This window comes from Athene noctua, chromosome 17, assembly GCF_965140245.1.
Source record: "Athene noctua chromosome 17, bAthNoc1.hap1.1, whole genome shotgun sequence".
Taxonomy (NCBI): Eukaryota; Metazoa; Chordata; class Aves; order Strigiformes; family Strigidae; genus Athene; species Athene noctua.
In genome coordinates, this window is record NC_134053.1 from 15,974,975 (window position 1) to 16,119,153 (window position 144,179).

Genomic DNA, 144,179 nt, shown 5'->3' on the forward strand with positions numbered 1-144,179 from the left:
GCTTACCCACAGAATCATAGAATTATTTAGGTTGGAAAGGACCTTTAGGATCATCACTGCTTCCCAGGCTTCTGGAGGAGCATTGAGCCACTTGACAGCTGAAAATTTACATTCAGCCCCTGGTGCTGCAGTCTCATGCCTGAGGTGCTCACGGAGAGCTATTATCTTCCTAGAATAAAGCTCAGAGCCTCAGAGTGGGCTCCCTCTGCTCTTCACCCAAACCAGGGCAGACAGGGCTGTCGTGTTTACCACACCACTGTGCAGGTGTGAGATTTGGATGCTGTACAGAAAACGCTTCCAGCAGCTGGAGAAAGATGCACCAGAGGAATTTCTAGCTTTGCTCTGAATGGGATAGTAAGACAGGCTGTGCAGCAAAAACATTTTGCGGCTTGCTGAGTGCATCACCACTGGGGTGTGATTAATGAAGGCCCAGCTGCAATGGAACAGACATGTGGCTCAAATGGACACAAAAACACCCCAGCGGTTCCAAGATCTCCCCCAGAAAAGCGCACATCAGCCATGTCTTTTGGATTACCACTTGCAAAAAGGCAACAATAGAGCAGATACTTGGGGGAAGGCTTGTGCAGGAACAACAGCAATGGGAAAAAAAAAGCAGCCAGGGTGAAGGGTGCAGCAGCAGGGCAACACTGTTCCTTCCAGCTGCATGGGATCCATCACAGCAGCATCACTGCAAAATCCATCTCTCGAGATCAGAACTAAACTTGATTAGTATTTTAATCAAAATTCAATCATATTAGGAAAGAAATATGCTTTTAAGACAAATACTGACTGTGGAGGGAAATAGAAGCTAATTGGTTTGCGAAGACCCCACAGCCAAGGCCAGGAACTGAACATGTGCCCCTGATGGGTGAACTGTGGGTCAATCAGCAGCTATAGGCACAATCCCAGCAGTTTGTTACGCATCTTATGGGCTCCTCCTGCCTGACATTTGCCAGTGGAGACCAGTGAATGAAGTGGTTGTACTTCCCTGTTACAAACTGATAACCAGAGGGGACTGTTACGCTGATCTTTTCTGATCTCCTGCTGATCACAGAGCAGTAGCCATCCTGCCCCTTTTTTATGGCTCAACAAGAACAGATGCTCCAGCAAGATGTTAAATCTTCACTTAAATGCTAAATCCGCACAAAATCTTTCACTTTTAAAGGCTGTGGGATAAACTTTGTCCTTCGCTAGGGGACAGCTACTCCCGCACTACCCTTTGCTACTTTGAGGGCCTCTGCCGTGCCCCCACGGAGCACCGTGGAGCTCCATCCATGCTGGCACAGGGAGACTTTGCCCTGTGCATTACCTCCTGTGTGTGGTAAACATGCCCCAACACCCTCATGGTTTATGCAGCCAGGAGTATTTTGTGGTGTGCAGGGCATGCAGCGCAATGCCATTCACACTGGGATTTTCTGATGACCCATGATTTCCAAGCGCTCTTTTCCCCACCAAAAAGAAGTATTATGGTGGCTTTCTGCTACCCATCCCTCCAAACACAAATAATGTGAGGATCATAAGCATGTCTAATTCACATGAATAATTTATGCAAAGTAATAAGTTCCTGATACCAATAAACAGAATAAATACAACTCCCAGAGACCACATTAGAAACTAGAATTCATTTTTACACAGATATAAAACTGTTATGATCAAGTAAGGGGAGAAATAATCTCCATCAATAACACTTCCTTATTTCTTCATTGTTTTATTTGCACAGTGCTGCATCTCTGTATAGTGTACAATCCATCCAGCTGTCCTGGGGATGCCTACGAAGCTATTCCAGCAGGTATTATATTAATCATTTCTCATCACCAGACAGACATTGTTGGAGGCTTTTCTTGTTTCACTTGCAGCATTAGATCACTTTTAGCAACAAGCTGAGTAGGATCCAAACATATTTCCCCCTCCAGATACTGAGACACAGTCTTATTTATAAAATATATATTTTCACTGTTAATTTCATACTGGCATTCACTGCACAGGACATAAAATGCCATTACTGGACACCAGTAGCATGTTTGAATTCAGGAGCTAAAAGTCAGTGAAAATATTCCATGTCACTGGCTGTTTGTTTTGATTTTTTTCCGCTATTTTTTCCCATTCAGGTCCAGATCATCTTTTCCCATTATTTACCAGCTTCTACCATTTTATCATTCACTAAAGGATTTGAGAGCTTGGCAGAAACATTTTGATGCACCATCTACTCAGCAGTGTTATTTATATGGCTGTATTCTACGGACAACCCTAATAACCTACCTTTCATGTAGCAACCCTTTCCTTAAAATGGATTGGGGACAAAAATCCTTTACTAACTACTGTGTTTCCTCATTGTTTACCTGGTTTTCTAAACTGCTTGGCAGCTCTGAAGAGCACAGACTGTGCAACAGTCACCTAAAAAAAAAAAAAAAAAAGTCATGTACTTTAGTTTTTGACAGGAATTTGGGGTTGTCAGTAAAAAGATAAAAAACCCTGATTTAATACTTTGCAACTTTTAGACTTAGCTAGCCAGATTACTGCAAGGACAATGTTCAGCTGTATTTACTAAGCAGCACAAATTAGCTCCCTCAGTGGGAATCTCTCTCACACTCAGCATGGAAAACATCAGGTCCCTTCGGAGGGGAAACACCTACCTCTGCAACTCTTAATTGCAACTGTTAATTGTCAGGCTGGAAGTGCCTGGCTGGCTACAAACGGGAGCTGTAGATGATAAAGGGAAGATGAAAAGAGAACAAAGGCAGCAGCCAAGTGCAAGGCCTGCGTACTTTGAAGGGTAAAGCTGTGCGGATGGCAGCCGGGTGGCACAGCAGGTCCCTGGCAGAGGGGCCACTCGGAGCAAAATTTGGAAATGCAGCAGGTTACGTGTGGAAGAGCTGAGTTTGGAGACAGAGGGTAGAGTCAACTGGGGGATGAGGCCAAAGCACCTGCGGGGCTGTGCTCCTTGGAGTCCCTGCCGCATCCGCGCTTCCTTCTCCTCTCACACCTCCGAGCTGCAAGTCAGGTCTGGGATCAGCTACACAAAGGGGTGACACGGGAAAGCGAGGCAGGAGAGGTCTGTAGTCCAGCCCAGATGGCTCGAGTGCCGGGAGGAGGTGCGGGACATGCACGGAGCTGAGGGCTCAGTTCTGGCAGAACTGACGGTGCTGCCCAGCCACCGGTGCAGGCAGGGTCTGCTGCACTGCCCACGCTCAGGCCACCCTTCCAGAGGCTTAATCACGCTGGGGGAGATAGAGGTTTTAATGATGAAAGCTGCGTTGCCAGGGCAGGCTTTTACTGAAAAGAAAGGATGCCACAGCAATTATCTTGGATGTCTACCAGGGAACCTACAGCTCTTTGCTACCTTGTACAGGTGTTGGGAATAAATTTAACTTGGTTTGTCTCCATCACTAGTCTGAGAAAAATCTTGCAAAATGGGTCATAACACTAAAGCAGCTAAGAAAACCAAGGAGGTCTCTGATTGTTTTTTCAATTACTGTATTTTCAGGAAGAAAATAAATCTTTTTACAATTATTTTCATATGAAGATTTTTCACACACAGAGTTTGTGATTTTTCCTTGTCATTTGATCTTTGTCCAGTTCAAAAATATGGGCAAGTGGAGGAGACCTTCTACATTTTAAATGGTAAAGATTTGGTTTTAATTATTCATGATTTCATAGAGAAAGCTACCTTCAGAAAAAGTTTAATTTTTCTCAGGTGGCGTGAGCTGAGAAGCCAATATCCACATGGGAGAAGTTGAGTTTTCTCCATTCTCACAGGTTTTTCAGTGGCCAAAGAGAAGAAAAATCCACACACTCAACTAAATGCACTTTTGAGGCCTTGCAAATGAGTTTTGTTTCTCAAACATTTTGCCTTAAAAATAGAATCAGGGAATTAAAAAAGTAATTGAAAATTGGTGTCACCCCTTCAAAAGCAAGTTCCTTCAGAGAACCACTGTTTCCTTAATAAAAAAAGATACTAATTTTTGGAATTTTTCATGTTATTTCAATTAACACCATCTAGACCAACACTTGCTTGTGAGTATAGGACAAATCTAGCCAAATCTACACATATTGTTTTTATCACAGTCCTATGGCATTGGATATGGATCTTCTCTGTCCTCTAACAGATCTAATGTCACTACTTAAAAATCCCAATGGCAATTTTCCTGGGTGAAGCGTATTTATGACCCACCTCAACACATAAGATATATTGTTCTTAGACACTTGCTGATACTACTACATTTCTTGGCATGATCAGTAGAAATAGGTTTAACAGCTTCTGTCATGAATCTGCCCCACCTTTGTATCTCCTTCCCACACCACACTGAGGAGCTGATCTGGACAGTGGCTTTACCATGTAACCCCAGAAGCACAGCTGGAGGAAACCTTGGTCCTTACAACACCAGATGATATTTGCAGTTTGACCTTGGGTTCCTCCATGCTAACTCTGGCATCTGGCTATTTTTATCTTAAAATTGGTACTAAGATGGTTCATATGGGTTGTCCTCTGGTGCTCTGGGTTCCTCTGCGAGGAGCAGCTCACATTTGGGTAGCTACCTTTAATTTCTCAGCTCATCGGTAGCACTGTGAGGATATCAGTGCTCCATTGCCCATGCGTATCTATCTTAAGTGCGGGATGGGAAGAGGGGACAGTCTCTGTCTCTGTACAGTCCCACCATCTACCCCAGTGTGAACATCATGCACACAGTCCCTCCTGGGATTTCATTTGTGCCAGAACTCAAAGCAGCTTTTCTTGCTCCACGAAAGCATGATCAAAGCATCCCTCCCTTGAGCTGATTCCAGCAATATTCCTCATCAAAAAGCAAGGAAAAACCCCCATATTTGCCTGTGGTTGTCTTCTAAATAAATCCCCCTATCTCAGTAGGCTCTAGGCTGCTGTCTCATCCCCAATCAGCTTCAGTGCTGCTGGTAAGATTCTTCCTTTCTCTTCATCACCTTTGGAAAAAATCCTCCTGTTGTAGGAATTTGAGATGTTTACATCTGCTTATCTTCCTTCTGATCTCAGGATTCATATTACATTTCAGCTCCCTTTTTAGCTGTATCATTAGTTCTGCATGGATCACGGAGAAAAGCCTTCTTGCAGAGCTTTGCCTCTGAAGCCAGCCCAGCACTGGTGCCCCAGTGACAGCATTCCCACCTTCTTCTCCTCTGGCTGCAGCTCCCTTTATTGATCTTGATAGCTTGCAAAAGATCTCACACACTTGTTTTATTAAGCAACCTGCATGGCAGTGGCTGTAGCCAGATCCCTGCACTCCTGTACATAACAGGTTACATTGCCTCTAAGGTCTGCACGGACAGTTCCTATAAAACATGATGTTTCTTATAAAGTTTCACTTTCAGAGGCATTTGCACTGTTTCCTTTCCAGGCACCTGCCTGTGCTGAAGACCTTTATCCATGACAGTAAATGTCAGCTTGTTTCTATCCATGCACTGATCAGGCAGAGTGGAGATCCAGCTCTAATCTCAAACCTAATCAAGTTGTGTTCTTGCTCAGGTGTAAAATTGAAATGATCTAAATGCAAAAGAGCTGAGACAAAATGGGCTGTCCAAAAGCTTCCAAGGCTACTTCTCTTACTGCCACAATGGGTGCAGCCAAGCTGAGACCAAAGCTCTGACTCCAGTGGGTGTTGTGGTCCTCGACACCACTCCAAATGTCAACCAAGAGCTGGGTTGTGTTGGCTGCTGACCAATGGGGCTGGGTCACTGTCTTGTTATTTCCCAACCCAGGAAAAAAAAAAAAAAAAAAAAAAAAAAAGGTTGTCTTAAGGATTTTCATACAGAGCCATACCTTATTGTCTCAGGGAAGCTACCCATGACATGGTTGTTCCCCTGTGTATGTGTAAGACCACACTATGTCGCCTGATTTTTACATTCACCAACCTATTCAGCATCGTGTTAGGCAGGTAAGGTAGGAAAGCACTTCAGGGGCAGGAACTGACATTTCAATTCACATTGAAGCTTCATGATACTCATGACATTTCTAGAGTCATTTGCATCCACACTGTCATGCTGGAGCATTCCCAACTCCTGCTTGTCCTCATTGACCCCGTACTGATGTCTGCTTCGGTCCTACCCTAATACACACTCCCTTGGGAAGAAACCTCATATGCAGCTGGAAAGCTTGTGTAAGTTTGATCTTTATCTCTTCAACCTGTGAGGTCCTGGCATACCAGATCTGGGTCCTACCTACAGCAGAGACTGTGTGTTCAAACACCAAGCGAGGATCAGTGCCCATGGCAGCCTGAGGTTGAGTCTGGTGTCCTGGAAAGCTTGTCCTGGTGTGTCCAAGACCAATGGAAGCACCCCCGCAGTGGTCCCATGCAAGGCCTGTCTGTGTGGGGTACCCTGGGCACTGCCTTGTCCCAGAACATACAGCTCATCACCAAACACCCCCTGCATGGCCATTTGGCAAGAATCTGAGGGGTGAAGTCACCCTATGATGCCTGCCTAAGGAGGGCTCCATAACCCACACAGCAAGGAAAACAAAGTGGAGGAGGGAAAGCAGAGGAGTGGAAATGAGGCCGCAGTGACCCAGCTCAACAAGTGTTCAGGTCTATGTGCTTACCACATATGGCCACTGCCTGCCCACCAGTAACACCAGTTACAATGCTCATGAAGATAGCAGTGATCCCACTGCATTGGTATTCCTTGGGACTCACTAAGAGAGTATTGAAGGAAAAGCATCTCTATACCACTATCTCATCAGTATCTTACATAAAAGTTAAAATTACCTTCTATACTTTGTCCTTGATCCTCTTAAATCCTACCCCAATTTGCTGCCCTGGGAATGATGGTCAGCACGCTCACCTTCTGCAGATCCCTGTCGGAGCTGGTGCCTTCAGCAACTTGTGTCTGCCCTGCACCACAACAGCTAACACTCATCTGCCAGTGCAAAAACACGTTTTAATTGAGCAGCCCCGCTCACCCAAGAATTTAGCTAAGACTGTGAAGCTGCTTGCTTTTATCTGTATATGCCATTCTGACAGTCTTGATGTTATCTGCAAATTTTAGATTTATTTTTAGATAATTGATAGAAATGTTGAAAAGTACAAAGGCATCACTGTTTCCTTGAGATCCCGACAGAAATGTCCCCATTCAGTGACAGTTTTGTGTTGATTACTACTGTTTTGTACTCTGTTGTCACTTCCCAACCCATTTAACATGGATTAGGTAATGCCCAATACTAATGTTTAAAACCAGAATATGACGTCAGATCCCTTGTAAAAGCCTTTTATGGGTTATATCTGTCAGCTCCATGCTGAGGGAGACTTCAGCGCCATGAAGCCCAGCTATTTTGTCAGCATGTCCTGCTTTATTCATGCCATGCACAATGGTCTTTGAACCTCATGACCAAACAGCACAGAAGCAAAATTCAGACTTCAAGACCCAGGGACCTCAGCTCAAACAGGAATTCACTCTGCCCTGAGACTGGTCCCTGATGAAGCAGAGCGCCTGTATTCCCAGTCACTGCTCCTCTTGAAGGAAGTCTCGTAGTACTCCAGCAGTAGCACAACCTTTCTGCAAGATTTTGACCTGCTCCTCATGCTTTTTTCAGCACACCCCTATGATGCTATCAGCACAGTGTTACCCACAGAGAGAGGGGAAAGGACCTCAGCAGGCATAATGCTCAGCAGCTCTGCAGTTGCCCTGCTCCCCAAAGTCATCCTCGCTCTGACTCCAAGAGCATTGCAGAGCTGAGTGATCCTGATGCATCCCTGCATCCCTCTGGCCCTGTAGTGCCCTGCCTGCTCTCCTCCTTCTGCTCTGCTCTTGCTGTCCTGCTCACCCACCAGGGTGGAGGGATGAAGACAGCTCTGATGGTCTCCCTCTGACAGCCTTGTCTGGGCTCATTGCAATTAATTCTCCCTCCTGTCCACTGACTCTTTAAAGGTGTAAACACTGTATGAGTGCTTGGCAGCAGTCCAGGAGGATCTCGATGTGTCAGGATACAATAGGCACTTGCAGTAGGGAATTTTTTTTTTTTTTTAATCATCAAGCTCAGCCACAAACAAATCTTTAATTAATTCCCCCACAAAGTTTTGCTGAGCTTGTGGCCTCGAATTCTTCTGGGAGCCTAATTAACCTGATCCTCTCCCTCCATGCTCCTTTCTCAAGATTGTCAGTTTTCACTTGTTGAATCTTAATGCCTTTCACTGGTGTAACAATCTGCTCCTGTTCACCAGACGCCTCTCGCCCCCAGTGCACAGGCTGCATTTCTTTTTTGCCTATATGAGCTCATGCTACAGCTGCTTGAAAAACAGCACAGTTCACACTTCTTTGCAGGAAAAACTGACTTTTTGCAAAATTTCCCCTTAGATTTGGAAAAGGAAACCGCCCAGGAATTTCAGTTTTCCACTAAAATTTTCAGTTTTCAAAAACTGTTGGGTTTTTTTTCTGTGAAAGCTGAAGTGCTGTGGAACATGTTCCTGTTTCAATGTTTTCAGCAAAAACTTGAGGAAAAAGAAACCAAACTGATATCTGCAGAGATACAGATGTACGCAGGCATTTTGGGAAGAAGCCCATCTTTTTGGGGGGGAACAGCTCCATCTTGATCAAAAGCCCATTGATTTCAGGCATGAGGCACCAAGTCTGTTTTCAACATGCATCTCCAGCCTTGAAAAACATTCTCTGAAGCTGAAAAAGAGAAGCTTATAAAAGTAATTGAGATGTTTTGGAGAGTGTTCTTTTAGTCTTGTGACTCAGTTCCCTGAGATTGACTCTGATGGGGTGGAGAGGTGGGCCTGTGCAAACCTCATGAAGTTCAACAAGGCCAAGTGCAAGGTCCCCCACATGGGTCGGGGCAATCCCAAGGACAAATACAGGATCGGCGAGGAGTGGATTGAGAGCAGCCCTGTGAAGAAGGACTTGGGATGTTGATCGATGAGAAGCTCAACATGACCCAGCAATGTGTGTTTTCAGCCCAGAAAGCTGACTGTCTCCTGGGCTGCATCAAAAGCAGCGTGAGCAGCAGGTCGAGGGGGGTGATTCTCCCCCTCCACTCTGCTCTTGTGAGACCCCACCTGTAGTGCTGTGTCCAGCTCTGGGGGCACCAACACAAGAAGGACATGGACCTGTTCAAGCGGGGCCAGAGGAGGCCACAAAGATGCTCAGGGGACTGGAGCACCCCCCTGTGAGGACAGGCTGAGAGAGTTGAGAGGGTTCAGCCTAGAGAAGAGAAGGGTCCAGGGAGACCTTAGAGCGGCCTCCCAGTACCTGAAGGGGGCTACAGGAGAGATGGAGAGCAATTCTTTACAAGGGCATGAAGTGATAGGTAATGGCTTAAACTGAAAGAGAGTAGATTTAAATTAGGTGCAAGAAAGAAATTCTTCCCTGTGAGGGGGGTGAGGCCCTGGCACTGGTTGCCCGGAGAAGCTGTGGCTGCCCCTTCCCGGGAAGGGTTCAAGGCCAGGCTGGACGGGGCTTTGGGCAACCTGGGCAAGTGGAAGGTGTACCTGCCATGGCAGGGGGGTTGGAACTAGATGGTCTTTAAGGTCCCTTCCAGCACAAACCATTCTATGATTCTATGATGTAGGAGCACTGAGCTTTCCAACCTGCCCTGGGGAATGACACTGGGCACAAAAATGCTTGCAAAGCTTCAAGACACTGATGTGCACCATGAGCCAGTGGCCATGGAAATGCTCAAGGCAGGGATGTGGGGTCTGAGTGCAGGGAAATGAACTGGCACCCCAGAATCAGAAACTCAAGTGTGAGACGTGGCTTCACTGTGAGATATGGGTGTGGGACCCATGTTTGCACCTTGTGGGAAAGCCACAACCACTGCATAAAAGCAAGATTAGGACAAAGTGCTACAGCATTCTCCAAGTACAGGTGGGCTCGTTTGATCCAGAGATCACCCTCTGGAACAAAGTCTGTCAGTATTTTCCATAGGGGAAAAATCTTGCATGATGCTGTAGCCTAGGGACAGTCACACACACACACACACACACACCCCCACACCCTCGTCTCAGAAGGATTACAGGGATTTCACACAAACCCAACATGCAGCATGAGAAGGAGCAAAGGGAGTGCCCTGGGACCTTTCTTTGCCTCCAGCATCCCTCTCTCCTGGCTGGCTGCTGATTAGATTGCTCTCTGGAGAGACAGAACCAGAGGAGGGACCAGACCTGCATTCCCCATGCTCAGTGGAGCTCCCGGGGCTGGGCTGGGGGGAGAGGAGATGGCCTCTCTCTGACTCTCTCAAGGACCCGTGCCTAAGTGCAGGCTGCTATTTCCAAGCTTTTGCTTCCACTAGAGGAACCTGAAATAGAATCAGTTTAACAGACTTTTTTTTGTTGTTGTTGTTGTTGAACACACAGTTTTCCTCTTTTCAGCCCTCCTGAGGAAAAAAAAAAAAAAAGAAGTGGAAAAACACTGACATTTCTGTTAGGTCCAAACTCTTTTGGCCACTTAGTGCCTCAAAGATTATTTGCATGTTGATATCATTTATACCACTCTCATTAAAGAAGGCTGGAAAATGCTGCTGGTTAGCTAAATGTTTGGGAAGGAGAATAATAGAAATATCACAATTTTGTGTTGTTGGTTTTGTTGGTTTTTTTTTTCCTTGAGTTTTGGTTGTTGGGTTGGGTTTTTTTAACCTGTGTTGCATCCTTAGAGAAGTCAAATCATAGAAGTTTTGTTTGCTAAAAGGGAGGAGGTTGGGAGCAACTTTCTGCAGTTTTGCTGCTGTGACAAGCCAAATCCCATATGTGTTTTGAGTGGATTAGAGGCCAGCAGCACCAAATTCTGCTCTCCAAACGCCCTGCACTCCAAGCACCTGGAAAGTGCTGCCTACAAATGGTGTTAAAATAAACTCCCTATTTTACAATGGTCTTGAAAACGTCCACGACTGGCTGGAAAGCACTCAGATACCATAGCAATAAGCACCGGGCCATTTATAGTGCTATATTAGGAACAGGGCTGGGTGAAACAGGCCACACATTCAGTGATGCCTGTGGAAAGGAGAACAGAGCAGTTGTTCCACACCAGGTGGTCTCCAGGTTGAACGAGGTGAGTCTGTGTGGAAAAACTATGAGATCATTTAGCATCATCCAAAGGCATGCTTGCAAGGAGTCTGAAGCAAGACTGCACGGGGAGGCAGCCCTGGTCTTCCGACTTCTATAGCTTTTGACTGAGCACCACCCTACTGCAAGGTTGCCCTTCAAGCCAGGCTTTACAGCTACAGTTGTCCACCTTGTGTGGGGGAATTGAGAGTCTCCAGAATTCACTCAGACCTGCTAAATTCCACTGTTAGTGAAACATGAGACTAAATGCAAAGAAGCAGCAGTATATAAGCGATTATCAGTTTTCAGCCTTATTTAGGAAACATGCTGATCACTGCTCAGTTAAGGATTTAAATTCTTTGCATAATATTTTTTGAGCCCTGGATGAAAATTAAGTAGTTTGTGTCCAAACTCTTCTATCACCCTTTAAGGCCACCGGGGGCATTTTACCCATTCAAAGCCTCCATTTCTCACATGAGTAATGACAATATAGGGCTGAGGTCTAGAAGAGAAGTACCGCAGAGAAGCTCTGCCTCTCTTCAGAACTCTTATGACACAGGGGGCTAATGGCTGTTAACCTCTCTGCTTTGGCTAGGTTTTGCTGTTTCAGGTTGTGGCAAAGGATGGAAGAAGTCCCAGGAATCCTAACATAACAGCCTGCCCACCCAGCAGCATGGTCCTGAGTCTCAGGGTACAAACATCCTCCCAGGGACTGATGCCCATTCCCTGTTGAACCTCCTACAACCAGCACAGCACCTGGACTTGTCATCCCAGGTGGCCTGCAGGCCCCCCCAAAACAGGAGACAGCACCTCTGAGGGCAGGTGCCCAGATCTCAAGTGGGCTAACACAAGGCACAACAGACCTGGAGGAGGGAAGAGGGGGAGGACAGACTTAAAATAAGATTTTTAGGGAAAGCAAAAAAAGAAAAAAACCCCACCACACACCCTCTCAAACTCGCATGCTTTGAAAATGTGTGAGTTTCTCTGAGGCTGCAGAGATGACAAAGAAGAAGCTCCAGGGGATGGGTCTAGGGAGGGGGCCTCCATGGAGAAGAGCAAGGCCCATACAACAGCACCACTTTGCAAAGGCCCTGCAGGGGTGGAAAGGGATGCCAGTTATCCCATCGCAGCAGATTACTGCACTTTGTTTCTATATTATTATCCTCCTGTTGCTAGAGCCATTAAAAACTGTCTCTAAATAGCTCGGCATGGTGATTTACTAATTGAGTTAACTTGGCTGCAGTGGCTCTGGTGCTGAAGGATGTGGTTTGTGATTAGATAAGACCATTGCCCCTTTCAAAATGAACAACACATTAAGAGGTTTTTCTAGGTCATGCTAGACTGCTCAGCACAGCACTCTGCCAAGCACGGCACAGCCCAGGGCCGGTGGCCCCAGCCCAAGACAGACAGTCATTACAGCTAATTAAGGTCTATGCTTTCCTTACCCTGGAGGAGGCACAGAGCCTGAGAAAAACCCAGGAGCAACTTCGAGCTGGAATTGGTCTCTTTCACCTCAAAGTCCAGGGAAAGCCAGCTCAGGCTGCTTGGGCTTTCCAGGTCCTGCTGCCCAGGTAGTGAGGGAAGGGTCCCTACGCTCCCAGGGGAGGCACATACTCACATCTCCCCCCAAAATGAAACCCTGTTCATAGACCTCAGTTCAGAGCACAGCAATGCTGTGGCATGATGGTCTTTCAGGGCAAAACCCACGGGTCCCTCCCCTGCATTTTTGTTGCTGTTCCTTCCCAAGATCTGCCCATACCATGCTGACCCTGGCCAAACCTCTTGTTCCAGGAGCAGCAAATGCTGGGTCAGACTCTTCCTCACTAGGACACATCTCAGATGCGTTTCCCGAGTTGCTGAGAGCCAGCACAGACCCACACCAGGGAGGACCTGGCAGGTCCAGTCTGTCTCAGTTGTGCAGCAGTTGGTGCACAGTGCTCCTGGGCTGCCCGCAGGAGAGCTCACAGAGTTGACAACTCGTTGCTCTTCCATGCACATGGATATAGTGTTAGCTGAGCTAGTTCTTGAGCTCACATGAGGACCAGCCATGCCGGTGAACACCAGCCAGCACTGGTGAGCATTTAGCTTGGCTTTATTGAATTTTCCCTCGGCAGGAAGACACAAGACTGCAAGGGACTCGATTACAGCAACCAGTAGCTCAACCCCGAAGCAAGTTGTGTGGTACTGAGGTCCCACAGACCTCAAGAGCTGCACCACCCCACAGAAAGACATCCCAAAAGGAAAGTAAGATGGCAACATGCAAGTATCTTCATTTAGGTCTGCCCCAGTGTTTCTCAGACCCTTGTGTCCTCCAGCTCAGACTGACAGAGTTTGAGGCAAACCCTACATTTCTAGCATGGCAGAACTCAATACAATTCACCTTCCCTCAGCAGTGCTGAGGTACACAGCTTTGCCTGCACCACTATCCCAACGGAGCGGCCAAGGGAACAGCAGGGGACAGGCATGGGAAAAAGCAAAGCTGGAAAAGGGCTAGGGATAAACCATAAGGAAAGACCACTGCAGCCAGGGTCCTGGAGCACCAAAGTGCTTTCACCTGTGGAGATGCATTCAAGAAGACCTCCCCACAGTGAGCAGCTCCTGTGCCATGCCTGCCTATGCCGGCATTGCTCTGCAGTGGTGGCGGTTGAATCTGCCCAGCTCAAAGCACGGAGGGGAGCTGCAACAAATCAGAGGAGACAAAGCTGCTCTCCTTGCAGCTCAAGCACTGGCGAAGCGGGTGTACTGGAACATGAAATAAAAACCCCTTTAACAAGAAGCCTGAAAGTTTTAAAAAAGTGAAATCATCTCGGATGGAGCCTGGTTCCCCCCATCAGATGACAGCTTCGATTGGCAGCCAGACGAGCACCTGCCAGGGCTGGGCTGGAGTCATTAGCAAGATCAGAGTCCTGGCAGAACAGCGGGAGGCTGGACTAGATGACCTAATTTGCGTCCCTTCTAGCTCAAAAAAGTCTGTGATGTATTTTTAATGAAGCACACACAATAAACTGCTAACATAATATTAGAGGCTCACTTCAAAGCTCAAATAGGCAGGGAAATCAAGGTGAAAGTTTCTGAATTCATCATTATTATGTGTCACTAATCTTCACTATGACAACCCCTGGGCACACCGGATGCTTCCTTTCCAGTCTTTAGTACATGGTTTGGAGCCCACCCCCCTCCTCATTTTTTTTCAAGCAAACCAGAAAGAACCTGAAAAGTATAAAGACTGACTAAACATCCCTTATTACATATATGCATTGTTCCAGCCCCACAAAAGGTTTTTCAAGCAGAAAAATTTAGTGGCTCTGGAGAAGGCTGGGGTCATACCTTAGACAAGCTTCAGGCCACCTGGGTTGCCTTTTATTCTGCTGGCTGCTTCTCATCATACAGCTGGTGTGTGTAAGATTTATGATTTCATGAGATGTGTCAGGGAGTAGCAAGAGCTGGGCTGCTCACCCAGGCAAAGCAAGCCAGGAGCTGAACAGGATCCCATGACTGGAAGGGGGCCCACCAGGCACAGCCAGTCCCAGAGGACCTGAGCGAGGAAACAAGACCAAGAGATGGTGGCCAGGTCCAGCCATCATACGCAACACCACAGCAATGAGGCAGGTCCAGGGTGAAGCCAGGAAGTCAATTCACAGGTCAGGACCAGGTCCAGTGATCACCAAGCAGGTCCATAGTGAAGTTACAGGTCCAAGTTCAAGCCATGAAATCAGCCCACAGCTGGGGTTCAGAGCAGCAGGGCTTTGTAATCCCGCAGGGACTGTGGCCGAGCTGTAGACCAGCATGTCTCCAAGAGGGGCTGAAGGCACCAGGCTGAACATAAATAGAGCTCCTGGGCCCACAGTATGGGTGATGACCCCAAACAAGGCTAGTCAGGACGTATTAGTTGACTCAGGGCCCTGGCAAGATGTATGAGCTGCACCAGTGAGACAGAAACACACAAGGGAAAATGGGATGTCCGTGTGTCACAGGTTTCTCCTTTCCAGAACTATTAGGCCACTCTGGCAGGAGAAAAAAGATTTTTTTTTCCCCACGAACAGCCATTCCTTCTGTGATGGCCCATGTTTCACGCAGTGGCTGGAAATAATCTCCTAGGTTCTTTTAAGACCACAGCTCTGGCGGAAATAAATAATGTACTTCAAGGGTGGAAACAAATCAGAAGCTGAATGCTCCTCTGATTGTACCTTAATATTCCTGACCTCTCCAGGTTATAAAAGTTGGCCAAAACCAATCTGGCCAAAGACAAAAGCACCTCTTGGGTCCAACCAAAACAACAACACTGCAAGAACTTACCCACATGGAGCCCAGGAGGCCTTGGTATTGAACCCCTCTGGTGAGCTGCTGTTGCAGGAAACACTCCTAAAAATGACACACAACCTAAAAACATACATAGTAAACGTCCCAGTGCATTTTCCACAGCCGCCCCTACCTCATAGAAATGAAGTGCACATCTGAATGCATTCCCAGACCTCCTTGTTTGGGAGACTTCAAGTTGCTTTCCTTCAACACCCTTCATCCCCACCAGCCTCTTCCCCACGGTCCCAGCAAGTCTGGCAGCAAGGGAGGGCCGGTGAGGAGCAAAAAAAACCCAAAAACAAAGCACTTAGCAAAATACGTAATTTAATAATCTTGCTAAAATTTCAACTTTTACTGCCCAAAGCAAATGGGAACATTTAGTCCTAGCATCTTGAAGTCAACTTGAAATTAACGTGGATGTCTGGCACGGCTGGGTGAGGAGCGTGCCTGTTATCCAGCCTTGCTGCATCTCGTTTGAGCTCAGTCTCTAATTGTCATGCAGAAAGGGACTAAGCCTTCCAGGTAACCTGGTGTTAATTTCACTGCAGGGCGGAGGGGAGGATGGAGACAGCTAATGAATGAGCAGAAGTGATTGATTCCTGTCTCAGTGTCAGGACACTGAATGGCTGTTTGTCAAGAAAGACGAAAATGTCACTGGGATTTGTAAGCGCTTGTAACTATTACATAAAGCACTTTGACTAAGAATCACATAAGATAACTTTCCAAGACTGCTGCTCTGAGAGCGTGTTAATACAACCACTGGCTCTTCTTGACATTTCTGCAAACAACTTATAAATATTCCATGGGAGCGGCTGCTCCTGCTGTTGTTGTTGCGGTTTGAATGGAAATACCAGGGGAGAAAAGAGCAGCTCTGCCCTTATTTAGCAATCGTGCAGCTAAATAAGAGTCTTCAGTCAGCCCACTCCAGGGTTTTGCTCCAGCAAAACCAAAAAGCAGTTGAGAATCCTGCCCTTCTCCTGCTGAAGGAGAATCTTGGATGTGTGTGAAGACCCAGCACTGTGTCCTACCGCCAGCTCCTTTGCACCCAGACGGGCTCTGGGAAGGAGGTTAAGCGACTCACCCAAGGTCTTACCCTGTGCGTGTGACACTGCTGGAAACTGCAGCTCAACCAGAGCTGTCTCTGTTGCTTTATCCCAAGGCACAGAGGCTCATCACAGAGTTCCTCAAACAGGGCAAGGCAATAATGGGAAGGCTGATGTCTGAGGGTCTGGGGGGGGACAACTCCATGTGTATTTGGGAACTGTCCATAGTGGGTGCTGTAAAAGATGCTGTGCCACTCCTGCCAGGCATGGGCACATCGGTGCATAACGTGCCCTTCTGCTCATGGACAGCAGGCAGGATCCTTGGCCTGTAGGGATCACACAGCAGACCTGGTGAGAGAGGCTGCTGCGCTCCTGGGCCACGTCAGCTGTCGGCGCCGTGAAGCTGCTGGTCCTTCTCTCAGAGGTGCTGGAAAAAACTGCACCGGAGAGGCTTATGCAGCAAGCAAAGCAGGATCTTACAGCCCAGGCAGCAGCAGACACACATGCAGTGAGATGCAGGTGTGCCAGGTTAAACCCAACTGACCACAACCAGCCAATAGGTGCAGCTTCACTGTTTTAAAATGTTAGCTACCCACTCACATGGAAAAGTCCAGCACTCCCTCCTCACACCAGATTTTGCTGTCATTCCCCTTCTGCTTTAAATATAAGCATTAATACTCAAAATCAGCCAGAGAACAACAAAAGCAAGTAGGATCCAGTCACAACCATGCTACCACAAACGATCTGAGCCATGAGCAAACTACTGCCAACAGACCCGACCCACAAATAAACCACTGCAGATGGACACCGACACAAGCAAACCACTGCAGATGGAGCCACCCACAACCGAAACGCTGTGAAGAAGCCCAGCCCGTGACTCATCCCAGCTAGCGCGCCTGTGTTGGTGCCATGTGCAGTGCGACAGCCTATCAAAAGCTATGATTTCATAAGTAAAGGCATTACTGTTTTTATGCTTGATGACAGCTGGGCCTTTTTAGTACCTGCTGACCTAGAACAAGCCTCCCAAACTGTACTGAAGGTGGGTCATTTCAAGATTTGAAGTGCCTCTTCGTTTAGTGAGTGGGCAGCGTATACCTTTATTTTCATCCTGCCTTTCTTTGCCAAGTCTCCATTATACCTATTTATAGGTGCCCTGGGAAGCAATTCCATTAAGTCTCACCTGCCTCAGCATTTCCCCATGCAGTGCCCTAGTTATGGCACAAATCAAAGGGTCTCTAATTAGTGTTTCTGTCTCTAGCCAGATTCACATGTTTGGGCTTGGCTTTATAGGAAAGATCTCTGCATAATTGCACAGATTCCTTGACCTCACCACGGTTGTACCCAGAGTTCATGCTATCTCCAGAGCTTCCCATCAGCAATCATGACACTGTGGTCCAATATTAGCCCTAAGAAAACTTTGCCTCTCTTGCCTATTATCTGTTTTAATGCCCACCACATCTCTCAATGACTCCAGGTTTTTTAATCTTTTTCTGATTTTGAGAAGGAGGCAAAATGGCAATAGCTCTTCTCCCTCACTGTCTCACGATAGGGAACTAATCCAGAAATACATCTTTGAATTTGAAAACCTTCCAGCCTTTATTATTTCTATGCGTCATGTTTGTTTGTAGCAAAACTCAGCAGTTCTGCCGTGTCAGAGCAGAGAGATGTGGAAACACCACTTGCTCACAAGGTTTAGGAGACCCTGTTTAGGAGCAGAGACCTCAGCCCTGTGGAGTGACAGGCAGCTGGGCATTTGCCCCATGATTTTCTATGAGCTACTGGAGAAGGCTGGGGTAGAGATGCCATCTGGCTGCAGCCCAGGGCCAGGGTTACAAACAGCTACTTGTTCTCACAGACAGGTATCTGCAGGCACTACTGCCAGAAGCAGGTTCTGGTCCCTGATACAGCATTGCCAGCTCTCAGCACTGTCCCCAGTCTTGGGAGATCTGGTGTTTCTCTGATGGTTCCCCAACCCAGAGTAGTGGGGAGGCTTCAGTCTCAGATGAGAAAGGCTTGGAAACATGGTCTCCAAAACAAGTATGCAGCTAAGTAGAACTCAGATGACCTTCCTTAAGAAGCCCCACATATTTAAGCTGATTTCAATTTGGGGACCTGAGTAAAGGTTTTCAGTACTGGGAGAGTCATCATGCTGCTCTGTCTGGAGGACCAGCAGGACCCCCTGACTCAGGGGAAGGGCAGGAAAAGCCAAGACAACTTGCATGTCCTCTCACATCCAGTGAAAGAGGCACAAGAAGGGATGAAAACAGCTGCCACAAGCACATTCGAGGCAACTGTAGACTCCCACAGTCCGAAGCCAAGAGCCCCACCTGAGCATGTCTCCTCCAGGGCATTGCACTCCAGATCCCCTGCATGCAGATCCCCTGCATGCAGCAGAATGACCGTTCCTGAGCGCTGTTGTGAATGAAATCTGCTGTGCACAGCGCACCCGGAACAAAACTACCAAGGTCCAGTGCCTGGTCATGGTCAGCTTTGCCTGGTCACATCCTGCTCCCAGCCTCTCCTGGTCATCTGATGCTGTGTTTCCAGCAAGGCTGATTCAGCAGCTTTGGCAGTGAGGTTTAGACCAGCCCTGTGAGGGACTTTTGGTGCACAGACCCAGATTGTTCATCATTTTAAAGTTTGGAGGGACTCTGGACAGGGGAAGTGAGGAATCCTCAGGAGACCACAGCTTACCCTAGAACTTACTGAGCTACACACACCTAGTCCTTTCCAGACAACATCCAGGAATTCTTATGAACCAGGCCATTAGTGGGGTTTCTTTCACTCTGCATTTCCCCTCTCTTCCTTCCTGGTTTTGACCAAAAAGGTCTTACTGATGGAAATGGTGTCAAAGCCATCCCTGTATAAGGTTTTGATCTCAACGAATAACATTGATTCATTAAGAAAGAAAAAGAAAGCTTTCAAAACCAGATTGATGAAATTACCTTTACATAAAATACATCCATGTCAGATATTGCACCTTGGCAGCATGGTAGACAGAGATGGGGACCCCTGGAGTGAGGCTCACCATGCCTGTGTCAGGCACCTCATTTAGGATGGGACAAATCATCACCTGGGAGCACATGCTTTTGGACTCCACTTCCCCATCCACAGGCAGAGGTACAACCCCATCTCCCTGCTCTCTGCAGGAGGATGGGAAGATAGAGGGAGAGGGAAAAGGATAAATACACTTCACATGTTACCATGACAAGGAGGGGCATAATAGTCTCCTTGTCTACCTTGGAGCCTGGCGGTGCTTACAGGTGCACCTGAAAACCTGGAAAAAAGTGTTTTTCTTTTGCTACTTTTCCTGCTTATTGCAAGGACAAGTGTGGAGCTAGCAACAAGGGGTAAGTGTGAATCTGCGGAGGCAAATGCTGTCAGAGAAGCAAGCATGAACACACCGTTTTCCCACCACTGCTTGAAGGCCTGTGTTTTTATTGCATCTTCAGTAGCAGACATTACCAAGGGTCTGCATGGTGACTATGCACAGGGGACACTACATGCTGAGTTGTGCAGCTCTGTGCTCTGTGATGGGGTGTCCATTCTTCCCAGGACAGTCTGGACTCGCATCCATCCAGAGCTGTTCTGGGTCCTCACAGTTGACTTTGTTTACTTGATTTCACTCCTAGCATCAAGGACGTGAGCAGAAAAATGACTGTGACTTGCACAGTGAAAAAGGAAGAGAGACAAAATATCATGAGATGAGGAACAGTCAAGAAGGTCCTGAGCCCTGCTGGGTAAATCCTATTTAACTCAGTGACATCTGAGTGTAAAATAGGTCTAGAAATATCTGGAAGACTTGTGCCAAACCCAGAAAAGCACAAAGCAGAAGCAAAACTGCCTTCCTTTGAAGTCCTAAAACCCTTCCTACCCTCACCAATACCAGAGTTCACCCTCTGCCTCTTTCAAACTCCTGCAGGTGTTCCTGCTGTTCACTGCATCCCCTTCTTCAATAATTTGTCATTCAAACGGCCTTCTAATGCCTGTAAACACTGAAATTGGCATCTGGACAGCAGGAAATCTAGGAAATTAGCACAAGGGACTCTTCTGGGCTTTTAGCCAACATATAGTCCTAGGAGCCACTGAAAGCACAGCAGAGTCAAGCTCTAGAAAGCAGGAAGAGTGTCACTGAATTGACATAAAGCAAGTCCTAGTCCCTTCAGGATAAGTGACAGTAATGCACTAGTCTGCTTTGTGTTAACCACAGGAAGCATCAGAGCCAAACTCCCTGTGATACTGATTTAGGCACGGACAAGTCCAGATCTCAGCTCTGTTCAGGGCCTATTTAGTTGCTATGGGGAAATGCCACAGCATGAAGCTGTTCTCTATTTCTTTTTTTTTTTTTTTTTTTTCATCAGGTCCATCCTGGTTTTTACCACCTCATCTGTTTTCCTCATGCCCATAGAGCTCTGGGCACTGGGCCAAGAATTTTGACCACAAGACTCACCAACGACTGTACAAAGGAGACACGCAGTGTACCCTGAGACTATGATCAAAGCAGGAGTTTCCGCAGCAGCCTGTCACAGCATCCAGCAATCCTCCTTCTGGCTTTTGTATGGGCTTTGGACTGGTGCTGGCCCTGTGGCCAAGCCAGGCTGAGCTGCTCTCTGCTGCTGTGTTTCAGCTTCAGGTGCAGGTTTGAATCCCTCAAGAGTCTGAATGATGCTTTTGGATGAGTAGGAGATGACAGGGCCTGCTTTGGGCATGCAGGACCTCAGAAAACCCTTCAGCACTGGCATGAATGGGACAAATCCTAGCAAGTATGGCAGAAAGCAGATGGTACTGATCACTCACCTGTGTGTGTGTATGAGTATGCACACAAACTGGACATGCATCAAGGCATCAGGACTGCCAAGGCTGTCTAGCTTACCAAGGCACTTAGGAATCCCAGCACAGGGCACTGACTTCTTGCTTCATCCTTTGGGTATGGCAATGTATTTGCACTGAAACATGCCTGGCTCCTCTGCAGAGGCTGATGCTGGTCATGAAGCTAGGATGGCAGCAGTCAGATCTGCTGGGATCCCAGGGCACAGCATCTCCTGCCCAATGACACAGCTGGTTCTGACAGATCAGTCCCCATCTCAGTGCCAAGAGTGAGCTGTTCGCTAGTATGGGTCTATGCCACAGCTTTTTGGCAGCCCCAGATTTGGAGGACACAGATCACAAATGCAACAGTTTGGGCACTGCCCTCTCCATCATTCACACAGGTAGAAACTGGCTGTGGCAGAGCTAGAAAGTACCCAGCAACACCCCACTGAGTTGTTGTTGCAGGTGGCCTCTGATACTGCCATGCTGGCTGCCCAGCATCATGGTTTCTCTGGGACATAAACCATCCAAGCATCCTCTCCTGCTTCTTCCCATGGTTGCTGTTCCCTCCTCGTGAACCATCAAGCCTAGAACAAAGCTGACACTAAGTCATGGCCCTGCTCATGTCCTTCACTCCTGGCATGCAATGGTCTGTCCTTCCTCCACATGTGGTTCTGTGAAGCTGAGCACCAGTCCCAGTGCTGTGAACCCCAACGGTGCCTGCTAGAGCCTGAAGACCCTCAGCCTGACTTGCACACATAGTGTGCTCTTGCTCTTCTCTGGCCCACACTCCAAGCCACCTGCATGTGACCGGCTGGTCTTGCATGCATGGACCTCAATACCTCAACAGTCTTCCTAAAGACAGGAGCACAGAAGAAAATCTATAGATTGATAAAGAAAACCTCCTGGCAAACTCTCTGCACAACCTGCCATGACCTGGAGTACATGCAGAGTGCACAGGGCAGCTGTCTGAAGTACAACGAGCACACAGGTAGATCCAGGCCGATGCTTTATGGCCCACTGTGTGGGGGCACCCAGGCATCAATGGGTTTAATTTCATACATCCCGATTTCAAAGACAGGGGTCATGCAGAAGATGAAGTCACTTGCACAGTGACTCCATGGAGCACTGGTGGCACAGCCAGGAACGGACACCAGCTCTCCAGCACAGCCAGCCTGAGCCCCAAGGCCAGGGGCTGCCTGCTTGGGGAGATACACCCTATTGCATCAACCCAAGCCTGAGTGCTGCTCCACTCTGGAACTACCTACTGATTCATTAATCACAGAGCTGAATCTAGTTATTTGTGCACATAAGAAGAAAAATATCCCTGTTCCACTTCTTGGGATTGCTTACTAAGGTTCCTCTACCTGCAACCTGGTGTCCTCAGCTCCAAGGGGCTGGGTTAATATTTCCTGCTATTCTGAGCGAAATATGAGTGATTTTGGGCAAATGCATGGGACATTTCAAAGGGAAAGAGAAACATTAACAGAACATGTTTCATGCAAGAAAACTCTTTGTTGCCAACAGTTAAAGATTGCATAAGCATGCCGGGTATGTCTTATTTATTACTGTCGTGTTAAATGCTCAACCTGCCTTCAGATCATGGATTACTCAACATCCTTTAAATTTTTCAGCTTTTTAGCTGTTTAGTGTACTTCACCCCTTGCAGATGACAACCATTTAGGAAAAAGAAATCTTTATTTTATATTTTTTTTGTATACTTGTACACAAGTAAAATAAAATGCATATCTATATATACTGCAATCTTGTGAAGGAAAAGGTAGCATTCTTTAACAAATGCTGCCCGTAAACATGGTGTGATGGAATGAATACGGAAAAACTGCAATATTCATAAACATAGGATTAAAACAGCATCAAATTCATTACCTCTGCGAATGGGAACCTGCAATATTGTTCAGTGTGATGTCAAGTTACAAACAGATTTTAGACATTCTTTTCGGAGCATTTCTTACACTTTTTTTTTTTTTTTTCCTGTAAATAAACCGTATTTCTTTACCATCTGCTGTAGCAAAAGCTGCTTTGTGGGCAAGTGCAGTTCCGAAGACCAAAGGTATAATTCACAGGTTTCAGGACAAATAAATTATGTACATCTTGGTGTTTGTCTTTTTTGTTGGGGTTTTTTGTTTTTTGTTTTTTTTTTTTATAAAGGCATCCAGTTAACTTTTGTGTAACAAAGCTTTCTCAGGGTGGATGGTAGTTTTGCTTTTGTTTGCAACATTTATGGAGGTCAGCAAAAGTCTAGTATTAAAGTGTCATCAACCCAGGAAAAGAGTTAATTTTAGCAGAATAACAGTAAGCTCCACACCAAGGGGGGGATCAAAAGGCTTAGGCTGAGCTGTAACGTGGAGCTGTTTCCTTGCTGGGTGAGGCGGCACTGGGCCTTTGATTTGTTCTTTTTTGAGCAGCCCTGTCTCTTTTTGGTTGGGACTGTGGAAGGTTCAATAGGCTCTAGAAACTCTGGTTTCAACTTGGTCAATGGAGGGTTTACAATGCTGGGGAAGGTCCCAAAGGGGGAATCATTTATCTGCTTGTTGCTGCCATTTTTGGAAGGGTCTGTCTCAACATACTTGGTTTTGGACATGTTCTCCTTATCCTTGAGAGGGTTGTTGGATGATGGCCGGCTGCTGTGGGAAGAAGGGCCTGCCTTGCCTTTAGCTTCATAAATAAATGACTTATCCGTTTCTGGCTGGCAGCATTTTGAGGAGCCATCATGGGAACCAAGAGGGGGGATCCCAGTTGGCAGTTTACCAGATCTGGTCTTAGTGCTAAAAACGCTTGTTCGTATCTGGTTGAAGGAGTCGACACATCCTTCCAAGTCAGAGCTCTGCAGCCTTTTGAGGTCTCTCCCTGCCAAGCGGGGGGGAAGGTGGCACTCTAGCTCTGAAGATGATCCTTTAAACTGCTTAAACCAATTCCAGAGAGACCGAGCCTGGCAGTCACAGATCCACTGGTTGCCATTCAAGCGCAGGTACTGAAGGGACACCAGGGGAGCCATGGTTTCCCCCGTGAGCACGGTCAGGTTGTTGTTAAACAGATACAAGGTCATCACTTTCCCAAGGTCGTGAAAAGACCGGCGGTGAACCAGGCTGACTCTGTTCTGGTGCAGAAGCAGCCGGTCGAGGTTGATTAGCCCCCGAAAGACGTTCTCTGACAGGCTCTTGATTTTATTACCATGCAAAAACAGGTAGGTGAGGTTTGCGAGATCTATGAAGGTGTCATCCAGCAGGTTCTGTAGCTTATTATCCTGAAGGTAGAGATATTGCAAGGAGAACAACCCTCGAAAAAGCCCTGTGGAGAGCTCCAGGAGCCCACAGCGATCCAGGTGTAAGGTGTGGAGGTGAACAAGACCCCGAAAGGTGACAGGGTTGATAGATTTCAGGTTCGTGTTGTCACTGAGATCTAACTCCTCCAGTTTGTTGAGCCCATAGAAGGCTCCAGGCTCAATGAGGCTGATGTTGTTGGAGTGGATCCAAAGAATTGTCATGTTGCGGCAGGAGGTGAAGCTGGTGGACCTCACAAGGGTTATCTTGTTGTTGTGCAAGAAGATGCGCTGGCTCTGGATGGGTATCTCACTGGGGATTGCTGTCAGTCCTTGCTGCTGACAACTTATTGTAATCTTCGGTTCACTGTAGCATACACACGCCCCGGGGCAAGACTCCACTTCTGACTGGATGTTCAAGCAAAGCACCAAAATCAGCAGTTTCCTTCCTAAAGGATAACAAAAATAGTATGCAGATTAGCCAGGGTCATGGGAGAGCACTTTTCTTTGCAACTAATAGATGAGCCTGAAAATCACCCTTCTAAGTGTGTTGCCACTAACCACAAACAACATATGCCAGCAGAGCCAAACAATTAAAATGCAGAATTAAAAATGCTCTACCACTCAAGACAATAGCTAAAATCAATATACACTTATAGTGACAAAGTTTGAGCACCTCCTCAGCCTTTCATACATTGGAGACTTTGGTGGTGAAAGAGAGTAATCATTATTATTTATTTGCATCGTGCGTCCTGAATGCTCATCTAACATAAGCCCTGTTCCAAAGAGCTTACCTCTGAGCAAAGAGGATGTCTTCTGGGGGACCATTTGTCTCTGCCACAGGCTCATTTAGCACAGTTCAGGCTATGAGAAAGCATCTGCCCAGCTATGGCTGATGCCTGCAGCCACAGGGTTGTATTAGGCAACTCTCCATCCCATTCAGCAGTGCCACCAGCTCCTTGCTTTTTGGGATCATTGAACAACTCTCCATAACAAGCAAGTGTCCCCAGACTGCACTCAAAATGTAAGATGGAGTTGTGGCTTTTGTGACTTTCCATGAACAACTTCTGACTGATCTGGTATTCCTGTAAGAAATAACTGTGAGGGATTGCCAGAATAACTCACAGGTCAGACCTGCCTGTAGAGATCTCAGGGCCAAGAGCATCGTTTCTTTCTCTTGATCAAACCTTTACGCCACGTATTCTTGCTTTCCTTCCTCTCTCCCATTTTCCCCTTTGAATCTGTGCAGCCACCGAAGAAGAGGAGAAAACAGCATGCGTTTCCACAGAGGGCAGTGCTGTTGTTGGAGGAAGTCATGTGCAATTCAGGGATTCCTCAAAGTTTGCACAGCAGAAGTGGGTTTCATCTGTCCCAAGTGTGCAGGCAGCCCACTGGGGTTGAAGAGCCCCTGAGAGGAACTTTTTTTTTTTCATGGTGATGACCACCCACTTCCCCATGAGCTGGGCTGCACAGGAAACACAAGGAAGCATTTTGATTCACCAAATTCACCAGCCCCGGCTGGGCTGCTGGGAAAGGGCCTGGAGGATGGGCGGGGATGGGCAGAGGCTCTGCAGCCAGCATCATCTTCTGAAAGGGGACCTGGGAGGGAGGGTCAGCGTGAATCTCCAGCTGAGAGACCTGCTGTTTCCTACTCATGGTGGGGAAGGCAGGGAAGAGAGGCAGTTTCAGAGTGCTTCACCAGCAATTAGCAGCAAGTAATTAGATTGCTTCCTCTAAACCCCATACGGGAGCTAAAGTGAATGGGCAGAACTGTAGCAGCGGGAGACTCTGTTTGTGAAATACCACGTGCGAACAAACACACGTGTATCTCCTTCCCAGCTCATCACAGCACCTCTGGCAAAAAAGACATGGTCCTCCCCATTGCTGTGCATCTCCAGCCCAGGGACAACAGCAGCTTTCCCTCTTCGCTGTTGTGGGAGGTTTTTTCTTCCTTGAAAAACTGAAAATATTGTTCAGGCATGTTGATGTCTCAGTACACCTTAAGATAAAATAGCAGAGTTCAAAAAGTCAGGCAGAAAGGGACAGTGAAGAATGGGACAAACTGGGGAGACTGGAGAGAGCCAGGCCGCATCCAGCCACGTGTGCACGGTGCAGCACACTGGCTCCCGTGGGGCCAAACCTTGGAGACAGCGGCTGCATCTCACAGAAAAGCCTGAAAGGCAGTCACGTTGCTAATGAAATCACATCATCTCTGCATCGAAGTAGCAACTTCAAACACCAGTGATAAAGAATTAAATCATATGGAAATCTCACCAAACTGTTTACTGAAGCAATAATAAAAGTATTGGAGAAGCCAAGGTGGGAAAGTCACTTTTCAGCAATAACAGGATGGGATCCCAGGCCTGAGTTTCAGTCTAGTCAAAATAATTCACCGTGTGCAGCTAATAAATCTGTGATGATCCAACAGTCCAATATAGTCAGGAGACTCCTATATATCATAGTCCACATGGGAGAAAAAATAACAGCTCAGCATGCAGAGATAATTTGAGCCTGATATTATTAGCTGCTGAGCATCCCTAGAAGGCAGTGTGTTGCGTACAGTATTATGACACATTCTGGTTGGCTTGTCATGTTTTGACATATCACGTCCCATTGTATGGAGCAAAGTAACATGAGACAACTGAAATCCCCTGCTGCAGACATGTCACACCAAGAGGAGCCTCCTGGGAAATTAAAACAATGCTGGCAACTCTCTGACCAGCACAATTCCTCTCCAGCTGATAACGAAAACCTGCAGCCAGAGAAACAGGACTTTCTGGAGCCTCTTTCTTCAGTTTCCTGGTTCAGATGATGGGAGCCGGGGTGGCACTGGAGCACTGGGATTCACCTCTCTGTGCAACACCACCTGCTCCAGCAAAACAGCACTTGGACTGCAGACACCTCTGCAGGCTCCACGGCTCTTCCCAGCTGCTCCTCCCTGCCTTGGTAATATCGCAGGGGCTACAACCTACTCGGGGAAAATCCAGCCACAACCCAGGTGCATCCCACATGCTTTATAAATAAGTGACATGCTCACAGCAGTGAAAGCAAAGAACCATTCCTATGGGAGAGGAATCACAATGACAACACTCCTGTTCCAGCTCCAGCCAGGAGAAGCAAGTGCATAATAAATATATGTATACACGGGGAGAGGAAGGGAGAACATGAAGCAGCCAGGAGAGAACAAACCATGCATATGAATACCACCCTGCCTTGTGCCACCCCTTCCCAACAGCCATGCTCCTGCACCCTCTGGATCACTTGATCCGCTTGCGCTCTGAGCATGAACCACCAGCTCTTTCCTACAGAGAGAACTGCTGGGGCCGGGCAGCAAGGTCCTGTCCCTGTTCCTGGGTGTGTGCAGAGCTGGAGGAATGCCATGTCTTCTCCCCAGCACAGAGGAGCAGGAGGGAAGGGTCAAATCCTGCTCCACTCTGAACCCCCACTTTTCTTCTCCCGCTGCCTGTGCCTCTGCGGCTGCCGGGAGCTGTGAGTCAGTGGCACTGAGAGCTGCTGCCAGTGGAGCAGCACAGGGAAATTAATTACAGGCAGGGCTAGCCTGTGTGCTTTAATTAGGGACCTGGTGTTCATGAGCTGCTCAGATTAGCTCCTTCCACAGGAGACAGTTACTGTCAATCATCCCCCAAAGCTTTTTTCCAGTTAGCTTCCCGCCGTGCAGCTCAACCATGCCTGACTGATCCATGGCAAAGCTCAGCACCCAGCAGGCGCCAGAGGGTCCCCAGCCAGTGCAGGGCCTGAAGCAAGTGCAGGAGCTGGTGTAGTCCACACCCAGCCTTGGGAAATCAAGGTGACCCTTTCTTCCTGAGCCAGACTGGTGCTGTGGCAGAGACCGGAGGGACCATGCCTTGTCCTCTCCTACTCCTCCAAGGAGCTTCTCTGTCACTGGTGCTCAACCAGTAACTGTGCCTTGTGCTCAGCGTGTCCCAGACCATGGTGGCCACCAAGTGCCATGAGCCATCCAGACCTTGCAACAGGGTAGTTTCATCTGTCCAATTCCAGGCAAATATTATTTTGCTTTTTCTGACCATGTGCCAAGTGACCATTTTAGGACAGGGATGAGCACAAGGCAGGTTCCTGGGACAGGAAGGTTGCTAAGACCTGGCATCAAGCCACATTAACACAGTTTCAGGATGGTTTGAAGCACAGCAGAGCTTGTTCCTGTCTGCTTGAAATATACCCCCATATTTTCAGGTAATACCTTACTCTACACCAGATCCTGTAAGATCGAGACAGGCCAATGGTACCACTGCCCTGTGCCTCTGGGGATGGAGCCCATCACTTGGAAACAGGCATCTGTTTTGGGGCCAATGTCATGACACAAAGCACAAGCTTAAGTCCCTTTATGCTGAGCCAGGCACCACGGCATGGCGTGGAGCATCACCTCACTGAGCCTCGTGCTTGTCCAGCTGAGGTGAAGGCAGCACCCAGACAAACCAGTCCATCCCCAGAGAAGCTGGGACATATCCTGGCAAGTGCCCAGAGCCTGTACTCCATGCTGCAGCTCACTTCTCTTGGCAAAAAGCAGAGGGGAAGGATGAAGACCTTCAGAGGGTGGCTAGGCAAAAATCATGCAGACGCAGCTTAAAATTTGCTAGGAATAGTGTGAGAGTCATGGGCTTCTGCTCCTCTTGTGAGTCACTAAGTATCCATGATGCTGAGAAGTCCCAGTGGGTGCTGCCCTGAGCAGAGATGTCATCTGATTGAGGACAGATGACAGGAATCCAGAGGACCTGGGCAGAAAGAGCCCAGCTACTCCACATCCTGACTGGCACAGGCAAGTGCCATCGTTTGTTTTCCTGGAGTGCTGGGTCCGGCTCTGGCTGTGGGCTCCTTCCTCTTCCAGGAAAAACACACCCTGACCTTAGGCCAGAAGTACAGGAGATATTCACTGATCTCACAGGGAGGAGGGATGTGAGAAGGTCACTGTGTGCCCATTTCCAGAAATATGTGCCAAGCTCAGCTCCCACTGGGGAACTACAGCATCCTTCCCTCAACCTGACCACCCGGAGTGTGCTCCCACCATCACTGCTGACCCTGGCCCCTCCACAACCTGCTGGACTCTTCCACCTGCAGGACTCAACCTTAGTGCCCATCCCTGAGAAAAAGGATCTTGGCGTGACATCCATTCCCTCATCTCTTAGACAAGAAGCCATTCCTACCCTTTCCAGAACATGATTAAAACTTAACTAGATAGTTCCAGTCAAAAGCAAAAGATGAAAGAAAATCCAGTACCTGGAACCTTCAATCCCTCCAAGACTTTGGCTCTGAGTTTAGCATTTGTTCCTCCAGAGCTTTCTTAAAAGCCAGAAACCTCCTTCAGTCAAACTGCTGCACTTCCCCTTTGCCATCTCAGAAGTGTTATGACTCATGGAACTGGGAAGCAATTAAAGTGGGTCCATTATCTGTCTTTCCGCTAGTCCCCTGTGCGATCACATTGTCAAACATGGCAATTAGAAAGAAAAGGCTCTGGGGGCCTCTAATAGATGCTTTGCAAACTTTTTAAGAGGCCAAAGCAAAATGCAATTTTCTGCAGTTTGCAGAGCCACGGCCTTTCTCTGCTGCTCTGCACTTGTCTCTATTGATTTGGAGATATTATAATGCGGCTTTCCTACAGTGGAGGGTCAATAATCATTTGAATTCTCTCCTGGTTGGACATAAAGGGAGTACTTTACAATACAAAGCCTTTTGCTGATGCACACAGCATTTTGCCTTTGTTTATAGTACGGAGACACGATAGCTGCTTAATTCCCTGTTCTGAATGGATATTGTTTGAAATTCAGCACATGGCTTTGAAAGACACTCTGCAAAGCAGCTTCAGTGTCTCCTGCTTTGTCCTGTGGCCAAAGGTGGGTCTGTGTGTGTGAGAGTGTGTGTGCCAAAAGGAAGAGGGCAGCACTTTTATAAATTTCAAGTCGAAGGTGAATTGAGATGTGAATGAGGAAGGAGAATTGGTTTGGACTAGTCCCACCTCAGGCTGGAGTTTCCTTTGCTTCTGCTGTCTCCTCCCTCCCTCCCTCCGTCCCTCCCTCCCTCCCTCCACTGTGGAGAGGAAGGCTGGTTCATGATGGTGCAGCTGGAGTGGCTTTAGGGTGAGGAGAGGAGCAACGTTTTGCCACCGCACAAGCACCTGGGAGATGTAACCAGTGTTACAGCTCTGGGGAACTGAGGGCCCGGAGTGTGTACGAACAGAGCAGGTCTCAGCACAAAGGTGCCCACTGCCATGCAAGCATCCTCAGGCAGCCAGCTGCAGCAGAAAATTTTGGGGCTGCTGCAGGTCCTGTGGTGTATCTGCAGCTCTGTGGGGATGTTGGGGCATCAGGCACCCCTCTCGAGGCGAACAGTCAGTGGGGTCACTGGAGCAAGTGAGCTGATCGCAGCTCCATGTCTGCTCCAAGGGGCTGAACTGCCCTCCAGGGTTGGCTGACTGGGTCAGCTCTATCTCCATGGGCTGGAGCTCAGTCCCAGTTCACACAAAAACACGTACACCTTGTTCTGATGCCAAATCCCAGCTGCCTAAAAATAGGCAGCTATTTCCCATTTAGACACCCTTGAGGGTCTGAGACATCAAGATGAGCGCTGGCAGGTTTGACGCAGCTCCTCTAGGAGACCTGTGCTCTTCCAGCAGCTGGAGATGAGTGCAATATAAGTTGCAGCAGGCAGCAATGTTTAGGCACCTGAAGCCCACCCCTAACTTCTATAGGTACAGTCTCTGATTCCACATGCTCTGGGACTGCATTCAGACCCATTAACCTTTGGGACTGCGGTGCTTTTCATTCCCTTTGGCAGTACAGCCTCAGTCCTGATCTTTGGTATCCAGCCTCTACCCTGACTGAGACAGGATTTCAGCAGAAAAAATATCTTATATGGTCAGAAATGAAAGGTCATTTCCGTAATGCATCCAGGCAGGGGATGGAGGCAACAGATGTGCCATTTCCTAACTTCTAGGTGTTCATCTTTTCCACCTAAATCATACTCCCTTAATGCGATTTTTGGACTTAATACTGCAGGGATATTTTTAAGGGAAGAAGGTAAAAGCGAGTTATATCATGGGCAATTCTTAGAATCCATCCTCACAAATCTCCAGAGGGGTTTGAATGCTGATTCTTCATCACTGCTTAGGGCCGAGCTACATGACTCATTACGTGAGCTGAGTGCAGCACAAACCTTAACCAGGGCAGCTCCATCCATTCACGGGCATGTGCCAAAGCAGCTCCCGGCCAGCGGTGCTCCCCATCCCTGCCAGGGGCTCTCCAGCGCTCCCAGCATTTTGGCAGCAGTGTCAGTTTAGTCTAACAACATTTGGGCAAGGTTTTGGTGGTTTGCCAGCATTTCCCTCAGCAACATCAGGGAGAGAAAGGAAAAGGTGATAGTTAGCAGTTTATATTTCAGACAATTTGAATACAAATTTGATGATGAGAAAAAAAAAAAAAAAAAAGTCTTTTCTCTAGCCAGAGGGTTTTCCTCCTGCTGAATTTCAAAGGCTTGCTGCAAGCCATGGAGGTGTGAAAGAGTCTCAAAGAAAAGGTCACAAGAAACCTTCATAGGGGAAAATATCAAGGGAGTTAAATGCAGGATTCATTAGGTCCCTGTATAGCAATAACACTAATATCAGTTATTATAGCCTAGTAATGCCTGGTGAGGCCAGGAAATGAGAAAGAGAAAAGCCCTTGTTATAACACAAGAACGTGAGAAGAGCTTCATGGTGTCAGACAAGGGCTCATTGGGCTGGTCTGACACCATGGTCAGGAGCAGATGCGGATGGAAAGTCAATACGAAATGGTGTGAGCATTGCCTTAGCATCTTCTCCAAGCCCCAGGAAAACAGTGGCCCAGGGCCTGCCTGAGGCAAAATTTCCCCATCTCCTTGACTATGAAACCTTCTTTCCACTCTCTCAGGTTTTCTCCAAGCCCTAGGTCATTGTATGAATGCTGATCCAGACATTTTTGCTGTACTTTGCAGCTTTTCCAGGTCCTCCTCACTGTGAGGTTGGGAGGATGATACTTGGGATGCAACTGCAGCATGGACTTACGCAGAGGCTTAGATGTTCTGCTCTGTCCCTTACAGCTCCTGCACTCTGCCTGCCATCATTCAACATCAAGCTGAGCTTTTCAGAGAGCCCTCCACAAAGTCCCCAAGATCACTTTGCTGAGTGGCAATAGCTCATTTAGAGCCCATCATTGTGTTTGTTTAGGTAAGGGTCTGGGCTGTTTGCCAGTGTACATTACTTCGTATTTATAAATGCTGAATTGCATCTGCCATCTAGTCTGTGGTTATGAATTTTACCGTGAAACCCCTCGCTGCAACAAATCATGTGCCCAAATATCCACTTTCCTTCAAGCAGAAATATTATCATAGTTCACAGTTGTGCCCAAATCTTAAAATGTAAAATGGTTGTAAGCAGTGACATCTTCCTGATCCAGGAGCCAAGCTGCAGCAGCAGTTCACAGAATAAGGATTTGATAATCCCTAGCTATCAACACAGGTTAAAGATGCTCCTTTAAATGGTTTACATAAAAAGAGGAATAAACTTTGCTCACATCTTTGGTATGAGGTTATTCTCTTAGGCTTTAAAAAGCTGACCTATTTATCACTGTGTCCTATGGACAGGCATAGGAAAATCCTATGGATATCCTAGGCCATTCTTCAATGAGTGCCATTGCCAGCTCTGTGCTCTGCCACATCACCTGGTGGACTAATTCCCGGCCAATTCTATCAGTAGAGGCAGAATTCTCAGCTGTTCTTGTGTAAAATGTAATAAATCTGTGGGTTTTCCATCTGTCCTCCCTCCATCTATCTATCACACATCTGGAAGGGAAAAGCTTATGACCTTTTAAAGGGAAAAGTTTATGACCTTTTTAAAGTAAAAACATGGAGAATTCCTGTAGGAAAGGTCTCTTATGTGTGTTTATGCCATTCAGTCCTGGCACTTCCCATGCAGATAGTGTAGGTCCCAAACGCTGCTGGCCCATCCAAACTCTCCCAGTATTCCCTTTTTCTTCCTCACAGGAAAGCTGATTTTCCCACTGTGTGCAGAATTATGTCCCCTTTCAGGATGTGATCACGTATGGTTCCTTAATGCTGGAATAACCATGGCCATGTTCAGCTTTCCTAAAGACATAATGCAAAGTTTTGGCATTGCCTTGCTCCTGGCCCTCTTTAGTGTCCCCTCCACTGGTGTGACACCACCAAAGTCCCTGCACCACAGCTTCCCTCAAGCCAACCTCAGCATCAGACTCAGTACATGGGACTTGTAGGGATCTGGCTCTGAGCAGGTGAGTTTGACGTGATACTGTGCCAGTTACCAAATACAACAGCAATAGCTGGAGGAGAGGGAAAAATCTCTTGCAGATAGTCAATGCAGGGGACAGTCTGTGACAAAGGCAGAAGTCCAAGGCAAATATCTGACGTGGAAGTCAGATGAAAGGCAAGGAAGTCTGGGCAGAAAATGCCCAGTGCGCAAAGGGAAGGTGAAAGCACGTGGCGTGGAACAAGCATTTGAGCACCTGTGGCGTTCCTGGGAAAAATGAGCACGAAGGAGGGAAGAGGAAGAGGATGGGCAGGAAGGCTGTAGGCTTGCCACAGGAAAGCCAGCAGAACAAGGGTATAGAGATACCTATGAAAGCCTGCAGCTACCAGTTGAGCTCTCCAAATCCACCTGCCATGAATTCATCTGGGATGACCACTCTGAATAACTACTGTGATCCTCATCAACTACACAGAGCCACAGTGATGCACTTACTGCAAGGCTGAGGTTGGCCAGACTGAGGACAGTCAGATGAAGAGGAAGTGGGCTCCTTCCTCATCACCTGGGAGAAACATCACATCTGCATTTTTTCCAAGTCACAGCCACCAATGGCCATGGTATTATCCTGGCTATCCCTGCCAGGCTGCCTTTTACAAAGTGTCATATGACTAAAATCCATACCCAGCCCAGTAAATCCCAGCAGATCCCAGGTTGCCTAAGAAAGCAGACCAAAAGAAGCTGTGACCAGTCCCCAGTACAGTGGGTGAGGGTATCATAAGTGGTCATAATCCTCATTTCCATCTTATCCAGATGGGATGCATCCAGCACATTGCATGAACAGAATATTCTATTATATTGCCACCATTCAATCCTCATACTGTGAAGAATGAAGTGAGAAAATATGCATTGTGAATCACAACTAGCTCATACAGAAGTTAGTATTATTTGTGCCATATTTGTAAAAAATCGGGGACAAACAGGTGTCCAAAGGAAGTAATCTCTGGTTCCTGAGATGACTTAGATCTCCCGTGGAGCGCAAAGTACCTCAGGAATGCTTCAAAACAATATTACTAAGAAGCAGAGTTTCCTGCGTATCCAAGCCTGGCACTGGTGAAAGCACTGTGTGCGAGTGACTCACGGAGAGAAGAGGTAAAGCTCCAGATGGCATTTACACCTGCTCTCCCCCAGCCATCTGGGACCGCACCCCACCTGGCAGCTGCAAATCCCACCCCCACACCTTCGGCACTGGAAGTGCCCCATTGCACTATGCAGCATTTTTCTCATTTTTCCTCTAAAATTACACTTATCTCAGCTTTTGCTTACAGACCCAGCATCTGCAGATAATGGAGAATGGAGGAATGAAGTCTAAGAAAGAGCCTGGAAGGAAAGGTTGCTCCAAAAATTTCCCACGACCTCAGTTTCATTGTCTGCATGGATGCAGGTGAAGAAACAGCTTGGGAACTAATGCCCTGGGGAACACAAGTAGGAGACGGCATTTTAATTTCAACTTTAGACACAACCACTTTTTCAAAGAACAGCTAGAAATCAAAACATAAGAGCAGACACAGGTGACTGAAGATCGCATTCCTCTACGCTGCTCACAACTTGATGCTCTCCTTCCTGAGCCTGGATGACCAGAGCTTTCCATGTCACCCCAGAAGTTGTCACCTTGCACGGTGGAGTAGCAGAGCCATGCAATGAAATGTAAGGTCTCTACCACGAGGCTGCCTTACAGAAAGCTCTGTGGTGCAGACACAGGGCACTTCTCAGCACTGCCCTGGCTGCTCCATCCATGCGGTTGGGAGAGAAGCCCAGAGCAGCCATGCTCCTCGCTCTGCCTCCTTTCCCCTGACTCTCTTGGCATCCCTCCCAGCTCCCTGGCATGCATCCCTGCTACGTTCACATGGCTCATTCTTTCATTCCCAGATAAAAGCTGGAACTGATTTTTAATAAGTGTGCAAATTCAACTGCCGCTGTCTTTATCGGGTGCCGGCTTTGTCTCCTTTGCAGTTTCAGCATTAGACATGCTTGCCTACCCTTCTGCAGCTCTCTCATCCACTTTCACCAGATAAGAAACACGACACCCACAACTCTATAAACATATTTCTCTGAGATGTGCAGGCTCTGTGAAGCCAAGTTAAACAAGAATACAGTCGGACGCTAATGATACACCTTCCTGTTTGCGTGGAAACTGGGAAGCGAGCAATGGGAAAGGATCCCAGCCTGCAGCGAGGCAAGGCTTGAGCCTCACTGAAGCCTGGTTGAGATACCCGCATCTCTTACAAGAGATTTTCACCCTGAGTTCAGAGACCCCATAGTATATCACCAGGAATCTGCACCAGATTTCCATGCCAAAATCCCTCAAGTTCAACTTCCAGCATTTGGGTCTCATTACAGCTACAGTAGATTATAGCACCTCCCCGCTTTTTAATCAAGGTGGATAAAAACTCCCTATTCAGACTTCGGATTCCCCTCTTTATCCAGAGATCATGTTCATCCATTTCACCACTACAAGGGCATTAAATGTTCATAATCACCTGTTATCCAATATGGCCCTTAAATCAATTTTAGAGTTGCTGCCCTCAAGCAGGCAGTCTCCCAGCCTGACGGAGTGGCCTACATTCTGCGCTCGGAGATGGATGACCGAGCATTTAGCTGTATTAAAATTCATGTTGTTTCACTGTTGCCAGTCTACCAAGCAATTGCAATTTCTCTGCATTAGAGACTTGCCTTCATCATTATTTATCATGGCAAAATTTGAGTCAGCTGCAAACTTTACGGGCAACTAATTTATATATATTTTCCAGATCATTCATGAAAATAGTGAAATACACCAGGGTGAAAGCTGAGTCCTGCAAAGCTACTGTGCAAGCAGCATGTTCAGCAACGATCCTCCAACAACAATTGCATTTTGAGAGCTTTTAGCTGCTTGTTTCTTAATCCATTTAATAACTGTCTGTTGATTCAATAGAGAGTATATTTTCAACCAAGTAAATCAAGTGCCTGACATGAGTCTAAATATATTATTAAAATCCAGATACATGAGCAGAGACTGGCGTTTCTTTTGTCCACATCTAATACACCAGGACATTAGTCCATGCCTGGGGCGTGTTGGCATTGTGGCAATATGATTAATAAATAATAGTGACAGCAATAGCTTTAAAAACAGTATCAGAAAAAAAATGAGAACTCGACTGGGTTTAAGAATACTGTCTGGGAAATGTACCAGTTGAAATTAATGGTATTTCTATGCCTCTGATCTTTAGCTATATTAACACCTCCACTTTCTGACACAGCACCGAGATCGAACTGACCAGCTTCTCCTCACCTCGGGGATTCCCACCTGCTGCTTTAAACCAGTGGTGGGCACTGGCTTTCCCTGCCTCTGGGACTCCCCTAGTTTTCTCATATTTATAAGCAATTAGAACTGGGACCTTGTCAGATAATTTTGACAGTGCTCCCATGCACAATCCTTAGGAAGAAGTTTGCACATCCACCTGCAGCCAGATTACCGTCACTCTCCATAAACCACTCCTGATGGATGGTGTCTCATCTCAGCTGGGTATCCCCCTCCAGAGGTGCTACTTCACAGGCAAGTTGCTTAAGCACTCAGGATCATTTCAGAGAAAATAAAAGATTTCCTTGGCACTGACTCTTTGAGACTTGTTTCTGTCCAGGACTGGGTCACTCTACCACCGCCCTGCCAGACCAATCCCCTTTAATTACCACAGCGGGCTGTCCCACTGCTGGCCTTCTCTGAGAAAGGGATGTTGGAGCAACACATCAGCCCCTGAAGCATATTACTTAATTAAAAGAACCAAACCATGAAGCTTATTGAAGGCAATCTTCATCCTATAGCCAGGACCTGCAAATCTCCACAGGGACACAGACTTCACAATCTGCAGTTCAGTCATTCCATGCAGAGCAGTTTTAGTGCAGCAGGACTAATATCTCCTAATACTAAGTGGCTTTTAATATTTCATGATACTAAGTGAACTTTTTTCCCATTTCATTTGTCATCTTTATTTGTTTAATTCACCTCCTTCAGCACTGGGAGGGAGACCAAGGACCAACTGCTGATTTGGGGGAAATATGAATCATGTCATCAAAGGAATTAACTGAAGTGAAAAAAAGGAAGTAATTGGTCAAATTATGAATAGAAATACATCAGAATCAAAAAAATGCGCCTGGAAAACTCAATCCTGCAGGATACCCCTGAGGTTGAGCAATAACATCAGGCACCATAACAGCACCTGATAGGAAATACATGCATTTACAAGCAGAATATTCCATTTCTCACAGCCTGGAAAAAGCTCATCCCAGCATATTCACTGTTACTTTCTTCATGATTTCTCAAACTTGATGCAAGCCAAGGAAAGAGAAGAGTAAATCTTGTGGATTTTAAGGCAGAAAAAAATGACTCCTTATCTTCCCCTGCTCTCTCTTCCCTGCCAAAGTGCAAGCAAACACTCCTTTCTCTAGGGAAATAGCTTGTGCAACTTCTGTCAGGAGCAAGGACAAGGAAAACAAACCCTGCCAGTTCTAGCAGGCACTATCCAGACAACACTTTCCAAAAAGTGCGCATTGTGCCAGCCTTGACATACAAACCTCCTCAATACTCTCACCTCCCAAAACCAAAACTTCACCAAAACTGCCCAGCAAACCATCTCACCTCGGGAAACCCCCTCCAGCCTTGTGTGGGGAATGAGGCCAGGGAAACCATCAACATTTTAAAGCTAGGAATTAAAGACTGTCCTCTTCTTCTGGTGCCTCTGTCTCTGCTTTCCCTCCCCTAGGGACTTTTTCAGAGATGTAGCGTTAAGCAAACTTGGACAATCTCACCTTGATTACAGAGTCAGAAAGGCTCCTGAATTACTATTTCTCATGGAAACCTACTTCCACCCAGGATTTAGATGCTGCCATTTCTGCTCCACCACCCTTGACCTCTGCCTTGCTATTTTCCTTCTGTTATTTGGGGTGACACCCCCTTCACCCCCACCTTTTGCTGAGGAAATGGTCTGAACAGCTTCCTTTGTTGGACAGCTTGGTCAAACCAGCCCCATGCAGTAGCACCATTTAACAAGCAGCAGCAGCCTGACACAGCAAGCAAGTGGGTGCCCACCAAGCAACCAGCACACAGAGCAAATCATGTTCGCAGTCAATGAAACTGTGGACAAATTCTGCACTGACTGACAAAATGTCACCTCACCTCAAGGAAAGGTGTCCTCCCAGTGCTCCACCAACCAAGCCTGTGTTGTTTTCAAAGGAAGGCAATCTCTTCCTGACTTTGCACCACTTTTATCTCTGCTGATGTGTATACACAGCATCTCCTGCCTGCACCCCTCTCCTAGTCATCACCACAGAGTAGCTTTTCTTCTTCACACTGCTGTTGGGATTCTAGAGGGCTTTCTGCGAGAGAATGGACATGTGCGCAATCCTGCGTGAGAACAAGACTGATAAGAGCCTCAGCCGAGCAAGAATGCGATAAGGATGTGACCCTGAATGAGGGGGGAGAAACTCGAGGAGACAAACAACCCCCGGCAGGGGTTGGGACGGAAGAGGAGGTTCCACAAGGCAGGAAGCCTGGCGAGGCTGATGTGGCACCTTTTATCCAATCATAAGGAGGTTTAAAGTGCGGGCTAAGTTAACTGTCCGATCTTGAGGACTTGTACTGCATGTTACTCACGTGTGCGGGAGAACGTTATAAAAGGGCTGAATTAGTTGTAATAAACGGGCATTGCTTGATCACACTGGTCGTGTGCGTGCTCAGCTCTCCCGCACGCTGCCACAAACCTAAGCCTTCCTCTGTCCTGAGCAAAGCCTTGTGCCTCCCTTCATTCACTGTTTTGTACTTCGGCAGGGTCTGTCTCCGGGGAGGTCTGTGTCTTGCCCCAGAGCCATCCACGCTCCTTGTGTCTCCACCCATGTGCACTGCTGGGTTCAGCTGGTGGCTTCACATATGTCTTGCATTGATAAAATACTTCTGGATCTTTACTGTTCCTAGGTGATAGCATACTTTGCTGAAGCCACCATGCTTAGTCCCACGCTGAAGGCGCTCATCCTTAAGGTAATACTTTCTGAACCCCTAAATCCCCTTTATTATCAAAATATTCCATCTCTTTTCCCAGCATACTAGAGGTCACCTTACGTTTTTTCCATTCCCAAATGTATGGTTTGACATTTGCTAATGTTAAAATCCAGCAGCTATTTCTTTCTCCTCTCTTACGTGTTTAAATCCTGCTGAAGGTGACGCATGCCTTAGCCCTCGTGTTAGCTGCTGGTGCCCAGAGGCTATTATCAGGGAACCGGATAATCCTAGATTTGGAAGGTCCCTCTGGGGTTTCCTGTGACGTGGTAGGGGGTGGCAGTGTCTGATGGCTGGGTTTGTTGAAAATCTCTGCCTGAATTGAAATTAAGGAAGTTCAATCCTCCTGTTCATCTTCCCTGGGACTGTGGCCAGTTCCCACAGCACAGCAGCCCCTCATCTCTGGCTGTCCAGAGAGCAGCAAGATGAGTCAAAATGCAGCAGTGACCGGTCCCTGGGACAAGGGTAGCTCTTGCAGTGGCAATCCTCCCCAGGAGCTGTCAGCACTCAAAATGCAACCGCCACAGCAATTCCCAAACTCATTTCAGCTGCCCGCAAAGCCAATGCCACAGAAATTTTCTTGCCACCTACCAGTGTGAGAATGCATGCTTCTAACTCCAGGTGATGATGGGCCTCAGCATGCAGGGGTTTGTCTGGCCAACTGACTACAGAGAGCCTTGCAGGGGTGTCCACTGGTATGTATCCATTTCACCCATAAGCCCAATGTGGTGAGAGACCTGGTTGTTGTATCCCCCCAGTGCCTGACTTGAGGTAGAGTTCATCTGCACCTTCATCTCCAGTTGTCTGGGCAAGACAGTCAGATGGACGACACACACAACCAACACACACCTGACACTTCACATGCAACATCAATTCACACTGGATTGGAAGAATGACTACTGCTGGCTTAAAGATCCCAACTGAAGCATAATGTTAACTGGCGGATATATCGAGAGGAGGACATGTGCTGTGATAGGCCATTGGGACCACTATTAGACCCAGACTCATTAGGCACTCTCATTAATGATGTAGATGAGAATGGGAGAAAATAGCAGGTTAATTAAATTTGCCCCTACTGAGCTGGAGAAGCTTTCAGTACTAGTGGGGAGAGATAAATGACAGGGAGGGTTGTGGAAAAAAAAATGGCAGATTGATATAGGCTAGAAAAATGCAGCTACTTCTGGGGAAAATGATCAGCTTCTAACTACTCAGTGTGAAGGGGAAAGACTATAGATAAAAGAGCCATATCTGAGGAGCTGCCAGAGAGCTGCAAGATGATGGCTGATAATGAGTGAAGGGAAGGTGGTTTACTTGGGAGTGAATTTTTGCTCTGTGCTTGCATTGCCAAATGTTAGTTCTTGCCTGGGGCTCCTAGAGACTATCAGAAAGAATACAATTGTTATTATTGATCGCTGTTACAACAGCTCTTAGGTTCTGATGTTCTTGCTTAACCAAAACACCAAGAAACTTATGGAAATGGCAAGAGAAAGAGCATTATCTACAGGTGATCTTAGAGGACCAGCTCTGTGCACAAGTTGAAATATCTTAATTGTGCATCCTAAGGGCTGCAGAGTCCCATAAAAATACAGGAGGAAGCAGTGTAGCACAGCAAATTAACTGAGCTGAAGGAGGAGCAACTGCACTACCAGACATGATAGCAAGGCTCATCAACAAGGAGATATGGAAAGACCATAGGGGAAAATATGTTGTCCATCCTCTCTATTTTCAATTTGAACCTTTGAAATGAGCTGTGCAATGGCAGGCTGCCCCAGGTAGTCAGGTTGGTACCCACATGAAGACAGAGCTGCAGAGAGCCAGTGAACCAAACACAAGCCAGGTCAACCCTAGGAAGGTTGCTTTCAGAGCTGAAAAAAAAAATACAACCAGAGTTTTTGACAAAATAGTCCCAGCTCAATTTCTGCATTAGATTGGAACAGAGCATCCGCATGTAAAACCATCACTCAGACCAGCACAGCACCACAGGTCAGTGATATTGGGCCTCCTTTTTGTCATCCTCACACAAGGAAATAGAAGGACATCTGGTACACCACAAAAATAAATTTTTCAGTAAAAAATGTTTGGAGAAAAAAGGACATCAAAATATCACCTTGTAGAGGTATAAATACTCCCAGGCCGTGACAGATGGTAATAAAAGTCCTCCCCCTATCTCTGTTCCACACATGAGTCAGAACTTCACTGAAATCTGCCAGCTTAAACCAGCTGCAGTCCGAGTGGTCTCTGAAATATCAGCAATGAAAGTCAGGTCCCGTGCCACATATGAAATTTCTCTCCAGAGGGGAAGCAAATGTGAGACAAAATTCTTTGAGAAGGAGGGAGACTAAGTGTACTTATAACCATTTCTAAAGGGAGTAACTTCAAAAAAAGAGGGAGAAGGTACTCAAGGCAATTGTGGAAGTCTGACTGCTTAAAACAGCTAATGAAGAACAGAGACAAGGCAACATGGCAATCTTTGAAAAGAAATGTTAAGCGTGATAGTAGCATTAATGCACAAAACCAAAGCAATTTGTCTAATGATGGAAAAATAATTTCCGCATGTCAGGGAGGAGCAGTCTCACAGCTTCCAGAACAACGGGAGCCCTCACGCCTGAAGGGGAGTTCAAGCATTCCTGATAACCACAACAACAGGAGGGAAGCCCATGGCTGAAAGACATTTACAAGAGACTGAGAAGAAAATCTAAACGAGAGAGAATTGAAAAGCATCTGCAAGAAGGGATACATAAGGATTCTGCTACGTGCTTGTAAGCTTTGGTGCATCTAAGACTTGCACAGCCTTGCAGAAATTAATAAACGGGTGATACAGGGTACTGATTTAAAAAAATAAACATATATATAAATAAATGGTTGTCAGCTACAGACCACTCATTTGAATACAGATTGTGTAACCACGGATCAGGTCACAACCAGAGACACACAATTCAGCAGAGGAGACAAATGAAATACAAGAGGCATGAAATCAGTATTTTTAAGTTATGAGCTAGTTATAAACGACCTAATCTGAGAGAAGAAGCCTCAGGATAATAGCGATAGACCAAAAGTCCTGTGTTGGTGGATATGGAAAATACTGAGAATGTGTGGTACTTAAAGAACATACTGAATTGGCTCTGATGGAGCAGAAGACCTCATCTGACCTTCCACACCAGTGACACATCCTCTAAAGGGGCACATCATCACCTCTGGCTCTTTCTGCATTTGCTTCACCCACCCTTCTTCTAACAGGTCAGGTAGACATCAGTGCACATTTACCATCAATCACCCTCCTCTGAGGACTATCTGAAATAACATGCAAAGTTGAGGAAAGGCATCATAGCTTTGTCTAAGATTGTTAAGAACATTTCAAATCATATTTGCATTACATTTGAACTAATGAATGCACCAACGTGACATCAAGAAGGACCAACCTTTAAGAGAAACGGTCAGAGCTGAACTCCAGATGAAGTCACTGACCCGTTATCCCCCAAAGAAAGTACAAATAGTCTGACATTTTAGAGCATGGCCTCTCCAGTGACTCTGACATTAGAAAGAGAAAACAACTTTAGACTACAAGAAGAGTTTACATCAGCTCCAGAAATCCAGGCTGACTGGAAACAACCAGGTCCACATTCACAGCACCGGTATGCCAGCCTGGACTCTGGAATGACTGAGTTACAGAGGGTGGCCAAACACAACACTTTCCAAGCAAAAGCAGATGTTGACAGACTGCCTGCCTAAGCAAAAACAAAGGAGTAAATTAAGATAATCTTCCATATAAAGAGTACTATGTATTTTTAGACACCTTTAACAACAGTGAGTTAATGGACAGAGCATGAGAGATCCTAGGAAAATGGAAAGACTATTTAAAAGGGTGGAAAGCAAAGCCCCTGTGTATAACAACTTCTAACAGCTAAGAACATCACTCTTAAGCCAATCAGCTGAAGTTCTCATTATAGTGGTACAAGATGTTGCTTTTCACACAGATTGTCTAGACTGGGAGAGGCTCTGAAAACTTGTGAGCTCCCACAGCAAAGTAGTGGCTTGCAAATCTGACCAGAGAGAAGAGCCATTCCTCACAGCCTACTCAGGGCTGGTCCAAGGCACACATATCCTGGGAGCAGAGCTGGTAGATCCCATGTGCAGGTTAAAAATCATCAGTTTCTAGCAAAAGACACCAGTGGCATCAATTCATAATGATGATCACAACACAGGGAGAAGCACCTTCACAGACCTGTTCTCTGTGTAACTTGCATGTGTCTACCTGCATCTCACTGCCAAATTCACAAGCTTCAAGGTACACTTGTGCATCAATAAGCAACATCTGAATGGTTGGAGGGAGACTCCAGAGAAAGGGGGAAAACTTCAGGCATCTGTACTCTCCAGATCATAACCACATCCAAGTGGATTCAAGAGGAATCAATAAGCAGACTGAAGGATTGGATCCTTAGCAGAAAGGACTGAAAAATGAAATGTGCTGAGCATGGGCCTGCCATGACAAATACAACAAAAGATTGCAAAGAATGAGTCAGGAGATGAACCCAAGACTGGGACAGAGAGCAGAAGGGAGAAGGTCTATTCCATTCCCTGCTCAGAGGACTGCTTTTGTATTTGACATCACACATCAGAAACGCTCCACTGAGGAGAGTTGAGGGAAAAGGGCTCCCTCCCCTGCTGTGTGCTCAGGCCATAAGCTCACGCTGTCTTCTGCTTGCTCCTTCAGGATCCTTGTCCTGCTGGCTGCATCTGGGCTGAGAGGCAGAAACTCCTGAGCACCTCTCCGCCCCCCACAACAACAGTACATCACTTGGGGATGGGCACTGAAAGCCAGGAAGTCAGGCAACGCGGACCACGGGGCTTTCTGACTCAGTCTTGGCTCCTAAATCTCTCTTTCACTCCTGATGGAAGAAGCATAGGCAGGTTTCACCCTCAAGCTACTATGAATTATTTGGAGTTCACTCCTGCTGGCATGGTTTTCAGAGGTATCCCAACCCCACAGCTGCAGGTGGGATTGACAGAGGTGACGAAGCTAATTTATGGCTGCACTTGCAGTCAGCTGTTGGGGAGAGGAGCATCCTGCACGAGAACACCTCAAATACCCAACAGCAGCTGGGGTGCTGCAGCCCCGCATGTCACTGTGCATGGGAACATATCCTTCCGTACCCAAGACTGAAGAAAGTTATGAGATTCACTAACTTCAGGAATTTTCATGTTCACTGAATGACTAAGACGCTCTAAGACTGCAACACATGGATGCCACATCCCCTAACCAGTGGGTATAGCTGCTCTGCCCTATTATACAGTGGGGTCGTATGGCTTAGCACACTGCAGGCGGGGGAGTTGGCACTGGTAGAATGACCAGAGACAAAGTATGTTCAAGGTTAGGCACCAAACATGGCAGGCTTTGTGTTGAGTGTAATGAATGCTTGAGTGAAAACTTGTCAGGCCTCAAAGAGATGGAGGTCACCAAGAGTTTGCCATCCTTTTCTCCTAAGACATCATTTTCCAAAAAGCTGCCAGACAACTGTGCACTATGACTGCTACTGCAACCTCTCCCCGTGCTGAGCTCCAGTCCTTGCTCCACTTTCTGCACAGTAACACTGCAGCCTCACTCAGAAACCAAAACAGCTCTCGTCTGCAGGTAAAATGCTTTGGGGGAGGGATGACATTTCATCACGACTTCCTTGCCACTAACAATTCAGACAAAGCAAGAGGGAACTCTGAAATTCTTTTAAACTAGGAGGATTCAAAGAAGGAAGTCAAAACATTACCTGTGGCTTCCTTAACAGAATTTGACCCACACAACGACTTCCCTAAGGGAGATTATAGAGCTGTCACTCACTACCACTGCACAACACAGAAATTAGCAGATCAGGTTGATGAATGTCTTGTCTTCACATTAAATGTAGGCTGCTCTGATCCCATTGCCCCCCTCACTTGTACAAGTGGCAAGGGGGGGCGGGGAGGGGCAAGGGGCAGAAGTCCCACCTGAGCCTCAGCCTGTCCATCAAAGGCAGGGAGATGTGTGGGCCCTCATGTGCTGCAGGTCTTGCTAATTTTCACTATTTCGTCACTGATCTTAAGATATTTAGCAATTTTTTTGAAGATTCAGAAGTTAATCACAGCTTTCTTTCTACTGCCAATTTGATTTTTCTGGCAAAGAAGATGACAGTGCTAACTCATCTATCTCCCCAGACCTCAGAAAGAAGGAGGTAAATGAAAAGTTCCAAACTGGGTGTTCTCTGAGAATTTCCTTATCTGCTCAAAGCTGAGGTTTGTAGCTGCTGTTTGCAAACATGGTGTATGAGGAAAGGCTCAGTGACAGACTCACAAATCACAGTACCCCCTTGAAGAGAGTGACAACCCTTTCCTGAGCAACAGGGTACCATTTTTGATGATCTTCTGATTTTAGCTGGCCTCCCTGTGGCTCCAAGCAGGGTGTATGGAAAGAACTTGAGAAGGTCTCAAAACCAGTGGAAGCCTGAGTACATACTGTCTTCAGAATGAAAAACAGTTAGCAAAAGCAAGTTTGAAAAGAGGGAGCAGAACACACAGGGATTGTCTTGAAGAGAATGGTTTGAAAGGGAGGAAGATGCTGACAACCTGCCAGCGCAGACTCTGCCCAAGGAAGCGCAGCAGAGGCGTTGCTTTGTCCGACCAGTGGGTTTTGATTTAAAGGGCTGTGCCTTCTACAGTCCAGATAACCAATAAGTGTTCGTCACTTTTAACAAAACCCTTGTGCCTTGCAATAATTCACTACTGATTGCCTACATTTCCTTAAAGAGCTCATTTAGAGTTGATTTAAGTACTCCTGGGGAGGGCAGACAGGCAGGAGGGGGTACAGGGATTTACAGACCTGGTGACAGCTGCAGAAGCAGCAGAGGCTCTCCTGACTGCAGCAGCAACGTTGGGGACAGGCTGGAAGATTACTGTGGAGGATGTGAAGGCCAGGAACCCCCTAGAAAGGGTCCTGGAGATGATTACGGCAGCCATAAATCTTACAAAACCCTGTTTCCCCTCTTTAAGGGCCACCTCTGATGCAAGCATGGATTTACTGTGTACCGCAGATCCCCGAGATGTCTGCAGATGCATTTCACTATTCTAACTTGGGAGAGGGGGGTCTGTGCTACAGACTCTGGGACACAATTCAGCTGAGGAAGTACAGGCATTCAGAAAGAGAAACATCATGCTCTGAACTTCATTGACTGTAAAGAGTGAGAAGATGACTTGCTTAGATGTAGATATTCATGTTTGGTCAAATAAATGTCACTGGACAACCAGATCAGACATATACATCCATACTGGGCCGATCTGTCTTTTTTTTTTAAGTGACGTCTCCTGCAAGGGCCTACAGTGAGCACTTGTGCGGACCCTGAGCGTAGTAGGCTTTGCTCCAAAAGAGGCCTTTCTGCTTTACAGACCCTCCTCTGATGTCTCGTGGCTCTGCAGATAGCTTCTTGGCTATGGACAGTCTTGGAAGCAGAGGCAGGGGCCCAGTAATGTCTGTAGGCAACGCCCCCATGGCTTCCTCTGTTCCTGATCATTGCACAGCATCTCTGCTGAGCATCATGCCTGTGACAGAGATGTCAGAGAATGAGATCAAGTCCCTCCAGGACTGTCCTGTTCTTCATTCTCAGTCACAGCCTGCTGCAGAGCAGTCATCCCTAGGAGCTGGCTGGCAGGTCCCTGCAAAGCTCTGTCTCCTGCCAAGAAGTAGAAAAGCAGGAATAATCCATCAGAGTGCAAACTTTTAACCATATACATCCTTGTTTTGCAAGTAAGTGTGCTGCCTCCTTAAAACACTGTGGCTCATATTTCTATATGTTCCTATCTGTAAGGACTGAAAAATAATAGAGAATAGGAATAGCAAGGAACAAAAGGATCAGTTCAGAAATGAGCAGAACAGGGAGTTTTCTGCTGTGCTTCTTTCCCTGCATTGAGTCCCCCTCTCCATTACTACCCTTCCAAAATGAGAGAAAGGCCACCCAAGCAGGGAATTACTCACTGCACTCCTGCCCCAACAACGTGCAGAAGAGGATCGGTGTCTCTCTTGTGTTCATTGTTTCCAGCCCAGGAGCCTTATCTCTGAGTCCTCCCTGGACGAGGACTGGAGAGCTGTCATAACAGGGACTGGTTTCCATAGCAAACCCAGTGTTTTCAGATGGAGAGGCTCGGCCCTGTATTCACTAGAGCTAAAAAGAAAAGCGTTTATTTCCCCATAAGCATGAAGGACAGGGAGAAGTCTAATGCCACGTGTGGTTTATATTTCATGAGCATCTTCAAAGCAGAAATAGCCTGCTAGTGAGTGCCTGCTGGCAGCTTTTCTCTCTAACTCAATACATGAGTTGAAGCCTCTGCGATTCAGAGCTGAGTCTTGCTCCCTATTTATCGGTTTGTTGGTTTCTCGCAGTATCTGAGGGTCAGCGGTGGGTCACGCTGTGCACAGAGGGAGGAGATGCTGCTCTTGGCCCACGTGCATCACTGAGAAGCAGCGATAGAAACCAGCACAAGGGCAAAACCAAATTGAATGCACTGTAACCTGAACTGCAGGCACAGGAGGACGAGACAGAGGGACAGCCAGTGGACATGGGATGGACATGACCAATAGTGCTGCATCCACTGGCAGGCAGGAAAACAGAAAGCAAGGGACAGGGATATATGGGATTAAGAGCCAGATTCTGAAAAGCACCTGGGAAGGGGTAGGGCATTGCCAAGGCCAAAAAAGATGAGGGCCCATGGGTTAAGAAGGGTGGGGTCCCCTCATTAGAGCTATTCTCAGTTCTCTGCACCAGCCTGTCTACTAGCAGTCATGCTCCATGCTCCCAGGGAAGCTGAGACTGGGCCACCAGCGCTCTGCAATCCTACAGCAACCCTGAAAGTCGCACATGCGCCACACAGCATCTCTGCTTCTCATACCAAGGGGCTTGCACAAGGACATGCCCATGTTTTGGGCTCTGGCTGCATAGCTGCATGGAAAATGGTGGAAAGGACACTTTCCACATCCAGCTCTCCATGCACTAGTCCATGCAATACCCAAGCACTAAACAGCACACGGCATTTCTTACAGTTAATTGGTGTTGTAGATTCGGTGATTTGTGGTTCTGCTACATGAAGCCAAATGGGTGAGTTATTTTATCTTTTCCACACTGATCATGATTATAAACCACTTTAAAAATTAAACCCATGCTCCCAGAAGCTAGTGTTTTCAATAAAGGGGTGGTGTTACAGAACACTGGGAGGGAAAACTTTTTTAGCCGACAAAGGAGAGTCAGAGAGATACATTGCCAAGGCCATAGAGGTTACAGAAAGCAAGAGCAATTATTTCTCTTCTCCTCTGTGACTAGAGAACTACAGCTCACTTCACACAGGCTGTGCGCAAGTCAGTCACTGTGGTGTCATCTGCAAGGCTCTGGGGACTGGGAAGAGCTGGAGAGTGCTGGGGGCATCTTTGCCTGCACAGGGACCAGACCCATACTCCCAGGAGCCCGCAGGATCAGCCCTTCTCTGAACTGGTCCTTGGCATGCAGTACTGAAGAGCACCCCAGGAGAAGAGAGATCCATCCAGCCCTGAGCCAGAGCAGTGAGGCAATCCTGTAGTGGCAATCCTGTCCCCAGAGCCCTTCAGCAGGACTCGCACAAGTGCTGCACAGAGTGATACGTCCCTGTCCTCCAGAATGAGTTATCACATCTATGCAGAGCAGACAGTGCAGGCATTTATTCCTCCTCCAGATGGAGAGATCTGCATTTGCAGTGGACATTAAATTCGTAGAAAAGAAAAAAAGAAAAACCTTGCTGCAGCCATAAACCTCCTTCCCTCAGCTGGAGAGCATAGAGTGCTTGTGGGGCAGTAAGAAGGAACGTTGCCCAGCCCTTAAAAGACAGGAGGGGACAAAAGGGTTGTCCTCTGAGAGGTCTCACCTTTCATGTAGCAACACTAAGGGGAGGACAAGCATTCATCTCTTCCTGCCTGACATTCTTGTGCAGAAAATGCACCAAGGCATTTGTAAATGTGCTGGCAAGCATCACCTCCACCCCCCCCGTTGCTTTTTCCTGGCTACAAAACGAACATCTTCAGTCACAGATCGGGGCTGAGCATTTTTCAGGTAAAGGGAACACTCTGTTTCCCAGCTTGGTGCCGGCAGCTCGCAGTGCGACCCCATGCCCAGCTGCATTTTGGGGACAGTCTGCTTCCTCCTTTCCTCTACCCCGTGACATTCCCTCTCCTGTGGGAAGTGAGAACAGCCTGTCCTGCAGCCCTATGCCCCCCTTCCATGGCCTGGGAGGCTTCCAAACCCATTTACAAATGCCCGTTGGTTAAGGAAAGGTGGTAAAGGAGGGAAGATGCTCTTTTATGTATTAATTACATGTCAACTCATTTGCTCTAGAACTACACCAGGAGCACATGAAGAATTACTGCATTAATTAGAGAGTAAATTACTCCTAACTCCTAACGGTGGTCTCCCAGCTTTGGCAGCCATTTGTTAATAGCAATGAAAAGCACCAGATTTCATTACAGAACATAACAATGAGAGACCACACGTTCAGGGCTTCAGTATTCCCCTGCCAGAGCACAGGAAAGTTATTTGTCCCATTGAAATCAGCACGAGCTGCTCTATATAATGCTCCCAGCATCTCACGTGTTTGATTTTGGGACCAGATCTTTTTCCTCCAGCTGCACTGTCTGTAGTGTGCCGTCAATGCAGCACATCAGAGCAATGACCAGGGGCAGCTTTCCCTCCTCTGCGGCTCTCCCCAAGCCAGAGACACAGCAGCCTGTGCATTCTTAATTGACAGAATTAGGGAGCTTATTTGAAGACTACTTGAGTCCTCAGAGTCTAATTTCCTGCTGTATAAATAATACATCAGCAACAGCCGTCTCCAGGAAAAAAAAAAAAAAAATAAAAATATAAACTAAGAAGCCCAGATGAATATCCTAGCTTCAATCACACTGTGAAAATCCTTTGCAGAGGTTTTTCACAATAGCCCCCAACTGCATTGTACCATTTCTCGCCTCGTCTGATTTAACGAAGGGGATAGGAGCTGAAAATTACACACGGGGGCCTCACCGCTGCAGGCGCGATCACACCTTTTGATGAGCACAGCAAGAGCCAGAGCTCTCTGGAATAAACGCTCCAGCCTCCCGGTACAAAGCCTTCAGCTGTACATCCAATGAAACCCACCAGCAGCATCAGCAGGAGCCCCCCAGCCCTTCTCAGTGGGCAGCAGAAGGGCCCACGATAGCAAGGCACCACGAACCTCCCACCTGGCACCAGCCCCAGCGCTCCCAGTTCAGCCCCCACCGCTGTCTTTCCCTCCCATCGCAGCCTCGGGGCTGGCACAGCTCCAGGAGATCGAAGAGCAAGTGCTTATGTTATTAACAGCCATGTTCCTGTACATACATATTCATGTATGGGGAGAGGATGAGAACTGCACAGGCATCTGTAATTGTGGCAGATTGCAACTTTTTAGGGCTGAATTTGCAACTGCAAACTCCGTCACCAGGTCCAGGTCCAGGGTAAAAGGTCAGTCTGGTGTATCAGACTGGAAAGCACAGCGCTGGTCTCCGCTGGACCACTCCTTGCCCCAACATCATCCCATGCTTGCATGTTCCACCCTCAGATCATTTGGCACCACTGTGTAGCAAAGCTGTATGCAGCAGCTGACACCTGGACTCACTCTGATTTACTCAGCACTGGGACCTCTACATTTTGATTTCAATCTTGCTTCAGCCCCACTCTGCTCTGCAGACATTGCTGAGAGATGCAGGGAAAGCAGCTGCATCCTTGCCCATCTTTGCTAGCCCGTGCTGAGCTCCTGGTGCTGTGGGTGCTGCCAGCACGGAGCCATCGCCGCCGTGGGGCCAGGATGGAGCTGCAGCAGCATTCAGGTGCTCAGGGGTTTGCCTGCCACAGCCATGCCGCCCTCTGCAGGGCTCCCCCAGACCCAGAACCAAACAGGCCTCTGAAAGACTAAAAGAAGTTGAGAAGGGAAGCTCCAGGACTTCACCAGAAGCGTTTCTGCAGCACAAATATTTGTATTCCTCTGATGTGGGATTTACAAGCACACATTCAACTCCAGCAGGGAGAGACTGCAAATATGAGCGAGGTCTCTATGTGCTTACCACTTACTCCTGCCCTCCTCTGTCTCTCTGGCTTTCTCTCTTGTGTTACCTGTATTTTTTGTGTGCCTGAATCAGGGAAATGTGGTTTCTGGCAAGCAAGCCAGTTAATGGGTGCTCTCACTAGAGGCAAAGCAGCCCAGGAGAAGGGGAGCACACGGGGGAACTCGGGGTGCCCGGCTGCAGTGTAAGTGCTCACAGACTGCCCCTTTGCTTCCCCACAGCACGCGGGGCTGGAGAGGATTTGCAGCTTGCCCCACGCAAAGCCCCATGCAGGGATACGCACAGGAGCAGAGGCCCCAGGCACCCCAAGCCCCTGCTGACGATGCACCCGGAGGCACAAAGCGGTGCAGAGACCACAGCCCTGGCTGTACGCTGCAGCTGCCCCTCTATGGGCAGCTCCGCAGGAATCTCTGCTGCCTGCACGGTCATTTCCTTCAGTTGGCTCTCAACAGGCAGCCCCATAGTTTCAAGGGAGTTCCCTTGTTCTCACCTGATGGGCCGAGTAAAAGGAAAGGCTGTGGCAAATGGAGTTGTTCCCTTCCCCACGCTCTGCCTCAGAGGACCACAGCATCATCTCCGCCTTGGAGAGATGAAATCTGGAGCAAACGCAGCAGACAAAGGGGCCCGTTTGAAACAGTGCTGCCAATAAATAATTCATGGGAGAGAAGTGGTGAGTCTCAGGGGAGCCAGCGCAGGGATCTGTGAATCTGGATGAGTTTGCAGTGCTTTAATTATGCAAATTGACAAATGTCTCTACACTGAGAAATTCTGCTAGTCCTGCAAAAGAGCAAGAGCTGGAAAATAGCAAGAATTTCCCAAGGCCGCATGCCTAGCCAGCTGTCAGCCACAGCTGGCAGGGTGAATCTCCTGAGGCCCCTCTGGAGCCAGCTCTGCTCCTTTAGAGGGCAGCCAGCAGGATCCCCCCTGCAGTAGATGGAGAGCAGCGCCTTGACAGCTTCACCTGACCTACGTAGCCTTGGCCTTGGCCCCAGCCCCTCTCTTCCACCAGCACCTTTGCTCCCAGGATGAGCCAGCTCAGGGAGCGGGAATGAATAACCAGTTTAGGGCTGTTGTGGGATCACAGAGTACGAATTAACATCAGATAACTTCAGCAAGGAGAGCTGGGGATCTCCAGAAGACTTTTCCCACTGATCAGCTCAAGCTGTGATAAAGACAAAGGGTTGTGTGGGGAGATGCAGTCTCTGCCCCCCAAAACACATGGGTGAGAATGTGGGACACTGTCTTCTGCATGTCTCAGAAACTGCTGCTTGGTCCTCTGTTGCTGTCTTGTGGCTGCAGCGCAGGCGCTGGGCTCTCCCATGCCGGCCCTGAGCCCTGCATCAGTGGGGCCAAGCACCCAAAGGATGGAGGACCCACAGCTGCCTGCTGAGAGATGCTGACTTGTGCCTGGGCAAGTACAGGGGCTGTCCATCATGGCTTGATGAAGCAAAGCCTTTGCCTTTGTAAAGACTTTTGTCACATGGAGCTTTTGGAAAGCCAAGCCTTACCCAGCCTGTCAATGGGGGCCAGGCAGAAATAGGGCAGAAGGAAGCTGAATGTAGGGCACCGAGGGCTGGCACTCTCCCCAGCAGCAGGTAGCCCACATGGGGTGCGTGGAATTCAGCTCCATTACACAGCAGGTGTCCTCTGAGACCCCAGACACTGCCTCCTCATCCCTCTGCCCAACACGCTGTTTGCCACTGGCATAGATTAATTTGGTGCCTGATCCAGCCTCATTAGGGTCGAAAGGAGTGGGCACAGCCTGCTGAGAGCAGCAGGATGGTTGCAGCGAATCCTACCATGGCGAAGGGCATCTTGGGGTTTCAGCCATGAGCAAGAGGAGGGACCCGAGGCCACTGACACTTGTCCCCTCCTCCCCCGTGGCTCTGCATGGCCAGGGCTGTAGAGCCGAGGTCCTGTGCTGCAGGCTGGCCAGTTACAGACCCCGATTTCTCTTTGCAAACTATTCACCAGATAGTTATAATTTCCCACTACATTAACAGTTGTTGGTTTCATTTCTGAAAACTGACTTTTCCTCAGTTTTGATGAAAAATATTTGATTTTCTTTAAAAATATGCAGTCCTCTGTTATCCAAACCCAGACATTTTCACTGAAAAATTAACACTGCTTCTGAATTATTTTTGTGCTTGTCTCTTTGGAAGAGGGTGGGAGAAGAAAGGAAGGGAACTGTATCATTGAAAAAAAAAAAAAGGGAAATGTCAATGCAAACAATATTTTATGCAGAAATGCCTGGTCTGATTGAAAATCCATTTTCTCACAAAATATATTTTTCATGAAAACTGTGTCAGAGCCAAATCCAAACAGGGACAACCTGGAGCGGAGACAAGCCACTTCGTTCCACTGATGCTGATTTATTGCAAGCTGCCTGGAAGCAGGAGCTGGTGGCAGCTGTCTTGACCTGTCAGGTGCAGAAAAAAGTGGCTGAACCTCCCAGTCCCAATGCAAAGCAGGGAACAACAAGGCTCTGGTTTTTGCTCAGGTTCTTCCCAGCACCTTGACAGCCAGAGCATCATGTTGCTGGCTGCACTGCTGCCTCCCTAAGCAAATCATCCTCTCCCCTCACATTTTTGTCAGCCTAATGATGGGGCAGCATGAGGGTAATGACTGAGGTGAAATGCAAGGTCTGTTCAGGGATGATCTGATCTGCTACAACCCAAGCTGACACAGCTCAAAGCAGGAATAGTGAGGCACAGCCCAGCACCACATGGTCCCCAGGAGCCCACTGTTTCTCAGGTTCTCCATCCCCAGAAAAGATGGGAAAGGTGGCACCCCAGAAGTTGTACTCTACCCTAGAGCTGCAGAAAAACTTGTAGGAGGTTTGTCCCATTCCCAACGCACCCAAAACTCTGTGGATTGAAAAAGCTGCTTGTGACTGCCAGTCCTCAGGGCTGCATCAGCAGCATGTGACACTGCCTAGTCTGCAAATGCCAGTTCCATCCAAGCAGGACAAGCAACCAGCCCTTCAGGGGACTTGGGATATTCTGGCACCAGCTCTGTGCTGGAGGCAGGATGCTGGCAGCTGGATGGGGCACCCAGGTCTCTGTTTATCAGCCAGTCTTCCCTTAGGGGTTTGCTAACTGAGCTGCTGGTGTGTTAAAGACTCATCACGCACAGGAGGCTCAGTGCTCACATCAGTCAGCAGGTCATAAGCTGGTGTCTTGGAGGTGTGGGGTCTATTGGTTGCCTGCCCTGCACATTGCAGAGGGGGCTCCATGCAAGGAACAGAGCCAGGGAAGAGCACACACCTCCCAAGCACCCCAGGCACAGTCACTGGAGCTGATGGTCACATGGAAAACAAGGAATGAAGACCAAGAACTACACATGGGAAACATGTTCTGGCCACAATCCCCTTCTGGGCAAACAGCTCCCATATACACTGCACCTCTGAGCAAAGTTTTAGATGTTGGAATGGGCTGCCCAGGGCCCCATCCCTGGAGGGGTTGAAGAGTCCGGTTGACCCAGCGCTGAGGGATCTGGTGAAGTTGGGAATGGTCAGGGTGGGGTTCATGGTTGGACTGGAGGAACTTCAAGATCTTTCCCAGCCCAGATGATTCTGTGATTCTGTGAAAGGTTTGGAATCTGCACTGTGCCAGCAGCCCTGTGACAGCTTGCAGCATGCAGCAGCCTTGGCTGGATTTGGGTAATTCTTGGGTAGAATTTTGGGTATGTCTTCAGGTCTCTGTGCTCCCATTCATCTGACAGTCATCAGCTTTGGGAACGCATCAATTCCAGTCACCCTTACAGCTGCCCTTGCCTAGCAGTTGTGATCCAAGAACAGAGCTGAGACCTCCTCTGTGCCAGCAGGACACACACCCTCATGTGCAGAGAGCAGCAGAGAGTACAAAGAGGCCAAGAGCCAGGGCACATCCAGCCCCAGACCTGCCACAAGGGCCGAGGAGTATAGCATGGTACTGCAGAGCCACAGCATTTGTCAGACGCATCGGCTCCTTCCTCCTGAAACCAGGTAGGGACACACGGCTCCCGCCTGGCTTGAGCTGTGCCTTTGATGCACTGCAGCCCCACATCCACGCTTCTTTGGGACCCGCTGAAGGGTCGCACTGCAAGCTCTGACTCTTCTGCAGCACAGCTGGGGAGTCCGTTCCCTCCTCCTCCCTGGGGGAGAGAACATAACGATCTCTGCCAGGTCCCTGGGTGAGCACAGCCTTATTTTGCAGTTCTCTTTTGGGGGAGCTTGGCCAAGCAGAGAGAGAAAGCTGCATCTGACCTTGAGTGGAGATCAGAGGTTGGTGCAAACTCGCTTCATTCAGCACGGCCCAAAGAGGTGAAGGCACCATTATTTTCTGCCTCAGCACTGGAGACAGACAGCAGCGTCTTAAAACAGGATTCTCTCATCAATCATTTATTGGATTTATGCAGCTTCACTTAGGAACCTGATTTATATTTCCTCTCAATTTACTGCATTTGAATTGTTTGCAAATAGGCACGTGAATCATCGGTTGGAGCAGAAAAAAAGCTATTTTCAAGCTTCATTTAGGCCGTTCGAAGCATTAATTTTTAGTTGCAAAGGCCATTTTTTGCTAAATTGGTTTTTAGAACTTGTCTTCTTTGTGCTGGGTTATAAATTTAGTGCTGCTGGAGCAAAAATGATCAGAATTGGATTTTTCAGCCTCTGAGGCAGGTGCAAGAGCCCCATTCTGTGCTGGGTTGCACTGCGGCATCAGAGAAGATAATTTGGCTCTTGCTGTTGAGACAGAAATACCCGCCCCCCCCCCCCCTCCCAGCACAATTTAGCACAAGCTCTTGAGGACAAACTGAAGCCCTGTGCACACTCTCTTGTCTTTCTTTGGCATCAGGACTGGATTTTTCCTTCAAGCAAATTCTGAATCCTTAAGCTACCCTCCAAGGCCATCTTTGGTCTTGGAAATTCACCTCTGAATCTAACACGGGAAAAGCCTTCAACTCAGCAATTTTAAAGGTGAACTTGTTTCAGGTCCACAGCATCCCAGCAGCATGTGTGGGTGGCTGGTGGATGATGTTTTATTTAAACACAAAGGCATGAGATTCCAACTCATTTCAAACAAATCCTTTGGTGGGAAAATATGCACATATTTTTGACACAAATCTGTCCATGGCTCCATTAATTCTCTGCCAAAGTGCTTTACCTGCTGGAGCAGATGATAATTCAGCAATGTAAACAGAGCCTTTTAATTTCATTTTGGGATCACGAATAGAAACAAACTGATTAACAAAAGCAGGGTAAACAATGGTTCTGCCTCCTCCTGTTAGTATTAATATTCGCCTAGTATTGATGCTGTTCTCCCAGGAGCCCGTGCAACACAGCAAGCTGGGTGCTGCGATGCCTGCGCATTGTGCTGAGCCATTCACATCCAAGGACGAGGTTCCGTGCCAGGACGATGGCTCTGGCAGTATGCACACGGGGGGAGCGCCTTCTCCACAGCGAGGTACACCAGCAGAGCGGGGAATGCAGCCCCTTGGCTTCTGCTGCCTTTCAGGGAGCTCCCTCTCCCTGCTGCGAGGGGCTTCCCCACCATCCCTGGGGTCCACATCCTTGCATTCCCCACGTCAGCGTTACAGGGGAGGGACTCTGAGGTGGGACATGAAGCTACTTGGCAGATGAGCCTTCAGGCATCTCAAGGGGGTTTTGCTCAAGGGTAACTGTGACACCACAGCACCCCCGAAAGCAACCCCAGCCCGCATGCTGATGTGCATGCTTTGTAATTCTCTGGCACTGCAGAAAGTAAGCAGTGTTTGGGAGGTGACATGGCACTATAAATGTGTCGGTAATCTCCTGTGTGAGCATGGGGGAGTTAAAAAATGTTATCCCACCCTGACCAAGGGCAGAAGGAGGTGTTCAGAGCTCTTGTCCGAGAGACCTCCACCCATGTTGCAAACCCAGGAGAGACCGTGCACCCACCATCCACAGACGCACAGGGAAGAGCTGGCTCTCTCCCAGGGTTGGCAGGGCACACATGGGAGTGGGGAGGGGGGAACACTACAGCTGCTCTTTCTCCACACTACCTGATACAACAAATGCTCAAAAAATAATGAATAGTCAAGATGTGGCTCCTGCCTGGACAACAACTCCACCACATCCAGTAGCTGGAATTTGCACACGGGGGTGGCAGATGACTTGCAGTAAATGTGCCACTGGCTCCTGTAGAAGGGAATGGGCTACGGGACAAGCTACAGAGATCACGCTCAAGCCACAGGCTGAATTAAATCTTGATGATCTGTTCTGTGCACCATTCCAGCTGCCAAAGAGAAACCTAGAAAGCAGCAAAGTTTTGGTGCTACAAACAGTTTTTTCTTGCTTCAGTTTTGTGCTAAACACAACAGCTACTGTTTTACTCTTTGCTTTGGAGAATGGTAGGCTGGGCCTCTGCAAAGGACTGGCACATGTAGGTCACTGCACGGACACAGTGTGTGAGCATCTTTTAACACACATCTCAACCCAGTATGAGTCATAAGCATCATGATGGGAGACTGGTTTGGGGAATGCAAACACTGGCATCAGAGGATGCCATCTCCATGGGTGAGCGACACCTCAGGAAGCCCTGAAGGAATTGCTCATGCCCAACCTGGAGCATCTGGGGACAAGAAAAAGAACGCTGTGGGTCTTATAGCAAGGTGGTACCTGCTAACAAGGGAGGCGAAAGCAAGGCACAACATCACAGAATCACAGAATCATTCATGTTGGAAAAGTCCCTTGGGATCATGGAGTCCAACCCTCAGCCCAAATCTACAAAGTTCTCCCCTACCGCACACCCCCCACAGCTCATCCAAACAGCCCTTAAACCCCCCCAGGGATGGGGACTCCCCCCCTCCCTGGGCAGCCTGTTCCACTCTCTGACCACTCATGTGAAACGTTTTTTCCTCATGTCCACTCTGAACCTCCCCTGCTGCAGTTTAAAGCCGTTCCCTCTTGTTCTATTGCTAATAGAATATACCTAATAGCATATAGAATAGAGTATCTGTGAGAAAAGACTGGCACCAGCCTCTCTACAATGTCCTTTCAGGGAGCTGTAGAGAGCGATGAGGTGTCCCCTCAGCCTTCTCCTCCTCACACTAAACAGTCCCAGCTCCTTCAATCGTTCCTCATAGATTAAGGTGATGTCTAGACCAAGAACTCACTGAGATTACTTATACAGACATCTATAAACATACCCTAAAGCCCATGACCCTTTGGATCCAAATAACAGACTTCACTGACTGTTGTAGACTAGTTCCTTAATCCTGGGGCACTCCAAGATGTTCGTGATGTCAAGCTATTTGCTGACCTGGGTCAGAAACCTGGGAGAGACCAGCATGACATCTTCCTGCTCAGACTGTGGCAAGCCAAGGTCAGGGGAACAACTCCTGTTCCTGCTGGAGGGACTAAGGAAACGGGTTGAAGTGAATTCAGGGTGAGCGGTGAAGTACAGAGCTATTAGGCAACATCAGAGCTCTGCAATAAGGGGACTACAAAACCATGAAAAATAAGGGTTCCAGGAAGGTAATTTAGAAATTGTGTAATAACAAAGTAACCACCTGTGTGCTAGTTTGTTGCAACTTAATTCCAAGGTTGTCATAAGTATTGAAGAAACAATGATTTCTGAAATACTCTTATTGTAAGTACTTTGTGAAATAGTGAAAAGGTTCCTGTTGCAAGGCGTGCTGGTAAGGAGAGGGAAAACTGAGCTCAAACTGCGAGAGGACACCAAGGACCTCCTATAGTGTGTAATCTGCAAACTGTTATAATATGTTCGTACGACTGCTGTTCAATTACCTCTTGCAAGAAAAGGTAAAGGGTAGAAAATCAGCACTTGAGGGTTGCTTTTTGTTCATTGAAGAGATTTCTTTTCAAATCAGCTTAAGAGCATTTTGTTAGCGGGGCTGCAGATGCTCAAAGGCTTGCAGAAAGACCCCAATATAAGGAATCTCCAACAGCAGTAGAATAAAAAGATCCTTGAGATGGTGTCTGTGATGTGGATGGAAATGATTCCAGAGTCCCCAAGACATCTTTGGATCCTGCATTTGAGGTCTGCACTTCCCCCTGCCAAGGGTACACATGAGCAGTCTGCCAGCCTAAACAGGCATCTGGTGTCTCCATGCTCACTTTGTCCCGGAGGACATGCTAGGAGGGGTGGCTGTAGCGGAGCAGAGGCCAGAGACAGTCACCCAGATTGAGAGCTGGGAGTGGAGCTGGCTTTGCTGGTTGGCTTTACCGACGTGTTATGTTCTGTCAACTTTTTGTAGCAGGTGTATAAAGGCTGTCATTAGGAGGATCCCTTTGACTTAGGTGAAATCAGCCAAACTTGCTTTCATTCTTTTAACCCTGCCAAGAGGTAGGTGTGATCTTCAGGCCAAGCACACAGGACAGTGGTCCCATAGTGACAGCATCTTGCTAAAGGTGCCTGGTGGTGCAGCCAGAGCGATTCCCACCCCAACACACACAGTGAGTCTGGAAAGCTGGGGCAGACACTTGTCACCATCCTCCATTTGTGAACCAGTAACATCAGATGCCCTGACTACAGAGATTCATCCTTGGGAGGAGACAGCCAGGCCCCTCCAGCTCAGAGCTAGCGTGGAGAAGGCAAGATGTTCCCATTACACTCACAGCAAAGCTTCCATCTGATAGATCAGAGCAAAACAAACTAGGAAAGTCAATATGAATATTATTTGGGAGCTTTTGTTTAAAAATAATTCATACCGTTTCAGAACATCTGCAATGTTTTACACTACTTATGTTTGCTGTGTGATTTATATACGTTTTACCGAGCAGCTGCATGGTCTGTCTGTCTTGTGAAACTAAGCAGTTAGCACCAATGTACTGTGGATTTTCACGCACACACACTCATGCGCACACACACACACAGAGAATAAACCAACCAGAAAAAAAAACATCCGTGGGATGCTTTACTGTAATTTTAGAAAACTGTTTAAAAAAAGACATGAGACACAGAAAGAAATCTCAAGCTTCTAAAAGTTAAATCCCTGCTTCTGCAACACTTAAGCAGCTCTAAATCTGGGTCTTAGCTGCTCCTGTGAACTCTTTTTAAAATTCTTTTTTTATACAAGAACTGGCATATTGAACCAGAACAAAGATCACCAGGGCTTTCATCCTGTCTCTGACACAGTCAGCAGCCTCCACTTCGGTAAGAGTAGGTGAAGCAGGGCAGGAGTATGATAGCCCTTCCCCTGACACACTGTCAGTGGTAATAGTCAGCAGTTTGCAGACTTCCAAAGTGGAGATCGCACACAAACCATCAACTTTATGGTCACCAATGGACCCCAGAAAGGCAGTTTGCTTTCCTCTCTTTAAACTCACTCTCTCTTTTTGTCTCCCACAGCATCCTGGGGCAAAGATTTCCCGAAGTAACAGATGTGCCATGAGATTCCGGCCTCACTGTTTTACTGAGTGCTACCAGTGTTAAAAATAGCGACTATTTATTCTCTGCTCATCTGCCCTGCCCCACTCATTGCTTTGGAGAACTTTGCGTAAAAGGTCTCCAAATGTGTAAAAACCTCTATGTGGATCCTTCCCCATCCGAGACCTATTATGTACCTCTGATTATCTTGGCTGCCATTCTCACAAGCTTTTCCTTTACTAGAGCATCTTTTCTGAGGCAGGGCAACGGGAAAGATATGGATTATTCAAAGCATGGACATACCATAGGCTTATTATATACATATTTAAAAATCTTCTCTCTTAGTGGCATAAAATCTTTACAAATTCAAAACAAATTGATTCCTTGTTAACATTAAAAAGTGATCTCAGTTTTCCATGCACGAACAAAGTTGCTGTAAAATTCTCATACACACAGGTTGACATTTCCAAACAAAGCAGTATAAAATTAGCCTCATAGTCCCAGCTGCAGGGAATTAGGCAGGCTTTTCTAAAGCACTTAACTACCTGAGGAGCCAAAGTTCCAACAAATTCAACCTGCAAACTCTGATGATGGGATATGGTCAGACCAAAGCCTCTTGGCTCTTTCTGGGAGACTCCTCTGTGCATCAGAAAGTGGAGTTTGTTGCTCAACAAATGCATCTGTATCACTCCTACAGCAAAGTTTTTCCTTAGGCTTTGGCACTGCTTTTCAGTATGGATGAGCATTTTAAGGACTAACCTTAAGAAATAAACTTCTTCAGAAGAAAAAGCCTCTATAGGAAAGCTGGGAAACTGCTAAGAAACTAATTAAAGAAACAAGCACAAAACAAGCACTTCAGCAGCACAAGCCTGTAAGACGAAAAGAAAATGCAAACTCGCAACATGAAAAGAAATAAAACTAATTTAAATTTTAAAAACTTTTTTTTGTTTTTTTTTCCCCCCCCAACTGCTTTGTGCTTACCCTGGTTTCTCTGCTCATAACAGCCCCTGGCCACAGCTCAGCCATCGACATTTCACACACATTGGCAGTCCTCTGCCAAGCTGGGTTTGAAGCAGATCTGTGCTTGTTCACACCACCAGATCCTTCTCTAGCCAGTCAGGAACAGTGTTTGGGGCATTGTACCTGCCTTCATCAAGGATTTTCCTCCTCCCAACCCATGCAGTCCCCTGCAATCCTATGCAGGGCAAGGGATGGAGCCCACAAGCCTGGTTGCTAATCTCCAAGGACTGTGCATGCCGTGGGATGAGCAGGGGCATCCGGCCACACTGGACACACGTCAGGGACCTGAAGGGATCTGTTGGGTTTGTGTGTGGGAAGGACCCATGTCAGAGGAGTTCATGGAGGACTGTCTCCCATGGGAGAGAGCCCATGGTGGAGCAGGGGGAAAGCTTGAGGAGTCCTCCCTCTGAGGAGGAAGGAGTAGCAGAGACAATGGATGATGAACTGACCATGACCCCCATCCCCTGCCCCACTGCACTGCTGGTGGTGGGGAGAAGGGAGAGAGAAACTGGGAGCAAAGCTGAGCCCAGGAAGAAAGGAGGAGTGAGATGAAGGTACTTTTAAGATGTGGTTGTATGTCTCACTGTTCTGCTCTGTTTGACATAGTTGGTAATTAATTGGTAAATTAAGTGGTGGTGGTGTTCAAATTAAATTGATGTTCTTTTTCTTCCTCAAACTAGTCTGTCTTTTGCCTGTGACCATAATGGGTGAGTCATCCCTCTCTGTCCTTATCTCGATCTCCAAGCCTTTTGTTTTATTTTCTCCTCCCCATCTCTGAGAGGGAAGGGGTGAGTGAGTGGCTGCGTGGTGCTCAGTTGCCCTCTGGGCTTAAATCATTACAAGGGAGAATAAACCTTCCCCTAAAGTAGCATCCCTGCCTGGTCCATGGTCACTCTAGAAAGCCTTAGGAGATAACCAAGTTCTCTGACCTCCTGAATTGCCGAGGCAATAAGACTACCTGGATTTAATTCTGCTTCAAGCTCACAGCTGATCAAGAGGGAGATGCAAAAATCTGTCAGATGAACTTGCCAGTGACACCAGACTCACCACCCCCCCGGCACAGCAGTTAGTTCCTGTTCTCGTTAAACAACATGTGCTTTAGCTACATCTACTTCCTGACACCAACCCTTATTTAACCTTTGCCCACCAGTCTGAAGAGCCCTTTCCACTCAGGTGTCTCCTCCTGCATGGGCCTTGGAGGCTGTGAGCCACTCCAACAGGCAAACGTAGGTATCTGAGCTGGGGTTGGGGGAGCCACGGTGGGCACAGGACCCACAGCTCTGTGCTAGACCCTCTGCAGGCAGACGACCCTGCTGACTGCCCCTCTCGCCTCCCAGGAAGGAAGCCTGCCCCACGCACAGCTCACCTGTCTTCTGCATGGTGCTGTGACCTTCCCCTCCATGCTGGAGACCCTCAGGTCTGATCTTGTGCAGATCTAGGGTGCCTTCCGCTTCCTCCAGCTCTCACTGTCTGCATTTCTGGTGCCATTTGGCTCATCTGACTTCAGCCAGAGGAACTTACATGTGAAAAACTTTGAAGAGGAGCAGGCCCCAGCTAGCCCCATCATGCTGTGTCTTCCAGAGCAGGAGCAGCAGAGGCACGACACACGCAGCAGGAACCACGTGTGGAGGCTGTGGTCTGACAGCCCTCTCAGGGGGCACACCATTCTTCACCAGCACCATCTATGCAAAGGGTGACCCAGGTCTCTGCCAGCCCCATCACAAGCACCAGTTGCAGATGCCAAGGAAGGTCTCTGGAGGCAGCTGCAGCTCTGGTGTCTGCCGAGGAGAACAGGCTGCGTGGGGTCGATGGCATTTCCAGCCACTTCACAGCCTGAGCCTCACACTCAGAGATTGCAGCAAGATGGGAAAGGTCAAGCACTAAGAGTCCTTGATGCAATTCTTTGCAAAACCACTCTGCAATGTAAAAACACTCAGCCTGCTATTTAAAGAGGGGACATTCCCAGGAGACAAGCTTGGCACAGAGAATAGGAGAGGAAGGAGTTATTAGCTGCCTTATACATTGTCTAGGAGAGCTTTGCTGCCAGCATAGCCCTGGCCTGCTTCGCCTGAAACCCATGGAAATGCCTGAAACAGAAAGCATGGCCAAGCATGGAAGAGGAGGAGAACAAGCAGTGCCTGCTTGGAGGTACTGTGCAGACGCAAGCGTAAGTCCCTGCTGTCAGCTGGAGTAGGAACAACCTCCTGGCTAAGGGAAATATGGACCTGAGCTCCCTCCAGATGAGCTCAGGCTCATTCCTGCTTTCTGCAACAGCGATGACGTGGTTGGTACCTGTACCCACTGATGCTCTCCCTGCTGATGGGGACAACAGGGAGAGCTCAGCGTGACACCATTCACTCAGGGACATGGAAAACAGGGCATGTGAAGCTGAGAATCACCTTGTACCTTAGGAAGGAAACAGACACCAAGCAGCTCAGCATAGGAGGATGGTAGGACCAGGCTCCTGTGGGTGGACCATGGGTATGTGGGTGCCATCCCTCCCAGGATGGAGGTTTTGTAGGATCTGAGCCCATTCTGTCTGCTGCCCAACTACCCGAGCTTTGTCTCCATTCAGACACCTGCAAAGCCATCACCTCTGCACCCCCATGCCTCTGCTCACCCTTTGCAGACAGGGAACCAGAGCCCAGCCTGTGCCAGGGACTGGTGAGGACAAGAGCAGCAGAGGCAGGGTCAGGTAGGACCCCAGGTCAGGTCACATGCAGGGGTCCTGCCTGTCCCGGGAGCCCAACAAAAGCCATCCACTCACTGAAGTCTGCCACGGGCAGTGTCTGCAATCTCAGGAAAGGGTCCTGAGCCAAAGAAGAGGTGCTGGCCTCTCTTAGTAAGGTGTCTGTTCCACTCCCAGCTACGCTCATACGTTTCCTCTCTGCCATGAGTGCTAAGAAAACGCTGATTTTTCACTTTGCCTGTGTTTTTGCAGTGAAAGGGAGTATTTCTGCAGAACTCACAGAGTTCAGTGTGAACAAAGAAGGAGGAATTCAGCAGAACTGAAAGGATTTCCACTAGACAGATTTGCAGGGCAGGGAAAGAAGAGGGAGAAACTTCTGTGCACATGTACACCTGCCTTTGCCACACGCCGTGCGTGTGCACACACACCTGCAGTTCCTACTATGTCCCTGCAATTTAGGCACCATCTATTTTTCCCGCAGACTTAAAATTCACAATAAAAACTGTCACTGCCCTGAAGGCAGGCCTGCTGGAGGATTCTGATGGTTCTAGCTCAGCATCCCAGGATAACCATGTCCAGCAGACTCCTGGGAATTTCTCCTGGGCCTACCACAGGTCCCAGTGATGGAATAAAATAAGGGGACTTGCTAAGGCACCAGTCTGATCCTGGCTGCAACCCACATGGCAGAGAAAAGGGCAGCCATGCTCTGAAAGCAAAACTGAGGAGTGATGTCTGGCTTGGGAGGGAGCAGCAGGTGGCTGAGCATGTAACAGGGCAACCCCTGGTCCCTGTAAGTCGGAAACAGGTCCCAGGTCAATACTGGTCCAAGTCTTGGTGCCATACTCTCCCTTGCCATTGCACATTATCTCACTATTCCAGCCTCAGTTGCCTTTGTCAGTAGGAGAAATGAGCTGGGATGCTGGGCTGCTGAGAGCAGGACTATTAGGGATGCACAGTGCCAGCTTGCAGGGTCGTTGCCTACCAGCTTGGGCTGCACAAGTAGTTCCCTGGTTTCGCCATGGTCTCCAGCCCTCTTGGGTGGTGTAGGGTGCTGGCATGTCTTCTTTCTCCAGCTGAGCCTGGATTTCTGACTCCTCCAGGAGAATGACATTTCCCTCCCTTCACCCAGGATGCGTCCAGGTGCAGCTCCCTCCAGCTCTCACAAACAGGCTGGGTACTGGCTTGTCTCGGAAACACGGCAAGTTCACAGCCTTTGCATCTCAGAGGGCCTGGGAGTCGATCCTTGGTGCAGGGAACCGGGATTGAGCCCAAGCCCTGCCTCTACCACCCGGCATTAGGTGTCCTTGAATGAACCTTGAGCCAAGACTCTGCACTCCTGCAGCCTTGGGGCAGTTGTACAACTGTGCTGGAAAGGAAAGGGCTTGCATGAGTAAAGCCAGTTCACCTGTTTTGACCATTTTGACCAGCTCCATTTAATGTCTGCACCCAGGCATTTGCTACAGCTTGAGCTCTCCAGTGAGAGAGTGGAGGCAACAGGCATTGCCTTCTTCCAGGCTGGGAGAAAATAAAGTCAAAAGCCCCCTGCATCCCCTGCACTGGCACTGAACAGCTGATAAATGCAGAGGATGGAGGGAGAGGGGAGAGAGGCTGCTACTGTCGAGGCACAAGAGAGGAGAGTTGAGTTGCTGGCACAAGGACAGACAGCTTCACACAGAGAGGAATAAAGTAAAACAAAACTTCATTGCTTGTGTCCAAACACACCAGATCCAATTTTTCCTGCTTCCCAGGTCTGCAAGTCTGCCAGGGCATATCCGAAAACAATAACTGCTCTGCAAAAACGGAGCGTCCAGCCAGCGTCATAGCTCAAGTCACAGTGCTGGGACTGAATGCCAGCCGTAAGCGTGATCACACATCAGTGGCCTTCTGCAAGTCCAGAAGGGAACTGGCCCATAGTGCAACAAAAGGAAGACAGGATCACAGTATTGCTCCAGTGCAAAACCATCCCAAGTGAGTTTAGAGAAAGGCACAAGCCGGAAGAGGGGAACCAGTTGTAAGGAAGAGACTAAAGTGATACCAACAGCCAGGAAAAATGGTGTGAGGTTGAAGACATATGATTTGTCTCTCCTCTAGAGAAGCTGCAAGAGGTGACCTTATAACAGCACCTAAGCACTTTCAGGGAAGAGAACTACAGGGTACTCAAAGTCTCTTTAATCTAGCCAAGGATGGCAAAGCAAGATCCAGTGGCTTAAGGTTACAGCCAGAGAATTCAAATCAGAAATGAGATGAGTCACAGTGATTAGCCACAACCATGTTCAGTGGAGGGAAACAGCAGCTCCTACATGTACTGATGCCTTCAAAGCCAGAAGGTCCAAAATACAAGCTGCGTTTCCACACCCAATCTCGCAGGTGTACCAGGGCCAAAGGGCTGTACCAGCCTGCAGTGCATCTTTCACATCCCTGCTCCTGAGCCTTACCAATGGGAGACACAAGATCTTGCCCCCTCAGAGAGTATTTGCTGATGCACACAGCCTTGGCACAGACGCAGGCAAGGCTCTGGACCTGCCTTTGCAAGTATTTCCTGTGCTCTCAAGGCATGTTTAGGGCACTCCACTGCTGGTCCCATGCACCATCTCTCTTCCAACAAAGCCTCCCAGGAAACAGCCTTGCTTGACAAATGTGAGGGATGTGGCAGCCAGTCCCTCCAGCACAGCAGCCCAGGCTGTACCTAACACTTGCAGCTCTTTCATTAGAGGTCGCAGCTCTGGGTCCTCAAGATGATCCTACAGCCCTGTACACAGAATCATCTAGTTTGGAAAAGCCCTTGAAGCGCCTCCAGTCCAACCATGACCCTCACCCTGACCGTTCCCAACTCTCCCAGATCCCTCAGCGCTGGATCAACCCGACTCTTCAACCCCCCCAGGGATGGGGACTCCCCCCCTGCCCTGGGCAGCCCATTCCAACGCCCAACAGCCCCTTCTGCACAGAAATCCTTCCTCAGAGCCAGCCTGACCCTGCCCTGGGCAGCTTGAGGCCATTCCCTCTGGGCCTGGCGCTGGGGCCTTGGCTCAAGAGACTCATCCCCCCTCTCTGCCCCCTCCTGGCAGGGAGTTGCAGAGGGCCAGGAGGTCTCCCCTCAGCCTCCTCTTCAGATGTATTACTGCCAGTGTCTGACACTGCCAAACTGGCCCTTTCAAGGTGGGACTTCATGTTCTTGGTCCCCTCCTCCCCTAACAGCAGATTATAACATTCATCCTCCCACAGGGGCAGGCAGCAAGCCCCAGCAATGCAAACAGCACACAGCTACCTCTCCTCAGAGCCTGCTCACTCTCGCCGCCCTCTCTGCTTCCAGGTTTACAGGATTTTGCTGAAATTCTGAAACTATGTGTGGTCAGCGAGACAAGATGATACAGATGCACACAGCCTCCCCCCTGCTCGAGGAGGGAAGGAGGGTTTTGCAGCATATGCACCACATGGTAAATGAACCCTGCCACCTAACCTCCTGAGCACACTCTTCCCCTGGTCTTCACTGCTGTTTCACTGCCGTCTTTGCCCTTGGCCATCTTTGTCCTGGGCCATTTGCCGATGAGCTGAGCGTCTCCCTATTGTGCCTGATATTCCAGCCTCTCCCGGGCGCTCTGCATCTCACACTGAACTGTTGTTTGCAACACCCCCCAGCTTAGCACCATCTGCGCCTTTCATTACCATGCTGCGTGTGCCTGCCTCTAGCTCACTAATGAAGCTGTTAAATAAGAAACACCAATTGCTGTGTGTGTCCCCTGTACCCCACGCACCGCCTCAGCACCCCACTCTGTGCTCTGCCATTATCCACAGTCCCCTCTGTTTACAACCCCCCAGGCAATCTTTGCTCTTTATGACAGCGCTTACAACCCAGGCTGTTAAAACTCAGTCTGAGACAAAGATTCCATATGAATCTGCATCAAATGCTTTAGTAAATCTCAGTCTTGCACAGTTTCTTCATTTTGTAATTCCAGTCTAAAGGGTAGAGCCAGCTGAGATGCTTTTGACAGAGCATTTAGAAAATGCAGCACTCCTGAAAAGGACTACAATGAGGAATCACATCTATTTTGACAGAGCTCCCCATACAAACACCTCAATACAATTTGCTTTAATTTCCTTGTTTCCTGAATGCTCAAACATCTATTCCAAAATGGATCCTGTAGCTTCATTTTTATTGGTGAAAAGAATATATATTACTCTGCTTGGGAATTACAGAAAACAAGATGCTCCCATGCTCGAAAAGCAGCCAGGATTGAATTTCCATGGGAAAACTTAAGAGTTATTTTTGTTCTTCCTTGGGAAATCTGGGGCAGGGAGAAGGGGGGACTAACATTGAAATCTCCAACAGAATACAAATGCTGTTTTTTCAGCATCTCTCCTGAATAGTAATCCAGTTTTCTTAGCAGGATTAATTCCTTATTATCCTAGGGTACAGTTTGCCCTTGTGTCAGCTCTTTCCTCAGCCCTTGTTCCTGAGCTTAGCCGTGTCAGAGTAGCACTGCCATCACTTGCCTCTGCGGCGGGACGGGGTCCCAGGTTGCTGAGAGGTCTTTTTCTCCAGTTACCCCTTGTCTACCGGAGCTGGCTTTACTGGGGAAGGGCCCCATACCTGTCGGGCGGTGCACACTCAGCACCCACACAGGTTTGCTGAGGTCCAGTTGCTGTGTGCCCAGTCCCACTAAGCTGCAGACACTGTGCTTCCCTCTTGCACAGAGCTCCATTAGGAGCTGGATTTACTGATCACTTCCAAAGCAGCGTGCAGCCAGTGGGGCTGAGGGACTAAGCAGCTCTGCTTGAATCACAAGGCCAGGTCCCTGTTCCAAGGACACAGGTCTCTCCTTCCACACCAGGAATCATTTAGGCAGTCTGTGTTTCAGCTTAAGCAGTGGCTTCCCCACAAGGGCCCACAGGAGCTCAAAGCTGCATAGGAGGAAATTGTCCTCTGAGACCTCATGCCACCATCCAACCTCTGTCATGGAGCTGCTCAGCAGCTCTGCAGCAGCTCTGTGCTCAGAACCAGCTGGGACGCAGCTCATTTTGCCCTGGGACACCAAATTTCTTCCCCTGTTTCCTACTTCAGCAGGGGTAAAAGTTGGCACCCAGGGATTCACCTGGGTGAATGCCAAGTGCCATCCTGGCTGCCCAGCCAGATCAACACCAACTTTTGACTGTCCCAGCCTAGGGGAGACCCCTCCACCAGAAAATGTGCATTGTCTTCACCTGCAGACAGCAAAGTTACAAGGCAGGGAGAAAACACAGCTGGGGCTGAAGAAACCACCTGGGTTTCCTGATGGGTGTGAAGGGAAGGGGTGATCCTACAGTCTCCTCTGCAGCCAGCTGACATGGGCTCAGCAGCATTACAGATGTGAAGGGAGTCCAGGACTGGCTATGGCCAGCTTGGATTCCCAGTGCGGGAGAGCTCCAAGACATGATCAGAGAGGATCCCTTGGTGTGGAGAGGGAAGGTGAATTCACAGCTCGGCAGAACACAACAGGCATCCAATCTGTTAGTCAAAATAAAATGTAGACGCTTAATTATTAATCAGCTCATATGCAAAATAGATATTATAGCAGAATGGGGTAGGGGGGAACGCATTGTTCCTTAAGAATAAATATTTAACATGATACAGAACAGCATGAATTTTTAAAGAGAAGTTTTGGTAACTGCTGAAGCTCTTGAACTGATAAAGAAGCAGAACATCTTCTAGCAGCAATGCCAGCTTCTAGAGTGGGCAACAGCCATTTCCACACAGGGACTGCAGAGGAGGAGGAAGGATGCAAGAGCCCGGGCCCCAGGAATAGCAGCTTTGAAACCATCATCCTCCTACGTCCACAGAAAAGCAGCTCTAAAAGTGCAGCTCCAATTGGTGGGGTTGCTGAATTGCAAAGGGCTCAGCCTGCCCTGCTGGGTTCATGAAGAAAACCCAAATGATTCCTTCTGATTTCAGGAGTCTGCACAGTGAGAGCAAAGGCTCAGGGAGCTGAGACGCTCCAGCCATTTATGCTTTCTGGGATGTGTGAGCAAGGCTCATGCTCTCTGTCTTGCATGCGTGATGCTGATGGATGCAGCATCCAGTGTCTGGGACCCTGCTTACATCCACGCACACTCTCACCCTTCCCTTCCCCTGCTCCTTCCAGTGCCTCAGCACTAATCAGCAGCTTTGGGCCCTGCCTGCAGCCTCAGGAATGAGTCAGAAAAGGAGTTATTCTGCTGGTCCCTCTGCAGGGAATACAGTCTGTGCCAGTCCAGCTCAGTCCACACAACTCTTTGGCCCCAGCACTGCCAGACACTGACCCAGAGGAGCCTTTCTTGCCCCTGTGCTGCTCAGGGCTCGTCCAGCATCCTTGTTGTAAACCCAGCAGCTGCTGTCCCCAGCTCCCAGATAAACTTCCAGCTATGAATATCCAGTGCATGCTGGATGGGGCTGACACCCAGGACCGTGTTCCTGCTAAGCAAAACAAACAGAGCCAGAGTGATTCCACCCACCATCAGCTCATCTCTCTCCTGCCAGGGGACCTCCACAGCCAGGGCATCACCCAGGGCAGCTCTGGGTGGGGGGAATGAGGCACTGCATCATGGAACAGGGAGGAGGAAGGGCTTGTGAAGCAGGGATCAGACCCCACAGCTCCATCCCCACCCTCCTAAGGGTTTCCTGGCTACTTAGAAGAGCTACGGGAAGTGAACAGGAGCTGACTTGCCCTTTCAGCTTTCTGCCTGTCAGACACACCAAGGGACACTGAAGCCATTTCCAGAGGTAGGAGCACCGAGAAATGATGCTGGCTGAATGGACAGCTTGGGACAGGTCCCCAGTGCTCGGCCAAGGGGCAGAGAGAGCCCAGCAACAGCAGTACCAGCTGTGGGTATGGATGTAGGGACAGGAAGGCCAAACATGCCCATGGTGGGGCTTATGAGCATGGAAAAAGGGTGTGCATGACACACGGCACCTGCAAGAAGGTCCCCCCAGGCAGGGCAGGGAGCCTGGTGGAAAACAGCTCCATCTCTGGCCCCACATGCTGTGTTGGATGAGCTTTGGGAAATCTCTGCTTCTTAAGTTTCCCATCAACTGCCAGAAGCCAAGGGGCTTTGGATACCACCCCCAGCTTCCTCCCTGAACAGATTCAGCATCTGATTGCAAGCAGTGCATGGAGCAAGCTGCATCACCACTGTGAGGGAGTGGCAGGACTGTCTGTTCCCTGTTCCTGAAGTGAAAGAGTTAAAGCAGCTACACCGGTGAATGATCCCACAGCTGTCCCTGCTCCCAGCGACTTCAGGATGGTCCCCCCTCTGCTGATGGGCCACATGAAAGCTATTACACTCTCCCTTGATATATACCTCCTATAAATCCAGGGACTATAAATTAAGGTAACCTTCTGCTTTAAGGGCTGTCTGAGCTCTGCAAAGACATCCCAAAGTCAGGAAGATCCTCACTGAAGACACAGGTACTGTGTCCTCACTTTCCTGGGGAACCATGGCTCTGGGACAGGCAGCAAACACACCCCAGCTGAGGGGCACAAAGCAGCCATGCCAACTGCTGTATTTGCTCATAGCTTGAGGAAAACTTCTGTTAGTGGGACGAAAGACCAAGGCTGGTCTCTGTGTCACTCCCACTGTCCCTAGGACCTGTCACCCCTCTTTGCGATGCAGCTCCTCTGCCGCTGTCCCCGCGGCTCTTGTTTGAATGAGTGACTGTCTTGCTGTCGAACAACAAACTGCTGCTGTGCTGAATGCATGGGAATGAGCTCCAAGTCCTCAGCACCGCCTCTCCGAGGTCAAAGAAGAGGGCGGTAAAAAAGATGCAGCACTTCCCTGCTCATATTTGAAAGCACGTTACCCTGTAATGACTCTGCATTGTGTCTTGGCAGGAGCAGAGACATCTCTGGGCTAGCACAGAGCCTGTTCCTTCCCTCCTCCAGCAGACAGAAGTGGGTCACTGTGGCCTTATGCCATGTGTCCGTGCCCAGGATCTGGCCCCAGGGCTGACCCTCACTCCACCAAGACTGCCCGAGCTCACTCTGCCCTGTCTCATCCCCCTCTCCACCCCCACATCCCAACTGGCATCCCTGCTCCCCACACACATGCTCCAAGCTGCGCTGGGAGCCCAGGGGCTGCAGGCAAACTGAAATGGAAACAGAGAGACCAAACTGAGATTTACCTTCCTGGATCCAGCTCCAGGCTGCTGGCAGGAGTAACCTGACCACAGCCCCAGGGGAACAGGATCCACCAGTCACCCAGTGCCCTGGGGCAGCAGAAACCCCTCACAGAGTTACACTCCTTCTACACAAGATTTTCACCTCCTTCCCTTTCACTTTGCTCTTTGCTTCTCCTGGGGCATCTCTCCTGCCTGCCAGGCACTGACACAGGCTGTGGGCAGCAGCACACTAGCTGGACCCACTTTGCAGCGCCCACCTCAACCTACATGAGCCCAAGTCTGTGGGAACACAGCAAACAGAGCCCCCCACATGCACAGGGCATGTAAGGTTATGTGCCCACCCTGGGAGGCTGAACTTGCCAGGCGCGGGGGGAGCAGAGGGGTGCAGACACATGGTCAGGGGGCTGCTCTGCAACGGGTCTGAAGTTGCTACCCCAGTGGAGATGCAGGTTTCAGCTGCATGAGGCCTCCCAGGATGCAGCAAAACCAACTTGGGCAAGAGCAACAACCCATACATCTGCAGGCAGCTTGAGCGCCAGACCATCTGCAAAAGCACGGGTGACAAATACCTGCCGGAGTGCGGGGTGGCTGTGGCACATGCTCTCCTGTGTCTGACAGGACTGCACTGCCATCCGTGGCAGCTGGACCCGCCATCAGCTTGTAGCCATGGAGGACGCAGGAGCTGGAAGATGACAGCCAAGAGTGTGAAGACATTGCCATGGGCCTGTGCCACATCGGGCAACACTTGCCAGCCACGATTCAGCTTTCTGCCTTGAGAAGGTCTTGTTTCCACAGCACCAGCAATGTATGTGCATGACCTTAAAACACACAAGACCACATGCAGGGCTGACAGAGCAGATTCCCATCACCATGCCACCATGGCCTGCCATAAACTCAGAGGGTTCAAGGCAAACCTGCCTGGATACACATGGGATTGACATCTTCTGTTTTCCAAGCTACAGGCAGTGGCAACAGGGGTGAAGAGCACAGGATCAAGACCTAGAACAGGATCAGCCTGGTGTAAAGCCACTGCATGCCTCCTGTTGAGCAGCCTCACCCCGGCTCCGGTGCTGCCACCCAGTGTGTCTATGTTCTGCTGATTAAGGATACCAATTACACTCAGACACCAGAGTGAAAAGAGCAGGCATATTTTACTAATGATAACAGTGTAATACAGAAAACATGCAGTAAGAAAAAGCAGAATAGTGCACTTAAAGCAGCAAACAGCAAAAGCAGGGTAAGGCATTAAATCATTACTACACGAGAGAGAGAATGGAGATTAAGAAAAATACATCACCACTTGCATGTATTGCCATCACCCAGCCCCGCAGTGGCTGGGCAGCCCCGGTCACAGCGAGGGTTTGCAGAGCCTGTCCCGGCAAGTGGGAAATCCTACACGGTGCCTCCACCCATGGGTGAGGCTGCCAAAGTCGCTGCAAACGGGCCAACCCTTATAGACCAGAGATCGACAGGCCAGAACAGCTGGCACCTTTGTTTTGAGCGGAAAATTTCTGGTTTCATTCTCCTGTTGGATTCCACCCAAAGCCTGGCCAGGGCTCAGGGGGGGAAACCAAGGGAGTTTTCAACAAGGCCAAATACCTGGGTTCTCAGCCTTGAAGAAGGCTGAGAAAGGAAAGTTGGAAACATTCTCTCCTCACTACTGACCATATTTTGTCTAAGCTGTGTCTCTCACTTGCGAGTTTACATACTTTATTAATGACTACACACTAAGTTAGCAGCTTCAACTTGGGGCCTGTTGTTCAGGCTGCAGTATTCCAATACTTTAACACTTTTTACATCAGCATAGGTGGGTCGTTATGACTTAGTACAACACCTACTAGCACATTGGTTATCAGTTATAAAATGTACAGGATTCATCTATAGGTCAACTCTGGCTTGGGCCAGTTGTCCAAGCCTTAGCACTTCAGTCTCACAGCCTAATCTGGGCAAGCATTAACACAGACCAAAATTTAAAGTTGAAATTAAGAAAATCAGCTTCGCAACAGAAAACACTCCCAAAAACCCAGCCTGCTCATCTGCTTCTGGATGAGAAATCTAATAAAGTCATTGAGGTGAGTTAGGGCTGGGCACCATTATTCTCCCCCAATTTGTGCTGTCAGCCCCTTGTAAAACATGACATATGACTCTGAAAATTCATCTTGGGTACCAAACAGAATTTATTCTGCTGTAAAAAAGAAATGTGCAGAAAGAGATGGTGAACAGTGGCCCAGGGACCTCCACACCACTGAAAACACACACGCACTGATCTCAGCAAACAATTGATTTTATTCCCCACCGCTGCCATCCGTCTCTGCTCCATCCATTGCCTGATCTGGCTGGCAGGAGAATATGAGTTTTAAAGGTCACCACTTAATGATGTTAAGGAGCCATCCTCCTTCCCAGATAAAATACTGATCAATCTGTAATATTTCTTACTGGACTCTGCACATGGAGGAGATACAGGGGGATTCTGTTCCACTTTATGTTTCAAATATACTTAAAGCCTTTTCTAAAATCAAGCTGATAACTCACGCTGGGGACAGACACAGGCAGAACTGACACATCATGTGTCCAGTTTGCAGGCAAGAAGCCAGCAGAAGGGGGTGATGAAGTGCAGTTCGGATTGCTCTACAACATAAAGTGCTATTATATCTTTACATAACTTAATGTATAAATGTTCAGCGATTGCCTCTGCTGTCTCCTGTGGAGAATTAGAGCAGTTAGAACAGCCCTGGACCCACTTTTCTCCATGTATTTCACACTCCTGGGCTCACAAAAGGCCTCACATGCAGCTCAGACGTGCCAGCGCTGAAGCTCTGCTGGTGTACGGCACCACTGCCCGATGCTCAGCAAACTCACAGAGCTGGAGCATCACCTCCCCGCAGAGCTCTGGGATCTTTGGGACCCTGAGCAGGCACAGCAACAGCGTCACCCCTGTTTCTAAGTGTCGCATCCCGGGGACTTTTTGTCACTGAGACTGTGCTGGTCTGTGAAACATCCCTCCAGTGAGGTTCCTCGTGAACCACTCTGGCAAGGCCTGCCTAATTCTTTGATGAGCCATTTCCAGGCTGCTCTCAAAGCACAGCAGCCAAGAAGAGCTTGTTTAAGAGATCTGGCTCCCTACAGCAAAATCCCTATTCAGAGGAGACCCAGAGCACCTCTGTGCCCCATCCCTGCTTCACAAGGGAAGCACAAGGGAACCTTCCCACAGCCCAGGCACGGGACATCTCCTTGCTTTAAAAAGAAGCATGATTTAAACATTTGCCTCCTGAGCCCTTTCCCAAGCCGGGCAGCCTGAGGCAGGAGCGAAGCGCTCAGCGCTCGGCAGTGCACCCAGCACAGAACCAGAGCAGCACACCCCGGCTCACACCTGCATCTCCCTCCAGCTCGCGCCGCATCCAGGCTCTCAGCCAGAGATAGCCCCCTCCTGAGTAGCCTGAGAAAAAGACAAATAATTTGAATACACAATCTTCAAAATGAAGCAAACAGCTCCATTTGAAATTACACCGAAGAGTATTTAATTTGCTTTTGGATATGCAGCCTGAAACAGGCGCTCTACTAGAGGAAGCATGTTTATAATTTATTCAGCAGCCAGTGCATTTCAGAGTCTTTCAGAAGTCCTCACAAAGAATGCCACAGATGGGCAGGCAGGGGTACTTTATTTATTTTTTATTTTTTTAAACAAAATGAGCAGGGTCATCTCTGAATTTCTAAAGCATCTCAGAGGTGCTCATACTTTTGAAGCTCTCCAGAGATAGCATTCACATCTTTTCTTCCATTCTTGCTCATTTTGCTCTGCGAAGTAGATTCCTCCAACTTTATTTTGAAAACAAAACAAAAAACCTATCTGCCTTGTTCACAGAGCAACCAGGCTCCAAAATGCCTTGGTTCTTTCAGCAACAACAATGAGCAAATTAACATCCCAGACCTGTCTATTCCCAAACAATTCCAAATGAAAATAATCTATCTTCTGCTAACCTAGGCCGGGAGTTTAAAGCAGCCAAGAAGCCTGGATTATGTGCACAGGCAAACACAAACAAGTCTTTTTTTTTTTTTCCTCTTTTCCCTCTATCTGGATTTCAACTGAGCTCTCAGAGGTGGATGCCATTTCAGCTGAGGCTGAAATAAGCTGCATCACAGAGGGCTGGAAGGACCCTGAGCCCACAGGGGCTTCTGGATGCATCGTGGAGGGTGCGATGTGTGACGTGGACTCCTGGACATGCTGCCCCTCATATGTCCTTGTTTCCCCAGAGCCTCCAGAAGAACAGGGCTGCAGCCAAACCTCCAGGCTAGCACCCTTCTCCTTCCCCAACAGAGAACCAAAAAAGAGACAGAGCATTCTAAAGATCCCTTAATTGAGAACTACCCCATAAGGCTTTTCCCAGAAATGCCTGGCAGGGACATTGCATGATCATTTTAATCTGTGACCTATTTTAGATGAAGCTGAGCAGCATTTCAACTCCCTTCCTCATTGACAAGGACTCCTTGTTTAAATATCATCAGCATTTCACAAGCAGTCGGAGTCCCAGACCAAAATCAGGCCCCTATCGTGTCCAGTGCTCTTACAGACACAATCCCTACTGAAAAGAGCTGGACTAATCCGGGGAAAGGGGTATGGAGGCAGCCCCTGTGGCTGGCAGGAGCTGGACTGCACTGCTGCAATGGCAAAACCTCCCAGGGCAGCTGCTGTAGCTTGGTGGCAAAAGGGTGAGATTGCCAACTTCTCCAGCTATCAAAGGCACAGGAGAAAAAACGCACGTGGTTTAGCAATAAATATGATTCATGTTTGTTTTATTATCTCCTGGCAAACAGTCTCCAATGTTACAACAATGACTTCAGCCCTTTACTTTGCTAGAATAAAGTCTACTACTGAACAGAGAACCAACTGATTTCCTGCAAGCAATGCACAAAACTACACCAGCTATTGTTTCCAACAGATCTGGGCATCTTCTGCAACCCCAAGTGAGATCACAAAGATCCACCTGGAGAGCTGGGGGAGATGCTTTTGTGACGGGTAAACAGAAAAATCTCCCCTTTAACACCCCAATCCAAAGGCAAGCAGTGGAGAGAAGACCTGCAATAGCACAAATAAATGCAAGCTGTCCCAAGGGTATTGGCCTGCCAGAGCAGTCTCCTCACTAGACGTGCAGCCCGTTGAGCCTTCAGAGCAGCAGCATTCATACAGCTGGCCATTTACAACTGCTTGCCAACAAGGAATTTCTAATTCAGGGCAGGAAAGGGCCCCCATGAAGGTGAGACAACCACAGCCACTACCACCACACTGGGGAGAGCGGAAAACATCCAGGTGTTTCCCCCAGTTCTCCCAAGGCTCAGGGGCCAGATCCCACTGGCTGCATCTCAGGCTTTAAATAATCAAGAATAACCAACAGTTCTGGTTCCTGAACTCAGCTCATGCTCACAGACCTCTGCGCAGGCAAAGAGCATCCTCCTGCTCAGGAAGAGCAAGCAGAAATATCACTGCTGTCTGCCTGACCTGGGAAAGCAGCTTAAGGGTAAACACAGAGACGGGAGTAGCAGGGAAGGGGCCAGTACCCCAGAAGCAGCTGCCCAGCGGAAAGGGCTTTACAGGCTCCAGCATGTCCTGGGGGCAAGCCAGCAGCCAGGCAGGGCTGGCAGGCAAGAGCTAGCCGGGGACAGGAAGAATAAAGAAGTGAGGGCTGGGCTGGCTGGGCAGGAGGCTGGGAATGGCGGCACTCTGCAGCATCATCCCAGCTCAGATGCTGCTGGCAGCGGGCAGCTGCTACATAGAGACCAGTGCAAAGGAGAAGAAGCAGGCCATGCATGGAGCCCGGCCTAGCTGGGCATTTGCAATTGCCAGGGGAAGCAACCTCCAATACTTACAATACCCTGAGGTCAGAAGGGTGTTCAGGGAGCTCAGAAGGGCACGGGAGGGTGCACAACTTGAAGTCACGGTTGCACGCACAGTGATGACATTCAGCCATGGAGCAGCATGGCAGCAGAGATGGCAGGACGTGAGCAAATGGGTTTTGCCAGAGGTTTCTGTGATGTGGGTTCTGCAGCAACCTACCCACCCTCACCTGCTTATCCCTCCTATTGCCCACCCAGCCCATGCCCCCCCTCCCAGAACACCAGCTCCATGCGTGATGGTGTCAGGAGGCTGTGCCCCCTCTCCCCAGGAAGGCCTGTGCTGTCTCTGCTGATGGTGCTCCCATCCCGTCCCAGTGCTGCTGCAGAACTGCTTCCCAGCAAGGTAGAGACAAAGTGACAAGCTATGCTGAGAAGCTATGCTCTGTTCTCCTCAAAAAACCCCGTGATACTGAGCACAGAATCTGAAGTGGAGGGACACTCATGGCCATGGCGTGGGGGAGGAGCACCCAACAGAACAGGAGCTCAAGGCGAACGTAGAAGAGCTGCATTTACCAGGGACACCCTGACTCTGAAGCAGTGAGGATAGAAAAGAAATAGAGGCAAGAAATGTGACAGATTAATGGTCTAGGGCTGAAAATACGAGATTAGAAATTTCAGAATATGCCTGCATATTCCAGGTGCTCTTTAAATTTGTACAACCTAGTTACTCTATTATGTAAATCTAACTGCTTAAGAAATCCATAAAGCTCCATGCTCTCAGCAGCCAGAACACGGTTTTCTTATTTTTGAAATCTTTATTCAGGTTGGTTTTAAGTATTAAAATATGGGCTCTCATGGGTAAAGGGAGTTTACTAAATCAAGTGCCACTGTTGGGCTGTAGCACAGAAGGACATGGCCAAACAGTGGATGCAGGCAGGTTCTGCCTCCCTTAGCTTCGCAGGGTGCCAGAGGGTCCAGGGAGTGGGGCTGTGAAGGGTGCAGAGAAGGCTGCCCAGACAGCCTTTTTTGGTTGGGATAATCCACTGCAAACTAGCTACTGGGATTCAGTATGTCAAGACATATAGGTCTAACGAAGAGCTGAGACCTTGTTCAGGCAGAGATTACAAGCTTTGTTAAACTCCAAGCAGCAGAGCCAGGCTGGCACTGTGCCCTGGTTTCAACTGGGATAGAGTTAATTTTTCTTCTTAGTACCTAGAATAGTGCTGTGTTTTGGATTCAGTGTGGGATTTGGTGTAAGAAGAATTCTGGTAATACACTGAGGTTTACAGCTATTGCTAAGAGATCAAGGACTCTCCAACTGCCCATGTCCTGTCCATGTGCAGGTGCACAAGGAGCTGGGAGGGAGACCAGCTAGAGCATCGGACCCAAATTAGACAACAGAATATTCCATATCATGTTATGTCATGCTCAGTATATAAAGGAGGGGTGACCAGGAGGGAGGGGGTTCTCTCTTGCTTCCAGGATTGAGATTGTGGGATCTTGGTTTTTCGGGATCACTACCCAGGTATGGGCTGGGTATCAGTCGGCAGGAGGTGAGCATTGTGCATTACTCATTTGTACTTTCTATTATTGTTATTATTTTATTCCAATTAATAAACTGTTTTTCTCTCAACCTATGAGTCTTCTTTTACCCCTCCAATTCCCTTCCTCATGCCCTGGGTGAGGTGGGGAGGGTGAGCAAGCAGCTATGTGGTGTTTGGCTGCCAGGGGGGTTCAAACCACGACACACTGCAGTAGGGCACTGGACAAGCAGAAGGGTCCATAACAAGGGCTTCTACTGCTCTGCTCAGCCCTGTGCTGAGCAGGCACTTGGGGAGCACAGCCATGACCCACAGACCATTGAGGATGGCCAGCACCACCCCGTTCCTTCCCTTATCACTGTCCCCGTGAGCAGCCTGCATGGAAGGATGGAGAGGAGGCAGTGCGATTACAAGAGACTCGCTGACACGCGCTTCCAGCTCTGGCAGCACTTGCTGAGAAAAGCCCGTCTCCTCTGACTGATCTGCAAGGACGAGAGGATTAGGGCTGATCCCGTACTAGGCAAATATGCCATTTGGATGGGAAGGAGTTCCTCAGCGGGGTCTGGATGAGGAAGGCTGTGAGTCATGTCCACAGGCAGCATGGCATGTCGCTCAGAGCCACCCTTCTGCCAGGACTCATCTTGTCCAGGTGCTGGTGCCTCCAGGACAAGGTGGGAATCCAGACCTGGACTGCCAGACCTGACAGCAAAGAAGCAGCTTCTGCAACTTAGCAGAGACCAAGGAGAGAGAGAAGAGGCACCAGGCTGTGGTTTATGAGCCCAGCCCGTGAGGGTGAGCACGGGATCCCAGCACAGCTTCTCCAGGTGGAGCAGAGCTGCTCTGCCATCTTGCCCCGCTCACAGTCCCTGCAAGCATCCGATCAGTTGTGGAATAATCAGCTGCTGAAAGGCAAGCACTGAGCTGTGCTGCTCAGGAAATCTCGCCTGCAAAGCTATACACGTCCCTCTTAAAGCTATCAGGCAGAGCTGGGCACGCCGTAGAGTGATAGCAGTGAGTAATCCCCTCAACAGACACTCAGCCTTGCAGAAGGAAAGCAACCAACAAAGGGATATTTAAGGTTGCTACTGAGCACTTAATATAGTTTATATTTACAGCTTAATGGCTTTTCAGCATCACTAACTTCCATTCCAACAAAAAGACTTCTACTGTATTGCCTCAGCTTAAGTGCTAACTACATCTTCACATTAATAAATATTTTAAAACAGTGGAACTCTAAACTCCTCTGGCACAGAGCCGTCATCTGCTCAGCTGGAGTTTGCATTTGCACATGAGACAGAAAAACACCTTCCGGATCCCCAGGACCACATTAGCAAGGAACCTTTCCAGACCTACGCCAGAGCATCTCTGCCTGGGGGAGAGCTGCCTTTCCCCTCCTCCACTTCCCAAAGCAGTGGCCACAGGGGCTACCATGGCCACTGCAAGGCAACTGCTCCTCTTGAGATCTGTATCTGGATGCCAGACTCACATGGAGGGCAAACCAGGCTCTGCTGGCACATCTCTTCCCAGGGATGTTTCCTGGGACTCACTCCTCTGTTGATGGGGCCAAGCCCTTAGCTCTGTCCCCAAGGTGCTCCTCAAAATCCCCCTCCCCCCCGCTGCACCCATACATCGCACACCCTCTCACACCTGAGCCTTGGGTGCTGGTACCTGCAGGGGGAGGCCCTTCTGTGTAGTAGCCCTGTAAGTCCCAACCCCCACATACACACCAAGGCCTCTTCCCCTCACTACTGAGTCCAGCAGATTCAGGCCACAGAGCAGCCGCCTGGACACAGCAATGAAATCACAGGCTTTGAGCAGAAGATAGGCAGAATTAGCTCCAGAAAAAAGATTTAGTTCTTTGCTCAAGCCTGAAAGGGGTCACAAAACGGGCAGGAGACAGAGACACTGTGGAAATTCATGGAACAGACCTTCATGGAGTTAAAGACCATTTCAGACCTTCCACCTTCTGACCACAGCACATAGCACATGCCTTAAAACCATCTTCATCAGCATGAATTCGCAGTGTGCAAGAAGCAATCCACATCACAGAGCCATACCCGCATGAACTGCTGTCCATGCAGGAGAGAGGAGGATCTGCACATCGTCCAGTGGAGAACAGATCGAGCAGAGGATCTGAACCACAGTCTTCAGAGTACCCTTCTCATAAGCCTCTGTCCCGCACTCTCCATAAGCACTGCTCCACAAGGTCTGGGTTTTCCCCCAGAAAGGTCTCAGTGTGCAGTTAGCACTGCTTTAACAGGTGAACTGCACTGGCAACACTGACCCAGTCTGGCCCCCCACAGGCTGCACTGCCAGGCTCAGGGCAGGGGTAGAGGCAGGAACATAGAATCACAGCATCACAGAATCATCCAGGTTGGAAAAGACCTTGAGGTTGGAACTGTCAGTGCTAGGGTAAAGGTTGGATGAGATGATTTTCAAGGTCCTTTCCAACCTAGTTGGTTCTGTGATCATCTAGTCCAACCATAACGTGGTCCCACCTGCCAAACTACAACCCTCAGAGAGGCTCAGCATGCACTGTCGCATCTGCAGGTCTGACAGATGGGTCATCTGAAAGTGCTGTTCCTCATAAAGCTCCTTCCTGAGAGCATTGAGGCAGTTCAGCTCAGGGAACTAGAAGAAAATATAGAGTGCAGCAACATGGACCTGCTCAGGGCAGGTGCAGGTCCTATCTGCAGCTCTTAGCCAGTGGATCACCTTATCTGTAATGTGGGTCTGTGTCCATTGGACACTCTCCACCAGCACCCCTCCAGGCCAGGCTGAGACTTGGCTTGGTCCTCAGGTGAGCATGGTTCTCCCATGCAGACAAGTGATAGGACTTCTCTGACTGAGAGATGCAAGGAGAAATCTGATAAGCCAGTCATGGTCTGAAGGCCATCCAGGCTCAGGGGATAACTTTTAACAATCCAGGGGAACAGTAGCAATAAGCCACCATTGTTTAAAAAGACTGACAAAAAAGGTCTGCTTGGCCATCCCAGCTGTATCAGCCAGAGGATTTGCTTGGCCCCATCACCAGAGATGTCCACCAAGCCTCATGCTGCCAGACACAACACTCAGCTTCTGGCCTGTAGCCATGGGCTGCCTGCAGCAAGGTGTCCTAAAACTGTCTCCAAGCTAGCTAAAATACTAATGGAGCCATAGAGAAAGGCATGATGTCCATCCTGGCTTAACTGAGACTAGGCAGGAGCTCAGCAATTTCCAGTAGGTTCCTTGAATCACACCGAAGAGTGATTCTCCCACAGTGACAAAGCTGCCAAGGAACAGTGACAGTGGGACAGGGACTAGGAAGGGTTCCTGGCACAGGCTCTGCTGCTCCAGTGACATCCTCCTCCTTGTGAGATCGAGATGCTCTGCTCTTCCAGGGACCCTGCATCACACAAACAAAGCAACCTCTCTCAGATCAAGGCCCCGTGGGCCACGGATCTGGACTGTGCTAAGGAGTCCACCCTCTCCTTGCTATAAAACATGAATTCCTGCAGAGCCTCCTCAGCCAGGAATGAGGCTGTCCCATGCTAACTGCTTCGGCCTTTTCAAATTTAAAGCTCTTGCTGCAAACCCATCCTTTGGCTCACAGTGGGGGATTCCTGCTGGCAAGGGAAGCAACCAAGAAAGTAGGCAGAGGTACTGCTTTCATGTGCAGCCCTAGGATGGGGTTTTGTGTCCCTTCCGAGGGACCTAATTGTATGAGAGTCTCACACACACACATACACACACTCCTCTGTGAATCCAGCAAGCAAAGCCATGGCTGAGAATAGCAAACATATATCAAGCACAAGCTGAGTGATCTCTGATTTTAATTGTCTGGATGATTTGCTACAGGAGGGAGGGAAAAAAAAAACCACCACTTTGCTCTCAAGGATCCAGCTCTGTAAACGGCATTATACCTCAGCTTGTATAGGAAATTTTACAAAGCTCAGTTGAAGGAAAACCTTGACTTGTACAGTGAGAGATAAAAATCCTTAGCGTTCACAAATGAATGTACCCATCTGCTGTGCACCGTATTAGTTCTCTCAAAAAGGAAAAAAAAAAAAAAGAAGAAAGAAAGGGAAAAAAAAGAAAAAAGTGAATTGAACTTTGGATGCTTTTCATTTCCCTACAATGTGCAGCAAACTGTGATTCCTATTCATTAAGAGAGAAGATTGACATTCATTATACTGTGCATTAAATTCCTCATTCTTCTTCTACCCTCAAAATTAGTCTACAGAGGGTAGTAACTAGTAATTTCTATATTGAATTTCTAGTAACTACAGTGGGTTTTTTCTTCCAAATAAGCAAGGCAATTATAATAAGACACACTTCTTCCTGAAATGGTAAAACAGGCAGTGCCATTTGAAATCTCTGTTGCTTTCCTTTACAGCTGCAGTTAGACATGTGCACAAGCAGCTCACATGTTTGCTCCCGAATGAATTTTGGAAGAAATGCCTGTACCCCAGAGCACAGGCAGCTCTGCTGTAGTTGCAGCTCTCACCCAAAATGTCTTCCAGCTCCGGATGCACACAACCGCAGCGTACTGTCAGATATGGGAGACCCGTCAGTCCTGCTGTGCACACGTGGGCTGTGCCAGGGAAGTCACAAATGTGCCCACACCGGCACTGCAGGACGCTGTGCTTACGTGAACTTCGCAGCCGAGCTCCCTGCAAAGGTGCCTCTGCAGAGATGAGGAGGAGTTGGCTTCCTCCTCATTTCTTCTTCCTCAGGTGAATGTCAAAAGAATTATCCCATCCATGATGCCTTTGCTATTCCTTCACTGCTGGCCAAACACTGCCAGCTCACGAGTACAACAGCAGACACAGCACCCCGCTCTCCTCCCAGGCATGGCCCAGGGGCAGGGCACTTGCAAGCACCCCCCAGATGTGTGGTCCAAACCCAGCTCCAGCCACCATCTCCTTGACTGCACACTGGCTACCCGGCTCTCCCCCAGGCGGGACTGTCTCATACGGAGTTTAGCAACCAAAGAGGTCCCTTGTCTTTGGAGATGAAAGAGAGGTCTATGGCAATTCAGACAAACGTGATCTTAGCAGTGCCATAAGGATAAGTAATTAGTGTTTGTGGTTTTAACTAAGCAGCCCCATCTCTCCTCAGACAGCAGGGGACCTGCAGACATTGCACACAGATCAGATAGCACGCGGCAGACGTGGAGAAGCAGACTATCTCTGGAGCCAAGCAAAGCAGCATGAGGAAAATGGGAACAGGGACAGACACCCCTTCGTCCCTGCAGCCCACAGCTTCTGGTGTTGGATTCACATCCAAGAAAACATCTCGGTTTGTACAGGCTGCCCTGGTGGCAGGGTCACCTCCGAGGGCGCATGGAGGGCCACCCACCTTCCATGCAGACTTTTTAGCCAGCCCGGAGAGAAAAGCACGTGGGATGGAGAGCCTCTGGCCCTGCACAGGGCCTGGCTCTCCTCCTCATACTCTAGAGGACTTCCAGCCCCTCCTGCCAGCCCAAGGCACATCTAGGAGGCAAAGCTCTCCAGGCAGAGCCCCACGCTCTCCACTCCAGCCCGTGCATCCTCCTCTTCCCCAGGTTTGACAATGCAGCTCTGCTGCCCCAGCAGTCCTCTAACAGCCCCTGGGATGCAGCTGGAGCAAGAGCTGTTCCCACATGCCTGGCATGCCATAGCCTGCTGAAGTAATTTCTTAGCAGGGCAGACAGCATGGGAGCATTACACAGTGCCAGGACAGACAGGCTGGAGTGTTTTAACCTGGTCAGTAACCTGTGAAAGACCCGTCAGCACGTGCAGCTCCTACACAAAGCCCTCTGCCAGCCCCATCCAGCCCTTTGATGATGCTGTGGGTGCATCGAGGCCACGGCACAGCTTTCAAGCAGAGCGGGTGCCCCAGTCTTGGGTCACTGAAACTGAACCTGTCACCCTTCCTGGAAAGAGAGTTACAATAGATAGTGGTGGCTGGAAACCTTTAGCATAGGTACCCACGGAGGTGGGCTGAGGTGACCCCCTAGGGTCCCCTTGCTGGGGATAAGGGTCATGGCCACTTAGCACGTTGCACAGCTGCCTCGGAACAGCTGGAAATAGCTGAGTCTGCACAGCTGGAGAGGTACATGTGAGTGCCATCATGGCACAACCCCCCTGCTCCTTTCCAACCTGCCCACTCTCCATCTAGACAGTGAAGCCTGAAACCAGACAGTATCTTTTTACAGAGACACAGCAATTGTATGCATTTTGCTATTTTCAGGCTAGACTCCAAGGTCCCAACCCCTGTCCCTAAGGGACAAACTCGCAGCTGCCGGAGCTGCCCTGCAAGGCGCCGCAGAGCCAGGAGACCTGGCAGCGTGACATGCTCACCCGGGACAGGGAATGGTCAGGAGACGGTGCAGGTGCCAGGAATGGACACTGAGGAACACAATGGGTTTATGAGGGGCTGAACAGTCTGCTAGCACAGCTCGCAGAAGACAGATCAGTATTTCTGCCCCAGGGCAGGTGAAGAATAGAGTCTGTTATAGAAACCACCTGTCTGGAGCCTGTCAGGGCTTTAAGATGCTATCTGAGGATTATTTAGATTTTGCATCTTTGCCTGGCGAGTTCTCCTTTAGCCCTGCTGATTTGTGAGCACAGCACCCAGATGCTTGTCATACACATCGCCTCATCAACCCTCAACTGACATAAATTGGGAGTACTGCAGGGAGTGAAGGGCAGTTTGGACAAGGCATGCTTCACAATGGGCTCAAACGTCACATTATCAGGATCAGCCAAGTAATAAACCTTGTCAGGGACATTCAGACCTCTGAACCCACCAAGCAAGGGACACAACTGCCTTCTTGCTTCTGAAGAACCTGCACCATCAGCGCCAACACATGAATTGAGACCATTTTAGTAAAAGCAGGCTACCTCCTTTTTCTGGCTTTACTCCCACTCAGCAGTAATGCTATGTCCCTCTTAGGATTGTCCTTGATGTCCTAAAGACAGTGAAGACCAGAAAAGCCCAACCTGCCTGGTAGAAGAGCAACATGGAGAAGAGGGGCAGAGGAGTCGGTCTGTCTTGGTCTGACACTTCTCCCCAAGGTGCAGGCATAGTAATGTGAATTGAAACGTTATGTCCCCAGATGCAGCTTATCACAGAAGTGGATGACACCAGCACAGCATCCAGATCTGGGAGAAGAAATGCTTCCTCAAATGGAAATATTCCTCAGTGAGCTATTGCAAAAAGATTTGGAGATAAAGGAAACTGCTCCACATCACCCAGAAAGCCTGTCGGACCTTCCTGGCCAGCCCACAGAGGAGAAGCAGATGATAAAGCCCCTGTTCTCAGGGCCTAAGTTCCCTGAAAGAACAACCCATGGGATTTCCTTGAACTGTTCCATCTGCAATAGGGCAATTCTCTGTGTAGCTTTCCAGGGACATAAACCCACCACAACTTGGGACTTCAGTTCCCCATGCAGGAACCCATCATCTCCTTCTTGCATCTGTGTATTAATCACACCTTCAGCTCAAACCCCAGCATCCTTCTTCTTTAGCCATGTGAGGAGTCCCTCTCTGAGAGGCAATTTTTGACCAGAAAATGTGAATATGGTGGAAGCTCCATATATTATTGCTAGTTTCAAGAAAACTTGATCGGGAAGGTGTGTCTCTAAAGCAGGAAGGTACTTCAGGTCAAGAAGCATTCGAAGTCCAAAGCTGCCCAGTGGTCAAGGCACCCATGCAGGCTTTGGGCCAGTTCAGATCCCAGTTAGCCAGTGGGGTCAGAAGCATGCTCCACACAAGCCGTTGCTGTGTGGTGATAACACTCTAATCCCCATTCCATTTGGAGCCATTCTTCTCTGTGAAAATAATCCAGCATCTTTCAGTCCAGAATGCCTGTGTAGCCTTGGGGCGGGCTGTCTCTCCTGGTGATGTCCAGTACAGGGGCCGCCTCCTGCTGCAGCAGCTTGAACCAGTGTCCCTTGGGTGACACCTGCCATTGGCCATATGCTCTCAAGTTGCACAGGACAGGGAAACCCATCCCTGCAGCGTTCTCATCTTTCCATCCACATTGCCGAGACAAAGACTGTGATGCTTTTTCAGCCCCCAAGCAGCCACAGGGAAACATCTGGCAGAACCAAGGGCTCTGGCAGTCGCTTCAGCCCTCAACAATCAGCTGAGACCAGCTTTCTTGCGCAGAGGCTGCCACAACTCCTTTTGCTGCACTGCCTTGCTCCTGGGGGATGAGGACTGAGTGGGCAGGATCCTCCCTACCTCCACCACTTGCTGTCCATCCCTGTCCTGCATTCCTCTCCAGTGCTCACAGCCCTTCCTCCAGAGACTGCTGTATTTATTGTTTATTAATTAGGAGATTTTAATACACCTTGTGATGGATTTGTAATAGCTTTTATCTGAATTTACAGAGAGTTGCAGAATACATAGCAGTGCTTCGACATTCTCTTAATTAGCAGCCAAGCAAGTGAGAGCACAGTAGATCTAGAGATCTTCAGGGCCTCACCCTCCCCTTCTCAGAGCCACTGGAGATGTGAGTGTAATTTCAAACAGTTAAGGCTGCTTGGAAGGGCACCTCCAAGGTATTTGTCATCACTTTCAAAACCCTTATTTACTCTCTGCTGTTTCCAAAAACCCCTCTGGGAGCTGGGAAATGAATCTATTTTCCTATTGAAACCCATCACATGGACATCCTGCCTTGCTATTTTTAGGGATGCTTGTGAAGGCAGGCTGCACTCTGCTCTGTTATTTCAGGGTCTTGCTAGCCTGGAGCTGCCCACGCTGGCTGTTATTGGAGGGTCCTGGAGGAGAGCCCAGCTACACACCTTGGCTTGTTCTTTGAGAGTTCCTGCTCTGCTGACCCTGAAGCATTTGTCCTAAACAAAGATAGATCTGTACTGGCAACTGTAATAACTCTGCAAAAAGCTGCAGGGAAGACTCTGCAGCAGGGCCACGCAACCAGAGCCATTCACAGTGTTCTTCAGGTGTATTCTGCCTCCCCAAAGCCACACCTGAAGCTAGCACAGCTCACACAGGTGTGGTAGAAATGCTGCAGAGATAAGCATATCCACGCTGGCAGGAGCTCATAAAAGCAACAGAGCTGAAGTGGCAGGAAAGGCCTTTGCACGGACGGTCCAGAAACCAGGGCAAAGCCCTCCAGGGATGTTGATACAATCTTTGGTTATTCACCTGTGCTGAAATCCATCTTCTTTGCGCAGTGCCTGCCCACACTGTAATCACACCCTTTTTTTGCTCTATAGGTACGTCCCAGGGGCAACTTGTAAACTCCACCCTTCATCTTAGTCTCTAGTCTGAGCTAGGACACTGCTAGCTTTGACAGCTGGGATTCCCTTCAGCTCTCTGTCTGCTGCACATTCAACTGAACAGGGAGCTCTCTCCTGCCACAGCAGCACCTTCTAGATCCAACCCTGCAACCGCTCCCCTCCCTCGAGGCAGAGGAGCCCTCTCTGCCACTGGCGCTGGCTCCCACGAGCTGCTCTCACCGCTGTGAGATGTGTCACTGCTGACAGCTTCCCCGCCCAACACCCAGTGATGGGGACATAATCCTCCTTACGTCACTCAGGAGCCAGCGCAAGGCACCAAAACATGTTCCACCCATCACATCACATCGGTTCGGGGCGGCTTCTGCTGACAACAAGACAGAGCACGTGAGCTCCCAGCGCCTCCGGAGCACGGGAGCTCCTGGCTCCCAGGGAACACCTAAAGACTCCCTGGAGAACCCAGCTGTGAGCTGGCCAAATCCATCCCCAGAGACAGAGCATATGCCACTGATGCCCACTCCCCTCTCAAGACCAGGCAATCCCAGCTTGATGCCCTGAGTGACATTTCCCAGGAAAAGAAGAGCACAGTAAATTCAAAGGTTAAATTTGCATATTTCCCGGTGCGGCTCTGAAGAGCCAGACAGTTGTTTGGGATGAACTGTTACCAACCTGCTGCACAGGGAGCACAAACACCCTGTGCCCACCAGGGCTGAGGGACCCTTTCAAGTGGCACCATGCAGCTTTTCCACAGTGACCTTTAGTTCTGAGAGGGAACAAACCAAAGGGCCACAAGCAGTGGAGAGGATGAAGTTTTGGCCATGTATCCGTAGAGCAGCCCAGGGCACCGAAGAAGAAGCCAGCACTACCTCTGTTACCCCATCTGAGCAACAGCCAGGACTGGATGCATCCTGAGAACAAGCAATGGAGACACTTCTGTATTAACTAGCATGACATCTGCTTTCAACAGTGTGCCTGGGACTGTATCACTCCAATAATGTGTCCAGGGAGGCCACAAAGAGTCTCCACAAAATGCTCTGGAGGCTACAGGCTCAGCAAAATGCTGCACATTAAATACTCCTCATAGTGTGTGCAGAAGGACTGTTACAAACTCAAATGAACAAGCCTTGAGTGAATCACCCAACAGGGAAAGGTTGGTTTCAGCTAAGCAGAAGCAAAGCAGCAGTCAGGGAGGGCTCTCAGTGGGAGAGGGCTCAGGCTCAGCCACAAACTGCTAAAACACAGGGAGAAACTCTTCAGCAGAGACCCCCTGTTTCCACTGAAGTGTGGGCACAGGACCACCCTGCAGCACTAGTTCCTGAGCTCAGCAATGCTATTCCTTCTGTCAGTCCTTCAGTAACGCTGAGCAATGCATATCCACCACTGCTAAATGGTTATTCAATATTCACCTTTATCTAGCACCTTCTGTTTCCGCTCTTTCAGATGTTTGTGTTGTGCTTTGAAGAATAAGCCAGTTTCTCATCTCCTTAGCAAGCTCCTATGCAGCAGGAAACCAAGAGGACAATGCTCAAGAGGGAGCAGGTCTCAAAGATGCATCTGCATCCAGGACTGTTGGGTGAGGAAAAAAGAGGGTCCAAAGAGGGGCAGTGCCGAGGCTGGTGGCACCAGCTGTTGGTTTTCCAGAAGGAGCTACTCTGGTGGGCACTGGGGATGTCCCCTCTCTGCATCCCTGCAGGCAGCAGAGCTGTCTTGTAGCCTCAGCTCTCCTCCATCCCTGCCAGAAGTGGGAGAGCCTGCAGGCTGGCGTTGCTGGATGTTTTCCTGAAAATATAAATATGTGGCCCTTGCTGCACCTTCCATAGACTTTCAGCAGGACCCTGTGGGATGCAGGTCCTGAGGACTCTCCTGCTAGCGAAACACTCTCCTCCTACGCTTTTCAGCGTGTTGCCATCTGGCTGTTGTACCAGAAGCAACAGCCAAGCTATCCTGCCTGTGCCATTTGTCACTGTGCTTTCTCCTATACATTGGCCCATCTTTTCCATCTCCCTTTGCATCAAGTACCTCCAGCCACTTTGAGCTCTCTTCTTGCCAGACTCTCTTCGCGTCCTCAATAATTTAGGTCTTTTTGGAGAGAAGGGGGTGTGGAAGGAGCCATGATTCTCCAATGGAAGAGGCACCACTGATTTACATACAGACCTTCCATTTTCTCTTCATCCCGTTTTTACCCCCCTTCATACATGCTCCCATTCTGGCTGCCAGAACCCCACGCCAAGATGTGCGCCAGGCTCCCAGCTCCCCTGGAGGCCGGCAAACAGGTAGGAAGAAGGAGCACTGCTATGCTTTTCTCAGCGCTGAGCCTCTGGCCCCATCAGCTCCAAAACCATCAGATCACACAGGCATCAGCCCGCTGCCCAGATGCTTGCTGGAGCCTGTCATTAGCCTGTGTTCAGCATAGCCATTTGTTTAATTATTTTTGTCCTCTTGCCTCTGATTTTCCTGTCTCTCTTGGGTGACAAACAAGCTGCAGCGCCTTCCCCTTCACAACCTGTGTGCTCACCCCATGACCATTTTTACCCCCATCCCATGACAGAAACAAAGGCAGCTCCTCGTGTAGCCCTCACCATGCCCTGCTTGCTTGTCCAAACACAAGCACGGCCTCTGCTCACAGAGCCCCACATCCATCATGCACCCAGGCACATCCACACTCTGTGACGGGCATTTTGGTCTTAGAACCGTGCATTCAGCCCCACGATCCAGAAGGGCTTGGAGGGCCCCTGCAAGGCTGCATGGGTGTGCACTTGGTCTGAACGACTGATCTTGCCCATCACCTCATCCTTCCCAAGCAGAAGTTTGGGGGAAGCAGGAGCATGGAGCTGGGGATTATGTGAGCCGCTATGGCAGGCTGACTCCAGCCTGAGCCAAAGGTGGGTCAAGGCTCTTTTACAGGAGCTGTTGGGGTGCACTTGCAAACACTGTTCATCTCCTTTTCCTCTCTGTCAATTTTGACACTCGCAATGAGGTGCAATTTTCCTTGCCGCGTCATTTAGCTCCCATCATACTGAGAGATTCCTCTGCCATTATAGCCCTCTCTCCCATTATCACTTCCCACGTCTCCTGGTGTCAAGTGTCAGGCTCATTCCTTTAATTCACAGGATCTCTCAGTTTTAGAGAGAGCAGTAAATGCCGCTCTGCCCCAGCCCTGCATGCAGAGAGAGCCTGCACATCTTTTTTAGCAGTCCAGCACTGCATTCCCTGGGTTCAGAGCAACAAGACCTAGTCCCTGCAGTATTGCCAGCCACTAGTTTGCCCAATCTCCTCCCCTGGGGATATTCAGTCTGCTCTTTGTCTCTTCTAAACACTGGGGATGTGGGGAGAGGCAGGGGGGAGGGAGGCATAAGGACTGTCACCCTCCTCTCCAGACAGAAGGATGACAATATGCTGATGAGGATTTATCAGGAGGGGCTGCGTGCCTCAGCCACATGCAGGGGTGGTGGGAGCTGCTGGCCCGTGGCCTCTGTATGCCACATGCTAAATGAATTTCCTGACAGCAGGTCACCAGGAGAGCTGGACCTCATGCCCTGGCCAGTCGACCCTGTGCTCTACTCACTGGCCTGCACGTTGTCTGCATTGCAGCAGACAGCAGCAGACGCCTAAACTCAGCTACACCCGTCTCCCACTGGCACACAGCGAGCAGAGCAAACCCCAAACTCGTCACGATGAGTTCTGACATCAGCAATCGTTGAGCCCCACTGCGCCCATGTCTTACGGGGTGGCTTTATGAGCAGGAAACTGGGCACAAACGGGCATGGCAAGGGAGTCATGCTCAGATGAGCAGCAGTGAAACCTTCATTTTAGGAAGAGATGAGCAAGCTAGAAAGGCCCAGAAACCCAGCCAAAACCAACACAGCTCAAGCATTTCCAGAGGGTCCATCTCAGCTGCAGCAAAGGAGGAAAGAGGGTGCGGGTAGGAAAACGAATCCACAGCACAGAGAGCTGCTTTGGCTGGCACCCACTGGGTGTTTGCCAACAAAACAAGCTCAGAAGGCAGGCACTGAATACATCAGAGGGTTGGGATCCCCCTCCAGCACCGAAGGTAGAGACCCTGCAGTGCAGGGAGTCCGGAGGAGCCCAGCACAGCTCCTCTTAATGCCTGCCAGTCCTGCAGCCCATCCATCACGGTGCAACCCCAAGGCATTTCACATAATGCTAGGAGGCAAGGCTGGAGCAGGCAAAGTCTGTTCTGGGGGATCCTCGTGACAACAGAAACATACCAGGTGCACCCGGGTGAGGGGCAAACCCAGCTCTAACACCCATGTAACACGCACTGTGTGCCAACCTGCCACCAGCTTATGCATGCAGGGACACACAGTTGGTCCCTTTCGCATGTGCTGGCTCCCGGCAGCAAGATACTGGCTGCCATCCCTCCCAGGGGAGAGCAAAGTCCCTGTCCATCTGATGGGAAAGTGCCAAGTGGCTTCTTCACCCCCTTCCCCATGCAGGCTGCAGCCACAGATACCTCTTCTCCATCAAAAGCAGCGTGTGCACATGCCCCACATGGACCCAGGTCAGGCTCTCCCAAGCTCCTAGACAATCCAGGGTCCTCAGGAAATGACCAAACAAACTGATTTGAAGAAGACTTTGTCCCCACAGCCCAGCTGGCCACCCAGAAGCTTAGGATTAATTGTAAGCCTAGCAAAACACTAGGAAAGCCAAAAATAAATACAGCAAAAGAAGAGCATTTCACACTGGAAAGCCATGGCCAAGTAAAGTCAGTCTCTTCTGGGCTGGTTCCCAGGAGGCAGCTCAGATTCATTTATTGTGCCACTCATATTAACGTCTCTCTTTGGCTGTGCTGCTCCCTCGGTGCTCTCTTCCAACCTGGGAGAAAAAGGGCCCATTATTCAAGCACAACACCACTGGTTGAGCAGGAAAGCAGAGCCTGGGCAGGCACATGGCTCCAGCGCCAGCAGCAACCCCAGCCCCACACGGAGCCTCTGCCCAGGGCTCGGGACCACCCTCCGCAGCACACAGGAGAGCGTGCGGCCTTGGGAAAATCAGAGTAGTGCTCACTGACTTGGGGACACTGTTTAAGTAACCACTGACTGATTTTTAGACACCACGTTTCCTTCAGAGCACAGTCAGTGCCCCAGCAGCAAAAATTGTGTTGTGATCAAACTGGCTCTTGCTAAAAAGACCAGGAGAGATGGGTCGTCTGCCTTGTGGGTAACATCAAAGCCAAAGATGTTGCCTCTTCCAGTCTTTGGTTCAAGCCACAGGCCCTTGGCCAGGCTCTGCCTCCAAGCTCCAGCTGAAGTCTCACTTCACCGCATGATGTCAGAAATTGAGGTTTAAAGATGACACGTCAAAGCCTGCAAGAGCTTACACCCCCATAATGCACAGACAGGCTTGGTTGGCAGAATCCCTTTGCTGTCTCACCCAGAGGGTCTAAAATTAATTTTGTGGATTGAAATTGAACCAGCCAAGTGAGGGATTTGGCAGCTGCTGGTCTCCACAGAGGAGTGCAAATGTGGGAGGAGCAGGGACTGGGGTGGAGCGATGCAGCCCACCAGCACAGCCTGGGCAGCTCCCCATGGACCTCCCAAACTGCCCTGAACACCAGCCTGGCTGGGCACACGGGCAGGGAACATCCCACACTACGGGCAGGGAAAGGCAGCACCAGCACGCTGCCTTCTCACACCAAAATCCCATACTGGTCATGCACTGCTGTTGGTCTCTGGAAAGTGCTGGGCTGCCCTGCAGACCTTCACATGCTCCATGGAGACCCCAGGGCAAGGTCTGCAGAGGGGTGTTAGACAGAGGATCAGGGCCAGAGCAAAAAAAGCAAGGCAGATGCTTGACACCAGGAGCCAGGCAATGCCCTCCTGCCTGCCTGCGGCTCCCCGCTCCTGCAGCAGGTGATGGGGACAGGAGCAGAGACAGCAAGGCAATGCCTGCCCGCAGCAGCTGACACCTGAGCAGCAAACGGGCTCCTCTCTGATGCTCAGCCCAGCGACATCCCTGCCCCGAGTTCAGATCACAGCAGATCTCAGTCTGCTCCCGCTGCCAATCCCCCTCCTGCCTCACATCTGGCAGCAGCTGCTGTCCCAGCCCATGGGAGGTGGCGGATGGAGAGCAGGTCCATCAGGCCATCTCCACATCCAGCTTCCTCGTGGCAGAGTAGTCTCCCACCATCCATCACTACGCATGTGGTTAATGCTACCACTCAGGACTGTGAGCTGCTGTAATTATGATTATTAATTCCCCCCTCCCTTCAGGATATATTAGCTGCAAATTGAGAAAAGAGGGAGGGAGAGAAGTCCCTGGACTTGATAAATCAGCTGCTGACAAAGAACTGATGTCTGCACTTTAGTGTGTGCAGGATGCAGCCTCAGAGCATGCCAGCACCACTCACCCTCCCACCAGTGCCTCCCAGCACCACTCGCCCTCCCACCAGTGCCTCCCCTTTGCTGGCTCCCAGCCACCTCACTGCATCCCCCCCACCTCCAGCCCTGCTCGCTGAAGCAGACCCTTGTTAGCAAAGGCCAAGGGACTTGGCTGCTCTCAATTAACACCGCTTCTGCCCAAACCAAGCCAAACGTTGACTGCACAGGCATCCAGGAACAGAAACAAATGCCCCGAACGCAGCTGGCACAGTGCCCTCGGAAGTCACTGAGGGGCTTGTGTTTGCATCTTGCCAGGCAGCATTACTGCTTTAAGGAAAGGTCTGTTTTCAAACTCAGTTTGTTAGGCAGAGGCAAACCTCAGCTAGTTTTCATCTTCACCTGAGCTAAAGCCAGTCTAGACAAAGGTGAGCGGGAACAGATTTAAACAAACCTGCGTGGACCCAGAGCAACTGGCCTGGACGGTGGCCAGGATCCCCGCAAAGGTCCCAGCCCTGCTATTGGCAGAAGAGCCAGAGGAAGCCGTCCCACCTGAGCTTATGGAAGGAAAGCTGCCAAATCTCTTTCAGCCCTAGGACACTAAACACCCTCCTCCTGCCCTCAAGGTAGCGATCTCCAAGGCACCTCCTGCCTGGGTGCACTCCACAGCAGAACTGGATGTGCAATTGTTCAGGGCTGCAGCTCCTCACAAGCACAGGGCAGCAGCAGCAAATGCCACACTCTTGGAAACACAAAGCGAGCCCCTGCCCTAACACTCCATGCTATTACTCCTGAGAGCAAAAGCAGGAGGAGAAGACTACTACCCGTTTGAAGCCTGCTGGTTCTTGCAAAAAGGCTGCTGACCTGTGCAGGGGGACAGAGCGCCTGGCGATAAAACCAGAGAGACTTCATTTCACCCGAGAGAAGCTGCTTCAAAGTGCCCTCCAGACCAGGACACAGATGTTCTTGCACAGCATGAAGAGAAGTGGTGAGCAGTAAATACGAGCCCACATCGCATTACCCACCTGACAAAACTGGCCACTGTCAAATTGTGTGGATGCTGTGAGCGACAAGAGCACTCCCAGCTCACAGACTCACGCCTGTTCTCTGAAGGGAAAGGGACAGACAGCCCTCTAGTGTAAAGCCAACGCTAACCATGTTTGCACGGCCACGGAAAGCATTAATCACAGCCAGATCCATGCTGGACACTGTGCTTGGAAGGGACCTGTGCGCAGGGACAGAGCTTTGCCCCCCAGCTGCTCGCACTGCACCTTCCCACCGCCCCTCAAAACATGCTGATGACATGGGAGATGTGCAAGTCCTAAACGTCCCGGTGGCTTTCACCTGATCATTTTTCTCTGCAGACATAAATACAATGTTAACAAACTCAGTATTTGCTCTTAGGATTTCAAAAGACGCCTTTTGTCAGAGGAGGGTGTGTAGCCTTCACAGCCTGACACCAGCACTTGCAAAAAGCTTCTGAATTCCCAACTTGCCCAGCAGCTGATGGCATGTCTGACAAAGCTCCCTGTGGTGACTGGAAGCAGGGAAGGCTGAATCTGGGGCCTCCAAAGATTTTTTTCCTTTCCTCTCCCTCCTCCCTCCTGCTTGAGTCAGACTGTGTTCACATCTCTTCCCTGCGCACGTTGCTGTGTTATGCACATGGGGTATTGTACGTGGCTCTGATCATCACTCACAGCCTTAAGAAAGACACACAATTAAAATCAATATTTAAAGTCATCAAACAAGCACACACAAATTTTAACAGCCACACAATTCACTCTGACATAACGACGCAGGGTGCAGAGTTGAGAGCTGTGCTGGAGTGCCAAGAGCATAGTTCTGCCCACAGTCTTCAAAATTTAATGAAAACACACCAGTTTTAAACACTTTCCCAAATCCAGCTCACAAAATCTGTCACTTTGACGTGAATGGTCCCAGTCTTAGACTAATCAGTCACTTTTACTTTCTCTTTAGTATCTAAAGACGCAAATGAACTCCCAGCAAACTGCACAGCTTCAGGAGAAGAATTTAGCAGCCAGATGGTTCTTGCAAAAGATTTGTTCTTAACAAAAAAAAAAAAAAGTTAACCCATTTCACCAATGAGCAGCACACAGGAGATGATCTGACACATCAGCAAGCAATTCTGTTATAGGAGAGCATCACTTCCACCACAGAAGTGCCCCTTCTTCCTAAACCATCATGTAAATTATAATTATCATTAATAACTGATCAATTAGTACAAGGCCATGCAAGGCACTATAATTATCCCGTGCACTCAGGGATGAAAAGAACGCATCAAATTTGAATGCAAACATTCCTTTGTTTCCAGAGGAAGGTGCAACACAGAGAGATAAAAGAAAGCACAACTATTAAAAAGGCAACAAGATTCAAAGAGCCATCTGAGGGAATGTGTCGAACTCCCAGGAGACAGAGCAAAGCTGTGACGGGCTGGAAACTCCCATCCAGGCAGTGAACCTCACTCTACTGGTGTATTTGCATTTGCTTTCTCTGGGCCTTTTTTTCATCTCCTTGTGGAATTGCAGCTGTGGATGGGGATCAAAGCATAGCTAACAATAAAGACTCTCCAGACCTTCATGAAGACCTGCTTGGGTAAAGTACAGAAATGCAGGACAAGAAAGTTTTTCTGAGTCAACTCCAGGAAGTAAACAGCAAAACAAGTATCATTTGGCAAAAGGGCTTTGATCACCTGAGGATGTTGATGGTGGCAGGAAGAAGGCAGCCCACGTCAAGGACTAGCTTCTCCTTAGCTGTCTGGACTGGACCTTGGGCACCAGCGTGAGGAACAACCACTCAGCAGAGTGATTTGGAGAAGCCAAGTGCAGGGCAGGAACCCTGGACTCCTTCAAATGCTTTTGACCCACTGCTGAATAACACTTCAGTACAGTAAAGAAACAAATTCTTATGCAGGTAGGCATCTGTTTACTGAAACATCCAAGCTTTTTGAATGAAACAGGAACAGTATTAAGAATTACTCACTTGGTACAAGTGCATAAAGTCCTGCACGTGGGGCAGAATAACCCCATGTGTCAGTACCAGCCTGCAAACTGTGAGCGGCAGTCTGTTGTAAACAGCCTTGGGACTGTTTGGGAAATGACCAAGGTGAATCTTACTATGAATACAGCCACTACATCCTGGGCTGTGCTAAGAGGAGCAGCAGAGTGAGGAAAGTTTATCATCTCTCTCTGCTCAGGACTGGGGAGGCTGCACCTCAAACACTGCACCCCTGAATCCAAAATTATTGTGGGGAAACCAAAAAGGTCCAGTGGAGGGTGAGCTAGATGGTCAGAAACCTACATCCTATGTTCTACAAGGTCTGATAGAGGGAGATGGGGTGGTTGGGCCTGGCAAAGGGGAGGTGAAGGGGTAATCCAAGGGCAGCCTACAGCTACCCAAAGGCAGTTTTAAGGATGATGGAGCCAAACACACCTTTGTGAGACCAGATGACACAGCAAGAACTGCAGTTTGGGAGGTTCAGTTCAGACGTTCGGAAAAGCTTTTTCATCAGGTCCAGCGCTGGGAAAGGCCAGTAAGCCTCCATCACTCGAGATTTCAAAGCTTGGCTAGAGAAAGCCACAGCAGACTTGATCTGACGTTAGCAACAGCCCTGCTCAGGCTGTGAGTCTGGACCCTCCAGTGGGGCCCTTCCCACCAGCACCTCCAGGATTCTGGGGTTTGGCCATGCTAAACCACATCCTCAGAGAGGTCTCTGCCACTGTATGGTTTCCAGAAAAGGCTTCCAGCACCAGGTGCATTTGAGGACTAAAGAGTTTCTGGGAAGCTCTACTTTAACTTAGATTGGGATGCCAGGCTGGGAGAGCTGTAACTAGTATACAGAAAATACATCCAAGGGCTTCATCCCCAAATGCAGTCAGAAAAGCAAACACATGGACACAAAACAGAACTGCCTGGAAGTGTCTGCTGCCTTCCAGAGCATCCCTGCCAGGGACCCTGGCTGTGACCCCCACTCTCAAGTCCTCCTTAGTATCTCCCTTAACACCTGCTCCTGAGCTCACAGGGACAACCACTTACTCCCATCAACCACAGACCCAGGCACTACACGTACCTTCACTCTTGCTCCACCACCGCCATGCTTAGTGACAGACAAGAGGTACCCTGACCACACCAAAGGGACATGGGCCACTCACGGTCCTGACCTGGGCCAGGTGGCAAAGGGCTTGAGCATCCTGGGCCAGATAGGCCAAGCAGTCTGAACTATGGAGGGTATCTCCATCCTTGGAGATGACATCCATCCTTGACAGGACAAGCCCCTGCGCAACCTGATGTAGCTTTGAAATTAGCTGTGCTTTGAGCAGGAGGTTGATTAGATACCTCTAGATGTCTCTTCCAAATTGTTCTATGGCTTTACGAATGCAAATATTCTGTAACCCCTGCCTTGCCTGACCCATGCAGAGAAGACCCGAGCACTGCTGACTGTCTGGGGGAGAAGGGTTACAGCCCTCTCCTTGCCAGTCATCAGGCTGATGTCTCATACAACTAAGCTACCAATAAACTGTTCTAAAACACACAGCACTGGACTACTTTTTTCTTCCAAATTCCTCAGTGTTTTGCACATCCTGTGTAATGCCTCTGCTTTTCTTGACAACCACAAAGGCTACAAAATAGCACTCAAGTACTTTTCTAATCCCCTGATTTCAGGAGAAGAGACTTGAGAGGGACAATAAACACTGTAAAACCTGCTGGTGCTATTCATCAGATCTAAGCAAAGGTTGTAAGGAAGGCAGGCCAGACCAGAGAGAGACAAACCTGCTGTTGATACAGCAACACCCTGGTTGTTCTCACCTGACACTGTGTCACTGCTGAAGAAGTGATTGGCAATTGCATAGACCTCCACATTTTAGCTCTGGACTGACCTTTAAGCATATTCTGGGTCCTCTGGGAGATAACTCAGCATCACTCTCACAGCATTTGAGCTGGAAAAGCTAAAACTGAATCCCAGAAAGCTTCACTGAGCTGGTCAAGGATACAGAGAAGTCAGAAGCAGGGCCAAGACCAGACTCCAGAAGCCCTGACTTCCAGGAGCTCTCTGAAAGCAAAGCAAATACGGACAGAGTCTGTGCAACACCACATGCAGATGTGTTCTGCCTTACATACAGGCAGGGCCTTTCCATGCATGATGCACACACACCGTAGCAAATACCTGGGTCATTCTGATGCCTCTCTGCTCTGAGTCTACATATGGTCACTGAACGCCACCCTGATGGATAATCAGCCACCCAAAACTCACACTGCTGTGTCCCGATAGCCACAATAAGATACCAGTGCAGGCCGAGGTGAATTTGCACATTTTAGCGAAGTCTGTATGAATTGCTCTGGCATCTCCGTACAAACATGGAAGGATCCACCCTTTTGCTTCTTTTAGCTGATTATGACTTTTCAGTACAATTGTCTCCTTTTCCCTCAGTCTCTGGAAACCTCCAGGAGGTGCAATCACAAGCATAAAAGGGAAGGAGAGTCTGGGCTTTGTAGATCACAAGCTTCCCTCCTCATTTCCACACCTCTGTGTGTGTCAGTGATGAAGAAGTCCTGAAACCCCATTACTCACAAATCCCAGACAGACTCATCTGGCTCTGGGACACAGCACAAAGCTTTCTGCCTGGACAGGAGGGAGAGGCCCTAGTGCAACTCCCAACCCTTGCAGGCACCATACTGTGATGCTGCCTCTTACGACACCTCTTTGCAGTGGTACAGGATACTCCTATTCCACCGTGTGCACGCCTCCTGCATAAAAAAAAACAACTCTTTGGGAACATCAAAAGAAGAGCTTGGCACTCAGAGATATGTCTTAATGAAGATGACAGCAGCAGAAAGCATTGCAAATCCAAGGGGAAGAGAATGCACACCTAATGAGACCATCTCCTTTCTTCTTCCTTCGGTTCCGCCTCCGGCTGGATGCGCAGGGTGAGTCCTGCACTGGGACTGCAGCTCCAGCCTCTCCAGCGGGATGCACCCTGCAGCATGGCGGGGCTGAGCTGCGTGAGCAACTGGCACAGCAGCCGTGTGCAGGCTCAGAGCAGAGATTAGAGCTCAGCTCCTTGCAGTGTTCCTTGTCCTGCTTTGTGCCGAGGCTCTGGCTCAGCTGATTTTCCCTCTGCCTCAAGACTCCGAAGGATGGGAAGGGAAGGAAGACTGCACTTTCCAGCACAGGCAACATTTCCCCTCAGCCAGCATCACCGTGCATGCAGGGTGTGTAGCAGCGTGCCTGAGAGCTGGCCTTCGGATCATCCTTCCCCTTCCCTGCCCCCACCTCACAGTCTCCCTCACTTGATTCCAAGCTGAAGGTGGTGGAAAATTCACACAGGTGCTGCTGGATTTTGCAGGTTTTGCTTATTCCTTTGGAAGGCCTAATGGCCAAAGTCATCGCTGGTGCCAGAAGAAGATTAGACAGCACAAGGCCTTCATTACTGATTGCCACTGAGTTATCAAGGTATTTGTGGGGATGTGAGTTGTCTGCCCCCAGGTTCCAACTTCACGGTGAGCCACCAGGCCAAGAGTACAAACAGACAGCCATTCCCCTGTCCTCTCCTTCCAAGCCCCCTGAGCAGGGCAGGTACCAGACAAAAGCAGAGGGAGGCATCTCAGTTGTGTAGCAAACTGTCCCCTTCCTCCCCTTGATTCTTCCCACCACCAACTCCTTGGCATTTATGAAGGCTTCCAGGAGATTTTTACTCAGAGCCCAGAGCATCTGAACACGGGATGGAGGTAATTAATGAAGGACCTGGCTTGTTAAGACGAGACTGCCATACTCCCTGTGCCGGTGGTGAGCAGCACAGGCACGTGCTGCCCACAAGCCACAGCAGCGGAGAGAGCAGCAGCAGCTTTCTCGCCTCTTCTAAATAACTTATTTTCTGGACCAGCTTTCTCTAGCGCTCTTAGTGGGGAAAACATCACAGAACCAGCAGGGACACAACAACATCTGCACTGATACAACGCCCAGGCATGGAGCAGTGCAATGGCACCTCCACCTTTTTGCCCTGATATTTCTCTTCAGAAAACCTCTTTAAACACACCCTTTGATGGTCCCACTGAATATGTCTGAGGTGTGTGCTGCCTGGTGGGGAAGTGGGGACTAAGCCCAGGAAATACTGTGGCTCCTTGACAAAAAATGAATATTATAGAGAAAGGAAATATAAAATAATACAATGATGGATGGTGTTTTCTCTCCAGAAAGAGATGCTGTCACATCAGTGAATATGTAGTCTCTGAGACTGGTGTAGGTCCTCATATTACAGGGGTTTGTGTTTGTTTTTTTCAAAAATAAATTTTATAACAGAACAAGCACAGAAAGACCTCTTTCAATAAAAATAAATTGTGTTAATAAGGCAGTAAGTGCTGAGAACACTGGGCGAAAGCTCTGCCTGTCAAACTGTCCCTGGTGGCTATTTCTGGCTTACAAGGCACTTGAAGTATCCTGGCAGCCCACGGTGGGAAATGTAGTCCAGATACAGCAGGATGGTCACTCATCTAATCATACTCTCCCAAGATTCACAAGGACTTTACAATCACTCCTACCAGCAATCCAGGCTACCCAGCCTCTCACAGGAACAATTCACAAACTGCAGGAAAAAAATAAAAATTCAAACCCTCAAAGCCTTGTTCTATAAATAAAGCCATTGTAACACCGTTTTTATATTTCATTATCTTCTGTGTTGCTTCCCATTATGCTGGTAGCAGCCGGAAATGTCACAGCGTAGAAAGTGCTGTGCTGCAGCAGGATGGCGAACGGCGGGGGAGAGGCGATCCTGGGTGCCTGTACCACACCCAGCACCTGGCCACTGCTTTGCACAGCTGACAGCCGTCCTACAGCATCACGGTGCCCAGACAGCCCGCACCACCGCCGTGGTGGTGCACAACCACACAGCCACCGGGTTCAAATCAGAGGGTAGCTCATGCACCAGGCTACGGTGTAGCACACAGCAAATGGATGCAGAAATATCAGTATCCCCTAAGGGCCCGCTGGAGAAGCTGACACTGCAACGTGCTCCCAAGGTGTTTCCCAAACAGGAATAAATTGGCCATTTCAGATTTCAGAACGATACAAAACTCTCTAGAGGAGGAGGCGGTGTGCCATTTGGATCAGGGCTTGGATATGTCCTTTGATCATCACAAATAAATCAGCCAGAGTGCCCTCCAAAATAAGGGAAAAAAAGGAAATATTCTATCTGTGTCACTGATGGGAACAGGAAGCAAGCTGGCGACGGCACACATGGGAAGAGCCTCCTTTCAGCAGGAGGCTCTGAATGCCAAACGCTCCCTCGACCAGCAGCCTGGGCAGCAGCAGACTCCTACAATGGGTTGATCACTCGAGTTAAAAATCGCAACCGGTGGGCTGGGTTTCCAAGCACACACACCTGGGTGACACATGCTTCTCCAAGCGGCCTGAACCTGCAGCGGGAGCCAGCATGTGTTCCCCCGAATGTAGGTCTTTATTTCGGGTTTCACCCGGAGCGACTGCAAAGGGCCAAGCCAGGACCGTACCGCGGGGCGCAGCCCCAGCCCCTCCACGCCGGGAGCCGGGAAGCAAAGACTATGGCCAGGGCTGCCAAAGCGGACCAAGAAGGGCTGTTTTCAGCCGGAGGATCCGGCCGGGCCCGGCCGGCCCCGCCACATGCTGTGTGCCTCTCCCCCGGCGGGGCGAGCTGATGTGGGGGTCTCCCCCTGCGCCCCCAGCGCATCCCGGCCTCTGGCTAAGCGACACCGGGCTGAGACGAAGCCGGGGAGACCCTGAGGGAGGGGCGCTGCGGGGCAGCCCCGCCGCACCCCGGTAATCGCCGTCCCTCCGGGGGATTTGCTCCGCAAACTTCCCCGGCCTGAGGCACCCGCAGGCGGCCGGGCCCGGCGCGGCCCGCGGCTCCTCGGCCGGGCTCGGGGAGCGGAGCCGCTGCTCCCCCGCCGGCCCCGTCCCCTCTCCCTGCCCGCGGGCGCTGCCGTTCCGGCCCCCTCCGCCGGGGCAGCGGGTCCGTGCTCCCGCGGGTGCGGGCTGGAGAGCGCGGGATGCCGCTCCCCCCGGCGGCACTTTGCCTGCTCCAACTTCGGGGGGAGCCCGGGCACCCCAAGGCCGAGCCGAGGCAGGGGGCGGCCGACCGTACCCCCGCACCCCCCGATCGCACCTCGCGGGGCTGGAGCGGGGGGGCTCATCCCGCTGCTCTCCGTCCATCCCGCCGCCTTGCTCCGCGGCTGGAGCCGTGCCGGTGCCGTGCCGGGGCGCAGCCCGGTGCTCGCTCCCCCTCCGGCCTCGCCTCTCCTCCGCTCCTGCAGACGCGCCGCTCCCGCTCCCCCCGCGCCCTCCCCGCCGCCTCTCCCGGGCACAGCGCCCGGCTCCGGCCGTACCCCGCCAGCCCGGCCCGGCCCGGCCTCCCCGGGTCCGGCCCCTCTCCCCCGCGGCGGGACCTGGCCGCTCCCGCCGACTCCGCGGGGAGAGAAGAGAAAGGAAAAAAAAAAAAAAAAAAAAAAGTTGCAGCGAGGGAAGTTCCCGGTGCGGGGCGAAGTTGGGGACGTGCCGCCTCGCCCTGCCCTGCCGCCCCCCGGGGAGCGGGGGAGCCCCGGCGGGGGAGGGGACGGGGACGCCGGCGGGGACGCACGTACCTTCAGCTATCGCCCTCTTCATCTTAGGGGTCGGGGAAGGCACGTCTGGAGGCGCAAAGTCGAGCGGCCGCGGTACAATCCTTGCGAAAGCGGGGCAGATCCTCGTACAAAACTTCAGCCCGAGCGCGGAGCGGCGGCGCACGGGGAGGGGGCTCTCCCTGTGCCGGCGCCCTCGCTCATCGGGGGAATGAGCAGCCCCCGAGCTGGAGTCAGCATCCAGGCGAGGCTCCCCCTCCCTGCCTGCCTGCCTGCCCGCCCGCCTGCCTCCTCCCTCCGTCCTTCCTTCCTCCCTCCCGCCCGCCGCACGCACGGGGCCGGGGCTGCGGCGGATCCCGCGGCGGCAGAACCGGCGGCGGCGGCGGGGAGCGCGGAGCCTGCTGCACTGTATCCCGGGAGCCAGCGAGCGGGGCGCAGGGATGGAGAGGCGATGAATGTTTTATGGGATCATGTGGTTTGACGTGAGAGGAATCAGCCTAGATCGGATTTACTGGCTGGAGGAGTGAGAGGGAGGACGGGGGAGACGGGCACGGGATGGAGGGAGGGGCCGCTCCGGGGGCAGACGGAGCGCGCAGGGGCCGCTCCGACGGCGGCGGCTCCGCGGCGGAGCCCCCGCGGTGCGCGGCCGCGGCCCGGGCAGGGCTGCGAGGGGCCGGGCGGCTGCGGGCGGCTCATTCCTGGAGGAGAGGTGCCACCTAAAGGAAGCCGCGGAGAGGGACGCCCGGGCTGCTGCGGGCTCCGGCCCGGCCCGCTCCCCGCCGCCCCCCGCCGCAGCCGCGCCCGCACGGCCCGGCCCGGCCCGGGGGTGCCGGCCCCGGGCAGTCCCGCCGGGGGGCAGCGGAGCGCTGGGGGTCTCGGCGGACGGTCTCTCCCCCGCCGCGGTCCCCTGGAGCCGGGCTGCGCCCTGGGGAGGCGGCGGGAGAGCCCTGGAGGCGCAGCATCACCTCTCCCCAGGCCAGGCCGTGCTGCTGCTGCGGGTGCGGAGCTGCTGCCTCCCCCGGAGGAAGCCTGGTAAAGACAGGCCCTTGGGGAGAGTCCGAAAGAGAGAGCTCTTCCTCCCGTCCGGCGTGTCCGAGCCCTCTCACCACATCCCTGCTCTTTTGGGACCACTCTCCTGTGTACAGGAAGGACAACAGCTTACCTCAGTTTACCCAAAAAGCAGGAGGTTTACACTGGCGGCAGATGAGGCAGGGTGCAGCTGGCTTTCCCATCCTCCTCAGCCCTCCTGCAGGCTTCCCTCCTTCCCTGTCCTGGAGCGGACAACTGCATAGGCGGCTCCCATCTGCAGTTGTCCTGGGAAGCAGAAAGACGAATTTTTATTAAGTGAACTCATTTGCTCAGTGGGGAAAGGAGGAGGGAAGGATGGTGCCAGAGAAAAGCAGAGTATCTTGCACATGAAGACATGGTGGCTCTGTCCCTGCTAGTGACAGGTTTCAAAACACTACCAGATACATGAATGTGTACCTGTGTGCACAGAGGTGTATGCATGCTGTTGAATATTCATTCCTCTCTTACAGCTTGTTACCCTAACATTGTCCATCTCTAAAGCACCTTGCACTCAGGGCTCGTGCCATAACCACGTCTCCTGAAGGCCTACCTAGTTTGCATCTTTCTGTGTAGGCATTGTTCCAAGATGAGACAGGAAACTGTTGCTCCCATGTACAATAATCCATCTCATCTCACCCAAAGGTCTGTTCGGTACTTCATGCTGACACCACAACCATCTATGGAAAAAAAAAAAAATGTACAACCAAAGGAAGAACTAACTGGACATTTGAGCCAGATGGAGGTAGTTTACCAAGCATGGCTTTAATTATGCAGCCAGCCTCAGCTGTCCAAAGGTGGAGGTGTGGCTTCCAGATGTCTTCTAGATATCTTTTGCTGACATTTTATCTGCAACCAAAGTGTTAAGAGCAAAGCAGGGGAAAGGTTGCCATCAGGATCCATGGAGAGGTTAATAGAAGCAGCGCATGCTGAGATGCAGAGCTTCCAGAACCAGAGCAGAAGGTCTGCGGCTGGCAAAGCTCTGGAATGGACCTGAAGTTGGGATCTGAGGGTCAGAGCAGGAGCTACCTCACCTGCAGATCTTCCAGGACCTTCAGCACCATCATCAGAATAAAGATGAATCTGGCTTTTCTCAGGACAGGGCAAAGCCAGCCAAATGAAGGCACGTTCTCATATGCAATAGTACTCATCTTTCAAGGCCCACATTTCAGGGGACTTGCTGAGAAACAGTTGGAAGCAGGATGTGCTTTGAGGAATGCCCATGCACCAGTGCTGGTGCCAGGACTAGGCGTGTGGAGAGTCTGGGGGCAGCTGCCTCCAGAGCTTGGCTCAGAGGCGGGATGGTGTGGCACCAGGAGCCAGGCTGGGGAAGAAGCATAAAGGAGGAGTTATGAGGACTGTGGGGTACCATCTTCTTCTCAGCTAAGCTCTGTGGGTGCAGATCACAAAGAGGGGTGCAAGTAAACCTGCCCAATTATGCATCACCTTATTACCTTGCCTTGCAAACCTTGTAAACCAGACAGTGTGCCTACATCAGACTCCTCAGCCACCAACCGTTCCAGTTCCCACTTCTGCTAGTTTTCACTTGCAGTTTTCTAGCTTTTGAAATCCCACCTAAAAATGATCCAGGAGAACTGGACCCACCCAGACACCCTCTAAAGTGGTCCTAATGTCTTGAGTCCCTCTCCTCCATTCCCCTGGAGATGGGAGATGACACCTGGGGAGGGCAGGGGGCTGCCTGTCCCTCTGAGCACTCTCTTTCTGCCCTGCCGGAGTGCAAGGGTGCAGGGATGTTTCCTAGTTCTAGGAAATCAATACCTAATTGCATCCCAGCTTAGGCATACACTTACCTTCCCTACTCCTTTTCCCTTGCATGCGCTGTTCCCTCTGCTTGCTCTGCATAAGGGCAATCTCCAGCTGTATCCCTGCCCCTCCTGTATCCATGCCCACACCCTAACCAGTGCATGCTGCACCCCTGCCCTGCCTGCACATACTACAGCTGGGCATTGTACAGCCCCTTTCTTTTCTGTGAGTCCTGTACACGCAGCCCAAGGCAGCACTTAATGAACATGCTGACAAGGAAGCACTGTGCCCACGAGGTCAAAGGCTGGGACCCTCAGATGGGACTGTGGTAGGTCTGCTCTGAAGGAACAGAAGGAATGTCTGGGGGTGTCAGGGATAAAGGAACGGTGAGGTCTGAGGAAGAGACAAGGAGAAATCTATGCAATCTGTTGGCAGCATGCCTTGTTGTTGATTTGTGGACATCTTCTGGGGAGGGAGCGTGATCCTACCCTGCCCTGCTATTTCTGCAGTGACAGTCCAGGTACCACAGGTTAGGAATATGCTACTCCTTGCTTTTAAACACACCTTCAAGCACTCATGTTTCAATAGTGCCCTCTGACTTTGCCATCCCAAGTGGTCCATCAAGAGAGAGAGGTCACCTACGTGCAGAGCATCAAGATTGCTGCAGATAAAAGGACCCTGGAGCTGGAATTGACTGGAAGAGGGCTGGAAGGTGAACACGAGCAATGAAGGAGTTAACTGAAGCTATAGTCACAAGGCCGAAAATTACATGTTCTACCAGGAAGGCAGCTGGCTGCATGTGGCTGTTTGGCTGACATTTCTGAAAGGTTAATCTTGAAATGGAGAAAGCACATCTGTAGAGGGCTGCAGCTGACTTTTCTTGCAGATTCCTGCACTGCTTTGGGCTGGTTTGAGACTCAACAGTTTGTTACACACAGGTCACAATGAAGTAACATGGTGGCTGTGACCTTGGTATGCCAAGTGCTGCTCCACAGTATGATGCCAGCTTGCTTTCCGAGCTCATGTTATGAGGTACAGGAGACTGGCTCTCCCTCTGTGCCTGCATGTCGGACATTTGCGCTTTCCATTTCCCAATATGTCTAAGCGTTGCCTAGCAAGAACTGCGTAAAGAAGAAGGAGTCTCCCAAGCAGGAGATCTCCTAGGGGAACTAAGGTGGCTTGCAGTTACAGCATGAGTAATTCTGTGCAGCTCGTTTGCAGCTTGGCAAGGAGCCAGCATTCACCGAGATCAAGAGACACCTTGCTTTGACTGGATAATTACATGTTCGTCTTTACCTAATGCTTAATCACACTTAGATCAATTCTCTTCCTTTGGATTGCGAGTCTTGTTTGCAAAGTGTCAGACGTTCCCTTGCTCTCTTTTAACCTATGTTTGTGAGCAGAGCAGCTCTAACATGTATTTAGGGCACATTCCTGGGTCTAAGGGTGTTGAGGAGAAGGTGGAAGAGAGAGGTGGATGTGAAGAAATAGAGAGGTCACATAAAATGGGAAGCCATTGCCCTTTGCCATGCTCACACCCACCTCTTTCTTTGAATAGGACCTAATGGAGTTGATTCCTGAATCCCAGTATTAAATAAAGTGCAGCTTTTACCCTTGCGCTGATCCAGTAATGGCTTTTTATGTTTCTTCCCCACTGCCTTGTGGTTGCACCTGTCCTGTGTCTGATGTGGATGTGAGCACCTGAAAACATCTCTTGGAGGAACAAGGAGGCAGAAAAAGGGCAATAAAAGGCCGGTTTGTCTGGTGGTGTGTCTTGGTGTGTCTGCCTGTGCTTGCAGGAGACAGGAACAGCCATGAGCGCACGGTGCACAATGCAGCATGGGCAATCAGCAGCAGGTCAGGGATTATTACCCTCTCCACTAGATAAGGATCCCTTTGGACCCCTGGACAAGTCATCCTTCTGGACATCCAGGAAGACCTTGTCTTGAAGTAGTTTTCACCTGCTCTGAGGACAGGCATAGGCAGACAGCGGATCAGACTGTACAAATTTGAAAGGGCTCCCCAGACCCGCCAACACTGGGACTATTGACATAGTTTACGTATTATATCATCTACCTGTTGTCTTATATGAAGGGCACATAGATCATGGCTCTCTCCTGGACATTTTCTGCAGCTGAAACACATACCCTACAGACTGGCCAGACATGGAGGCACAGAGAGGCTCTACATCAGTAAGGCTCCTTGGCCAGGTTTGCACACATGAGGATGAACTGTGCTGACATGCTCTATCCAGACACTCAGTGTCCATTTTTGAGATTTGAACTGATGCACACCAGTAGACAGATAAGTTGTGTGCTGACAGAGTGACTCTTCCAACAGACTAGTCTACCAAGAATGGAATATTGGATCATCCCACCTGCACACCAAAAATATATATATATGTATGTGCACATATACATACATATATATAAACAGTCCCAGGTTACACATTAGGTTTGATTTGTTTCCTGCGGTAGGATATCCCACTGAGCAATGTGTCCTGGGTACCAGAATGCCTCCGATGGCTGTATGAGCAAAGAGCACGCTGCAGGGAGAGCCCAGTGACCAGCAGATTGAAGCATGACTGGCCACTCCTAGACTCCTTTGCAGTGAGAGATGTCATGCCAGAGACAGGCTGATTGAGTCCTGGGCCCTGGTGTGAGCTTTGCCTGGCTCGAACCATCCACCCCCTATAGCGGGCACAACACTCCATCTCTGTCAACTGTCTCAGCTCATTACCATATTGCGTCAGTTCAGGAAAAGGCACTGAATATCTGTGTTGTTCTTATGTGCTGTTTTGCTCCTATTGCCATGAAAAACTGCGCCAGAGCCTTGCAGAGCCTGGATGGGGAAGTCAGAGTGAGAAAAGCTTCCCCTCTTTCAGTGCATCCACCCCCTGCACAGCCAGTGATTCCCCATGGATGCTACCTCTCCCAGGAAGGTGAATTATGAGCCTCATAGCTTCTACTTCGTGATTTCGCTCAGATTTCAGGCCTCTTCTGTCTGAGCAATAGGGTCGGCTTGGACGAGTTATTCCTGCAAATCATTGCAGCACTCGCTTCAGCCTGACACATTAATCCCCTCTCGTCATGCAGTAAAAGGTTCCCACCTGGTCCTGGCGGTGCTGCTGAGATTGGGATGCGCCAAGAATCCTTCAGAGCATCATAGGGCCATGCAGGAGGGGCCATAGATTTATTCAGGCATCTCTTGCAGAAAACTGCTTTGTTTCAAGCCTTAGGGGAACTTAGCTGGATGGGAGCTTGCACGTTGCATGGAGCTGCCCTGAGCTCGCTCTGCACTGACTGTGAAGCAACGAGGAACAGGCAAAAATGCTAAGTGGACTTTGAAGAAGGACCACAAAGCCCTAAGAGGTTTTTTCAGTGACTTCCTGGCCAGATTCTTGATTAAACAGAGGGTCCTCCTGGGACCCTCCGGGGTACTTATAGGCTCTGCTGAGAATGTCTCCACATCCTGAGTGTCTGGCCTTATTAGCACTCAAGGAGTAGGTTGGTCCCCTGGATTTCTGGGCAGAATGGGTTTTTTCCTTCCAGATGATGGACTGGATAGGATTCATGACTGCATGGACCATGTGAGGATAGGAGATTCTCATCAGCATGTGCAGAGAGTGCCAAGGGGAGTGGGTAAAAGGGGAGCAAAAGCCCAAACATGGGCCAAGGATAAAACCTTCTCCTCCATGGAGCTGAATCAGGGGACACCTGTGCACTCCGTATGTGTTGCCCGCAGAGTGAACAAGGGCTGGGTTGAACTGGCATGGCTGTGCCCCTCATGGGCCCAACCAGTGACCTGGTCCAGAGGAGCCCAACATGTCCTCTCCCTTTCTACACTGCTGCTCTCTGGCAAGCTCTCATCCACAGCCTTGTGAATGCCAAACCTCCAGAAGAATAAAGCATCCAAAACAAGCAGGTATTTGGCATGGAAAGCTCTCCCTGTGCCCCTTCAAGTAAGACTTGGCGACCAGATCCTGCATACACTCCGTGGCTATCCCTGGACCACCAGGATACAGTCAGTGCCCAAGGAGTGGGAAGAGTCTTGAGAGAAGCAGTTGAAGAATGGCCGCTCCATCACAGCCACACCAGTGTGATTCAGTTGGGGTCACCTTCCAGGTCCTGTAACTGCTCACATTTCTGCATTTCAGGAACTCTGCAGTTCCCAGGTACCGCAGACTGATGGTGTGGGCCATAGCTCATATGTTCCTTAAAGGGGTCAGCTTTTTGTTTTCCTCCAAGCCAACAGTGTCTCCACTGTGATGGTGCCAGTCCTCGATGGACGTTGCTGCATATTGTTTCTCTGCCTTGAGCTACTGAGAGATAGTTTCTCCTTATTGGTTTGGGGTTTGTTTGTTTGTTTTCCAGTGTTTGTTTGTTTTCCAGTTTAAGATGAGAAAGGGTTACTAATTTATTTTTTAAGGCTGACTCCGACTGTCTTAATGTTGATGGATGTCCTGGCAGGGGCAGTTGTCGGGACATGCAGAAGGGCTACTGGAGAGTGCTGGCAGAAAATGAACATCTAATTCGTGACTAGGAGCATCTGCCCTTACAGCCTGATTCTGAACGTCACATATATCTCATGGAGGAATGAGAGCATGGCAGTACCACATGACCAATCAAAACAGCTCTGATTTCAGATCTGCAGTACTCCCAACAGAGTTAGCAAATGAGTTGCAGACCAGGAACTATCTGCAAATAGTTTCCAATAATGAATTGAGGTGCGAAAGCTGCAATCTGCTCCTAGACAATCTGTAAACAGAGGGAAGGAAAATTCACCAAAATAAATTATTCATTTCAGATTACTCTCCTAGCTCATGTCTTAACTTGAAACCCTCCAGAGCCTGCAGAGATTTCCAGGGATGCTCCTATGCCTTAAGCAGTGCTGTGTTGGGGGCAGGCACAATGACGGTGAGGCAGATAAGGGTGTCCTGTCACCACTTTGCCAACACTCCCAACTGATGTGAATTTGCTACCAGACATGAACCAGCTGCATGCATCGTCCAGAGACAGTGAAGCTAAGGCTATTTCTGGCCAAAAATTGGACTCTTCCTCTCTTTCTGCTGCCATCATCAGAGAGAGATGGAGGAAAGGAAACCACCCTGGAGCAGGAACCAGAACAGAGGTGGGATGGGGAATGGGAGGCAAAGGAGAGCACACAGCTAGGAGGCAGAGGAGCAGTGTAGGCTGGAGGCAAAGGAGAACTGCCAGCTGGACCAAAACCTGTGGGACATACAGATGTGCCCTGTCATGGCATGGCATTCCTGAATAAGGTCATGTGTGCTGGATGCTGGAGCCCACCTGTGTGACGAAGCAGGAACTGCACCCAGCCATCCTTTGGAAATCTTCTTAGGAGAAGTTGGCCCTCAAGAAAAATGAGTTCCCTAAGAGTAGCTTGAGGTTTCCTGAGGGCACATCTGACTGGACAAACACTACTGAACTCAGGCAGACTGTCTAGATGATGGGGACTATGAGCAGGCTGTGTCTGAATGATGTGAGGGATTCAGTGTCCCATGCCCATGCACTCTTTCTGATGAGTGTAGGACTTGGCATGGCTTGATGCGTGAGAAACTGGCTAAAGAGCAGAAAAACTGTACATGGTAAAGAGAAACATATGGAGCTGGAGGAAGGTGCAAGATAGGAATCTGGGATATGACAGATGATTATTTGTTCAGTCATCTGCAAAGTTTGCTCCCTCTGAAGTGGCTTGAGCTGTGTGGGTCCTCCTTCAGGACCTTCAGCTGGGTCAGATCACCTTTGTGATTTTGGCTGTTGGTGCCCCATGGATCTCATGATGCTACAGTCTGGCTCTTTTGTTTTCTAAAAACTGTAGCACAGTCACAAGTCTTCAAACCTCAACATGTAAATGAGCAGACTGGACTGGAATGTGTTAAGGTGTTTCACAGAATGTGTGAGGCACTATTGTCTTCTTTTCTTAGAATTAAAAAATTAAACAAAATTCTTGTGCATGTTTTCCCGAAAGCATCATGTGGGGAATGTTGAGCTGATATATGGAAGAAGTGCAAAATTCAGAGCAGAATTTTCCATCCCTGATCATGCCAACAATGTATTGCTCACAATGTAAGAAAGTCTTAGATTAAATATGACCCCAGACATCACCTGGAGAGAATCTGTGGCAAGTTGGACTTTGGCAAACCTTATTTTCTGTCCTAAAACCTGCTCTATATTCAGTAATACTTGAACAGTGAACTCAAATCTGGTGGATTTGTCTTGATCCATTTTGGCAATTACTGTCCCAAACTACCATGGTCTCCCCAAAGGCCAGCGTTTGGTCTTTTGGAGCTGTCTGTCTTACAGCACAGCTAACACTAATCAACAAGCCACAGGATTACTGTTGCATTATTTCTGCTCTGGACCACAATGATTTTTCAGGATGATGTGTGATGAAACTGTTGGGGCTTTACAAAGACCATTTCAGCTTTAAGAAATAACCCAAAGAAAATGCTGGCAACGTTGCTCAACCAGCTCATAATGAAGACTTTACAAATGTTGCTATCAAGGCAATGGCTTTGGTCTGTTGACAAAAGGCAGGTGAATATTTGGGCACCTGATTCACAGGGGTAATCTAGGAAGTGGTGAGAAGAACCCATGGAAGTGAGCATTTTGTCAAAAAATACTGCCATGTATAGTGAGAGGGAGGTGGTGCTCTTGGCAGTGTCCAGAGCCTAGAAGACCTCCTGGGTTAGACCACCTTGTGAACGCCATTGATCTGGTGGCCACCCGGTCATCCACCCTTTCATTTTTCAGTTAAGAGGATGGAGATATGACTAAAAGCCTGTTCTTACTTGGTGTGTCCCCAGGAAAAACGAAGTGCCCACGTAGTTTCCTAAAGAAAGTGGTTTTCAGGAAGAGACAGAAGGCTGGAGGTAAACATAATGCTTCTCTGTGGGAAGACTCAGCGTCCCATGGAAATCAGTTCTTCTCATTGAAAATTTGACTGTCTGAAAACCAGCTGCTAGATTTAGAGAGTGGCTGTAAGAATTGTGAGCCCCATGTCTCTTGTTCCCATCTCCTATAAAACCAGGACTCCATGAGGCCATGCTGACCAGTTCTTGACCAGGTGGAGACATGCAGGGACACTCACACCATGTTAGCCACTCATCAAGGCTATCATTAGTGCATCATAAAAGGAGAGGTCCAACCGTGAATGCTGGAGGATGTGGTGAGAAAGAGACCCACAAACCTCATCTCCAGCAAAACCCTGCCACAAAGTTTTTGAACTGAAGGGTCTCCACAGTTGCCTCCATGATATTCCTCCTTGCCCTGACTCCTGATGTTTGTGCCACCCCTTGGCTGCCGATTATAAAATGGTCAACTCAAGGATGCTGATTTGGGTTTTTTTCCATCTGGGTTTTGTTCCAGGGATCTCAGAGCACCAGAGAGCACCTCACTATTTGCCATGCTGCAGGCAGAGGTTCAGCTGTGCCTTAGTGTGAGCTTCTCACTTTTCCTCAGATGTAATTCGCCCTGCTCTGACATCGCAGGTGCTCTCCTTGGGCTGTGAATAATGGTGCTTTGCTGCTGCCTTGCTGAGGAAAGTGTCCCGTTAGATCAATACCCCTTAAGCAAGTGGAAGAATGCTTGCACAAGGGCTGTGTTCAGGTGGCCAGACCAGGCCGTGTTTGAACAAGGGTGCCATATGGTACAGAGACAGTGCTGTCCATTACTTTGCAATGAAATAATATTTTGTTTTACCATTGTTTGCAATTAACCTCCTGCAGCAGATGAATAATCTGTTCTTGTTGATTCGACAGAGACGTCGTTTGGAAAGGGGACAAATAGCATGTTCTGCCTCACCCAGCAATCACAAGCATTAAAGGAGAGAAATACGGACACACCAATAATTCCCAGTGACGACTCCAGTAAATTTAGAAATGCTGGCATAAAACAAACCATAAATGCAACAAACAGTGCCTGGAGGAGCCACAAAACCTGCTGCCACAGGGCAGATCAGCCACTTGCCACTCGAGCATGGCTGGAGAGAGGGGTCAGGGAGGGGAAGGGGGCAGACCCCTGCCCCAGGCTGCTCAGCTCTGAAGTGTGACAGCCAATGGCACCGCAACCCCTGTGGGAGAGATGCTTTCTCGCAGTCAGAAAATATAAGCCATTTTCAGAAGGCGAACAGATTTTGGTTGGGAGGTGAGGGAAGCGGAGGGCCAAGAATAGAAGGGAACAGTGGGCGTAATTCTGACTCCCTGCTGCATTCAAAGTAAAGTACAGGACAAGTTTCAAGGAAACAGCAGGCCAGACCTGGGGGGAGCTGGCAGAGAAAATTGAGCCTGGCAGGGTGTTGGTAATCTGACCATGCTGCCCCAGAGGAAGCAAGAGAGCATCAATGCGAGCACATTGTTTGAGTAACACAAAGACGAGATACATCACTGCACTTATCTCAAGCAGGATACAGAGGTACAAATGATAGTGCCCTTATTAGGGACTGTAAAGGAGAGGTGAAGCAGGAGATGATGATCACAGCGGTGAAGTGGATCTTAAGCATAACAGAGCTGAGCATGAAACAGAGAGAAATCACTCAAGTCACCAATAGCTGATCACTATCAAAACACAACATTTTCAGATATGTATTCGTATATGTATATATATATCTGGCCTTACAAACCCCTGCACACGCCAGCGTGCTGCTCAGCACTGGTACATAGCAAACTGCAGAGCACGGCTTAACGCCATCTACGCGGTGAGAAGAGGAATTGCATTGGGCCTTCCCGGAGCAGAAGGGACAGCAGGATGAGGGGAGGACATTGCTTTCTGCTTCGCTGTTTGCCTCTGTTCCTTCAAACAAATGCAGCATTTTCAGTAGCCTGGCATGGTGCTGCCAGGTGCCTGGCATGGACGCTGTGTATGTGTTGACCCATGCAATGTTGGATACATCAGGTAAAGTCATCAGCCACAGGGTACAAGGCTGGGAGGCAGCTGTAGGTGCCACCAAGAGAGCCCTGAGCATCTTCATGCTGCAGGAGCTGTGACTTTGGCTTATTTTCTCCGTGAGTGGTACCTGCAGGACAGGGGGATTTTCCCACAGTCTTCTGGAAATAACCACTTTTGGCATACTTGCTCAGCACCGCAGCTTTGGCTTGGGCACAAGCTGTAGATGGGCTGGAGGCAGAAGGCAGTGTTAAAAATGCACTGCTGTCCTGGGCATCTCTGGGATGATGGGCACAGCTGAAGGGGCCTTCACTGTGAATTGGTGTGGAGCGGAGGAACCCTGGTGCCAAGGCTGTCCACAGCTGGAGCTGCATCTCTGACAGCGAGCAGCAGCAACGCTCAGGGAGCAGTGCAGGAACACGGTCGGTATGGAGGACACCGGCCCCTGCCAGCCCCTGGCCACCCCTGCAGACGCTGGCATGCAGCAGAGAGCAGTGAGGGAAGGGTCAGCCTCCGTGGAAAGCCTCAGCATTTCAACACAGAAGGAAGCTCCTTCCCTGGGTGGTGATGAGATGCGCTACCTCTACTCCTGCACCTCACATCTGGTGAGAGGAGCTGCCCTTGGGGCACACACAAACCCTTGTACTGGATACATGGGGGACCATGGTGATGCAGGTCTTACCCCTGCTATTGCCCAGTGCCCTGGGAGCAGGGCAGGACTCACTGCTGGTTCCTCGTTCCTCCTCAGGTTTTTCCATCTGGACCCTTCGGCTAATGCACTCATCATAATGCCTTTCCCACACTTCACAGTCCTGCCTCTGCCTTTTGTGGTACTTGGTTCCGTAGCTTCAAGCAGCCAAGGACAGTAATCATATCCATGAAGGAGCCTGTAGGAGGAACCATTCCATCCATCTCCTCTTGTGCTATTTAATCGCATCAAAACTGGAAGATGGCGGGTCCGTGGGACTAAGCAGGTCCCCCAGCAGTTGGTCTGCGTGTCTAGTTTGTTGTCTTGCCTATACTAACCCTGGCTGAGTTGCCACCAAAGAAGAAGGGGAAGGCCTCATGTGAACACTCCTCTATCTTCCACAGCTGTTTTCATGGCAGGCATCTCTGATCTGGCCTAACAGATGCCTTGTGGAGAAGGGCTGTCAGTCACGTGCACTGGAAAACTGCAGGCTGGGAAGTTCTTGCACCACTTCTTGGGTGTGGAAAGACCTTTGATGTCTGAACAGACCATGGGGCTGCTCCCTTCCTCAGGCTCCAGAGGGTCTGTGAATCACACAGAAAACTTGATGTCATGCTAAAGCAACGGACAAGCCATCTCTGAAGGGCTGTGTATGTGAGATAATGTGCTCTGAAATATATAAAATAGTTTCAGAGCGAGGAAGATCACTCATAGGTTTACCAAAATCTACTTTAAAAGCTGTTTCAAAGCATTACAAATGTAGCTTGCAAATATCTGGATGTGTTTGCTGTTCTCTGAGAGGAGTGGGTGGTAGGTGCCTTTCTGCAGTGCTCCCAAGGAGCTGCTGTGAATATTAGAGCTTTGCAAACCACACTTCTGAAGTATCCCTGAAATGACAGCCCTGCAGCCTGCACGTCGCTGGAGAGGGAAGATTTCCAGGAGGACAGGAGAGTCTTTTCATGTCAGACTGAATATCATCCCACCAGCCCTTCAACTCGTGGTCACAAGAGCACTTTTCCCCCTTTAGATTGCAGAGTATCTGATGAGCTGCTGCAGAGCTCACCACTGGGTTGCCCCCCAGACCAGGGATGGTGATGCCTTGGGAAAATAGAAAACCAGGAGAGGGGATCTCCCTCAGCATCCACTGTCAGGATCTTGTGGCAGCCTCCTGGGCCAGTTCCACTTTACAGGGAGGTAAGAAGGATGGAGTAGGTTTGCCTGCTGCCTCTGGTTGGTCCGTTTTGAAACAGGGCTCAGGCAGAGATGACAGCACATGTGAAAGATAAGACGGTCTGGGGGAAGTTCCCAACTCCTGAGCACTCATGGTCCTTACCACCCAGACGGGAAGTATCACCCAGTGGGCTTCCCTAGGCAGGCTGGTCTGGGTGTCCAGGCTGCAGGGCAGGTAATGCAAGTGGTCGCTGTTAACCTGGACATTTGGAGAGCCCTGAGGGATGTCTGCAGCCACCTCCCAGCCAAGCTTTGTCTGTTCTCTGTACCTGTTTGGCTCACAGGTCCCGAAAAACATTCACTTTTAATAACAACAAGCAGAAAAGGACTGATGAAAATGGATTTTTTTTTCCCCCTTTCTTTTTTCAGAAAAACTGGCAAGATGTCAAAACGCTCTGCTGCCACTCTGTGCGTGGAAAGTGTTGCCCAGCTCTTTCGTGTGCTCCTTTGCCAGGCCTGGAGCAATTGCAGATCTTATTTTCAGCAGCTGAACTGGCAGTGTAAGCGGGAGGAGAAAGCTTGGCTATCAGTCATCAGGAGATACTAATCACTCCCACGGAGGTGTTTACTGGAGGGGCGTATGTGTGTGCGTGCGTCTGTATGTGAGATGGGAGATGAACTGCCATTAGAATTGCAGATCGTGCACTTGTTAGCAAAGTGCCTAGACCCTGCTTTACAATTTGCTAATAATAAAGCATTTGTTCCCAGGAAACAAACACACAGATTTATGTCTTACTCACAAAGGACTCCAATAGATATATTGATACCTTGTGAATCTGCAGCAGAGAGATATTGAAATGCGGCTGTTTACTTGACTCCATCAAGCTCCTCTATTGATAACTGGGAGGCATTTATTTCACTATGGATAGTCCACTTAGAATTGCTAACTCTCTGTTGCCAATACGTCCCATATTTAGGGTTATTATATCACTATAAAATAGCTTTATGGAGCTATGAATATAGGCACACATCAATATCCACAACTGCAGCCAGTGCTGTTTCTTTTGCCTGACAGTGCTGGGAGAGCCCAGGCAGTGCTGAAGCCCAGAGAACAGGGAACAGAGGTTTCAGGGGATAAATACGCAAAGGAAGAGCTCTCGGTGCCTTTCACCTCCTGGGTGCAGAGCCCAGTAGTGCCTCCTCTCTGAAAAGCCGGTGTGCAGACAGTCTTGCTTTGGTGGCTCAGTTAACCAGCACATCTAGACATTGCAGTAACACCAATGCTCTTGGGCTGGACAGAAAGCTACCGAGTGCCAAAAAAAAACAAGTTCAGGGGCTCTAGTCTTCCTCTACAGTCCCAGTTAGGGTGCTAGCCAGAGCATGAAGGGATGGACGCTGTTTGTGGTGCTTCCAGGTGAGCATGGAGAGATCATGTCCAAGCACTATTTGTTCTGTTTGGCAAGTGTTACTTTGCTCTGGGATCATTTTCCAGAAGACCTCAGCTCCTAAGGGAAACACAGCATGGAGAGAAGGACCTCCGGTGTCAGCGGGATGAGTTTCTTCTACAGGGGGTGTTTCAGCCACAGGAAGGACAGACAGACAATGCTGGTTTGATTCCACCGGGGGTTTTGTACCATCTGTAGCTAAGATCTTACACAGCCAAAATACCCGTGTAGGTCTGGCCTCTCCCTTCCCACCTCATTCACATGTTCAAAATCTCTAACTCATGCACAGGCATGCCCTTATTTCTTGGTGATTCATTAAATCTGGAGTAAGTTCTCCAGGTGGCAGGTCTGTATGCACAGTGCTGTAACTGCTACCAGCACAGGCCTCTCTGAGGCTGTGTTAGGCATTGCAGCTTACATCCTCTGTTACGTTTTAGCTGCTAAATAATGCACTAATGGAAAGGGAAACGTTAGCCAGGGCATCTAGAGTAAGATGCAGAGCAACCACAGCTTTTAGCTTAAATTTTCTGGCTCCAAGTGGTGTATTTCTTAGCTTTATTTCTACATGTGTGTGTATTCTTTCGCATGGGCTTTCCAAGAAGAGAGGAAACAGATTTTGACTATAGTACTTGAACTTTTGCTGTTAACATTCTCTCTCGCGATAAATTTTTGCTTCACAAGGAAGATGCTGGATCTAAGAAACCACATGCAGACAATACCCAAAGCACAGAAAGAGCTGAGAGGTGCCTTGAGCCTTTTCAGAAAAATCTGTTAAGATGGTACAGCTCTTCAATGATCTATTAACTCTATCAATCTATCTTTCTGCTTACTGCTGTGTTCACCTTTGAGAGGGAGTGGCCTTTACTCTTTTATGACCTGAGAGATTTTTATTCTGACTATTAAATTAATAATTAGTGCTTCATTTACCCAGGATCTCCAATGCCTAGACAGTATTGATTTATCAAAGATGGTACAGAAAGATAGAGCCTCTTTCACTGAAGTTTTGGGCAGAGAGTCAACAAGGCTTCTTAGCTATTAAAATGTGCATTTCCCATGCAGCAGACCAGAGAACAAGCAGGCTGAGAGAGAGGAGCCAAGGAGGGTGTATTGCTGCAGGCTGCTTATCCCTGTGCTGGCCTGCCCAAAGCCCTCCTGGTGAACTGCCTCTGGGCAGGGCACTGGAGCTGGTAGCACCCCAAGGCTCCTGGTGGCATCCCATTCCCAGCATGGTACCATCACCATGTTTCTGCTGCTCTTCTGATCCTCATAGACAGCCCCTGCTGAGAATCCTTGGGATGAAAACCACCTTTCCTTCAAGGCTATGCTGTTTAAGGAAAACTGCAGGCTCAGGACTTGCTGGGCAAAGACTGGACAAAGTTTGTTTTAACAAGAGCTTGTGATTCCTCTGAAGAGTTCTCAGCTGCTTCAGGAAAGAGAAATGGCTATAGGAATTTGGCTAGGGAAAGCAGTCTTACTTACCTTCTGTATGTCAGAATTACTCTTCTTTCCCCTGATATTTAAACCAGAACATCACTCACCACCACCATCCAAAAACCGGTTGGTCTAATCCCAAGCATTCAGCTTTTTTTTTAATTTGAAGCAGCCGTTTACAAACTAATAAAGCATCACCAAGAAATCATGGCAAACTTAGTTGAAGAGACTGCCAATCACCAAAGCAAGAGACAAGAGGTAACTAACGCAACATGAGCGTTCGCAGCGCAGCACAGGGTATCTCCTATCAATTCCCTTCAGAGTCAGGTTGCAGAATGTACCCAGTACCCAGCGCACCCAGAGTACACCTGGAGTTCAAGACCATGAGAGTGTACTTAAGGTCATGAAAGCAGTGAAAGCTCAGCAGGAGGCTCTGCTCATTTCAGTTGGAGCTGAAATGTGGGAAGGCAAATGCTCTGAGCAGCCGTGCCCAGGGAACAATGACTTGAGCAGAGAGAAGGAACTGCCACAGATACATTGAGCGGCAGAAGCAGCACATTGGCACAAACAGCTGTTAGAGAGGATAAGCAGACCTAGTGAGGCTTTTGCCCACAGCTGTCCAGCACAAGGGAAAACATATGTAAAAAAATCTTTACAGATAATCTAATCTGTAGCTACAAACTCTCCACACTTAACCACAATCTCACGTCACATGCAATTGTGCAAAGTGTGTTACAGTGCCATGTGCCATTCACATGCTGGCTCATAGGTTTGGCAGCACCATGCGGCATGTCCTCTCTGGGTCACAGCAGCTGAGCCGGGGTCACACTGGGCATCTGCATTTCACTCACAGCATCACCCCTGGTACTGACAAAGAGAAGCTCACTGAGGATCCAATATTTACAACATGGCACGTTGCGATAAAGACTGGAAACATTTAAGGGATTAACAGACTTAATTTGCCTACAATAGCTGATCATCTTTCCACGGAAGAGCAGTTCCCGGTACAGCATGGTCTCACCAGTGGAGTGGAGAGAGGTTAAAAACTGCTCTGGGATCTCCAGATAGGTGGTTTTTAACCTTCACTGACCAGAGGCTCTGACCCCACAGTGCTCAGCAGGAGAGTGTCTCTGCACACCCCGTTGTCTAAAGGCTTCTCCTGTGCTATCATTTCCACCAGCAGTGGATCAGATGTCTGCATTTTCCCTTCTGCATTTCAGGGATGCCTTGTGAGACTGGATTCCCAGCTGGGAAAACATCCTCCTTTTCCGTACTCAGCTCCTCCCTTCACCAGGCACCAGCCCTGCACTGGCAATCAGTTCTGCACCACAGCTGTGACATCCTGAGCAGGGGAAAAGGAGGGACCGCGCTGGCTCTGGGAATAAACCACCCCGCCAAATCAGGTGAGGTCACCCAGAGTCTCCAGCATCATCCAGAGCACATAGCAGGAGCAGCAGCAGGTGTGGGGCAGTTCCAGAGACTGGAATCAAGGGATGCCACCTGTTATCTCACTTCTTTTCTAAAACTTCTAGTGGTTTGGTCTGTAGAGCAAGGATTAAAACCCTGAAGACCTGACTGTCAAATGCTCTAATGGCAGGAGGCAAAGGCAGAGCCCCAAATGAGCAAAAGCAAGGATTGCCTCCACCAGAGCGCATGATTTTGAGGGCCCTTTGGACAGCTGGCATCTGGCGGCTTGGTGCTAGGAACAGAGAGCTTCAGGAAAAAGTCAAAGCCAAGAAAAGCTGGTGCTACCACCCCCGTTGTTTGTCAGACATAGACAGCGCATGCCTGTCCAGCTCAGAAGACCAGGCACCCAAGGAGTGGGAGCACCTGGCTGGGCTTTGACAGCAGCGGAGAGTAGAGCAGTCAGTCTGCAGGGGACAGAGCAAGGACCTGTGGGGATGTGTCTTCTCTGCTGGGGTGTCCTGCTCTCCTGGGTGGCCCTCAGACTCCTCTGAAATAGCCCTGCTCAGAGGCTGGCACCCTTGATACCAGCAGGCATCTGCTGGCTGTCACCTGAGCAAGTGCCCAAGCCTGACATAGCAAGCGTTGGAAGGATTTTCCCTTTCACTGGTTTGAACTGTGACTAATGGGCTGTTTACCGCACAATTCGGGAGAAAGAAGCACTGACTACATTGCCTCAGATGCCTGCCAGTATTTAACAGAGTTGTGAGCAAACTATGCCACTGGAAATATCATTGAAAATTCATAAAATGACAGCAAAAACCCCAAACCTCTGTGTTTAAAGCTAACTGAACAAGTATTAACTGAAACAAATTTGCAAATATAGGCCCAGCCCCATCTCCTGCACTTAGGGGACTTCTTAGATGTAAGACAAAGCAACCAGCTGTCTGGCAAGAGGGGAGCTGAGCAGCATCCAGGATGGTCTCCAAATAGGAATCTTTTACATTCCGGCCTCATCATCCCAGATGGACTCAGGACCTCCACAGGCTTACGCAGAAGCTAATCCCCAGCTGGTGCGTGGTGCAGACACACTGCTCATTTTCTGCTTCAGGGGCCCTGGTTGCTGCCATCAGGAGGGTCAATACAAGTCCTACAAATAGTCCAAACAGCTTGGAGTTAAATTTACAAATGTTTGTGGCTACTGGGGAGTTGCTTTATCAAGGCTGGGCAGGGCTCAGTCACAGGAAATGAAGGAGGAAAAGAGGACAGAAGAAAAAAAAAAATCTGTAAAATTCAAGGATATTTGGAACAGTCTCTGAAAAAAATATTATGATTTTAAAGTTAGCTTCCTCATTTTTGAGGACTGTTTTTTTTTTTTAATAATAATTTTTGAGCTCTCAAGTTGCCCAGGCTTTCATAGGAGAGACAGAAAACCCCTTGGTATTCTGAGAAGTAGCAAAGAAAAATGGGATTTACCTGTGAAAATCTATGCATCTTCTATCTCTGCAAGCATTTAAAGGTAGCTTCCACAGCAAAGTGATCCTACTAATCCTACTATCCTAAATACTAATGAAATATTCAGGATAATTAAATTTGACAGAAAACGGGTCTGTAAGTACTAGAGGACCATTTGATTTTTACAAGCATATAGTAAGTTTGGAAATTCTGATGCAAACTGGAGTCCCTGCACTCTGGCAGGGCCACCCAATTCGCCCTGCTCCTCCCTGGGAGGGATCCAACTACGTGACAGAGCCTGCCAGCGGCCAAAGTGAAACAAATGACACTGATGTTTCAGGCCGCTGCCTCTCTGCTGTGGTGTGGAGAAACAGCTAAACACCCACATTTCTTGTAGGGAGCAGCATGGCCAGCTGAGCAGCCTGTCAGTTTGCTGGACTGTCAGCAGCCATGTACAGAAAAGCAGCTCGATCCACAAGAACTGGGCTGAGGAGCACCAGAGAAGGGCATCCGTCTCCTAGAGACATTAGGAAAAACATTTCCCATGTGGTTAATGCTGGTTTCAGGGAACAAAGGTGTTCTCTGTCAACAGGACACAGGATTTGGGCCCACACAGGAATCCTAGTCACTGGAGAAGAGTGACCTGCACCCTGCCAGAACTTGGAAGGACCTTCACATCCACCTCACCCCAGGGTTGCACACCCACACATGCACACCCACCTGCAGAGTACACTGACCGTCCTGTACTATTTGTCCAGGGAATGAGGAGAGAAAGGAAAATCCATAATTTCTAAAATCAAACACCTGCTGCATCTGTGGAAACCCGAGAGAAAATTGACACAGAACATTTTCATTGCTGTTGTTCCTCATCATCTAATATAATACAGCAAAAAATCTCCTAAAGCTGCACCACTTTCCTCTTGTTCCCATGTAGTATAGGAAGGGCAGAAGGAGGAAGATGGAGATCCCTTCTCTGTGATGTTGTCAGTGTTTGCTGTGGAAACAGAAAATTCTGAGCACTGAAGCCACTCAAGAAGCGGGGACAAACGTGATTGAAAAGATAAACTCTGGCCTCCAGAAAACAAGTTTCAGAGATACCTCATGACTCTCAACTGCAAAGGACTGCTCTGTGTTTCATTATTTATATTTCCTATTCTCTTGCATTATTTTCTAAATTTTCATCATTGTCAACTGATCTTTTTTTAAAAATGTTTCACAAATTACTTTGTTCCCCTTTTGCATTTCTTCTTGGTTTTTCCTTCTTTTAATATTTCCTGTTCCTCTGCTGTGTTGTCGCTGATTCAGCTTTCAGGCTGACAAGTCTATCTCCTCCTTTCCTCCTTTTCTTTCTATTTCTTATCATGTTTAATTTCCTCTTCTCAGCTTTCTCTCCCCTTAGACCAGCTCTGTGTTTGAGGCTGCTGAGCTCTTCTCACTCAGAGGGACCAAAATGGACTTGATGGGGTGGGGAGAGCTTTTTTTTTAAAAAAAAAATAAAATTAAAAGTGATCTGTGGGAAACATCCTGGCATGAGCACTCCAGGGCTGTTCACTAAGCTGCAGTTTAAAGACAGAATTCATCAAGGAATAGATTATGATTATCCAGGAGATGTGGTCTGGGGCATAACTGGGCATGAGCACTCAGGGGCAGCAGTACAGGACATGAGTTTGAGGTCAGCAGAGGGCAGGCAACAGTAGACTGCAGAGGATCTGGATCTGAGCTCTCCCGGAGGAGCAGGATGGGAAAGATTTGGGGCTCAGTTCGGGGAGCATTAAAGTTTAGGGTGAGCCATGATGGTGGAGTGGGTTGGAGTGAGCTTGAAGCAGGGATGAGAGTGGCCCAGGCTTTCACAGGAATATCTGATGGTAAGTCAGCCCAGTGTCTTGGGGTGAGTTCTTGAGTTGGAAGTTTTAATGCGCCTACCTGGCAAACAACCTCGGCAGCCCTGCAGGCTGGAAAGCACTTTGGAGTCTGCACATCTGGGACTTGAGTGGCTACCGCATAGGTGTATTTTAGGGTGACTTCTCTGTGTATAACAGCAGTAGAGGTTCATTGACATCAACAGGGATCTGAGCTGATTCCACCACCAGGAATCTAAGAATCTTCTTAGGGACCCAAGTCATTCACTGTCACTGCCTAGGGGGCAATAGTCAGTGAGTCTGGAGACATGACCTGATATGTAATCCAGCAAGAAAGTAGTCCAGGGCAAGTGCTTGTGGGCAGGAAGATTAAACAAAGCCCTGCTGAGCAGGGCAGTAGGGTGGCTGAAGAGGATAGATAGTCTCACCTGAGAGCTCCCTTCGGGGTCAGTTGAACAAGGTGTGTGACATCTGACTCCACTTAAAGACAAGAGGAAAGTCTTAGGGACACTGTGGGAATAGCAAGAGCACATTGCCAGTGATTAAGGTCTTGTGACAATGACTGTCACAATACAAGAGCAAAGACAGAGTTTGGAGGCTGTGCAGTTGCCAGGCTGTGTGGAGTGTTGGTAACAGGTGTAGAAAGAGAATGATGGAGCTGGAGGTTCCCTGGCTTGGCCATCTACAGTATGATGTTCTGAAAAAACATACCTGAAAACCCAGGCTTTAAAGCCAAGTCACTTTACACCATTAAATCCCTCCGGTGTCTCTGGCATTAACCTTTCCCTCCTGGCTAGACTCAGTACATTGGGTGCTCACAGACATTTTGTAATGCAAAACAGAAATCTTTGGCCCATTCAGATTAATTCTTGGAGGGTTTCCATGGGATGTCTGATCCTGGGAAGAAAAGCTACGGAAATACACCCGCCTGGAACAGGTGAGTGCTACCGTCAGCACTCTGGGAAATGAGGCAGTTAAGGACATTCAGAATAAATGTCAAGAAATTGGAAGGAGAGTCACCTGCTCATTATTTTTATAAGTTCTTGCTGAAAGAATGCTTCTTTAGGTAGCAAATGATGGTGCCGTGAGAAGCATAAATGTCATGGCTTTTTTTTCTTAATTCATACTAGGCAGAGGCATCTGCTTGTTACAACTTTCTGATAATGAAGGGCATGTAATAGTGACCCCATATAGCATAAGCAAGCACTGTTTAACATGCTCATCCTTCCCTGGGTGTTCATTACGAAGCTGACTGTGCCTGATGCAAACTCATCCATCCCATTATTGCGATGCTTTTTATTTGGGGATCACTTGAGCGAGTTGAGAGCTTTGGTCTTCGAGGGAATACGTTTACACTTGAAGCACTTGTGCATTTATTATAAGTGGTGTTCGGGGTGTGAGGGTCATGGCTTCAATCAATATGATGCAGCTGGACTTAGGAAACAGGAGGAAAGAGCATTGCACGTACTCAGTTTTCTCTGTCATGAAGACAGAGAATTTGTAAAGATTTAGTATTTGTTTTCAAGTATTACTGGCATGGCAGGTCCCAGGTCTATGTGGTGTCTACACAGTGCTCCTGAGTCTGCACAGGGGCAATGGAAGAGGCAAAGCAGAGGTGGTGGGGAATGCAGGGGGAAAAAAATGGAGGCTGCTGTGATATTCAATGGCAGGGCTGGGGAGGTGGAAAGGCTCATAAGAGAGAGGAGGGGTATTTTCTCCCTGCTACATCTGTTACCGATTTGCCTAGAATTCAGGTCTGTGAATCAGGAGGCACTGTTGGAGATCACCATACTGATGTGCACCTTGGAGGGTTGATCCCCACCTGCTCCCAAGCATAAAGAGAGGACTTCGATCACGCTCACCTGCTGCCTCAGATCCAAAGACAACAGTCAAAGGAGGGAGAAGTGCGAGTGTTTGTCCCTCCAGAGAGGAACAAACATGTGGCCACGAGAACTCTGCAACCGGATCACAGGCCTGGGGATTTTATGCTGCTCGGAGCTCACAGCTACCCCATGTGGCTGTGTTGTCTTTCTTCTGTACCAGCACCAGGGGATGTTTGTCCTTAATATTACATTTCCAAGACATAAGACTGGAGAGTTTAGCAGGGAAGAGACCCAGAGAGAAGCCAGCTGGTTTGGGTGAAAGTTGGACATGAGAGAACCAGCAAAGTATGGCAGAAGTTCAGCTAGCTCTTGAGATGACACCCAGACTCTTCACCATCTAAAGCCACCACCACATTTTTTGTCTGTGCTCCAAGGGCTATGCAGGACACTGACCTGCTAGATGTGAGACCATCAATAAAGCTTTTCACCTAGAGCAATGGGAGTTAGATGCTTTTGAAAACGGTCCCATTCCCCTCTGCATCTTTCTTCTCTGTCCTTGAATGAAATATCTTTCTACACACAGAAGTGTTTTGAGGCACCAGCTCATCCTCAGCAGGTGCTCACATCCTCAACATGGCATTGGTATTGGTGAATACACCTCGGCATGTCTTTCACATAATGATCCCAAGACTTTCCTGGAAGCTGGCAAGCCTTTGCAAAGCCTAAAGTGCCTCTGCACCATGTAGCTGCTCACTGGCAGCAACATGCCTTCCTCTGCAGTCAGGCTCCAACATCTTCCCTGACCTGGATTGAGGGACATGGAGGGGGAACATGGGAAGTGTTTCCCTGCAGTGAATGCTGAAACTGGTACGGTGCAGGACCAAAATGAAGTTATCAATAAAAGCATGACCACAAGTGAGGGATGAACCAGTTCCCCCTGTCTAGCCCCAGGTTACCTATTCCCCCAGCATGTCCAAAAGCAAAGCACAACCATCTGCTTTGCTGCAAGAGGCCAATTCTGGCGAGATGTGATGTGAGCTCATTTGTGCAAGCTGCCACTCTCTGTCTCGCTGCCACCCCCTCCCCTCTTCTTTCAAAGGTTTTGATTTGTTTTCTTCTCATTTTACAGCAACTGGTATTCCCAGTCCTAGATGGTGATTAAAGTGACTGCAAAGCTGCCTGATGGGTCTTTGGGAGAGTTTGATCTCTGTGTGCATTTGCGCACGTGTGTGAGAAGATGTAACACGGATCTGCAAACACCCGTGGAAACCCCCCACCACTGCAGGTGGACAACCTGAATTTCAGACAGTGCCTGTTTGTTTTATTCCTCCTTTTGACAGTGATCTGTGAAGGCTGCCTCAGCTACCCTTATGCTAATGGTCCCGTGCTGAGGAAGGAATGGAAGCACTCCCCACCTTTTCAAAACAGAAACTCACTGTTCTGTCTTTCTCTGCTTGGCTGCTGCAACTAGAAGTGGCTGAAGCTGTGCAACGGCACTGCAGCCATTCTATCTGTTCTGGTTTCTGCTGGATCCTACACCTTACCACCATGCCTGTGTGCCTTCCAGTAGTGCACTGAGCAATGTGAAATACATCAGGTTTGGTCTTGTCATCCTGTCCCAAAGCAGAAGTGTGTGCAGCCTGGTATTTCAAGGAGAAGCTGTCTGCCCTTCCAGGCATGTGTACGCTTTCCTCAGAGGGAGTGAAGCACAGAACTGTGACTTGTGCTCGGAGCAGAAAGCAGGACAACCGTTGCTGCTGAAGGTCTCAACAGCTTTGGTAGCTCCAGGGAAAGCTCCATTGTCCATCCAGTGCTCCCACACTAGACAGGCACGACTAAACAAGGCATCAGTGGAAAATATTTTCAAAACAGATTTTTTTTTTTTTCTGTGCTTCTCAAAGTCTGTGCCATCCCAGCCCCTTTTGAGAGCACTATGGCAAGCAGCACAGTCTTGACCCCTGTCAAGAAAGAGGTTGATTTTCCTTGCTGTTGGCAGTGGACCCCCAGTCCCATCAGTTTTAGTTGAGGTTCTGGCTCACAAGCAGCTATCTCCATGGGCAGGGAGAAGAAACTGCCCATCTCCTCCCAGAGGCTTGTACACACAGATTCTTCAGTGGCAGTTCTGGGGCACTCCGGTCCCCAGGAAGTGGGGAATGGAAAGGACAGGCAGCATTTTCCATGGCAGACAGCTCCAGGGCAGAGACCCAATGCCTTGTCGCCACTTCCAAGCAGAAATTGTCTCTCCTGGGGATGACAACAGGGTAGAAGCCAACAGGGCGTTTCCTGCTAACCCAGCTCTGCATGGGGCTCCTTCTCTTGGAGCAGCAGAGACTCAAGGGAGCAATGTGCCTGCACCTCTGCGATTTAGCCTGTAGGTGGGAAAACATGTTCTGTAAGTAGGAAAACTCCCACAGTGTCTTTTATTCAGCAGAAAACATTAACAACTGCAGCTCTTCTGCCTCCTGACAGTCATGCAGGTGCCTGCTTGTTTTCAGACCTCTTTCCAATTTGATAACTGGGAAGATGTACTGGCAGTTGCCACCTGTGTCCACGAAGATGTCTTCTAGGCTATGACCCTGAGCAAGAGCCATCACATCTGAAAGAGCACATGCACATAGTCAGCATGAACATGCCCTGACAGATCAACTCCAGAGAAGTTTAGACTTGCTTTCCAGCAACCCAGGGCCTGATGCCACCAGGACATTGCAGTGCCCACAGTTATTTCAGCAACAGCAACCAGCAGGCATTTCTGGAGCTTACTTACGAGAGGTGAAATTGGGGCAGCAACCAGCATGAACAGACTGCAGGGGCATGACAGCATGGGCCAGCAGCCGGCCCCCTCTGTGCCCTGTAGTGGATGGGGGTGTTGCACCCCTCTCTCCTTGCCAGGCTTGTGGGGTGCATATAAATACAGTGAGAGTCAGCAGTAGAGACCACCCCACCATGCTGTGTGCCCCCTTATTTCATCACCCTGCTCAGGCATCACTGCGATGCTCCGAGCAGAGACAGGGTGCCCCTCACCATTCCCACAAAGGACCCTGTGCTGAGCAGACAGCCAAGAGAGAACTGGGGTGCTCATGCTGCCCACCACAATTCCAGCTCAGACAAGGAGCTTGTGCACAGCCAGGCTGCTGTCGTGACTCCTCTCATCAGCATTGATTTCATTAGGGATGAAGCCCAGCTGCAGCTTTTGTCCACCTGTAAACAAAATCATCTTAAACTTCCCCCTCTAAACACACATTTCCTTCCCAAGCTCCCTAATTCCTCCTCTGTGGCTGGTTTGGAGGAGGCTGCTCCCACACTGTCCAAGTCCCAGCACTTACTGGGACACCCTGGGATCCAGCCATCCTGGTCAGCATCATTCCCAGACTCAGTCCCTGCCGGCATGTCCATGCAGGCACAGCTGAAAATTTAATCAAATCACTGGCACCCCGCACCAGACCAGAGCCTTCCTGATAGCACTCAAGTAGATGGAAATGTAACATTTGAATGAATGGCCCTTTAATTATGCTTTATCTGCCCTGCTCTTTTGCTTCCCGCTGCAGAAAGCCAAGTGAATGTTAATGGGAAGTAGCTCTGCAGGGCAGCTCACAACCTCACACCTGCTTGCTTTCATGCTGCTGGATGCCTGCGCAGAGTATTAATTAAGCAATTAAGGCAAAGGAGGTGTCTGCTGGTCTGCAGCCCTGGTGAAATGCTCCCTTCAAGGACTTTGGGCTCTCTTACAGCACCTGCTCTTAGTGGCAATCCTCTTTAAGCTCCTGGGACTGGTGCAAAAGGCCAGCAGGAGCAGTTGTGTCTTAGTCAGGCAAATGCAGCATTTGAGCTGCACAATGAAACCTGCTCTTTCAGGGATCTCATCTGTGCAGAGGCTTGGCTTGACCTTTCCTTTTTTTTTTTTTTTTTTTTGGGGGGGGGGGGGGGGAGAGCTCGTTCTGCTCCGAGAAAAGCACCACTTGAGCAGAATACAAAAGCTTTAGAAAAACTCCCATAGCAAAGCCTTCCTAAGACTCTTTTGTAATCTGCAGTTTGGAAACGGATGCTGCTATACCCTGACCCAGCTGAGCTGTCTTTGAGAGAGTGCTAGTGAGGGGCATGTTGCACAAGCTCGCCTTGGACCATGCTGGCTATGGAGTCGTGCTGCATCTCTGCTGCTCCTAGAGAACACAGGAGATGCTGTGCAAGTCTAGGATTTGTCTCACTGCTGTTAAGTGGCGGGAGGAAATGGAGATAAGCCATCAGCCAGGATTTGACTTGAGACTTGGTGAGTTCACTATCTATTGTCCTTCTAGGCAAATGCAAGACAGAAGGTGAGAAAGAGCAAAGACCTTCAACAGGGGTGTGTTCATTGATGGGGCAGGCAGTCTGTAACAGCTACCTGGAGCCCCATGTACGCAGTGGGAAGGAGGGATGGATTCCTGAAGGGATCAAGGCTATTTGCCACTTGGGAGGACATGTCAGAGCATTTGCTCCTTCGTGTCAGCCCTCCACATGCGGGGGGGTCAATGAGATCACAGGCAGCCTGACTGTGACATCAGCTCTGTGATGTCATAGACTCGAGCATTAATGTCCAATCCTAATACTAAAAGTTGACATGCCCTGCAGTGCCAGGTGTCCTTGTGTCCTAATGTAGATTACTTTCCCTCATGAGAGGTGACCAGGAATTTATATGCCCTCTACTTCGGGCAAATATTAACAAAAATAAGGTGGTGGCAAGTAGAGCACTGGAAAGAGCAGGTCTGGCTGCCCATCCAGATCTGTCGTGTCTAATGTGCTGAACACAAGACTCACCCACCACATCCTACATCCCCCTCAGCCCATTTATCCCATCTCCAGAGCCTCTCTTGTGCTCTCTAGACCAAAGACAAATGCAGCTTGTTCAGTCTGTGTTTCACTAACCTAATCTCTGAGGTCACCTTGCACAGATGCCACATCACAGCACCCTGTGTCCAAATGAGCTATCCAGGAAGCCTTTCCAAACCCAGCCTGTGGTCCTGCCCATTGAGGAACCCTCTCTCCTCTTAAATTGTCCCCATGGATAATCCTGGGCACGGAGAAAAAAAAAAACCCACAACAATACCTGAAAGATACCCGTCCATTACTGATCATTTCTTTGCTTAATCCCAGGGAGAAGCAGAACTGGGAAGATAATTTTTGCTATCCAGCCATGTACAGACTTAGAGAAGAGGAATCTAGGGCTACAGCTGGGCATCTCAAAAAACTTTATGATATTTCTCATGCAGATAGGCCAAAGAGATTAAAAGAGTCACAGGTGTGAAAACCAGGAACTAGAAAATGTCTCCTAATTGGTTAACAAATTCATTTACAGTCATCCACTGCCTTCCAAATGAGGGGTGCTATAGACATGTTGTATAAGGTTGGTTAAAGAGCACTGATACAGATCACAGCCATTGGGATGGAAATTAAAACCTGCAGCAGATCATCTTGAACTGAAGGATTGTCCCTTTTCAGGTGCGCTCTTTTCTTTCTCTTAGCTTCTCTGAAGTTTCTTTGGCTTTTACACATCCCATCTTCTCTCTCCCCCCTGCGTTTCTCAGAACTTCAATCAGCTGTGGTTGGACTAGATGATCTTCAAGTTCTTTTCCAACCTACATGACTCTGTGGTTCTGTGGTATTTTGGCTCAGAATGGCTGATAGTGGGAAACCTGCTAAGCCACTGTCATAGCCTAATAGATTCAGGTTGCAAGGGACCTCTGCAGCTCTCTACTGGCCTCTTCTGCTCCAAGCAGGTCGAACTCCAAACCTGGACCAGGTTTCTCAGTGCCTCACCCAGGTGTGTTTTAAAAATTTCCAGGAATGGAGGTCTTCCCCACCTCCCTGGTCCTGAAGATGAAGAATATTTTCCTTACATTCGGTGGGAATTTTCCCAGTGGCAACTCATGCCCATTGCATCTTAATTCTCACTATGCACCTCTGGAAAGAGTTTGGCTCCATCCTCACCATAACCCCCCAACCCTTTTGGAAACTATTTTCAGACCATTTCTGCATTTTATCATTATCTAGTTTAGATTCTGCCATTCAGCTGGGATGAATTAATTATTCACTGGGATGGAAGCATCCTCCCAATTCTGTCCTGTAAATCAAGAGTCAAAACTTGAAAGAGGATCAGTCTCAGGACAGGCCTATCTGAACAGCCATCCTGGTTTGACAGAGAGCTTGTCAGGAGCTCTCTGAGAACAGCCCTTCACCTGCTTGCAACCCCTTCTTCTTAAGAAATCTAGAGTATATTTCCCATTTGCTTGGAGAACATCCTGCTGCACTGTGTTAAAAGCCTTGAAGTCAATATATTTCACATCTATTGCTTCTCTTTATCCACTGGGCCAGTTACTGTCAAAAAAATTGGTTTGATTTGAAATTATTTGTTTCTGACAAATCCCAGATGGTTCTTTTTCATCACCTAGAGATATCATATGTACTTATAAACTGAAGGCTTTGTACTTTGTTCTTTCTTCTTTCTGATATCAAAGCCAGGCTGAGCCAGTGACGCCATTTACCCCCTCTTACTTCTGTCTCTACACTGCCCTTCTTCAGTCCTCCCCTACCTCCTTAACGTGAGTTTTGGAAGATACGGCTCAGCTCAGAGACAGAAGCAGCTGGTGCAAGCTTCACCAGGCCGTGCCACCTTCTCCACAACCTGCTTTGCTTGTCCCAGGGACCGAAGTGAATCTGACCAGCCTGCAGTTCCCAGGTCCTCCTTCAGCCTCTCTTCTGAGACTGGCTGTGACAATAGGCTTACTACAGTTGTTGGGGACTCCTGTGATCTCTTTCATCTTTTAAAGATGGTAGAAGACAGTCTGACATTGTCATTAGCTGTCTCTCCGAGCACCCTGGCACCATGGTCCCATAGACTCCAGAGGGTTGAGATTTCTCAAGACACCCCTGACTTGACCCCCTCCCCACTACTGGCATTTGTTCTCTTTGAACCCCTTCTCTAAGCACAAAGGTCAGTGAGACCTTGTCAGTAGAAAAAGATGCAAAGGAGACATTGATTTCCTCAGCCTCATATACACCCCTTCACTAAATTACCCATCCCGTCCAGCAGCGTACCCACACACGCCTTATTTATTCCCTCCCTTTTAATGGTAATGCTTGACATCCTTTAAGTTTCCTAACACCCTACCTGCACACTGGAACCATGTTTCTGTATTCCTCCTGTGTAGCTTTTCCCATCCCTTCCACCTTGTTTATGTGTCCTTCTTATGTTGGAGTTCAGTAAAGAGCTCCCTTTAGCCAAACTAATCTGCTGACTTTCTTGAATGTTGGAAAGAATTATTCTCATGTTTGTGGGAAATTGTCCTGAAACACCTGCCAGTTTTCCAGATACTTCACCTTTCAGAGAGTAAAGGATCACCAATGCGATCCCACCTATCTGTTTCCTGAAAAGCCAGAAGTCTGCTCTCCTCCCCAGACTTCCCCTATCCTGTGGTCACTGCAGGCAGTACCAGTATCATTGTCACGTCTCCAGTCAGCTCCTCCTTGTCTGAGTGGCACATCCAGGAGGGCATTATGTCTGCTTTGTGCATCCAAGAAGTTGTGTTAAGAACTTGTCCCAGACAACTCTTACTCAACTCCCAGCTGTTATCACGATCCCACTGCATACCCAGTTTAAACCCCTCCTCACCAGCTTGGTAAGCCTGTTGGTAAAAATTCTCTTGTCCCTCTTTTTCAGGTAGATCCCACCCTTGCTCAGCAGTCCTTGCTCACCACAGAGGGACACATGTCATATGGGCCAAAATACTGCCTATGACACCAGCCAAGTGTTAACTCCTGGGGTAAGTCCTTTCCTACCCAAGTCTTTCTGGTTTCCCTCGCAGGATTGAAGACAACAATATCTGGGCTTCTAAATCCTTCTCTCATCCCTGCAGCCCTACAGTCATTCTTGATTTCTTACAGGTATCCATTGGCAGCAGCACTGGGTTCATACTGATACGCAACAAAGCATAACAGTCTGAATGCCAAAAAATCCTCAGCGGCATCTTCAGAACATCCAAGATCCAGGTCACCGGCAACCTACAAACCTCCTGTGTTGTAGCTCAGGTCAGCAGATGTGTGCTTCCATCCTGCGCAGGAGGGAACGTGTGATGACCAGCCCCAGCTGCTGCCTCCTGCTCCTAATGCTTTGTTCAGGTCTGGCTGAAACCTGCCTTCATGAGGCTTGGTCCCCTTCCTTGGCTATGAAGGTTCTGCACCAATTTGGTAACAGAGATCAGCAGGAAGAGGAACGTCATGCTGCCCAAAGTCACAAGAGTCCAGTCTCTCCCATCATGGAAGTCTTCATCCAGAAGTCCTTCTAGCCCCATCTTTTGCTGTCCCTCCTCCTTTGCATCACAGAATTCAGGCTTTTTTGTCTCTTCAAGATCTTTGCAGACCCTGTCACTCTCATGTTCATCCTCCCTGCAAGTGCAGTCTGCTCCTTACCCCCCCAGCTCCTTCATCTGCCAAATCAGCATCTCAACTGGTGTTCACCTCGCACTTGGGAGCCCACCATCGCCCCCAACCCCAGGAGAGGCATCAGCCTCTCCCTGCAGTTACAGACCACTGGTGCAAGCCCTTTTAATGAGGGACCCAACAACTGGGAAACAGCCAACAGAAGCAGTTAGCTGGAGAAACCTCTAGATGATACTGGAAGAAAACAGAAACAACAGTCTGCATTCAAGAAAAACAAAACAAATAGAAAAATAGAGATAAAAAGAGACGTAGATGGACAGATGGACAGATAAATCTATCAACCAACACACCCGTAGAAAACTGCATGTGAGATGTGGGAGAAGAAAAACAAAACAGAAAAGTATCAAAAACCTCTTACCTAAATGAAGAAAACCCCATGAAAAATACCCCAAAAAAACCTGCTGGAGGGAACAAAAAAAAAAAAGACTAAAAAAAGCTGCTTCCCCTTCCCCCAACAGTCTCAAGAAGATGACCTATCTAAATAATTAAGCACTAATTGTTTCACCTTGGCCGGTGTCAGCATATTGCCCTTGTGTGCCCTCAGTTTCTTCACCTAAAGGATGGTCAGCATTGAAGGGAACAGGAAAAGCTTGCACAGGTCTGTGGTGTGTGGGGGGACACATTAGGACAGAGACGAATCAGTCCTGTCAGGTCAAAATCCAGCACGCTGAATCCTGCTTTTTTTATACCCCAAGCTGCCAGCTGAGACCTACGCAGCGGTCTGTGTGCAGTGCTAGCCTGGTCTTGCCCCATGCACTATGCTCATTATCAAGTGAAAGTGGCTGTGCTGGACAGGGTCCCACCTCATTTCTCGATCAGCTGCAGAACAAGAAGGTGAAGGGAAAGTTTTTTCTACGCTCACTGAAAAAACATAAAGCTGAAATACAGTTATTATTTAGACATATATAATTTATGTTGTGTGTATATATATATTTATGTATTGCATACCTATGTACCTATATGGCCTCTAAGACTGTGACTTGAGTGGTGGTATAAATTGCAAGGTTTTTCATGTGCAACATTAATCTGAAAAACATTTACCCCTTCCTGCATTGTGTGCTGCAGCATACGGTAGGGAAGCTGTCCGCATGAACTCTGCCCTGCAACCTGCAGATGCCCAGAGATGCACCCACTGAAGATTCAGCTGCTTTTTTAATGAGTGTTTCCTGTGCCAATGCATCCTTCTGCAAGGTGCCTGTCAGCTGGTGAGAGGCTGACCATTGCTCATCCACCACAGCTGGCCTCAGTGTAAAGGAGCAAGATTTAGGGAGTTTATAAACTCTCGCTTTTCCAGCACTGCTTTCCAGAAGTCCCCAGACCGAGTGCTCCAGCTCTGGAGAGCTGCCTGCCTTGCAATGGGTTGTTCTCCCAGAGGGACAGGCTGCTGTGCGGGAATCTGTATTACCTGGAAATTATTCTGACAGTGTGGCAAAGTAAAAGATGAATAAAAATTACTTTATGCAATGAAAGCATGGACCAAGCCTCAATTGTGCAGTTTGTCAGGGATACAAAATGGGAAACCAGTATGTGCACAAATGTTCACTAACTGAAGATCCTTTTCTTTAAGGTCTCTCCTCCAGTGACTGCAAAGAAACTGTGGAATTGATCCAGACCAGGATGAGTCAGACCTGCTCCCGGGGAATATGCATGTCTGCAGTGGTCCTCTCGCTGGACAGGAGCCCTGAAGCCTTGCTGGACACCCTTATTAATACCTCAGGAAAGCAGGGCTCTCCAAGGACAGAAACAGACTCTCTTCTTTCCCCAAGCCTGTTTGTTTCTTGACTATAAACAAAGAGAGCTGGACACTGGGGAGTGTCAGTACACACGAATTTATCACTGAAGAATATCAAGCCCTTGATCTCATTTTCCTAAGCTTTCAGAAAAAAACATCCATTCTCTTGCTTGAGTTTTTCAGCAAATCTGTCTTATGTGAGGCTGAATGAGAAGCACACAACTAAACTACGTCATTTGAGTTGGTGCACACTCCGGAAGATATTGGATCTGGACACAAGGCGTGACATCAGGGCAACCAGAAGGACAGCTATGAAGCCAGTCCTGCCCTGCTTCTTTGGGGAAATACAGAGTTTTTACAGCAGCATTATTGGCATGGTGAGAAAATGAACTGGTAGTGGAAAAAGAGCAAAGGACAAACCACGAGTGTGAATTTGATGTTCTGGGCAAATGTTTGAACTTGCTGAAATTCATCAAGCTTCATGTATCTATGATTGTTTGGGCTGTTTGGGCACCTACCCAGCCCAAGCCCTACATCACAGCAAAGAATCCAGCACAGATTGCCATGCTTTGCCATCACAGGCAGAGAAGCCAGCTCCCTCTCTGCAAGGACAGCTAAGGCACCAGCAGGTAGGTGGGACCAGCCAGGTCCTCCTGACATCCCCGTGAGAGCTTCAAACACTGCTCAGCAAGTCGGTACAGTGCTCATGCTCTGAGCCATTCCCACCATGAGGAGGCATGCCCTGGAATTTTGCTGAGGAACAGAAGACTCCTGTGTCACAGGAAGGATTGTGAATTCCAGAGGTGAAGTATTTACAGGTAAAGTAATTCACTGATTCCCAAGTCAAAATCATCAGTGTTCTTAAGAGCATTCCCATCCCTACTTTACCAACCTGAAGAGGTTGACCAGGGTTGGCAGCTCTGATGATTCAGTCCTCAGAGAGCTGTTATTTTTCTTACAGCTCCAGCTGCAAGAGTCAGGGGATTACACGAGACACTTGGTCTTGAATGAAAATCATATCAGAGCCAAACTTGTGACTGCAGAGAAAAGCTGGAAACATGATTCCTAACAGCTCAAAAAAAAAAATAGAAGGCAAATAAACAGAGCTGGAGTTTATTAATTTTTAAAATCTCATTATTTTTGGACAGCATAATGTTTTCTAAGACCTGAGTCAAGTGTTCTGAATGCTGGGAGTTGGTGAGGGAGCTGTGGAGTGTCTCAGTGCTCTGCTGCCCACATTCATTGCAATCAGATAATGAACTACACAAAACCCACCATCCACAGTGTCTTCCCTGAAAGTGTTTCTGATATGTTGCTGGTGCATATTATTTTTTAGTGGGATAGTGTGCGTGATCTCCAAGAAGAGGTTGTGTAAGGAGTTGAATCAAGAAACACATCCACACACTGACCTCAGCAATCCAAGAAGCTGAAATTAAGTCTTGGAAAAATTAGATTGTTGGCCCTTAGCCTGGCTCAGTGGCCCGCTGTACAGTCCCCCATCTCCCCCTCTGCCCAAGCCTTGTCAGGGAGCGGTTCAGGACAGGACGTGTCAGAGGTGGGGTAGACCCCAGCCTGGCACAGCCCCAGTGTGAGCTCGGCTGAGCACAGTGTGGAGGTAGAGCAGCAGAGTGGTGAGCTGATGCACTCCCCATCTGCACCTTGTTCACAAGGACACACGGTGGGCTTCCTCATCTGCCTCCCTCCTCTGCCCCTGATGTTGTCTGCCAGCTCTACTTGCCAGGACACATGGTGAACCAATGGCACCAGCATCTGAAGAAGACCTTGAGCAGCTCAACAGAGCAGCTGCACAGACAAGGTACCATGGCCTGCTCAAATGCAGCATGGTGAAAAGGAAGTGCATGCCTTCACTCACCTCACTCAGAGCATCCCTGAGAGCTCTTGAGCTAACAGAGCTTGTGCGTGAATGTCCTCAGGTGACAACAATGAGTGGGATGACTCAGAGATTGCCATGCTGACAAGAAATGAGCTTATTCTGCAACCTCTATCTCCCCTCTGAAACTCATGCCCTGGTATGAACAATCAGGAATATGAGGTGCCTCTTCAGTAGGAACTGCCCTCAAGACTGGTGTAATCTGAGCTCTCCTGTGTCATGGTGAAGCCCATTGCTCACAGATGGGTCAGGCTGTTTTACTGGAGAGGTTTATTCAGGATACAAGGTACAAGCTTTTATGATAGTCTTTCTAATATGTCAAAGGGAGGGGTGAGTGGTCTTCAGTGAGGGGTGAAAAATGAACTGGATTATCGCATAAGAGATGTGGAGCATTGTACAGTTTTAAAAAAAGGGTTTGAAGTGACCATTAACCATTTGAGTGGGGAGCCAAGACTGACTTATAGATAATTTCTGAAAGAAAGGTGTGGAGATGGGAAGACAGAAAAAGGTGCACATTTCATACCTGCATCTTTGTGCCCAGCAGCCTGCCAGCACCTGGTGCAACCAGGAGAGCATAGATCCCTGCCCACCACTCCTGCACTGGCCAGGAAAATGGGCTCAGCAGCATCCTGTCCTGATCTGGTGCTGATCACCCTCCTCCTGGCCTGAGCCTGTGCCAAGTTCTGTGCCTGCAGGGAAACACAGGCAGCCCATGGCATTGTGGGGTCTATAACACCGGCAAAATAGGCACTCCAGATAACCTCAGGCTGAAAAGCATTACTCTATTTGTGGCATGAAATTTAGCAGCCAGGTCATGGTAACATGCATGTGCCTTTGATCATGATGGCAATGTAGCCCAGTATATATCATTTTTGTCATTCCTAGTTGAAAGCCAAAGGTGCTTTATTGACCTGTCAGAGTGGAGTCTCAGGACTGGTCTGGTCTTGCCTTGGTCTGAGCTGCTTTTAGCTTGTTTTAACAACTGCGTAGCAATTAAGGAACTATCCCTGTTCTAGCTAAGGGCTGTGCAGACTGCATATGTTAATGGTATAACGAATCCAGGTTGTTGTGCATAATGAAAAGAGCCCTTCATGTTAAGTGGGGCTGTGGGAGGCTACTGTGCAGCTTTCAAACTTGATGAAAAGGGAGCATAAAAGAGTAACACTGGAGTTTCCCAAATTGAGGCAGAAGAAACCCCATCAGGAGCTTCAGACTTCTCCCAGCAAAGGACTGAGGATGCTGGTGGATCTCTGTGACTACCCACCACCTCTCTGCCTGAGAAAGCTTGGCACCTGGGGCCAGGCTAAGTACACATAGACCCAGAGGGACATTGAAAGGGTGAGCGCAGCACCAGAGAAAAGGACAGTCATTGGGAAGGTTTTTGTATAACAGTTTTGATTACATTACTAAATAGAGTTTTCTGTACGAATTAGATGACTTGGACTATTAGATTGACAAAACATTGACCAGACTTAACTGCATATTTATGGTGTCTTCCCTTTTGCCCATAATGACACTTTATGCGTAAGAGTAGCCTGGAGGAGGCAGGCAGACCCTGAGCTCTGGAAGAATTATGAGGTTTGTCCCCTGAGGTCTGTTCTCCAGCTGCCAGGACTCAGTCCTAACATGTCCCAAGCTGTCCTGGTACAGGTGGATATCTGCACATCTTGGGTGCTGTCTCTCCAGCCACACACTTTGAATAATTCAGCCCTGTGGTTTTTGACACTCATTAATGTTGTATTGGCAATTCACAGCCTGTAGCATCTTGTCAGCTATTGACTAAGATAATATTGCAGAACTGCCAGGAACAACCCCAACCTGACCAGCTCCGCTGCTCCTGCTTACTCAGTGGCTATGATCACCATCTGCTGAATGAACCTGGCAGTTTGGAGATCGTTTCGGAATCTTTGGGATTAGTCTCAACCAGTTTTGGGACTTAGTTTCTCTGGGTCATTCCAGACTCCCACATCTGGAAGTGAAGGGGTCCAGACTGGACAGGAGAGCCCTTTGTGTTGAGTCCATGAGCATCCAGTTGTGTGCTTGAATGCATCAGCCAAGATGAGCGTGACTGGCTGGCCCAGTAAATGTACAGGCTGCACCCAGGGCTCTCATCTCTCCCAGGAACTCCCATGTCTCACCCTGGACATCATAGCAGGTTGCAGCTTTGGCTGCAAGGACTGTTTCCACCACCTCTGCTCAGCACAATTCACTAATGTGCTTTGGGAAAACTCCACCCTTGGCATAGCCCTTGCCCCTTCCCCACTCAACCCACAGCATGAGCTGAGAACAGGGTCATCTCAAGCATTTTTCAGCTCTCTGAGCTCCAGCCTAACTCCTCCCTGTGCCTTTCTCTTCACTTCTAGAATAAATTGGCTCCGAATGACTGATCTGGGTCTGTGCCCAGGGCTGGCAACGGAGCCCATGCTGCAGCTGGTAGAGGGGGAAAGTTGTTGGCTCAAGCCAACAAGGTCATGAATGAAGCACTGTTTGCCTTGAAACATCCTGGGGCTGCTGCTTACGGAGCATGGAAACACCAGTGTTTGCAGGGCAGGCCTAGAGTTGGTTGTGTGCAGGAACTCCCAGGGTTTCCTGCAGTAAGTGCCTGGAAACACTCCAGCAGAAATCATGGCTCCACTGAAAAGCTGGGGCGGGATCAAAACATCTCCTCTTTGAGTATCACTGTCCCACACTCTACTTCCCATCATGGGAAGGATGAACATCATTGGGGTGGTTGGCTGATACACTGAGACTGTGACAGGACTGTGATTTAGTGTATCCAGTACAAAACCAGGCTGTGAGTATTTGCTACTAGTTCCCATCTTGCTTCCACTGGTTTATCCTTTCTCGATTGTGCCTTTATTTTCACCCCGTGCCTCCCTAATTCCCTTCCCAGAGCTGGGCAGTGCTACCAGCACAGCTTCTCCTAGTCAGCCCTGGAAGGGGAAGGAGGCAGAGTATCCATTCTCTGAGATCGGGACTCTGGGCTCTAGTGGGGGGATGAACTGAGGTGTTGAGGCTACCCAAACCCCAGGAGAAGCAGTTGGCAGAGAAGGAGACTGTCTGCTGCAACTCTCAGGAAATCCCCCCACCAAATATTGTCCCACTTCCCTGGAGCCAAGATGGAATTAGTGGGAAAGTGGGGCAGAGTGATGATTCCTTGCCCAGAGGGTTAAATCATGCTGTGGTCCTGCTGGGTACCTGACCTTCACCTCCCTCCACCAGCATGATACAAAGGAATAAACCACACCGGGAAAAAGCATCATTCTTGAGCCCTGCTGCAGTAATGACCTTCCCACCCCATGGCCCTCCCCAGGTACCAAACCACCTTCACCCCTGATACCCAGGGCACCAAGAGCTGGTGGCTCACACCTTTGCTTGCATGTATCCCCATGTCCACAGCACACAGAGTCTGTTGCACTTCCTGGCAGTGGTTGTCATAGAATCCCAGAATCATTCAGGTTGG

General features: G+C 49.1%; 1 protein-coding gene across 1 annotated transcript; it reads right to left on the minus strand.

Annotated features, from left to right (window-relative positions):
• Positions 1 to 22,891: 22,891 nt before the first annotated feature.
• On the minus strand, positions 22,892 to 106,107 carry RTN4R (reticulon 4 receptor). Its single transcript, XM_074921148.1, has 2 exons — positions 105,642 to 106,107; positions 22,892 to 24,880 (listed from the first exon to the last, which is right to left on the minus strand). Exons 1-2 carry the CDS (start codon positions 105,661 to 105,663, stop codon positions 23,451 to 23,453), a joined length of 1,452 nt encoding a protein of 483 aa, XP_074777249.1. The 5' UTR covers positions 105,664 to 106,107; the 3' UTR covers positions 22,892 to 23,450.
• Positions 106,108 to 144,179: the final 38,072 nt, after the last annotated feature.

Bases quoted from the DNA above. Each gene is read 5' to 3' on its own strand.
- RTN4R (XM_074921148.1), bottom strand. From the start codon at position 105,663: ATGAAGAGGGCGATAGCTGAAG. The intron at 24,881-105,641 runs GTACGTGCGTCC...GTTATCCTTTAG, and splicing joins GAAGAGGGCGATAGCTGAAG to GAAGGAAACTGCTGATTTTG.